The following is a 124,074-nucleotide window of genomic DNA, read 5'->3' on the forward strand; positions in this document are numbered from 1 at the left end:
CTTAAGATACTATCTTGAGGCCACGAGATATCTTGAGGCCACGAGATAGTTATAATAAATTTTTTTGACAAAGTGGGACTAGGGGGGCTCCGTAGCAATTAACTTTTAGCATATATTTACATTTAAAATCTACAGTCTCTCTCTTCAAGGAAAACGGACCAAAATAGTTGGTCAATTTTTGTCCAGTCAAATCTTTTTCTATAATAAGAATGTCTCTGCCCCTGCAAACAACTAGAAAGTATCAAATTGCTGTGATGTAACTAAAAATGTAACTAAAATGTATCTGAAGTCCTGCCCATGAAATCTGTGCGAATAAGGTCATGCCGATATATCATAATTCATTTTCTGCTTTAAACTGCTTCAGGTTCTCATTTTAATGTTTTTATTTATTTATGAGTTCATTCATTTGCCTGCAGTCCAGTTAATGAAGAAACAAGTAGTCTAAACAAGTGTAAACTCATGCTGTTCATTTCGGTCAGAGCTGCTTATATGAGATAAAATACTAGATTAAAGTGAACCACAAAAGAGAGAATTAAACTGAGAATGCATTGGTCCTGTCCTACATTTGGTGCAGTTTCAATAGCAATCTAATTATGAAATTATTTTGATCTGATAGCAGATCACTAGTCTAAATTGTTATGTAGACACATGCATTTCATGCTTTGAAATGATATGTATTGTGAAAAGCGTTATACAAATAAATGTGAATTGAATTGAACTGAATTAAATATCCTCATTTTGAAGTGCCACTTCGCTCAACTGCAGTACAGACATGTGTAATTCTTCCCATGATGTCAGTTTAAACAACTTCCGATTATTAATTTGTACAGAGTGCAACAGAAGTATTTTTCCCAAAGGTATTTTAAATATTTGTTAGAGTTATTAGCAATTAAACAAACCAGCTACAAGATGAATCACAATACAACAAACCTTGATTTGAAGCAAAAACGTATTTAAAAATTAGACAAAAAGACAAAGGAAGACTGTGTATTTAACGTCTTTAAATATGTATATATATATATACACAGTATATAAAACTATAACATAATATAATAAATATAATATAATTATGATTCCTGTCTCTTGTGCCCCTGTCTTGTGTTTAATTGACTCTTAGTTTGGTTCCTATTGTTGACTTCCTGTGGGTCACCCCCTTAGGATGCGAGTGAAGGATATGCCTGTGTATCCTTGCTCATGACTTCAAGACGGATGAGTTTGATCAGTTTTCGGGTCAAGGGCTAGAGGACAAAGGAGCAAGAAAACGAGGAACCATCAATTTGAATATTGAGAAGCATCTACTGTGTTTATCTTGTTTTCTTTCTCCTTGTTTGTTTCTATAGGCCTAGTTAACCTCGTTTGTTACCATTGTAACTAATCACTCACACCTGTTCCTTGTTCCTGCCCTTGTTCTCTTGTGTATTCCCCAGTGTTTCTTCTGTTTTTGTCCTCTCTGGATGTTTCATGTGCTATGTTTTGTTTTAGGGTTTACACGACATGCTTAAAACGGAGAGGTGTTTCCTTTAAGTTTTCCGCATACAGACGACACCATTGACAAAACGATCCCCATTCACACGGATCCACAAAAATGACTGAAAACGCTGTATTCTGCTGCCTGCCAGGCCATTAGATGACGATGAAACACTATAGATTGAACACGTAATATTATACAGGCTCATGGTTTCTCTTACCATTGCTATGCTGATGACACCCAGTTCTACCTCTCATTTCAACTAGATGATCCCACAGTAGCTGCACGTATCTCAAGCTGTCTGGCGGACATCTCGGCATGGATGAAAGAACATCACCTGCAGCTCAACCTGGCAAAGCAGACAGAGCTTCTCGTCCTCCCTCCCTCTACAGCACGACTTCACTATCCAGCTAGATTCATCCTCAATCACCCCATCAAGGTCAGTCAGAAATCTTGGAGTAGTATTTGATGACCAGCTGTCCTTCACAGACCACATTACAAAGACAGCTCGATCATGCAGGTTTGCACTGCACAACATCAGGAAGATCAGGCCTTTCCTAACTGAGCATGCAACTCAACTTCTCGTCCAGGCCCTGGTTATTTCTAGGCTTGATTACTGCAATGCTCTTCTGGCTGGACTTCCATCATGTGCAATTAAACCTCTACAAATTATCCAGAATGCTGCAGCTCGTCTTGCCTTCAATGAGCCCAAAAGGGCCCACGTCACTCCTCTGTTCATCTCTCTGCACTGGCTACCACTCGCTGCTCGCATCAAGTTCAAGGCATTGACGCTTGCTTACAGATCGACCACAGGCTCAGCTCCCTCCTACTTTCACTCGCTCCTACGAGTCTACATCCCTACCAGAAGCCTACAATCGGTCAATGAGCGATGACTCGTGGTACCATCACAGAGAGCCACAAAATCACTCTCCAGAACATTCTCATTCACGGTTCCATGCTGGTGGAATGATCTCCCCATCCCCGTCCGGAATGCAGAATCCCTGACAACATTCAAAACACAACTGAAAACTCATCTCTTCCGTGAGCAGTTAACATAAAAAAAAAAAAAAAAAAACTTTCCTTTTCCTTTAAATCCTCCCTTGTCTGGCTTATGCTACTCTGAGCAACCTGAACTTTATTTTGAGCACTTCTTGCATTGTTTTTGCCTCTTCACGATGACTCGCTTGGTTTAGTCCTCAGTTGTAAGTCGCTTTGGATAAAAGCATCTGCTAAATGACTAAATGTAAATGTGAACACGTAATACGCATGTGCATGACGTCATCGTTTTCACAGATTCGCGTTTTTATTGTTTACACGGAGACCGTTTGCATTTTCAGGCCCCCAAAATGCCATTGTCATGTAAATAAACGGCCAAACGCATAAGAAGTTTGTAAACAGCCCCTTAGTTTCTGTTTTCTCCTTTGTCTGGAATATTTTCTGGATTTATTTATTTATTTCTCTGCCTGGATTTACTTTTGTGGTTTTGTTTAAATAAATGTTATACTGCATTTGGATCCAATGCTCCTTTACTAAAATGGCCACGTTAAAAGTATACAGTATATGCAAATACTGTATATAAGTAGTTTGAGAACGTAGGGAAATTATTTACGTTTAAATAATGCTGGCTGGTGGCTTCAACAAAAGCATATACTATTGCTTAATGTAGGTCTGTCTTTAAGGTTTATGTTACCATTTCAAATCAGTTTCCCTATGAAGAAAATGAATGGAATTTTTACTTCCATAATCAAACTGTTGCACTCTAGCAACATGCATTAGCTGCTTGTAAATAGGGCAAAATTTTGAAACCTAAGTTTAGAAAGGCAGTCAGGGCTGGCACCATGCATGCAAGCTACAGCAACAATAACAAGGTGAGACAGGGGTTAATTTCCCAAGTGAGTCTCTCTTCCTCTCTCTAAAACACACACACACGCACGCACGGAGCGAGAGGCAGGGGGAGGATGATCTGCTCAAATAAATGTTGTCAGGTGTGTTTTGTGATTTAACTCAAATTCTGGGTGTTTATCCGCACTAATGAACAACTCTGAGTCCGCGCAGGAGAGCTAATTGTGTGTGTGTGTGTGTGTGTGTGTGTTAATGTGTGTGTAGGGGGAACATGGGTTAATTTAGTGGAAGAACATTGGAGACTCTGTAACTCTGACATTTATGGGCAATTAAGGGTGGAGGAAGGAGGACAAAAACATGGAGTAGGGAAAAGAGAGGAGAAAGTAAGGTGTGTGTTGGGGTTTGTGCAATTTCATGACATGCTGGTATCCAAAGTATAGGCACCCATTGGCAAAACTGTTATGTGCAATACCTTGAAACCATTGATGCACTCATTTCATCATGGCCAACAGTATGTGGTCACCCCTTCTAATTACTACGTTTGCTTATTCCAGAGAGGACAAATCTTAATGCTATTGCATACAATGACATTCTAAGGAATTATGTGTTTTCAACCTTGTGGCACTGGTTTGGGAACCCATTGGACACCTTTGTGATGAATTGGAAGAGTTACTTAAAATGTTGTTGTTTTTCAGGTAGCTAGCATAAACATATCAACAAATAATTAATTTCAACTCACTTGGTCATCAAGATTCTCTTCAAGGTTCGTGTTTATCAGGCGAGTTTTTGTCGTGTGTTCCACACATCGGCTCCAGAGGTGGCTCCGAGCTCAGAATTTGGCCCGAACACTGAGTACTCCCCCATCACTGTTTGGGATAAGAAATAGTTAAGAGCTCCTTTTGTGCTACTTAGGTTGATTATCTGAACGTGCTCCTGCCGAAATTTGTTATTAAAACATCATAAATTGATCAGCATGATTGATATTCAAAAATGGTATGCAAGCACGCTTTGTTTATAATCTGTAGCCTATATCTGCAGTCCTAGTTTCGGTTTTCATATTTGAATGATGAATATAGAATTTTGATAACTGCTGATATTGTAACAATCACCAGTGAGAGTACCCGGGATTACCATCAGAGGGCACTCCAACCCGGACTATTACCACACCTTCACAGACTCCATTCCCCATAATCCTTTGCCTGGACTTATCAGCCATGATTACATACAGCTGTTAATCATTATCCTCATTAGCTCTGCCTATAAAAGCCTGGTTCACCCTGTCACTCACTGCAAAGTAGAGTATGTTGTAGCGCTGCATTTCTCGGGTTCCATATATTTAGGTTTTTGGACTCTCTGCCTGCCTTTGGATTACCCGTTTGCCTTGTTCCCAGCCTTTTGTGTTTGTTTGTTTGGACTGCCTACCTGTGTTTTGACCTGTTGCCTGTACATTGGACTACGTGTCTGGATTGTCCCATAATTATGTAGTCCTTTTGATGTGTTCAAGTCATAGACTGTAAAAAAAAATGGACAAAGCGTCTGTGACGTCACCCATAGACTTTCTGAAGAACGGTTTTGAGGCCGTTTATGGGGGGTATGGGCGGCGCCCATAGGTTCAAGTGCAGCTTTTTGGCCCAGATGCAGCCGACGCAAGGTGACAAAGTCTGTTTTTGTTGCTGCTAGATCTTCGATGTCAGCTTGGTGTGTCATGGTTTATGCTAATGCTCTTTTTAGCACCCATTGTGGAAATGCTGAGAATGCAACATATACTTGTAGAGCTAGTGTAACTAGAAAAGATAACATTTACATACTTCCGTATGGCTGCATCCAAAATTACATACTCTCTGAGTAGGCACACACAAAAAAAGTAATTACTTTGCAACCATTAAAAAGTATGTTCTATATAGTATAAATGTGTGTAGTATGAATACTCTGGACGTACAACATTTGTCATTATGTCATTGCTATATGACCTGCCAGCATTAGTTTCATCGCTTCACTGCCATTCACAAATCCTCTCCCGGCCTGGATAGTAAAGTGTCCATTGGATGCGCCCTTCAGAATCTCGCCTGAAGTAGAAGGTCATCCGGGTACATTTGCCTACTGTTTTATAAATACACATACTACTCTTCTCACGTGCATAGTAGTCTAGGGCCTGAAACATACTCAATGCATGCAGCTCAATGCATTTTGGACTAAGACTGAAAAATGTGAATGAATGACAGCATACGTCGTAAACCATGAAAACCAGACGAAACCCTGGCAAAAACGGTAACCCAATCTAAACTCACACACGCATTGAGTCATCGTGCCTGATGCCCAAGCATTACACAATCCAGCACGGATGACAGTCATGCTCGTTTCCATCGGCAACAGCTGCTTGGAGGCGATGATGTCGTGCCACACAATACGGCATGTGAGCGCTGACAAAGGCGGCACTGTGTTGGCGCAATGCCGTCACGGCCCGCTTCCTAGTTCGGCTGCCATCAACATTTGCTTTTTTTGTTGTTATTGTTGCTGCGGTTGTTTAGAGGCCTGTTTTGGAGACTGGGGAGAACACAAGGGTCTTAACCCCCTGGTCTCACAAATAGCCACAAAAGAAGGGTGCATTCAGCAGCCGCAAACACACAACAATGCACCACACGAGGGGGGGAAGTAGGTCATGGGAAGAAGCCCTGGATCTGGACGGAGATGCATTGTGGGTAGACGAGGTCATTTAGTGCACGTGATTTGTGAAGGTAATGGAACATCATATATATTTGAGGCTTAGTGGATGGTGAGGAAGTATTCCCAAGATGTTCACCTTGACGACCTCTCAAATCCAGTGGGCAGTGTTCGCCCTCGCTCTTCCCCACTTGAGATTTGGTTGTATTCTCATTAGTGGGCATTTTAAGTGTCTTTGTTAATTGCGTCCTGGTTCTCTCCACACCTGGCTCCACCTATCCTTCTCGTCCAAGCTCATGTAGTCTTTTCTTCAGCTACCTTAATTCCCACCAACCTAAGATTTTATCTTCTTTTATAAACTCTTGGTATGTCTTGTCCTTTCTAAAGGTACATCTTTGACTTCGTTGTCTTGGCTGCACCCTTTCTCTGGTTAATTGCACTCATAAGGAATTTCTCCCTGTCACAACTGGAGAACAGACCGTACACAGACAGCATGCAGTCTGCTACCATCAGCCCCTGGAGGCTCTCAAGACGGCCAGGCTGTCCCGAAGGCCACATTAACAAACACAAGTGCACACGTAGATACGAAAGCATTTTTTTTTTTTACCTCATTTAACCCTACTTTCTATATATATCTTTACTTTCTAAGTTATATTCGTATAGCACGCATAATCGCCTTAATTTCTCTCTTGCTCACTCTCTCTCTCTATGTGTGTGTACAGATGTACACGTACACAAGACGGAGCCACCAGGGGCCAATGAAAAACTGTGCATTGATATTGTAGCTAACAGGCAGTTTTGGGAATTGCTGGTCCCAGGATTAGAGGGTGGGGGAGGTAAGATAGTGTAACGAAGCCTGACTGGGAATTCTCATAATATGTGGCATTGGGACGTGGGGACCAATGTGTTGTAACCTGACTGAGAAAACACACTTCATTATGTGTCTATGTGCTAAGAGAAGAGGTTATTAATGTTGTAGATAACAACAGGGCTCCTAACCTAGTGTGTCAGCAGCAATAGGAGACAAATGCCATGATAATGGTGGCAGAAACTGTAGAAAAAGAAAATATATGTTTCTACTTGCATAAAGCCAAGGTATGATGCAAATCTGGAGTTTTTAGCTAATTAACCAACACTATAATTACTTATCATGCTCTAGCTTAGGGCTTTTGACAATCAACTTTAATGTATAAATGAATACATAAACAACAATTACTTATCACGGTACACACCATTCCTTATCACGGTAGGTTTCTTCGTTTTATTTAAATACATATTAGGATATTTCTTTAAATTGGGGAACTTTTATGTCCCAGGTGTTGATTTTTTTTATTTAAAAAAAATATTACAACATATTTAAAAAATGTGTTATTTGAAGATCAAATTTGAAATGTCTTTTTATTTCTTTATTTTTTCAAATTCCTTTTACATAGATTCTATAGTTTTTATTTTGTCACAGATTCAGATGTTCAACTAAGGGAAACCAGCTTAAAAATATGTAAACTGTTATAACCTAATCAAAGAGTAAAATAAACAAACCATTTCAACATTTCTTGTGTAAAAGTAATTCACCATTTTTTTCTACAATAATTTAATTGTCCCAGTGTCTTTTCATCCACACAGACATTTTTGCTCCTAATATTTGTTTCTAATATAGAAAAATAAAACTTGTGAGCAGACTTTTTAAGCTTAAGCTGTATATATATATATATATATATATTTATTTTTGAAAAATTAAAATATGAAATAAAATATAAAAGGGCATTTTTCAAAAATGTAATTTAAAAAAAAAAATCGAACATTCAAATATGTTTGCATTTTGTTTTCAAATAATACATCATTTGAGATGAGGTGTTATGGGACTTTTCAGTACTTTGTAATTAAAAATGAGGCTTTCTTTAAGATTAAAAAACTAAATCTTAAACCAGCCTAAGATGTGTACTTTAAGATGGTCTCAAGGGCAAAGCTGAACTTGCTGGTCTCCCAGTCTGACCAACTTAGAACCAGCTTAGGCTATAGTTTAAGTTGCTTTTTTTATTTTATTTATTTTTTATTTATGAACTTTAGTAATGGCATTGGCTACTGCACTCGGCCCTGTGTGGTTAAATGACGCCAGAGCGGTGCTGATATAATGTGTGAATGCCATGTGCTTTCATACTGAAAAAAGCATTTTTTCTGAACCTAATGGGTAGTTTGGCTCATTTGGCACAGGATGGTAGAGTCAGTGTGCTGCTGAAACGCATATGTTACAGCTGAGGGTGACTTGGTGTGTGTACGTATCAGGGAATGTGGTGATCTCAATAAGATATGTGTGTATGTGCGTGTTGTGTATCAGGGCATGTGGTTTCCTCAGTAAGGGGTCTTGCGAGTCCTTCAGTCAGACAGCTGGAGGGCCAATCTGTCCTCTCGCCTGCCCAGCGATGGCAGGGCAGATAAGCGGCCACTACGGACCCGACCGTTACCCCTCTGCCCCAACACGCACACACACACCCACACTGGGAGCCCAGGAGCAGCCCGCAGCCGGGGGCTGACAGCTCAACACAGCCGGCTCAGCATGGGGTCTGCTAGGGGAGGGGAGGAGAGACCTGAGGGAGGGGCCGGAGGTCTGGAGGTGGCCGTTATTGCAGCCAAAGCCAGGCTCACTGCCAACATGGACAGAGAGAGAAAGCTAGAAAGAGCGACAGAGGAAGTGCGAAACAGAAAACACAGTGTCTAGATATACCAGCTAAGTGTTAAAAAGCACTAGTGCATCTGTAACTTTGCTGTTGCATCCCTCCTCTCCTTTTTTTGGACAAGAAAATGAATAAGAATGTGAAAATGAGTGTTGGTGAAAGAAATAAAAGTTCACACAACATTCAGCACTAGCCTGGATAGATCCTACATATCTCCTGCCATCACAAACTGAGCTATAGTTCAGGTCTACAGAGGTGTGGAGTGTGACTGGTTGTGTTCTTCCCCCAAAAAACATTTACAGGACAGCAGCAAGTTTTCATCTTACATGCTAAAAGTGTAAAAAACTAACCAGGCCTTTAGGGGAAAATGTCATTGAATGTGATAAAAATGCCCCGTAAATTTAAAATGAGATGGCGAAATATCCACCTTTTTTTTAGGTTATCAAACATAAGATTAAGACTATTCTATTATAGAAATATTTAGTTATATCTGTAATTACTGTCTTGTTTAATGTGGAACTGATTTAAAGGGTTTTAAAAAAAAAGATATATATTTAGCTCTGAAAACATTGAACATGAATAAAACACTCCCAACAACTTACATCAAAATTTACTGATGCAGTCATGCAGATAAAAATAAGATGGCATTCTATTTGATTTTATAGTCAAAATTGTTCTGACTAAGAATTTATTGCAGGTTATAATAATTGATATACTTAAATAACCTGTAATAATTTATTACAGGTTTTATATATATATTTTTAAAAAATTCTCACACACACACACACACACACACACACACACACAGCTATATTATTTCTAGCTATAAATCAAGTAAAATAAAATACTATTCCATCTTTATGGGTATACTGTATAAAATGAAAGCTTTTTCTGGAAATTATAATTATTATAATTTCAATATGAGGACACGTATTTAAGGTTATACCCATGGAGCAGCTAATTGGCTTGACGTCTTTACCCACAGTCCTTTGCTCCACAGGCTGGATATACAGCCCCACTCACCTTAAAACTCTAACTGTGTCCTTGTCACACCCTTACTTAACCAGACAAATCTTTCATGGTTGCTCACATGTATGTGAATGTGTTTGTGTGCGTGTCTATGCACATCCATACTGTCTTTCAACTTATGATCTTGTCTGATTTGTCCTGAAAGGTGACTGACATACATTGGTGTGATGCCAAAGGTTTGTGCGTATTGTGTGAATACATCACATCTCTTGGAGGGCATGAACATGACTTCAGAAAGAAGCTGGCACCATCTGTCTGTGGGACCCATGATGTTATGGCATGGTGGCAGGACGTCCCGAAACGCCATCCACATACACACACAAACAGGGTTAAATGGGCAATACACAGATGTCTGTCAGACTTTGGGTTTCTTAATTGGATAACCTCTAACATTACAAAAACATTGAACATGATGCTGAGATGAGATGAAAAAGTCATGAATGAGACTTTAGTCAATGTCCATTAATGAACATTATTTATATTAAAGGAAAAGAAAGTAGGCTACCATGCCACTGCCAACTGATCATAGAGACACTGGGACTAGCTGTCACATGTGGAAGTTATCACAAAGACAATATCTGTAAGGGTTTAATCAAGTCCAATTTGTTTCTGGCAGTGGTTTTTATGTTAATTTAAAACATAGGTCTTAAATATGTTGTCACATGTGTAAAATTAGTTATATATAGTATATAAAAATAAAATGACAAATAAAATGTAAATGTGTTATTTAAAATATTTATTTTTTTGGTGAAACAATGACGTGGCAACTAGCTTCAGTCTGAAGTGTAGCCTAAATGACCGTATTAATAAAAAGTCTATACCATATCAACTATGGTAAATGTTTAAAAACTACGGTAGTACAATGTTGTTTAAAATAATTTTTTGAATAACATTAAAAATCGGTAGGCTGCATTTGGGACCCCGTGTGTGAAAAGCATCGTGAAAAGTATTAAAATCTTTAGCAATGTCGACATCTTTAGGATAATGTGAGCAAATGTAATAAATTCCGAGTTTTGGGCGCCATCTGTCGGATAGTACCAGTAGCGTCTCGGTATCGATCGATGTTTCTGTGTTTGATACATTTGTCTGACACTGTTTTGTTTATCTGCGATGGCGGCAGATGGGCTAGTATGTTTTCTATGTTTTCATAGTATGGTTTCTATGGTTTGTGCAGTCACTGATAATTTATAAATGGAAAAAAAGAAATTCAATATCAATTTGGACGATTCGGCGTTCACAAAGGAAAGAAGTCCGGTGAGTTTTGTTTCCTATGATTGAGTTGGTATGGTGTGTTGTAGTATCAGAGGTCTTTGTAACTGTGAGTATGGAGGTTCAAACCTCACCAAAGTTCCATACATGAACTATCACCACTGATATTAAGCCAGGGCACTTAACCTGTAGTGCATGTACTGTAAGTCACTAAACAAGCACGATCTAACGTTACAAACTTGATGAGATACTTTCACACTCTCTCTGCAAGTTTGCCCATAACAAGGTGTTGATGACTCAAATCATTATGCATTGCATCATGTTGCCCACTGCAACAGTCTAACGATCAGTAAGTGCAACACTGAAGACAGAACTTAAAATAAATCACAACAAGCTGGATTCATACATGTGATCCATATGACAGTTTGACACTCCATATGTCCATATGACACTCAAAATGACAGTTTTATCATAATGTACTTACCCCCATGTTTATCCTTTTCAAACCCATATGACATTTTTCCTCAGTGGATCATAAACGTTGGAAGATCCTCGCATTACGGAGGCCCTAAGAGACCATGCATTATTTTTTAAAAACGCCCCTCGTTATTTTGACTTAATTTTCCTACTAGAATTTTTAGGTTTTTTCCCCTTCACAAATTATATCTCTTATTTTATATCAAGCATGTTCTTGACTGACACTGTTGTCTCCTTAGGAAACAAGTAGGCAACATTAACTTGTGAAAATTATTATTATTATTTTTTTGTGATTGAAATGGGTCATCTTAATTTTTCAAATATGTATAAAAAATTATTTTTCACAGTAATAGTTTTATTTCAATCTTTGTTTGGATCATCATAGTTCAACATGTTCTGCAGATCATCATAGTTCTACATTTCTTCAACATTTTTAAAAAATACTTTTAAAATGAATGTTTTATAATGAATTTTCATAATCTCACTAGAACAGTCTGTGACAAGATTAAGAAAATCTATAAATAAAAGGCATTTGAAAAGTAGCAGCGAACATTTATTTTCAAATTATTTTTATGTGTAGATTTTTATTGTTTTAGCCTTGCCCAAGACCTTGTTTTTTAAGGACAATTTTAAGAGATGATGAAAAAAAATGATCTTCTGCAGAAGAATATATGGCACCTTTAAGATTACATTAAATTATTCAGATGGTAGTGTCTCTGAAATGATGCAAGTATCCTGGTTCCTTTTATTCTCACAGGTAGCATCGTTGTTTAAGGCCAAAGATGGTCAAGTAGAGGCCTCAACTGTTCCAGCTCCTGGCCAACCACTGTCCTATGCAGAGTTTGTTGTTCAGAGCAAAAACAGGGGGCTTCAGGGAGCAGCTCATGGATCAGAGAAACAAATATCTGCTGCCCAATGTAGGAACGATGCTGCAGGACAAAGCAGTGTAAACACAGGTGGAAGCGGCTCAGTTAGTACGTCATTCACAGACTCAGGAAAACCCAAGACTGAACAGCAGGGACCAGCAGAGGTACCAACAGAAGATCAGACAAAAGAGGAAGGTCAGAGTTTGGAGAGTCGTATCATTCCTCCTCATCTCTTAGGATCTGGGAACAGTATTATTGTCAGTCCTCGACAGGTCTGTATAACGTATGTTCATTATCTATCATTTTCCTATCTTTAAAAGGTACGCTCAGTATTTTTCGCCCTAATTTTTAAATTGTTTCCCTTTATTCTTACATATAAAGAATTGTATAGTACTATTGAGAAATACTCTTGTGTGAAGTAGCCATGTCGATAGGTGTCAGTATTAGTCCAAGACCATTTGGAAGAAGAAAAGCCATCGAAACATACCGTTCAAAAGTTTGGGGTCGGTAAGATTTTTTTATGTTTTTGAAAAAATATCTCTTATGCTCATCGAAGCTATATGTATTTAATCAAACCTACAGTAAAAATATTAATATTGTGAAATACACAAAAATATTAGGCAGCACAGCTGTTTTTTTAACATTGATAATAATAAGAAATGTTCTTGAGCAGCAAATCAGCATATTAGAATGATTTCTGAAGGATCATGTGACACTGGAGTAATGATGCTTAAAATTCAGCTTTGCCATCAACGGAATAAATTACATTTTAAAATAGAAAAGTTTTATTTTAAATTGTAATAATATTTCACAATATTACTGTTTTACTGTTGTTGGTTTTTTTTTTATCAAATAAATGCAGCCTTGGTGAGACTTCAATCAAAAACATAAAAAATCTTACTGACTTTTAAACGGCAGTGTAAATCAAAACTTACTGAATGCAACTTTTACTTGATTTTTAATATAACAAATATTTAAATATAACAATTAAATATAGAACTTGATTAAGATATGTTTTTAATCTGTATACAGAGAGGCAACCCCATCCTAAAGTTTGTGAGAAATGTTCCTTGGGAGTTTGGAGAAGTGGTGCCAGACTATGTTTTAGGACGGACAACGTGTGCTCTTTTTCTCAGGTTGGTTTGTGGGTATATGTATAGTACCCACAGTAAGATTATTTCTAATATTACAGTTGCCAATGTTTCTTCTTCAAAATAGGAATCTAAATGTACACATTGAAAAGCTAGAAGCTTCAGCAGGACACCGATGGAGATAAATATGGAAGCAGTGCTGTCACTGTTTTCATTGTACACACTTGAGCCCAATTGCACACGTCTTGCTGGATTTTAATGCACTCAATCATGGAGGAAAGAAAGTAATTATATTAGTTTGATCTCAAAACCTGCACCAGATTTGCATATTTTTGATTTTGTTTTTGGGGTCTAACATTCTGTGTTCAGGTGTTAATGTTGTTGTTGTTGTTTTTTTACATATTTTAAGTTGTTGCAGCACCTCTCTTCCCAATCTGTCAGTAACACTGTTTAGTTCCTGTCTCTATGAAGCCCCTCTTTCCAAAAAAGCACAATGGGCTCTGATTGGTCAGCTGGACTTGTGTTTTGTGATTGTCAACCGTTTCAAGTGTGTTTCGGTTATTATTTAATTAAATGTATTACAATTATTTAAATGAGGAATATAGTGAATAGTGAGGAATATATATATACTCAAGACTACAATGGAAGCGTTTCAGGGGGTTCAGAAACAGTGCTTACTGATATAGAGAATAACTCCTTTTTGAGTGGACTTTGTGCTTTGTAACTTTGCAGACCTTAATATTACAGACTAAAGAAAGTTGAAAATGTAAAAAAAGTATAATAGGTCCTCTTTAAGTTTATGAAAATGCCACTTTCATAAATGTTGCCAGCTCTGCTCTATCCTTTATTTGCTTAGTTTAACGTTTGTCGAAGACAAAGTTCTACTTCAATGTGTGTTTTTTTCTGTGTGTGTGAGATGTGTGGCTTTTGTTATCAAACCAATTACTGAACGTCTGTGCAGATCTTTTCGTGCCAAGAAATCTTAAATAATATTTCATAATACCTAATTTATAATGGCAAATCAAGTGTTAAATTATAGAAACATGGTTTCCAGCAAGTGTATGTGCACTTTAAACTCATCTTGTAAGTGTTATGTGAAAATGGAATCCTCTCACTTAGTCAGGTGTGAAACCACATCATCCTCCTCCTCTCTTTGCAAAGAAAATTAGTGAGAATTCAAGCAAGTAAACATGTTGTGGCCGACTGTAATGATTGGTGTGACAATACATTTTAGACAATGTAGAATCAGCTGTGAAATGTTAATTAACAAATGCATTTTGTAATTGGATTTTTAATTTGATGTACCTGTACATGGCAAGATTATGCTTTTTGTGTTTAATATATGAATCATTGCAGAAGTTTTCAGTCCCTGGCTTAACCAGTGGTTTCATTTGACTGAATTACAAATGCCAAATTGAAATGAACTTTTTTTTAATAGTGTTTATATTAACCAAACATATAAGTACTATATGGGATGTTTTAGTTTCTCTTTCTCTCTCTCTCTCTCTCTCTCTCTCTCTCATGACCACAGTGTGCGTTACCATAATCTGAACCCAAACTACATCCATGAGCGTCTGAAACAGCTGGGACAGAGTTTCACCCTCAGAGTGTTGCTCGTCCAGGTCGATGTGGTGAGTCTGTCTGTTTCACTCACACTCGCATTTCTTTGTCCTTTCTCATTTGTGTTATTTAAATCTCTTTCTGAATTAAATGCTAAATAAATCGATGGCCGGTAATAAATATCTTCTAAGTGCCTGTTTTTGAAGTTTTAAGTAGCTTTAATTCAGTTAGAGACTGCTGATGTTCATGTCCCATTTCTGTGTTCCTCATTTATCAGAAAGACCCTCATCATGCTCTGAAAGAGCTTGCTCGAATATGCATCATGGCTGACTGTACCCTCATTTTGGCCTGGAGGTAAGGGCATAGTTCTAAATCATCAAGCTGGAGGGGAATTTCCTTTGTGGCTTGTGTAAATATAAGCTATAAGTTTTTAGTGCTTTAATTTAGTTCCTTTAACTAAACATACCTGTTTGTATGTGTAAGTCCTGAAGAAGCAGGTCGGTACCTTGAGACATTTAAATCCTACGAGAAGAAACCTGCAGATCTTCTGAAAGAACAAGTGGAGAAAAATTACCTGTCCCAGGTTAGAGCCCAAAAATCTATTTATAGATCTGAAATTATTATGTATGGTTTTATTTAATCATCACTGATGGCATCATTTCTATAAAGGCACTTTCTTTTTATTTGACAGGTTACAGATTGTTTAACCACCGTAAAGTCTGTCAATAAGACAGATGCCATGACTCTGCTGTCTACTTTTTCTGTAAGGAATACTTTTCCTTTAGATGTTGCACATCTTATTATTACTTACACTACCATTCAAAAGATTATTTTTCTGAAAGAAATTATTAGTTTTATTCAGCAAGGATGCATAAAATTGATTTCAAATAAATACTATTAAGAATTATTAAATACAAATATGAAGCAGCACAACTATTTTTAGCATTGATAATAATAAGAAATGTTTCTTGAGCAGCAAATCAGCATATTAGAATGATTACTGAAGGATCATGTGAGTGACACTAAAGAGATTTCTTTCAAGAACATTACAAAACCTTACAGACCTCTTTTGGATGGTAGTGTACATAAAAACCTTTGCCTATTTTAAATGAGTGATCTTGAAATACTTTTATGTTCTTATATTGATGGTATTTTACCTCTTCAGTCTTTGGAGGGCATCATTAAGGCTTCTAAGGAGGAACTAGTTTTGTGCCCAGGACTCGGTCCACAGAAGGTGTGTAGAGACACTTTGATATCATATTTTGAACTGTTGGCTCAATACGCAACGTTGCATCGTACTTTGATGCAAACAATTTTTTTCAAAAATAAGTGCATTTGACTCTTTTAACCAATCCAAGGGTATGTCTCTTAATCACTTTTCCTAATTGTGGTTCATTTAGGCAAGAAGGCTTTATGACGTACTGCACCAACCCTTCGTAAAGACCAAGAAGAAGGAAAGCGGATAAATCAGAGCTGTAATTTACTAAATCACTGTCTTAGAGTCTTTGGTCTATGATGATATGTGGCCTTCAAGTGGGGCATAAACAGCCTCTTAAATTTTTATCATTGGTGTTTATGAAAAGTTCAATAAATATCAATAATATTTAGGAGTAATTGTGTATTATGTTGATATTTTAGAGTGGGAGGTGAGGTTCCATTATAACCCCATGATTCGTATTGCAACTGGAACAAAACCTGTAAAAACCTGTCATATAAGAAAAAAATGGATGGAAACTTGTGGTCACACTCAAATAAGAATAGAAATAGGAATTAGACTATATGGGCAAACTGACTCAGAGTATGAATGTGTTTGTGGCGGTTTGTGGGACAAAAGTTGATGGCCATCACATATGCCACAGAAAAAAGGCATCATACCAGCCTTTCCTGTCAAATCACAACTAAGCTAGTGGGAGGTTTTATACTACACAGTGATGAATAGGAATCTTCTTAAAGCTCTTTTGCATTAATTTAATGTGAACGTTATATTTTTTCGCATTATACTTAAAGGGATAGTCCACCCAAAAATGAAAATTCTGTCATCATTTACTCACCCTCATGCTGTTCCAAACCTGTCTTCTGTGGAACATGAAAGAACATACTTTGAAAACAACAACAACAGTGTTTTTGTCCATATAATGGAAGTCAATGTTAACCAAAACTGCTTGGTTACCAACATTCTTCAAAATATCTTCTTTTGTGTTCTACAGAAGAAAGTAAAGTAATACAGGTTAGGAACAACATGAGGGTGAATAAATGATGACAGAACCTTCATTTTTCAGTGAACTGCCCCTTTAAGTGTGGTTCACGGTACTTCTTTACCTGAGAACTCACTGTGTTATTAATATATGTGTGTCAGAACTTTCCCCTACCCCTTTCCGTTGTATACTTTCATATGCAACAGAGAATACTGTATAGGTCAGACAGTATAAAGGCAACACTGAGGGTCAAATGCCATTCATGTTCCATTCCTGTCTGTATCAGCACATTTATACATCATGCTGCTCAGTGTCTGTCTCCTGCTTTCTGTCTTCTCTCTGTCCGGTAAGACATGGGTGGGAATATTTTAATGAGATCCTATTTGTTTTTTAGACTCATGTACATATCCACATTTTTGTACCAATGGCTTTCAAACTGTTTAAATCATTGTGATATATTAGGAGAAATATATCAATAATAATAAGCTCATAACCATTTTACTTCTGTAATTTGTCATATTTTCAAGTTATACTGTACTGTGATTAAATTAGAGGCCGACTGGTGTATAGCAATCAAAGTGGAACATAATGAAAAGGTCTTTGTAATTTTGAACGTGTATGCTCCATACGAATGCAGCCAAAATGAAGATGAATATGCTTGCTTTTATAAGTGCTTTTATAAATGAAAATGTATGTACTAGTATATTTATATTGGGGGATTTGAATGCTGACATATCTGATAATAATTCTTTGTTTGGCCAGCAGCTAATCAGGTTTTGCCTGGATAGCAAGTTGTTTTTTTCCAGCCAAACATTATTGCCAGCAGAAAGCTTTACATATATAAGCGAGGCATGGAATACAACTTCCTGGCTGGATCACTGTATATGTACAGCAGATGCACATGCTTCCCTAGATAAACTTGAAATATTATATAACTTAGCTACAACTGACCACATACCAATTGCAATTATGCTAAATGTTGAAAGTTTAACTGAGCTGACTAAATGTGAACATTCTGAACGAAAAGGTAAATTAGACTGGGCAAGACTCACAGCAAATGATCTTTTGAGATATAAATTATTAACAGAGAAGAGGTTGAGCAATATAGAAGTGCCAAATGAGACTGTTGTGTGTGATAATGCTGGATGTAAGAATCCTAAGCACAAGTACAATCTATGTAAGATGTATGATGAAATAGTGGGTTGCTTAGATCAGCCTTTCTCAAAGTGGGTGCCGCGGCACACTGGGGTGCCCCCTGACTTTGTCAGGGGTGCCGCCAAAAAATTATGTAGGCTAAAAAATATATATATTTGAATTTACATAAATACATTCTTCTTCTTTTTAAACATATGAACGTATTAATAAAATTGTAAATTCATTTTAGATAAATATATATATATATATAAAATTAACCATAAAAATCCGTCTCACAAGACCGAAGCAAGACACACACACAACTTGACGCAACCCATAGCAACGCGTTATAGCAACAACACCTCAGACTGACAGAAACGTAAAAAATAAACGTGAATTTAGGCCACTTTAGTTTTGTACACATTGTCATGTTAATTATAAGCAAATAAATTTTTTTTACCACAGTATTATCATTGATAGGCTTAGGCTATATGTTTGAGCCCTTACGGTTGTATGGCATTTGTGTCTCTGATTAATTATTTTGTGAATTACTTTGCAAAAGGGCTGTCACTTTACGTTCGAAAATCGATTGCACAATCGATCGGACCAACCAACACAAGTATCGAAACCGAAAATAGGGAATCGATTTTAACGGCCTTCTCTCGGAGCGCGTCCAGCTCGTCACGACACGCGCGTCACACAGCAACTGCAGGCTCTGACACACACACATACAAACTATACTATACTTCTGCATAATGTGTCTCTTTTTACAACAAAAATGTGAATTCTGCCGGTATTCAGACAGTCCCATGCATACAGATACAGATCCGGCCTACAATCGCCTACGTAGGCGAAATTTGTTTGACATTTCTAATTGTAAACACAGCCATGTTGAAGCCTGCAGTAATGCTTTTCATTGATGTTATGGCAGTCCACTCTCCTTATTGTTTTTCGAGAATCTTGCACTCCTGTTTGTCATTGCGCACGAAACTTCATGCCAATAAATCATCAGAAATATTGCTGACTTGTGCGCGTCTCAAGCGCACTCTTTACGCTCGTGCTAATGCCTGTTAGTTGTCCGTGGGTTTGCCTATATTTGGCGCTGAAAATGGAAACGTCTTTAGACATGGAAAATCGATTTTACAATCGATTCAATGAACATTTATGTCTCAAAAATCGATCAGGATTTTTTCACAAAAGTGATAGCCCTGTAAAGTTGTTATTATTATTGTTATTGTTATTTACAGTTCATATTATGCTCTGTTCATTACTGTTCTGTCTAAATAAACAGGACATTTGCATTTACATTTAGGTTATGCAGTGTTTTTAATTTATATTTTACACTGGGGTGCCTTGAGATTTTATGCACTTTTGAAAGGTGCCCCGACTGAAAAAAGTTTGAGAAAGGCTGGCTTAGATGATGCCAGTAGACCTTTTTGTCCAAAAAGGGTTAAAAAATATAATTATAAGGCCGGATGGAATGATTATGTCTCTGAACTGCATTTGCAGGCCAGAGTTGCATTCAAACACTGGGTCTTAACAGGTAAAGTTAGGTATGGCCCAGAATTTGAGGATAAGAAATTGGCAAATGCTAAATTTAAATACGCTCTGCGATATATAAAAAGGAACGAGCTGTCCATGAGAGCAAACTCAATGGCCAAGAACCTACAGCAAAATAATTGTTTATGAATTTTGGAAAGAAGTTAAGGCTATACAGGAAAATACCTATGCCGAATAGCATGGATGGGGCTGAGGATATTGTCAACTTGTGGAGAAAATATTATGAAGGTCTTTTTAATTGTGTTGAGAGGAAGGAATTTAAAGTTGGTCATGTACCAAATGATCTAGGTATGATTATTACACCTGATGAAGTTAAGTACGCAATCGAGAAACTGGCCGATAATAAAGCTGGTGGCCCAGACCGAATAACAGCTGAACATTTGAAACACGCTAGCTCTAGGATCTCAGTATTACTTGCTTTGTGTTTTACAGGCTTTTTATTTCATGCAGTGGAGTGTTACCGGATTCCATGATAACAGTCTTACTAGTGCCTGTTATTAAATATAAAACGGGTAAAATAACTGGGACAGAAAACTATAGGCCAGTTGCTTTGGCAAGTGTAGCCTACTCTCTAAAATATTTGAACAAATCCTCATGGATAGGATTAAAGAATATTTAACAACTACGGATAATCAATTCGGCTTTAAAAGTAAGCATGGCACTGATCTATGCATATATTCGTTAAAAGAAGTAGCTAGTAAGTTCAATGCTCATAATTCCACAGTTTTTATAGATGCTTCGAAGGCGTTTGATCGAGTTAATCATACTAAGGTATTTACAAAATTGCAAGAAAGAGGGGTCTCCCCTTATATGATAAGAATTTTACATTTTTGGTACATACATCAAACTCTAAAAGTGCAATGGGGTGATAATATATCGGAGCCGTTTTATACGACGAATGGGGTTCGGCAGGGGGGGTTATTGTCACCCCTTCTTTTTAATTTATATGTGGATGGTCTTTCGGTGGAATTAAATTAGTGTAAAAGACTGGATGCCTGATAGGGGATAGTATCATTAATCATTTGATGTATGCTGACGATGTTGTTATTATGTCTCCGTACAGTGCAGGCTTACAACAGTTGCTTCGAATCTGTTCAAGCTATGGTATGAAGCATGACATAAAATTCAATATTAAAAAGAGTGTTATCATGATTGTTAAAGCAAAAGAAGACCATAAACTAAATGTTCCCTCTTTTTATTTAGATGACCAAGTTTTAAATGTAGTAAATAAAGTAAAATACCTAGGTCACATCAATAAAAATGATTTAAATGATGATGATGACGTGCAGCGCCAGTGCTGTAAACTGTATGGGCAGGCTAATATGCTTGCTCGTAAATTTTGTATGTGTACAGATGAGGTTAAAATAACTCTATTTAGGGCATACTGTACTTCTTTATATACAGCCCACCTTTGGTGTAAATACTCTAGCAAAGATGAGAAAGCTTCAGGTGGCATTCAATGATGCACTTAGAATTTTGCTTAAGCACCCAAGGTGGGCAAGTGCAAGCCAAATGTTTGTGGTTAATAATGTGCCTACGTTGAATGCTGTTTTAAGAAAATGTATGTATAATTTTATATGTAGATTGAGTGTTTCAAAAAATAGTATTATTAGGGTCTTAAATGACATTGCATTGAGTGATACAAGGTATTTTTCTTGTTTTTGGAAGCATTGGAAAGAAAGCTTGTATGTCTTTTAAATTGTGTTTGGTGTTTTGTTGTTTATATATGTTGTATGTTTATATGGACCCATGGGTCTGAAATAAAGAAATAAAGACATGTAAGTTTTAACTCTATAGCTCCAATGAGATCCTCTTGTCTCATTATCACAGGAGGGTTAGAGAGTGGTATCGTTGGAGGCAGAGAGGTTAAACCTCATTCCAGACCATACATGGCATCTCTCCAGTATAAAAGACACCATAAGTGTGGAGGGATGCTGATTAAGGATGATTATGTGCTGACATCAGCCCACTGTTTTAAGTAAGTATCCATATATCCATATCCCTAATAAACTGGGTAATATGTAGTATTCAAAAACAGTTGATTATTAAACTGATTTAAAAAAGTTAGGTAGTTTAGCTTTTAATTTGTTTGTATCGATGTACTGACATGATGCTTTAAAATAACCTTAACATTAAACATTTTCACAGTAAGACCTCCAACTTAGAAGTTGTTCTGGGAGCTCACAATATCAGCCAGAATGAGGAGAGCCAGCAGATAATCCAAGTAGAGAAGTACATCCCACATCGCAATTATACAAACAATGACTTCACCTATGATATTATGTTACTAAAGGTATTCATGGTGCTCAGATTGTGCTTTTGAGTGAATTTTTGTATTCTGGTATTCACTGATTGATATGTTACAGTTGAAGACCAAAGCTGTGCGGAATGAGTTTGTGGATGTTATCGATCTACCTAAGAACAATGAAAATGTTCCTGCCCGTGTGGAATGCTCCATTGCTGGCTGGGGTATGAAAAAACCCAGAGGAGAAGCATCAAGGGTTCTGCGGGAAGTCAGCCTCAAATTGCAGTTCAGCTTTGAATGTAAAAATAAGTGGCATGACCATTTCAACTCTGAGAAAATGATCTGCAGTGTCTCAGATGGGAAAAGGGCTTTCTGTCAGGTACTGAAACGTCACTAGATGATTAACAAAGAATTCACATAGTGGCAGAATACATTTAAGTCTTTCATCTGTTTCATTCTAGGGTGATTCTGGCAGTCCACTTTTTTGTAACTCTAAACTTCAAGGAATGGCTGCATACACATATCCTGATAACTGTACATCCAAGAAGTATCCGGAGGTCTACATGAAAATATCTGCCTTCCTTCCGTGGATTAGGAAGAACATTAAGTGAATGTAATAGCATCTAATTTTTGGCAGTGAGGATCTGGGTCCACTAAGATCCTCTATGATATACAGTAGCTTGCATACTGTATGAATAAAGTTAAAATAATCGTATCAAGCAAATCCTAAACCAGAAATAAAATCAGCTGTCGAACTTTGGTCGACAGGAAGCCACAGAACATTGTTCATTGTTGATGTGAAAAGATATACATTGCTATACTATACATTTATTGATTGGTCCTTCTAGGGTCATAGTGCTAGAGCCTATCCCATTTTTTTTATTATTCTATTATAAAGAGGTTTCTTTTTGACCTCTTTTGTTTGTTTGTTTGTTTGTTTGTTTTTCAGCCAGTAACTTTGATGTCACACATTGATGTTTTATGCTTGCCACAACCAATGTCCAGTCATTGACTGTGAATAAAAATACTATGTACACAGTCAGTCAGTGTGGGATCACTATATGACACCGACACTATAATAAACCAACAAATAATTTGAACAAACATGAGATTTGGAATTAAGGTACTTTTTATTGTATTTCATTTCTAATAACAGTACACTTAAGTGAGTAGAGTATTTTATTACTCTGTAACTCAAATTTGGTAATGATTCCTGAGTAATGGCTGCTTGCTATTTTGTACACACATTTTGTGGTTTGAGGTAAGAGGGGGAGGAGATACAACTAGTGAGGGTAGTGAGTGGGTCTGAGTATATGATAGCATATGCACACTAATGCTTTACCACAGGCTGATGCAGTTGCACCATGGTTCTTTACGCTTTTCTTCTTCTCCTTGGTATCTCTTTGGCTGGTAAGATATTATTCATTCCTTTCTTCCTGAATTCACATTGTGCATCCTTTTACAAGAGCATAACATCTGAAAACTCAAATATTTTGAAAAATATAAATAAAATAAAATACTTAGAATGCAAATTATAAAAAGTATGTACATTCAATACCTCCCTAAATAGTCTGGTAATGGTATGTTACTTCTGTTTATATCACAGGTGGGATGGAGAGTGGTATTATTGGTGGAAAAGTTTCTAAACCTCATTCCAGACCATACATGGCATCTATTCAGGTTGAAAATAAACATCACACATGTGGAGGGATGCTGATCAGAGAGGATTATGTACTGACAGCGGCCCACTGTTTGAAGTATGTGCTAGGATGCGTGTGAAGGATTATTTATGATGCTTTTCAAAAAGTTATAGCCTCAAGACTTTTAGTTTATCTATCTGTAATTTTGTGTTTTAGTTATCTAAATGCTTCAAGGTATACACTGTTTTTACATTTTTCCCGCAGTCGCAGTGCCTTCTCTGGTCGGGGCAACTTTGAGGTTGTTCTGGGAGCTCACAACATCCATCAGGATGAGAAAAGCCAGCAGAGAATCAAAGTGTTAAAATACATCCAACATCCTAAGTTTCAATCTGATAATACTGAGAAGGACTACAGCTATGATATCATGTTACTAAAGGTATTTTCACCTTTGTGACTCTATATTATGCGCTTTGCTTGCTCTCTTTAACATATGTTCTGTTATTTGTAGCTGAAGAACAAAGCCAAGGTGAATAAATTTGTGAAAGTTATGCCTCTTCCTAAGAAAAATGGAAAAACACCAGCTAATGTTAAATGCTCCATTGCTGGTTGGGGGTTAACAACCCCAAAAGGAGTAGAGGGATCAAATGTGATGCGGGAAGTCACTCTTATACTGCAGGAGAACTCAAAATGTAAAGAAAGCTGGCAGCACTACTTCAACTCTGAGAGAATGATCTGTAGTGTTTCAGATGGGAAACATGCTTTTTGTCAGGTATTATATTATTTTATTATGTTTTATATAATATAATATTATATTATATTATTAATGTTTTTCATCTTCTTCTTCTTCTTCACTAGGGTGATTCAGGAAGTCCTCTTATCTGCAATACCAAACCACAAGCAATTGCTTCATATACCTATAATGGTAGCTGCGTAAACAAAACATATCCTCAAGTTTATGTAAAAATCTCCCACTTCCTCCCTTGGATTAAAAAGAAGATTGGTTAAAAACTTAGTCTGAATATCTCGGTCTGCTAATTACCTGTTTCTGCTGCAACTGTAAAAACCCCATATGTTTAGCCAGTTTGAGATTATTAATAAGGTGATAACACTTGATTTCTGATGTGAAGTATTTATTCATTGACCATAAAACCCCTTAAAATAAAATGCAATATTCATTAAGTCATCCGTTTAGATCACCAGATGTAGGAGATGACAAGGATAAGCTTATTTTAGTGGGTTGAACAGAACAAACATTCATTCATAATAATAGTTAGTTATAATTTAAATATATTGTTATCTATAAAGACAGTCAGTTTAACAATGAAAAGTAGCCTGATTGCAGTATTGTGTACTTCACTCTTTTACAGCTTTTGCTTAAAGTGCTTTTAAATGGGCAGACCAGAATAAAATACATTGCTTTCACTTAATAAAAAAAATATTAAAAAAATGATGTTACTTACTTGCCTTTTAATTTATTTAAATCTTGTCTCGGTTATTTGTGCCCTGCTGTTCTAACTGTGACTCTTTGTCTACTGGTTGTGCCAGCAGCACTTAAAACTGCTGTCACGTATTAAAAAAGCAAAACAGTGATTTAAACAATTTTTGCAACTTTTGTCCAATTTCACATCTTCCGTTTATGTCTAAAATTTTAGAGGATGTTGTTACGTCTCAATTGCACAATCATTTAATGGTTAATAATTTGTTCGAGCCCCTTCAATCTGGGTTTAGGAAAATGCGAAACAGCCTTGGTTAAAGTCGTCAATGACTTATTATTAGCTTCTGATTCTGGCTGATTCTGTCGATTCTCATTAGATCTTAGCTCAGCTATCGACACCGCTGAACATATGCTTTTACTTAACCGATTGGAAACTGTCTTTGATGTATCTGAGACTGACTTAGAATGGTTTAGGTCATTTTTTTAGGGATCACAATTAATTTGGGTGGTTTTAGATCTGAGGTGGGTCCTGTTTGTACTGGTGTCCCACAGGGCTCAGTTCTTGGTCCTTTGCTCTTTAACATTTATATCTACCCTCTTGGTCAGCTATTAAGATCGGTTGACCTCAGCTATCATTTTTATGCTGATGACATACAGCATTCCAAGTCTGGTCAATTTGTGGATGTTTCTCATCTTTCCAACTTTTTCTCTGAGATGAAGTTGTGGGTGTCTAACAATTTTCTGTATCTATAGCTCTAAAACTGAAGTCATGCTCCTCGGCTCTCCCCATCAACTGTGCAATACTGTTTCTATAGATTTGTTAGTTGATGGTGTTGTTGATCTTGGAGTCATCTTTGATGCTACCCTGTAATTTGTGCCTTTTGTACAGAATATGGTTAAGACCTCCTTTTTTCATCTTAGAAACATTGCATGTATTTGGCCTATGTTGTCCTTTTCTGTTGCTGAAAGATTGATTAATTCTTTAATTGGAGTATCCAAATCTTCTCTTAACAGATTAAAATGTCTGCAAAACTCAGCAGCTAGAATTTTAACTGGGGCCAGGGTTGGTGACCATTATAGCTCTTATTTTGGAGACGTTACATTGGCTTCCTGTCAGGTATCGTGCAGATTTTGAAATCTTAATGCTAACATACAGTATGAGGCTTTGCATGATTTAGCTCTGCAGTATCTGGTCGATCTTTTAACTCCTTACACGCCAACTTGCAATCTGCAATCTTCTCAGTGTGGTCTCTTAGCTGTTCCCAAAACACGCCTTCGTTCCAAGGTTGACATGGCCTTCTCAGCATATGCTCCAAAACTGTGGAATTCTCTCCCAGCTGACATCAGGGAAGCAAAATCATTACATATTTTTAAAACTGGTCTTAAAACAAATTATTTTAGAATTGGTCTTACTTGATTTGTTTTTCTAATGTGTTGTTTTTGGTTATCTGCCTTTTATTATATTTACCATGTAATGTTCTTTTATTGTTGTGTTTGACTTTTTGTAAAGCTTTCATATAAAGTGCCTTGAGAAAGTAACTTTTAAAGGCGCTATATTATTATTTAATTTATAATTACTTTAACTGTTAGGGGTTTTGTGTGGGCGAGTGTGTGATTGTTTCATACTTTTTAAATTAGTCTGATGCTAAAACCAGTTGTTGCTCTTGTGATTGCATACCTCTTTGCTCTGAGTAGCGTGAAAAGTCCCCCTATGAAGCCCCTTTGAAGTGTGTGGTGAGGTTAGGAGGTGTGTTTGAGCCAGACTATTCTAGTTAGGTGTCAATATGTCTACTACCGTCTCTAAGGAAATGTATTTTTTACATGTTCTTATTTGAAAGTGTATCCTGTCACTCACAACCAACTACTCTTAAGTACTTTAGATAAAGCTGATTCAACTAGTTTTAACATTGGTATTTTAAAAACAGGCTCAAATCCTACTTGGGCAATGAACGGGGCTCTAACATCTATTTCTTTTTATTTCAGATGAATATCCGAGATGATGCAAGTTTATACTGTAGGTTATCATATGAAGTAAAATGTGATTCATGCTTTCTTATCTGATAGTTGACTGAATTACAAAGCATTTTGAGGTTGGTAATAACATGAAACAAAATATTTCTACATTTGTTAATAAAAAAATCTGACTATAAATGTTTAAGATTTAAGAAAATTACATGAACTACATTATTGTCTGTTCAAACAGGGATGGAAAATTGCCAGCTAATGTGAATATGTTGCTGAGGTACTAAGCTAACCAGGATAAAGTGCATCAAGTGTGCTGCAGGAAGTCACTCTCAAACTGCTGTTCACTTCAGAATATAGAATCATGTGGCATCCATACTTGAGTTCAGAATATAGAATCATGTGGCATCCATACTTGAGTTCAGAATATAGAATCATGTGGCATTGATACTTGAGTTCAGAATAGGATTTGCAGTGTTGCTATATATAATATATACATAATAGGGTGCTACTGATAGGGGGGTAACAGTTAAAGACCCAGAACCAGAAATGATTAATTAAGACAAAAGTCAGAATTATAATAAATCAAAGAAAAGTTTTACTGAAGACAGTTTGCAGTTTCATCAGCTGAAGTCAGCTTCAAGACAGTGGAGTTCGTAGGCTGCCCCACTTACAGTTACAAAGATCACAGCAGTTATACCCTTCACCAAGGTCTAAGCTATACGTCCTTACTTCAAGTTGTAGTTTCTGATTGGCTAAGAAATAGATAAACATTGTAATTTTCCACACATATACAGATAGACTGAAGCATATCTCCATCGATTATGCAGCTGACACTCGGACCCTGAAGTTAGGCACGTCGTGACCTTCCTGGTCGCAGATTTGGGTTGCTGGGCGCCAACGTGTCCAGAACAACAACTCAGTCAATCTCCAATAATGCCGCTTGTTCCTTAACCTGTAACCAATAAGACTAACACACAGCTTTTCTCAAAACATCAAGATAATGCGTTCTTTCTCTCAAGGAGAGCTACACTTTAGTCTGACTGGAAAGTAAGGCTTTAACTGAGAAAGGTTCCCTTAAACTATAGACTTCAATGACACCTGTGACTTATAGTCGTCAGAGTACCCTAGAAAAATAGAGGAATTTATTGACACATGTTGAAGACCTTTCTTAACAAAACAAAACATCTTTCCATATTTAATTTTTGGAAGTCGGGCTAAATGAGCAAGCACTGTTATTGCATTCACACATCAAATACAGACATTAGAGAATACATGAAAAGAACATTTCAGTTATCACACTGGTATCTTCTATAACAAAGTGAAATATCACAAGGCTAGAGAAGTCATTCAACTCATGTGATATTTAGAAGGAAAAATATTGATTAATACCTTGATTATAATCACTCATTACATATACATTGAAGCAGCAGTTTATTCCAAAATCCACACACTTCACTATATACTGTACTATATAGTCTATAAAGAAGTGGAAAAGAGGAGAGAAACAGAGTTTATTCAAATGCATCTTTATTTAATGTTGTCTCAAGTAAAGGGTTATGTACATGCACAGTATTAACAGCTTGCTAATATAGCAAAGGCTTATTATTTTTAAATTACAAAGATCAACAATAAAAACTGTAAATCTATGATTACTTTTTTCCCTTTCAGATGATCCTAAAGACTAAGTAGAAATGGTTCATTAAATAAAAAAAAAACCCTCTGCCATCTCACCTTAGATGATACTACAGGTCCTTCTAAAAAAATTAGCATATTGGGATAAAGTTCATTATTTTCCATAATGTAATGATAAACATTAAACTTTCATATATTTTAGATTCATTGCACACCAACTGAAATATTTCAGGTCTTTTATTGTTTTAATACTGATGATTTTGGCATACAGCTCATGAAAACCCAAAATTCCTGTCTCAAAAAATTTGCATATTTCATCCGACCAATAAAAGAAGTGTTTTTAATACAAAAAAAAGTCAACCTTCAAATAATTATGTTCAGTTATGCACTCAATAGTCAATACTTGGTCGGGAATCCTTTTGCAGAAATGACTGCTTCAATGCGGCGTGGCATGGAGGCAATCAGCCTGTGGCACTGCTGAGGTGTTATGGAGGCCCAGGATGCTTTGATAGCGGCCTTAAGCTCATCCAGAGTGTTGGGTCTTGCGTCTCTCAACTTTCTCTTCACAATATCCCACAGATTCTCTATGGGGTTCAGGTCAGGAGAGTTGGCAGGCCAATTGAGCACAGTAATACCATGGTCAGTAAACCATTTACCAGTGGTTTTGGCACTGTGAGCAGGTGCCAGGTCGTGCTGAAAAATGAAATCTTCATCTCCATAAAGCTTTTCAGCAGATGGAAGCATGAAGTGCTCCAAAATCTCCTGATAGCTAGCTGCATTGACCCTGCCCTTGATAAAACACAGTGCACCAACACCAGCAGCTGACATGGCACCCCAGACCATCACTGACTGTGGTTACTTGACACTGGACTTCAGGCATTTTGGCATTTCCTTCTCCCCAGTCTTCCTCCAGACTCTGGCACCTTGATTTCCGAATGACATGCAAAACTGAGCAACAGTCTAGTGCTGCTTCTCTGTAGCCCAGGTCAGGCGCTTCTGCCGCTGTTTCTGGTTCAAAAGTGGCTTGACCTGGGGAATGCGGCACCTGTAGCCCATTTGCTGCACACGCATGTGCACGGTGGCTCTGGATGTTTCTACTCCAGACTCAGTCCACTGCTTCCGCAGGTCCCCCAAGGTCTGGAATCGGTCCTTCTCCACAATCTTCCTCAGGGTCCGGTCACCTCTTCTCGTTGTGCAGCGTTTTTTTGCCACACTTTTTCCTTCCCACAGACTTCCCACCGAGGTGCCTTGATACAGCACTCTGGGAACAGCCTATTTGTTCAGAAATTTCTTTCTGTCTTACCCTCTTGCTTGAGGGTGTCAATGATGGCCTTCTGGACAGCAGTCAGGTCGGCAGTCTTACCCATGATTGCGGTTTTGAGTAATGAAACAGGCTGGGAGTTTTTAAAAGCCTCAGGAATCTTTTGCAGGTGTTTAGAGTTAATTAGTTGATTCAGATGATTAGGTTAATAGCTCGTTTAGAGACCCTTTTCATGATATGCTAATTTTTTGAGACAGGAATTTGGGGTTTTCATGAGCAGTATGCCAAAATCATCAGTATTAAAACAATAAAAGACCTGAAATATTTCAGTTGGTGTGCAATGAATCTAAAATATATGAAAGTTTAATTTTTATCATTACATTATGGAAAATAATGAACTTTATCACAATATGCTAATTTTTGGAGAAGGACCTGTATAAACATAGATTACCTTTTACCAAAGAAAACAAGGGTCCATGTCACCTCATTAGTACAAACAGTAAACATGAGAAGGGGAAAAAATGGGATATTTCCAATTTAGGATTATCGTGTTGAGAAAGACATATCAGTCCTCCTATCCTCAAATGGATTTAAAATTGCTATTGAACATAAAATATGGAAATACAGACAATCTCTGAATATGAGATACAGGTGATCATCAATCCACATAAATATTTCTGTCATGGTAAACTGGATGTTAATGTTATTTTTTGTATTTTTATTTTTGCAAAAAAAAAAACATTCCCTCAAACTAATTGGTCTTGCAGAAGAACATGATGGCGGAAGAATATTCATATGCTTATTCAGATTACAAACTGGACTAAACCCACCAATCTAAAGTATATGTGTACACTCAATCACTGTGCAGACTCTTGAAATTAAAGCGCCTCCTGTCTGTGAAACTCTGCATCTTAGGAGAAAAAAATAAGAAAACAATAGGTTGCCAATTAACAAAATAATTAATCTACAATCAAATTAATTATAAATGTATTACATCTGCAATTTGATTAATAATCTTATAAGTAATTCTCTAAAACTACTGCAAAACAACATTATTTCAAATATGCTCATTTGTGGCTACACAAACTGAGTCACATGTAAACAAAGAAAAGCACACACTCACCTGGCTAGGGTCTCTTGTGAAGTATCTCTTCTCTATTACCTAAGAGAGACACAAGAAGTGTTTACTCACAATGTATATGCTATTGTACATGCTAATACACTGCCATCAGACATGTACTCACAAAATGACAGAGAATCATTAGGGTCAGAAAGGAAATACAGACTTTAGTTTAATTAAAGTCACTACCTTGTCAAAAAAACGGCTCAATTTAACAGCATTTGATGATCCGGCCGCAAGATACCGTGGATTTGTACAATCCTGAGAAGAAAAGCAGGAAAAAGCTCAGAATGCATAATGGACATATTTTGTTTTTTTTGTGGCTAAATATTATATAAGTTTAGGTAAAAACATTATAACAGCACTAAAAGGCACACACAAGGTTAATCTCTTCCGCATTAAAGTCTTCAGACAGAAAGGCAGTGCGGGTCAGGACATCGTTCCTCTTGTTTTCCGGGATCTGATCAAATTTGGTGCCAATTAGCAGGAGAGGAACTGAGTTCTCTGCAAACTGTTCTCTATCATAATCTCTGCAAGTGCAAAACATCCAGAATTAACTTATTTCAGCATATCTAGGCAATTATAGACATAATCAAATATTCGCTCACTGTATTCTGATTTATTTACCGTAAAATATAAGCATTGTATTTCAGCTGAAGAAATGCTTGATGCAATCATTCTAACAGAATCAGAAGTTAACCTTGACTCACCCATTTGATACAATGATGCCAGTTGGAGAGGAGTCTTTGCTCAGCGCCTCCAGTGACCAGCGGTACAGATTCTGGGAGGATTTCTTGTTGGTCAGATCATGAACTAAAATAATACCTGCAGAAAAAAGACAAACATAGTGATTTAGCATTAAAGACGTGTCATTGCATTTTTTTTCTTTTTGTGCACATGAACATACAACTTTAAATTGTTGTGCCTCATACCATTTACAGAATTGTAAAACACAGCTCTAGAGCTTTTAACACTGCTGGCACTGCCAACAGATCCTCCAACGTCCCAGAGTTCAGTGTAGTACGTCTTCTCGTCTGGAGTGCCTTCTCTGTAGTCATGTACCTGTGCAAAAAATCAAGACAGATTTTGCTATGATAATGACACAGTTAATTAATAATGGTACTTAATAATTACTGATAATTTTCACTGTACCCTGACGTCCACTGAGCAGCCTACAGTCCATGAAGGATTCCCCAAAACTTGATTCTGGCAAAGTAAATGTACAAGAGAGGACTTCCCTACTCCTGTCAACAGACAAAAGAAATAACACTGATCAGAGGACACATATCGAGGCTCACAAAGTATTTATGTACAACATCTAAGTGGATAAAGTTCCTCGTGATAGATATTCTCTAATAAAAGTAAATATAATACTAGTATTGCAGAAATCCAAGCTAATGTGGCAGGCTAATACCTCCAGCTTGAGTCGAATATTATACAACACGCTTACATTTTAAATTTACATTCACATTATAGGTTAGAGAAATGAAGGTCGATAGATTATTTAGTTAATATTTATTACCAGAATCTCCCAAGACCAACACTTTCACCCTATCCAAAGATGCCATTTCTTTCCGGAACTACACTGTGTAACCTCTCTGTACGTCTATGAAAACAAAATAAAAGTTGCGTGCAGAACGAAATAGTGATAATAAAATAAAATATAAGTATTTGAGTGAAGTATAAATTCAAATAAATAAAGTTCCATCTTATATTTAGTAGTAGCTCTTGTGTGATATTCTGTCGAATTTATAATATAATATAATACAATATAAACAATATACAATACAATGCAATATAATATAATATAATGTAATATAATATTACTGTTTACTGTTCTACATAACATAACATAATATAATATAATACAATATAATATAATATAACATAACATAACATAACATAACATAACATAACGACGTTTTCTTGACTCAGTGAGACTTTTTTCGATAGAACTTTTATAAAACTTCCTTTTTAAAAAGAGGCGGGACTTGTGACAGAGCAGGAAGAGGCTTTTTGATAGACATCACAGAAAGCCGGTGTGTTTTATTGGAATTCTGAAAGAAACAACTACCCATGGCTGTTAGAGGAATGAAACTGTCGAGTGTGTGTTTTCTGCTTTTATATTTGATAGTGACAGTGCTGGCTGGGTAAGTGAATATCGTGTTATTTTCATTGTTGAGGTTCAGTGCATTATAAACTCACTACTCTGGCTGGTACACATGTTTCACTGTGATTGGTCTACGCCACTGTTCATGCATCAAGCTGGTGAATCTCGCCATAAACTACTTTATATAACCTCGTTATTTATTGTAATTGAATGCGTTTATTTAAAGCCTGGAGTGTTTTTTTTATTAAAATAGGACATTGTTTTATTTTTAGTTTTTAAATAACGTTACCTATCGATAATGGCTGTAACAAGGCTGCAGCTTGTCATCGACGATGCCACATGTTTATATACATTTTAGAAATATCTGAAGCTTTTATTGTGCCTTGTCTGATTTCCTCGTATCCATGTAGCTGTATCTGCTCATCAATAATTTGAATGTATGAACTGATGTATGATTAAAATGTTCTAAAATAATGTGTATTTTCAGGAGGGATTTCTACAAAATTTTGGGGGTTAGTAGATCAGCATCAATTAAAGATATTAAGAAAGCCTACAGAAAGCTGGCATTGCAGCTTCATCCAGACAGAAACCAAGATGACCCAAATGCCCAAGACAAATTTGCAGACCTTGGAGCTGCTTACGAGGTATGGCTGTTTATGTTAAGTAGTTTCACGTGGGGCTTTTTATTCGTTTTGACTACGCTTCATTTGTTGAACAAAGACAATTTTAACCCAATTTTACTTTTAAAATTGATGTGACTTAGTTTTCATGCAAATATTAGGCGTAACTATAATACAAATAATTGAACTGGCTATGCTTTGTGTCACTAAAGCATCGCTAGACATATTTATTATTTCTGAACAAAACGTCAGTATAATGCCAGTGAATATGATGACCAGCATGAGCGTTGTTGTTAGAAACGAACCGATGGAGCGATTTGATTGGTAGCAAGAAATGTGTGTCCGCCTCTGATTGGTTGAAACATCTGCTTATTGTCATTCATATGATTTGTGACGTAGACCGCTAGTGTAGCCTGTGCACATTGTAGGCTACAATATTACAAAGTTTAATTTTTACACTGTAAATTATTTATTGTTTAAAGGAAATTAATCATTGGTCGACTTCATTGTAACATAAACAATTTTGTAAAGGATTTTAAAAGTATACTTTTTCATATATAAATACATATTTTAAATATAACATGCAACAGTAATAATTAGACTTAAATAAATATATTTATATATTCAATTATGGATGGTTAAATTAAGGAGGAGTATATAATATGATTATGATTGTACATCTGAGGTGTTTTTTCAGCCGGATGATTAAAAGAAAGAAATTAGAAATTAAACCAGGGTTGCTTGCCTGGGCCAAAAACAATACAGAAAGCTACAAAAACACCCCAGCTATTTAAAATGTGGTGGCAAAAATTCCTGTTATTTATCTGCTATCTAACATTTTGTATATTTCATAATATCTAATCATGGCTTTATACACTAAAGTGTCATTGGTTCTTCAAAAAATAAAATAATCTCATAAAGGTAGAAGAACAACTTCAGGGGGCAAAGTTAATTTCTGACATTGGCTATAAGTGAGTTAATTAGTCTTTTTACCCTGGAAAAACATATTTTCTTATGGTACTTTTTTAAACGCAGGTGCTCTCAGATGAGGAGAAAAGGAAACAGTATGATGCATATGGAGAGGAGGGGTTAAAGGAAGGCCATCAAAGTTCACATGGTGATATATTCTCCAGGTAAACAATATTAAGATGGCACCCACCTAATTAACATTTTATTTAACAGTTAACTGCTGATATTTTTGTGAGTTTTTCCAATGAACATTGTATGATTTGTCAAATATGAGCTTGTATTATAGATTTTCAAAAGTCTGATGCATAGTTGTTTATCTAGTTTCAGAAGCATGTCTGTTTGAAACACAAATGTTGTCACTGTAACTGCACATTCAATCTAGACTATGTGACTGCACTGATATTCATGTTTTTTGTTGTTGTTATTTTTCAAGTTTCTTCGGCGACTTTGGGTTTATGTTCGGTGGAAATAGGCAGCCGGCCGGCCGGGATATTCCCAGGGGTAATGACATCGTACTGGACCTTGAAGTAACCCTAGAAGAGGTGTATTCAGGGAATTTTGTGGAGGCGAGTTTCTTTTTGTTCTTGATCCCTCTCCATTTCCTTCCTGATGTACTGTAGTATTCAGACCTTCTGTGTTCTTTTATAGGCTTTTGTTTGGCAGTGTACATGGTAATGTACAGTAATTTCCTGTCTTTCCTGTGTTTCCTCTTCTTCAACACGTAGGTGGTACGAAACAAACCTGTATCAAAAGAAGCGCCAGGCAAAAGAAAATGCAACTGCCGGCAGGAAATGAGAACCACACAGCTAGGACCAGGTCGCTTCCAGATGACACAGGAAGTAGTCTGTGATGAATGCCCCAACATCAAGTAAGTTTGCCTGATAATCACTCTCACTTTGACTCACCAAGACGGTTCATGATTTTCTATTAAACACTGTATCATTGTTTCCAGGCTTGTGAATGAGGAGCGAACACTAGAGGTGGAGATCGAGCAGGGTGTGAGAGATGAGATGGAATACCCTTTCATTGGGGAAGGTATAGGAAATAATTCTACAGATAACTCAGTGCAGTAACACTTCATTTTATGAATGAGCTCGATACTGCAACATATGATTTATCAAGTGTGTATCTGTTGTTTGACTGACCACAGGTGAACCTCACATTGATGGTGAGCCTGGAGATCTGCGTTTCCGCATCAAAGTTTTGAAGTAAGAGTAAAGTAATATTATATTATTGTGATAAGAACAACTAATTGAACTCTTAATGTATGTATACTTTCAATGAATGCACCTGTTTGAAAGAGTGAGACTTAAAACTGTGTTTCAGTTTATCAAATGTAAATTTGTTCTTGTCCAGGCATCCTCTGTTTGAGCGCAGAGGTGACGACCTTTACACAAACGTCACCATCTCTCTGGTAGAGGCTCTGGTCGGTTTTGAGATGGACATCACTCATTTAGATGGCCACAAGGCATGTTTAATTTCCCAGATTTTACTTTCAATAGATTTACTGTTTTTTTTTGTGAACTTGATTTATGGTTATGTTAGAATGCACAATTTTAAAATGTAAAATTTGGCATGTACATGATTTATTATATATATACACACATGTGTGTGTGTGTGTGTGTGTATATATATATATATATATATATATATATATATATATATAATTCAGTTTAAATTACTTTATCAAATTTAAAGTTTTTTCACGTCATGTACATGCATTCATGCACAGCAACTCATTCTGATGACATGCACCATTAAGGTGGATATCCAACATAAAACTAATATTCATAACTTAATAAATATTAGTTTGACAGGTACAGATTACTTAAAAATGATTGGTTGATAACACAAAATAATGTGCATCCCTAATATCCTCCTGTTGTCATGTGTCGTTGTATTTGCTGTATAAGATAAGGCTGTTCACAAACTCACAGAGACTTATCTTGTGGTCTTGTAGGTGCACATTGTGAGAGATAAAATCACTAAGCCAGGAGCGCGTATTTGGAAGAAGGGTGAGGGCCTACCAAATTTTGACAACAACAATATCCGTGGATCGCTCATAGTCACCTTTGATGTAGATTTCCCAAAGGAGCAGCTTGATGACCAACAGAAAGATGGTAAGAGAACATCTAGAGAATATTAAAATGGGATTTATTTAAAACTGTCCCTCTTCTGTGTGACTACTGTGGTGTTTCTGGATGTTTTTGTGCATTTGGGAGTTAATAAATTCAACAATTTTTTTTCCCTCAGGTATAAGACATCTTCTGAAACAGGCACCATCTCAAAAGATTTATAATGGACTGCAGGGATACTGACAAAAAAGCCAAGTAAATCAGGACTGATTGCCCTGTCCCTGTCTGCCCTTCACACACACACACACACACACACACATTTAATTGCACACTGAGGAACAAGTAATTGTTTTTTTTTATTTTTATTTTTTTTTCTGATTGTTCTCAGGAAGAGTTAATGTTTTTATTTGATTTTTTTTAATACAATTTTTTCTCCTTCATTTAAGTTTTTTAAAAAGCCTTGTTTTCTCATGGAAATATTTTTTTATTTGACTAAACATGCCCCCCCCCCACACCCCCCACGATTAGTTTAAATTTTAAAATTATTAGTTTTTCCCCTGTTTCATATTTGGAGTAAGTAGTACAAGACATGTCCCATCAGTTTAAGTGTTGGACACTAACTTTCTGCTTTGACCTGTCAACCACCATCCACTCATGGATCAGCATAATGTTTAGTGCCAGATGACCTGAGACCTACGACAAAAACAGGACTGAAACTTCAAACCAGAGGACAATTTAAACACCTGCCTCAGCACTGTATGTCTTCAAGACCTTTTTCTTCAGGTGTTTTAAAAAAGAAATGATTATATGAATGTAAGTTCATTGAACTTTCTCAACTTAGACTCTTCAGTCTTTGGTCTGCTTGTTTTAAAAACAGATTTATCACGGTTCTTGCAGTTGGTGTAGTTTTTGTTCATCAAGCTACAAATCCTATTTGTGTGTGTGTGTGTGTGTTGCTCCAGTTTTTGACTGCCTGGTTCAGATTTGCCATCTGGTGTCAGGTCTGTTTTCTCTGGGGCATTTACTTGGGTTTTGAAGTTCAAACAGAAGACCTCTTCAACTGTACAGTTCAGCTCTTTCCTGTGAATTTTTTATGTGACAGACTCACTTTCTTGTTTCTTTCACAACCCCTCCTGATGTTAAGCCCACTGGGTCTCTTTCTAGTTTGTCACTTTCCTTTGCAGTTTTGTGAACCGCACCAGACAAAACAGGACAACATCTTAGGATAACTTGTGCACAAGTCGGGGAAATATAATTTGTCATTTTCAGTTGAAAATTAAAAGTTTCTAATTATTGTTAAAAACAATTTAAGTTATTAAAAAAATTAATAACTTAATATGAAAACAGAGTATTTGTTTATTATGGAAGATTTTATTTTTATGGCTTCACATATCTACCTTGCTTAGCTGCATTTCCTTAAGATTAAGGGATTACAGTGGAAATGTACAGTATTTCATTGTCTGTTAGGCAGGCAGCAACTGATTTGACCAGTAGATGGCAGCAAATAATAGTCTCCAAGAATAGTCTTCTCTGAGTTCTTAGGATTGGTACTTTTATATAAACTATTTTACATATCAAGTTAAATATGCATTATTAAAGAAGGCTCTAGAAAAATAAGATAATTCTCTGAATTTTCTATTTGTATGTATGTGAGTAAAATGAACATTTTTGTTTTAATCTGTAAACTACTGACAAAATTTCCTCCCAATTTCAAATATGGTCATTTAGAGAATGACCATGTCATTTAAAAAAAAGACCATGTCATGGCCAGCCCAATCTCCTGACCAAAACCCCACTGAAAACCTCGTGTTTGTTAGTGATCAAGAGAAAGATGGAAGGTCACAAGCCACCAAACAAAAGCCGAAGCAATGTGAAGGTAAAGAGAAGCATGCCAAGATGCATGAAAACTGTGATTGGAAATCAGGGTTATTATTCCACCAAATATCGATTTCTGAACTCTTCCGAAGTTAGTGGCTATCGTGTTGTTTAAAGATGGATATAAGCGTGTTTTCTTTGCATCATTCGAGTTCTGAAAACATGGCATCTATTTGTTATTTTGACCAGTTGACATTTTCTTCAAATAAATGCTCTAGGCCTAAATGACAAGGTTTTTACTTAAAATTCGAAAGAAATGTTGTCAGTAGTTAAACAAAAAAAAAAAAATTTTTACTCAAACACGTATAAAAATTCACATTCAATATTTTATAATTATATATTTATATACCGGTTCCGAATTTTGGCATGGGCGATAAGCATCTTGACGGGGAAAAGGGGTTTAACAATTGGTTTAACGCTCATTTACACATCACGTCAATATCATGTCACCGTGTGGTTTATTCGACCTGTTTGTTCAGGATTCGGAGTGTGCGTCCTAAAAAAAAAAGAATGTACACACTCACTCGGGACAGGAGTAAGGAGGAGCAGGGGTTGGTTTACCTCGCCTCGATTCCAGCAAGAAAAGTTCTAAATCAACATAAAATGAAATGATGGGAAAAGACAAAAGGTATTGCCACCACGAGAAAACAAAGAGGGGAACGTGCAAAAAATAAAGGTATGAAGGCCTAGGCCTACAGCTATCACTCATGGCGTATGAGTAGCCTAATATTATGCATAATAAAATAGGCTAATATCACTTATGTTATGCTATGTTGCTTGCTATGCTATTACACATAGGGCAACAACATTCATTTTTCTGTCCAACTAGCTTATGTAACCAAAAACTGTGATTTTGTAACATAATGTTTTTTTGTGTGTTTTTTTTAACAAACGTAATATAACCCACTTTATAAATGTTTTTACTGTACAGTTGTGCAGTCTTGGGGAATTTATGGTATTTTTGATTTGCCTCAATTTGTAATCATTTTAAAATATACATTTATATAATATAGGAACAATTTTTGAAAAAGTGCCATGGTTAAGTGGAATATTGCTGCCACCTACTGCAAAACAAACACTTAAATATTAAATTACTGCCACTAGATGGAAGCAGAGGATTACTCAACTGCTTTTATACCATTCCCAAGTTTTTCATTTAAATTTGTTTAGACATTATAAAATCTTAATTGTAGCAACAATTTAGCATTTTTTACTATTTACTTCATGTACTGAAGTGTCATTTTCTTTGCAATTATGTCATCATTACAGTCAAACCTAAACATGGTGTTATGCATGTTACATGTGTGTGTCTGTTTTCATTAGTTCTCCATCGTGGATGTGTGAAGAAAATATTTAATATATATAAAATATATTATCATTTAATTCAATATCTAACCTTTTAATCTCCTAAAAAAGTAAAAATGCTAATGTTAAACCAAATCAAATGCAAGAAGGAAGGCAAACCTGCATTTGTTTCTCAGAATTCCTACATTTTTAGAGCAGTTATTAATGGCCACATTATAGGATGCATTAATTACAGCTCATTACAGATCAAAGGCCTTTGCTGTCTTTAATCATGCGATGGAATCCCACCCAGCTTTATAAGACCTACTGTGCTTGTGAATTTCTTGTGTGCACGTGACCTTTTGGAAGGAATAAGCTCCCTTACTGAACACTCCATATGGAGATTGATATGTGTGTGTGTGTGTGTGTGTGTGTGTGTGTGTGTGTGTGTGTGTGTGTGTGTGTGTGTGTGTGTGTGTGTGTGTGTGTGTGTGTGTGTGTGTGTGTGTGTGTGTGTGTGTGTGTGTGTGTGTGTGTTTATTAATCACTGTCATGTTTGCTGATAATACAGTGTGTGTGGTGTCATTCAGAGCTGAATGTGTCTGACATCGGGTTCACCCATTACCGTAGTGGTTATGACCTCTGACTGCGCTGCAGGTGGTTTTACTTACACTATGCTGGAGGCCACTGAGCTGAGTCAGGCCTGAGCCTCACTCTGCGTGTCCAGGGTGAGAGGACGGGTGGTCGCCTATCTTGGGGAGGTCGTCTCTCAGGGTGTGGCCTGGAACTATTAGAGGCATCTGTTTGTATGAATGTTTTACAGTGTGGTTTTACATGTTGTGAATTTCCCTCTGTGTATCTCTGAGCCTGTGTGAGAACAATGTACACATGTTTGTTAGATGTAGTGACAAGGACGAAGAGAATCCGTTTGAATGTAAAGGACAGTCAAACCAAATGTGTATATATGTGTGTTACGAGCGTTTGTAATTAAAGGGATGAAATAAGGCGTTTCCTTGAGGGTCTTGTTAGCAGGATAAAAAGTGTATGCGTGGAGTATATGGGGGGTCTTTCTCAAACATCTCCTTTGCATCTGCTCTGAAGAGTCATTCCCTCATCCCACAACTCCTAGCCACAGACTTCTCCATTTACCCTGCTATTTACCCTGCTTTGGGTTTCCTTCAAATCATACTCAACCAAGACTTATGCTCCTTTACCTCTGTTTCCCCTCCCAAATGGCCTCCAGAATAGATTTTTAACGCCCCTTTTGGTTGACGACTCTTGCTGGATGTACAGTGTGTATGTTTTGCACTCCCACAATGATATTAGTACTATAGGAGGGGCCGAGGGGGAGTTTCTGCTGGTGGTCCACCGCATAAGAGATTTTGAATTTGGGTTGGCATAGCAGTCACTAGAATATCGCTCAGACCTACTGAGTTCATAAGTGTCTTCACTTTCTTATCAATTAAATGTGGTATTATATCTTTATGCATAAGTGCAGCAATGTATTGTAATATAATCTTGTTCGTCCTCTTTATTGTGCCCTGTACCAAACAAATTATAGTTTACTTGGCAGTTCTATAAAAGATAAGTTCATCCAAAAAAAATACAATTCTGTCATAATTTACTTACGTTCATGTCTCTCCAAACATGTATAACTGGGCTACTTGCTTCCACACAAATCAAAAAAGTGAAATATTGGTTGCTCAATTAATGGGGCATTCAAGCTTTAAAAATAACACAAAAGCTGAAGCTCAATAAAAGTTTTTTTTTTTTTTTTTGAGGAACAGACTGAAATATTCAGCATACTGTGGCCTAAATGTCACAAATCTTGATATTTGTTTAAATCACCTCAGTGCGATTATAAGAGATGTAGCGATGTCTGGTTCTTGAATAAACAATTCTTTTGACTGAATTAATTATAGACGAATCAGACGGATCCGATTCACATTGATCCGTTCACAACCGTTAACAGCCCATTGGACGGAAAGCAAAGCAGTCTAATGAAATTGGAATAGGTATATTTTTGAAGTTATAAGTCTCAGTCCTCGTTCATTGTACTTGCATTACGGCGATCATCAGAGTCTAGAAATTCTCCTGTTGTGTTGCACACAGGTTTGGGGAGGCTTTTATAATTTACTAATGGTCGATTTTTTCATGATATGTTAAATCTATACTAATATTTTCACAATAGACACATAAGCACAATAGTTTTTTTTCTTCTTCCTTCTTTTTCAAAACAATCCTGTCAGGCTGTAGATTTTAATGGCACAATTGCAGAGGCTTCCTGGCAGTGCTGGGTCAAAGCCACCTAGCACTTCCACTTTGCCTCACTTTTGCAGTATGTTTTGTTAAGGATTTAATGGTTTTAATTGGTTCATTTTCTCTAATTTTGCTCATTTTGAGTCTGAACCAGGATCAGAATGTTTTTAGTTTAAATGGACTAACCTTTAATATGCAGTTTAGATGTCTTTACTAAATAAAAATAGGTTTTATTTAATCTACAATTTTAGTTGAATAAACCACATAACTTAGCAGGATAAATATAGGTTAATTGCTCATAATTATAATAATAATCAACTATATTATTATTATAATTAAAAAATGTTTTTGCAAGGGTTCAGCTATGAGAATAACAATCTGTGTCATGATTAATTGCATGTGGTTATCAGTGCTCCACCAACATATAGAAGGCACATAGATGAGAAAAACAGGGTTATCCAAAATAGCAGTACTTGATGGACAAATCCAGCTATTTTGTGGCTAGAAGCCTGAAGTGAACAAAAGGCAGCGCTTGTGTAGAATAATACATGTCAGTCGTCTTCAGCCCACTGGTGCTTTGAAGGCGGCTGTGGACGGCCAGCACCGTCCCACGGCGCAGAGAGCCTGTGTACGCTGTGCTACTATATAAAAGACTGTCGATTCAAAGGCAAAAAGCCTCAACTATTTAACAGCGAGTTGTGGGCTCTAATTATGGGAAACGCAGGCAGGAAAAAGTGGCTTGGGGTTTTTCAGTCCATCTGTTTGTGAGGACAAGATGCTGTTTTTTGAAATATTTTCAGGGCTAAACATAGATGACTGTCATTATGGACAGTCTAGAATGTCTCAAATATACTGCATCCCTATTTCACAGGCTAATGCGTCGCTGCGGGGGCTGAAACTGGACTTTCGGCATCCACATCCTCAGGAAGAGGTGGTAGAGTCATGTGAACCAGAGACACAAACAGCGCTCAGACCACCGGTCTTGATTAGAAGGGCTGCATTTGACTGCATTTGACACAAGGTTAAGTAGAGCATTTATTCCTTACAGGCACGTACGGGCTACTGTACAGAAATGTACAGGGTCACTCTTTACGTTCAACTGGAACTGAGAGAGGCACTCTGTCCCATTTTAGCCCCCTCAGCTTTTATCACCAGTGACATGGTTTTGAAGTAACATTGTACTTGAATATGGTAATCATTCAGTAGGCCTACCATAATATGTACAAAATGACCATTGGTAACACTATTTGATACCATCAGTGTACCCTGGTACACCACAGTATTTTTTTGTTATGTTGTTAGGTTGCCGTTGCCTGAGTTGTTAGTGGAATTACCTGCTATCTAATTTCAAAAACACCCACAAGTTCAGCAGGATTTTTAAAAATGAGACCAAATGTATGTATGTGAAAGTACAGCAAGTGTGCATTAGAGATGTTTGAGGACTGGAACGCTGAAAGCAGTCTTTGTGTGGGTGTGGAGCCCATCCTATACCCTCCCCGCAGCGGCGGTGCCCGGGCCCTGTGGTGGCGGATCACAGTTAATAACTGTGCGGTCTGCTGTCAAGAGCACTTAGCCTGATGCTGGGCAGGCAGGACCTATGAACAGAGCTTCCTCTGGCCGATTGAGACAGAGAGTGTGTGCGTGCGCGCGCGTTTGTGTGTGTGTGTGTGTGTGTGTGTGTGTGTGTGTGTGTGTGTGTGTGTGAATGCGTGCCCATGTGCACCAGGATCATGACCTTAAACATGGGGAGAAAAAAAAACTTGCATGTGAAGGTGTTGAGATGGTTCCGCTTTATTTGACTCTTACAATATCTTTTTGAGATTAGGATGCTTTAATGGGCTTTTTTGTATGAGATTTACTAATTTGTATGCCACCATTTAGCATTTTCTGCAGCAGGCTACATTGCCAGGCAACACTATGAAACCAAGGTGTCTGGATCAATATTTGGCTCAGTGAATACACTGAATACATGATTTAAATCAATGCCCCACACTGTAAAAAAAGTTTGTAATTTTTATTGAAACCTATACTGTAAGTTACCTTACCTTATGCAGTGAAAAATTTTAAAAGGTTTAACACAGCATTGTACTATAATATACTATAAAATAAATGCGCTGAAAGTATGAATTACCAAATCATTTACATTTTAAATCGATGTAATACAAGAAAACAAGAAAAATTTGAAAAATGTACTTTTACTGTACATTTTTGTGGGGGAAAAAATAAGAAAAAAATAAGTAAAAAGAAGCCCTGCAAGATGCCTTACATATAATCTAATTTAAAATAATTGTGTTTCTTATATTGTGTTATCGGTTATGTACATTAGGGTTTTTCATGTTACATTTTATGTTATTTATGTTTAAATTATTTAGTGTAGGTAAGTTAAGTTTATTAAAAAAATACATAAGATCTTGACCAAAAATTGATGCAGCTCTTGATGGAAATAAATGTTGTGATATTTATTATTGTATTGATATCTTGTATTGATAATGCAAAAGTCAAGCACTCTGGTAAGTCTATTTCAGCTAATCTCAAAGACTTTCAATGAATTTAAGGGCTGGACTCAGAGGTGCCCATTCATGTGTGAAAATGATTCTTCATGCTCTCTCCTAACCATTCTTTTATAATTTGAGCCTGATGAATCTTGACATTGTCATTCTGGTATATGGCCATGATGTGTCTTCCAACATGGTTGTTTAAGAAATGAAAAGCTACACACTCCATCAATTAGGGTTAGAAGAACTGTTGGCAAACATATAACATGCTAGAAACATAATAATCACAGCAATAATGATCCAGTCATAGACTCTTAAGCATTTGCCTATTTAAATCCAAACAGCGACTGATTTTTTGGCCGGGAAGTGTATATCTTTTTAAATTGTAAATTTCTGGCAATTAGCTGCCACTTTTTTTTAGCCATCCAATTAACCGGGTATTTTGTACAGAGCAGGTAGGCCTACAGTATATTTTTGTTCTAACTTTAATAATCAGAAAAAGCAGACTGCTGCAGAATATGCAAAATGCTTTTCTGTTGATTCTCTCTGCAGTGTGAATTGATACTTTGGCCGACATTTACAATGACCTCCCGATGAGGACAACCTGAGTCGAATGGCTTTTATTTTGTAGTCAAACAAAGCAAGCTATACACTGTCTGTTTGGGATTCAAAGTCCAGCTCATCCTCAAGCGTGTAGATTAGATAAAGTCGCATGCAGACAGGGAAACCCGGCCTTCAGCTGTTTGCTTGGTCCCATTCCTAATACCATCTGATCCTGGTACAGATAACAAGGTGACTGCTTTTGTATTGAAAGAGCTGGACATTACCTGTACAATTGCTGAGGTTTGGTAAGCACATTGTCAGACACAACAATAACACAGTAGTACAGTATATTGCTTTTTGACAACAGAATTTTAAATATAGATTACTTGTAAATCACCAGAGTGAAAATGCTGTTTTAATGTGTGACTGCGCATGTGTTTAGAGCTCTCCAAATAGCTATTTGGACTGGAATTTCATGGGTCGAAGAAAAGTGTTGTATTTTTGTTTCATCGATCATAGCTCATTGATCCCTTCCACACCTTTCCGCAGCCCCTTTTCCCAGATCGTGGCATTGGTTACTGCTGCACAGGCTGTCAGTCAGCGTGCTCCAGGGCTCCTGTATCAGACTCCCTTGGGTGGAGGCTGGAAAAAGTTCCCTGCAGTCAGATCAACAAATTAGATCCCAATCAGTTCGAAAACTCCAAACGCTGCTTCTAGCCAGACCCCCAAGCCTGCAAACACAAGCCACCTTGCAGCTCTGATTCCACCTAGAGCTGCACAAAGCAGAGACAGCTTTGGCCTTGTCCCTGACTAGACCCCTGAGCTCACCACCATTCCCTTCTCCTCTCCCCACACAGTCTTCCTGAGAGAAACCAGGTGCTACAGAGGCTGAAATAGTGTTGGCTGTTGTTCTCCTCTCACCCCTGGAACTGGTACGCCATTTCCCACTACTTGGATCATTTGCACTATCACCTTTCCACTTGCTTTTTCAATTTCTTGCTTTCCAGTTCAAGTCACATCAGAGACGTCAAAATTGCACCGTGCAAATTATAATGTGGAAAATGTCCAGCTCGGTTTATCGAATAGGCACATTTTTTTACGACAACTCCCGGTTATGGGGACATGATGTTTTTTTCTGTTGTGGAGCCAGTTTAAAAATGTTTTGCAACTACAAATCATATGCAAAGTTAATACATTTTATATTTGTCCAAACTAGCTCTGGATTGTTTTCTGCTAACTTTGGGTTACCCCCAATAATTGAACATTTAAATGCAAACTTCATTCAGAACATAATGACTCTACTACAACTGCATCTTTGTCACTTGAGTTGTTGTGTAAGTTATTTATGAACTGTATGTGGCCACGTTGATTGTAACTAACAAACACTGTCACCATTAATCATTCTGACAGGTTTCACAGGCACATGCTGAACAATAAATACAGTTGCAGTTAATTACAAATTTGGCAGTTAGTCGAACCAAAAATTTGCGTAACCACTAACCAGATTTTTCAAACTATATGCCATATTGTTAATTGATAATGTTTCAGTTAGAAAGGACAAATAGATCACCAGATGTGTGAGTTATCAAATGAAGAAGGAGAATTGTCAGATATGCTTAGCGAAAAGCATTAAGCGTAGCGTAAGTTCTGGCAGGTCTGACTCTCAGCTGATACACGTCTACCTATAGGAATACGACGCCTATCACTGTATACATATATAAGCTCCTTCAGTATTATCAGCAGCTATCACGTTTCTCAGGAGATAATCACCCTCCTCCATCCCCAGCTCCTCCTCTCGTCCAGTCAGTATGGCATTCTGATTCCCCTCGAATTATGTTGTACTTTAAAATCTTGAATTAATGATATCTGCAATACATTCATGTTGGTTCTGTTCTGTTTACCCTAAGGGGGGTTATTGCTGCTCTCCCTGCTCTTATCCATGCTAGGCTGCATGGATGCGCAGGGAGTTCTTGCCCAGAACAGAACCATACCGCCAATCCAAACTGTATGCAATTGCCAATCGTATTTGACGATAGTGGCCCTGACAGAATTATAGTTGCATGACACAGGCCAAAAACTGGAGTCAGGTTCATGCTCATTACTATTCCTAATTGCCACTCCAAGAGTATATTTGTCATTTGCTGGAATACATCAAAGTTGTTGACACATCCAACGCTTAATTCTGCATGTCTTGCACAAGAAACCTTTTCACTTTCTTTTTACAATGTCTTATGTTACAGAGTGTACAATCTAAGCTATTATTCAGTGCCATCACTCATTTAGTTCATTTTATTAGATATATCATGCTGAACCGAAATCAAGCTTTTTGCATAACCATTAATGTACTTGCTGCTGGACCCCACCCTTCATCTGAGAGTCTTTATCCTCTAAATAGCTTGAAGGCTATTAAGTTAATTAATGGCACATGGAGAATGAGGATCACCCAGAATCTCAGTCTCATGCAGTTTTCATCCCATTGTCTTATTTCTTTGCTATTCCTGCTTTCCTCAGTTGTTTAGTGTCAGACCAGGCCAGTGCCCCAAATACCTCTGTTCCCAAACCAGGCAGATCCAATGGTCATGTATTACTCATTCAGAGATTCCATTCCTTTTAAATATGGCTCTGGCTCCTCCTTCCCTCTTCTTGCTGCTCAATCCTGCCAAAATCCTTTTCTCTAATGAACTGTTGGTATGCTGTCATTGTCCAAGAGCTGAGTGTTATACCTAAAAAAAGTTTTGGGAGTGAAAAGAACATGGGGACGAGCCAATAAATATAGCAAGAGGGCACTGCTGGGAAGGAAGGTTATCTGACGTGCTCCATGAGATGGAGCACCCGAGAAGAGGAAAGTGTCAAGAATGTGAAAGGCTAGGAAAAGGGGGTTCTAACATCGAGGGGAGGGCGCTAAACTGATCTGGTTTGCACTCTGATGAATATATCTGTATGTGATTATTTTGACAGCAGTTATAAACCCATAAGGTCTGGCCCCAGTTCCTGCTCTTGTTGATTTAAACCACTGAGCCCCATAAATAATGGCTGATTAAGTGGCTGCGCCAGCTCTCTTAGCCCAATTTACCGCTGCTTGGGTCTGAGGTCTATGGCCCTAAATGTGTTCTGCATTAGTATTACTGAAGAGGACTGAGAAAGCAAGGCGACTGGTCCCATGAGCCAGAGGAAGCCCTCAATAAAAGAGGGTTTAATAGATTTAAACATCTTTTGATACGCATTTGAACAGACTTAAACTGCCTGGATTCAAAGAAAATGTGGCAGAGATATTATGTTGTGAGCAGTCATAAATATGTCACTCTAAGTAAACACATTTATGGAAGTCTTTATAGATGCAAATGCATGTACATTCACTCTAACTGCTCTGTTTATGTTAGTCACTTTTTACACTGCATCAACAACTCAGATGCCATTAGTGACGTACAGTAGTAGCCATTGTTGTTGGAGGAAAATTTACGTCATAGTGAGTGATATATCAGTACAATATTGGACGATTTTTACATTTAGGTTACCTTTGCCGTCATATAGCGCTCACATAAATTTTAATCTTTAAAAACATTATGATTGTTATGGTTTTTCTTACTGCACAATATAGTGTGGTGATGCCTAAATACACTTCTAGAATTTAAGAGATGATTTTTAAAAGATTGATTTTAGGATAGTGATTTATTTTTAATTTATTTACAAAATAGTATAGAATTTAATGATGTACCATTTAATGGTTATCTGCCATAACATAATCGGACTGAATTTTATTATCATTGCATCCCTAATAGGTCATAGACTTTGTATATTTCTTCAAGTTAGTATCTGTTTGTTATTTTTAACCAATAAAAATCTAGGAGTTTGTAGTTTATTGGGTGCAAAAATATAATAATAATAAAGGAAAAGGAGCTCCTGACAACAAATCAAGTTTCTTTAAAGCAAGGCATAATAATTGTTGAAGTATTAAGAGTCATGAACTTAATCCATTCAATTTAAATTCATTTTTTATTCAACTCTAAATTCTAAGATTTACTCTAATGATTTTACAGCACAGAGTTTTGGTACTAGTTGGCCTCTGAAGTGTGAGAGCTCCCTCCAGCTGTCACTTATCCTGTTCAACAGTGCAACGATTTGGCAAGCGGTCTTTCTGACAAGGGAAGCAGGCGCAATGGTGGTAAGTGTGCTTTGAAATTTCATTTCCCCCTCTTTAGTGGGATAACATTTCACCACTTTAGATTAGCCACCCCAGGTCCCATCAACACATTTAAGAGGGCGACCTCCACCTTCCCCCTCCGCAGCGCACAGTGAGACGTCTGAGATGACGGCGCTGTGTTAACCTGGCCAAGGGCAGCATAGCAATAACAAACACAGGATCACAGAACCAGTGCGACCCCTGACCTCAGAGCCCTTGCCCAACACCACATAGATTATTATCAAACGGAACAACTTCAAAGACCCCCCCCCCCCCCCCCCCCCCCCAAAAAAAAAGAGATAGTCAAGTATTTTTATATATTGTTTAATTTTCATTTCAATAAGCCTATAAAAAGCAGTTTTGAATTGAATTTTTTTATGAAATATAATTTGCTAAAAAAAAATGTTGATTTGATGCAAATGCAACCATCCTTTTAACTTTTAAAATTAAATCACCGTTTGAGGACAAAAATTTGCACAAACATATTTGTTTCTTTAGGAACGCTAAACATTGACTAATACTAAATATCCATTTTGACTTTCAAAAATAATGCAAAAAGAAGGATACTAAATGTCTGTGAGGTTTGCAGCCAAATTCTGTAGCCGTTTTCTTCAAATCTGTGATACTTTGCATCAAAACATGTCTCTTGTGCATGCCACTGAGTCATAATTGTAAATGAACTGAAATGTAGACTACAAACATGTCACGGAGAAAGAGAAGGATCAAATTCTGTGGTACTGCTCTGAGCTGAGTCTGACAGGCTGCTCTAGTCCAGAGCTCTCAGACCTGATTGAGATTTTAATAAGTAAGAGTAATATGACCTGGCTCCAGTCCCCATTTCTCTCTCTCTCTCTCTCTCTCTTTGTATTTTCTCTGTCCTTTCACTCAGTGTTTTAGAGCATCAGAGACATAAATCTATTCCAGCTTTGGGAAACTTTACAGAGCCAAGGACGATTTAAAGCTGAGAAGGTGGATCAGTAATGTGTAATACTACTCACTGCTTTAACCCTCCCTTCTTTAACAAACTCATCAGCTCATGCGACGTTCCCATCCGACAGAAAATTCACCTCGTCTGAGTCTGAACGAGACTCCCTTTCGGGTTTACCCTTCATTTTATTGAAGTTCGCCAAGAACAAACCTATAGCCATCATCAGCTACCGAAAGCAAACGGTAAATCAGACAGTTTGACAGACGACAAGCCAATCACAGACATTAGCTGGCAATGACTCGGTTCTTCATTGGTGAGTGGCAGTAAATGATTCACGCTAAGTGTCATAGTTCCGCCCAGTCTTAAAACCAAACTTGTGCAGGCCGCTTGCTTTCATTGATTGACTAGACCGTTCTTCTGCCAAACTGCTGTCAGTGAAGACTGAGAGTCAGAAAAGCCAGATGGCCTGATGAAGAGTGCCCGGAGGAGTCATCCGCATCCGCGTTCTGGTGTAACAAGTGGTGAGTAAAATGTGTACGACCTTTTCATTCGATACCTATCTGTCCAAATGTTTGGCTGAAGATTAGGTGTAAAGCCCAAATTTACAAGTGGGTTTTACTGATTGCTGCAGCAATGTATTGTCAGGGCTGTGTTTGAGATGTGTGACTGTGTTTGTGGACCTCATTCTTAGGAATTTGTTTATTGTCCTGGTCACTAGCTCTAGCGGACTTTGGTCCCTATTAAGTTAGTGACGACAGAAATGGCATCAGCATCAGTAGCTGTAAACAACTCCCATCCGCCCTTTCCATCACCTGAGACAAACCTTTGATAAGAGCAGTTCTCCTTGAGTTTGGTGCATCATGTGTCTGTGTAAATGTTGGTTCTTTGTCTAGACATCTAGTCCTTGCCTGTTCTCGTGCTCCCTGTGGTTTCCTAGATGCAGAGAAAACCTCCACTTGTCTTAAGACTCTAAGATTGAATTGTTGGGGTTTAGAGAAATGCTGTCAGGGTGGGCCAGTGGATAGCTGAAACAAGATCCTTTCTAAGGCTTGAATTTGGTGGGATCAGTTTTAAACTGCTGAGTACAGTGATTTTTAAAGAAACAGGCATAGGAAGAGTTGCTGTTCAATAATAATATTTATTTATACATAGACACACAAATATATAAAAAACAAATATGCAATAGAAAATATTGTTGCATTGATTAAGTTTTTGCAACATACATTGAAATATAATTTTGTCAGTAAATTTGCACGTTCTAATGATCATACTTGGTTTCTTAGTAAAATAATAATTTAGTGAATTATCCGATTGAAATGTAAGTTTACCAAGTAAATTGCACATGTTTTTGACACTCATATAAGACATTAGTATTTCATTCAAAAGAAAGAAATATAGAGACTACTTTTTTAATATAAAAAAACTTTTATGATTTAAATACAAATACTCTAAAAAGCAACAATATTTAACCTACTTCATAAAGCATTTTTCCCCATTGTTGAAGATGGGTTGTTAGATCAGCAAAAGCACACCCACAGCCCTCGAATATAGCAGGTTTCCCTTGTCCAGTAATTTCTTACCTTCAGCACAGACTTGCAACAATTTCTTACCTTCAGCACAGACTTGCAACGTCCTTTGACGAGGTTCCTTATCAGCTGAACTTGAATAAATTCATTAGGAACAGCACTGCGCGAGTTATGCGGTGGGTCAAAAACTCATCTTGCCCAACAGACGTCCTGGTTTTCATGTCAAGTGGGCAGATCACATTCTTAAGGGCCCCTCCTCCGCTTTCAAACGCTGGATCAATTTCTTTTTACTTTGTTTATGTTATCATTTGTAAATCTTACCAGAGCTGGACCATGAGGCACAAAGGGGACTCATACACAGTCTAATGAAGTATTTACAGATCATTCCAACTGTCAAATACTTTTGCTCAATGACATAGTGCAGAGTGCTCACGGTTAACAACTCGCGTTTGCTATCCAAACCCCCGCATGAATGTCTCAGGTCAGGCGGGTTTCATTTCAGGTAAATAGGCTAATGCAAAGACCTGCAGAATCTATAGTTTTTAGATTTAGTGAAGGGTGTTTTACGGGGTCTCATGCGCACAGTGCGCATTTCTACTTCGATCCGTGCGAAAAGTTCTCGTAAATTAGTAAAACAAGCAGAACATATATTGTTTTTTATATATATATATTTTTGGAGAACCATGTGCCCATTGAGAAATGAATAGGCCTATCTTTTTCGGCACATGAATATCGATGGCAGTTATTTAGGTTAATTGTTATAGCTTTTTTTTTTATTATGGTTTTGTTTTTATGAACCTCTCCTGAAACTTTCTTTCTCCACTTTTAATAATAGGCTAATAATAATAATAATAATAAATTATTAGTAGTATTATGTTTTCTTAAAATCGTGTTGTGGAAGATTTAGACATGAAGGTCTTAAGTGGAATTTAAACTATTGGGAAAATGCAGGGGGAATCGTGACCTCTGAGTGGAAGCAATTAGTGTCCTGCCAATTAGAGTTTCGTTTACAAAACATGTGTTTAACATTTATTTTTGGTGTTGTTTTGTTTCTGCCTAATTAAAATTGGCTAATGTTACGTATATAGCCTATAATTGTAGCAATATTAATAATATAACACGAGACCATTCACAACCTTTATTTTCGTCCTAATGTAACGGAAGGAAAAAATAAAAAGGCATAGATACAGCAAAACGTATTTAATTTTCTAGTGACGACTTCCTTTGTATTTCATTGTTTTTATCTGCTGCGTAAAGGCACATAGCCTAATTGTCGATAACGTAAATCACACTTTTAAAATCATCTTAACTGTCGGACGTTTTACTTTAGAAGAACTAAAGTTTATCGATACAGGAGCTGCCAGGTCTAAAAGTGCTGAACTAATGCCGAACATGGACATTTCTGAAATTAAGACTATTAAATAGACTATTTTTTAATATAAAACAATTATGCGTTTAGCAAGAGAGTATCAGAAATGTTAGTGCTCAACTAGCTACATATTAATGAAAGGTCTTTAATGACACTGTACAACTTGTGACTGCCATTATGCAACATGCAATGAAACAAACTGATTTATAGCCTACCTTAATTCAGGCCTGTCACGTGGCATGCATAGACTGCAGAATATTATTGTAACATCGGAAATTATTCTCTTAGGCTAAATATGCATATTGGCTTTGCAATAATCAAAATAGCCTACATCAATTTAATGTTAAGTGATTTTGACTGTTTTACCTAAAGCAAAGACCATTTACGTCACAAATGGTCTGAGACACGTTCATTTACGTTATGCATAGCCTACTTGTATTATGTAGGCCTAGCTATTATTATTAATATTAAGGATTAAATGTGGAATAACAACGGATTGAATAGTCTCCTTTAATGTAGAATGTTTACTGTAAACATAGGCCTGATTTACAATTGATTTACATACAGTATTAATATTTATCAAAGGTAGCGACACGAATAGATTGAGCATAATGATTTACTAATTGTTTATATTGACTCGTAGCAGCAGGCTACTCGTTACGTTAGTATTGTCTTAAATGCTCTTGATAAAATTCGTTTACTAATCTAATTTCGGAAATTGTGTTTAGACATTCTGATTAAAAAAAAACTTGGGTTCTTTCTTCCATACGGTTTGATCATAGTCACCTTTGAAATTTGAAGTGATTCACTTGTGTTTCAATCTACACTAGGTTATCCGTTTGTGCATTTATTTAGTTACAGAATGAAAACAATATTAATGTATTCTTTGAATCGCCCACCACCTCCACTCCACCTCAGCCCTGTGTATAAGCCTAAAAGAATCACATACAATACAATTTAAAACTAATTTAATACAACTTCACTTACTTCTGGAATTCACAGTAATTGAAGGTGTAGTTTTGATTCTGGCCACTAGACGATGCTATTTCCACATACTAGACCAGTCAGCCTATCAGCAATGACCTGCAGGCACTATATCCCCTTTTCAGCACACGTTACTCACTCAAGACGACGAACATGTGTGATTCAATATTATGGTGTTACCTTTTGTCAGGTAAAGTTAGTGTAAATTCTTAGTTAGGCCTACCTTCAAATTTGTATACATGGTGATTTGCGAAACCGGCTCCACAGCTAGCTTACTTAAAAAGAAATAATTGGCCTAGCTATTTTCTTCCTTGAATTTAAATTAGGTTTTCGCTCTGCATAAACTAATCATAAACCTTTGCATAATTTAAACCCTTTTATGTGATAACTGTGCAACAAAGTAGTTATTTTATTAATTACATTTCTTTTGAAAATTTTGAAAATGTATTGTTCATTCTTTGATCAATACAATCATTTTTTAGACGTGCATAGACTATGATTTACTTTGAGACAGCAGCACCGCGCGTTCCAAACCTCCACGTAATTATTGTCATGTTTTACAGATTCATCGGGGAAATTACATCTTTTCTATTATTTACTTTCTCAACCTGAATTGTTTTCTGGTTTCGAAGTCTTGGGCATATATATTTAATTGTTTCACGGTTTGAACCTTTCTGCTTGAATGTAGTTTTGACTCCAAGTAGTCAGCTAATTTTAGATCCCCAGTTACCCAAGAAATGGAAAAGGGAGAGCTCATGAGGACCGTAAGATGCTCAAAAAAGGTTTACAAAACCAGAGCTCAATAATTTAAATGTGCTCGATACACCAAGCAATTGCGTGCAAGAAGTTCACATCAATTAGAGAAGCATTCTCTGCGACAAATATACCACATAATGTTCATTCGCATTTGGTTAAAGTTCCATTTTCTTCAATATGGGGGGCAGTGTCATAGCAATTTGTTACATTTTTTTGTGAAATCCATACAAAATAAAATTTATATTCATATTTACAGAACTTCATGAGCTTGTAAAATTACTCTGATATTTTAACCAAAAAGGTGTCCTTCTTATAATACAAGAAATCTTATAATACACAGAAAAGTTTATTACATGACAATCGTCCGTATAGTGACAGTTTTGCACAGTACGCGTACTTAATATCTGTCTGTCTATCTATCTATCTATCTATCTATCTATCTATCTATCTATCTATCTATCTATCTATCTATCTATCTATCTATCTATCTATTTCATTTATTCAGTTAATGCTAGTTTGTCATATTTAGCCTACTCATCTGTAAATCTGCTGTTGTGGCCCAGTTGATAAAATATTAATTTTCCACAAGGAAGTCGTATTTATGGAATGCAGTTCAAATACAGCATTCAAATACAGACAGAAACTATATTCATCGAGAGAGAAGAGAGAGAGAGAGAGAGCGCTCTGTGATTTCAAGTTATAATAGACGTTGATGGTTTTTTTTTTTTATTGAACATGCAATATGGAAAAATACAACGATCTAATAATTGTGGGTTAAAATACTAACCCAAATATTTAGATTATAATTGTGTAAATAATTTTAATTGGATCTTTGTTTGCTTCCATGAAAATTCTTAAAAATGTGCCGTTTTTCATACAAAGTGAACAAGACATATGCAATCACAGATATATAATAATAATAATAATAATAATAATAATAATAGGCTAATAATAACAGCCTAACAACAACAACAATAATAATAATTTATGTTTTACTGCGGTTTTCTTTTTTTTTTCTATGTAGCCTAATATAGACCTGTTATTTAACGAATTTTTTTTTACACTCTAAAAAAAATGTTTGGGTCGAATATGGACAAACCCAACGTTTGCGTTTAAAAAAAAATATTTACAACGGTTACCAACGGTTGGGTTTGTTCATATTTGACCCAACCATGGGTTGAAATAACAGCATTTTTTTAGAGTGTATTCTTAGCCATAATGTTATAGTGGAGTTGTGAGAGTGAAAGAGCATGATGAAACAAGCATAACTTTAGCTGATGGGAAACACATTCTTGTAGATGTTTTCATTTTGTAAGTGACCTTGCCACAATACATCAAAATGGGAACACGTGCACTCACCATTAGGGTACACAGGCTGCAGGCTATTTCCTATGTAAATTTACGGCAGGAACGTCAAGTTCACATAGGAACACAGTTGAGAAGTGACATCCAGCTAATATTTTTAAGTGTTTTCTGTGGCTTCATTCTGACCTGCAGGTAACAGAATCAAGTTGTGTATTAACAAGTTCATTATCGATAGTATTATTTAGTCCTTATTATCAACACAATTCCAGTTTGCAATTTATCTGTCACGCAACGCTGCATCACCATCATCGTCGTGATCATTATCTTATATTATTATAGTGACGAATGAGGTTGGAGAATCAGCCAGCGTTCGCTCACACACCCCAGAGTGTCTCAAAGCAACAGACCAGCCAACTGCACGCGCCATTGCTAATGAGTTCCCATTAAACCACTCTGGAAAAAGGTAAGATACTTTTGTACAAGCATATGAATGATACCTGTAAATCTGAATGTATGCATGCTTTTAAACCCTCACGTGATGCAGCTTATACAGTATAGCTATCTGAGATAAAGACAGCCAAACTGAGCCCATAGTTGTAGAAATGAACAAACTGTTGTAAATGATCTGTTTAGGAACTATATTGTCCCTTTTTTCGAGTACTAAGTTTTCAGGTTGAACTTTGACAGCTTGTATGGTGATACCCTTGAGCTACATCATGCTCCTTTTCCCCGTGTTCCTGCTCGTTCCTCTTGGACACTAGCGCTGCCAGAGCACATCATAAGCAGTCAAAATCTAGAAGATCTCCAGTCTGTATTTACAGCTTCTTGAGTTGGTGTCATTTGTGCTTTGATTTGTCATCTCTACCAACGCTATCTCACGAAATGACATTTTGTCACTTTCAATGTGATATGATAGGCAAAAAATCCACAATTTGAAGGTGATTCCGTTAAAACAACAACAACAACAACAACTCCGCTATAGCCTATAGACACGGAAACTGAATTAGCTGCATTTTAAGCAGTCGGTGTTCACGTGAGAGTGCCTCTCGAATCATTTCCAAACAAGATTTTTCCATTATCCGTTTTAATATTAAACCCATTAACCCACACAACCTTCCATGTATTTTTTCCCTAAGAATGCACGATACTTTCTTCTGTATGTCATTATCACTGTTTTACGTCTGTCGAGCAGATCAGTCATCGTTTCTGTATCATTTCAGTCAGTTTAACAACAAGTGAACTGACACGACAGCGATGCTTTCAGAACGCGTAAAATCAAATACAATGAAAAGGGATGCCGGGTGTAATTGATCTGAAACAAGTTCTCGACAGAAATAAATGACTTAATTAAAGCTTCTAAACGAACGTTAACACAGGCAGTATAAATAATTGTTCAAAACAGAAGTTCAACTATATATGTCGCTTTATTAATACCTTATACATGGAATGCATTAATTACTTAGCCTACCTTGTACAGCCCCGTCCCTCCTTCCCTCCCTCTCTCTCTCTCTCCCTCCCTCCCTCCCTGTCACACTTCCACGTTTGCTCTCCAATCCTCCTCCCACTCCCACTCCTCTCTCGGCTCTCCGTCAGTCCGCGTGCCGCTCAAGGGAGAGATTGAAAGTGACACACTCACATTGTTGCTCTTGAGATTTTTACGCCGTTGTAATAGGTAATGTCCGCATCGCACAAAGCAGATACTTGACGTCTGTTTTTGCTTTGTTTCTCTCTCTCTCTCTCTCTCTCTCTCTATGCATGCAGCAACGTAGCCGGACGTTTTCAGATTTTGATGCTCTCTTTGCGCCCGCTGCTGAGGTTTTCAGTTCTGCCACGGACACTCGTGACTCAAACTCGCGGTAAACAGTGAACAAGATTCCGCACTACAGGAGAGATTGTCGTCGGTCGCTTCTCGGAACTTCTCGGAATCTCTGTGCTGTGTTCAATCTCGTGCCCTGTCCTCTCTCTCTATCTCTATTTTCTCTCGCGCGCACTCTCTCTCTCTCTTCATGCTGTCTGTCTCCTGCTACCTGTACCCCTCAGCTCGGAGTCTCTCAGTTCCAGTGGCTCAGTCTCAGCGCACAGCGCACGGAGCCCAAGTGTCCAACACCGAACCCTGCCGTATTCAGCCCTCCGCGAGGCAGCGAGAAGCCCAGCCCTGGATTCAATACTTTTAATCAATGGACAGAGCCCTCTCAACGGCCAACCGAGGTACCGACACGCCATAAGCAGTAAGTGCAACAGAAAATAACTTTCGTCTTCTTTCATCCGATGCTTAGCGCATTCATGTAACTGCTACAGTAACAACGGGTGCATACCCTATTGCAACCAAGTAACATCTCAAATCTAACTATAACTATTCCAAATATAGACATAACATAAATATTGTGTTTGAATATGAAAGTGAATTCTTTGAGGCCTTTATAAAGAAAATAAATATAGGCCCAAATAGCAGTTTAGAAGGCCATGGATGTTTTACATATTCCTAATAACAGCCTACTTGTCATTAAGACACGTGCAACACCTTTGTAAAGTAATTTGCTGAAAGTTATAGAGCTTAGATGGTGATTGACGTTGAAAGAGTAAAATGCAGAATGCAATAGACGAGAGGGAGACTTTTGCCAATGAAACATTTACATTTTTTGATATGCACCAATTAAACAGCCTAATAATAATAATTTAAGATTTATTTCCTGTAGCCTAAATTTAATTTAAAAAAAAAGGTGATACACGAATTATGGCATCGTTCAGTTAAGTTTAAAACTCAATTAGTCAGGAATGTTTAGGACAAGAGGACTAAAGTCATGCACCCTGTGCACTGTCGTTTTCTTTAAAGAATATTATTTTCGGTTTAAGTTATTTAATAAAGCAGATTGTCGATATTCTCTAGTAAATTATTACGCTCTACGAGTGTATCTTTGATAACAGATTTTTAAGGCCTCGGAGTGGAGCTGGTTTTAAAAATAATTTTAAGCTTTTTTATTATTTAAACATTTCAAAGGGCTAGCGAAATAATGCATAATTATGAGACATAGCCTACTGAAAGATTTTTTAAGGGGAAATTCTGTTTTATTACAGCCCCAACATGATTATAGGCCTCAAGTTTAGCTTCACACGTGTTTGACTTTTTTCTCTGGTCTCATCGCCTCCGTGTGTGTGTGTGTGTGTGTGTGTGTGTGTGTGTGTGTGTGTGTGTGTGTGTGTGTGTGTGTGTGTGTGTGTGTGTGTGCGTAGCCTATTTGTTGATTGACATTTTCAGACCTATTTTATGTGATATCCTAATTTTCTAAGAGAAGGAATCTGAGACTTGATATCGAAAATGTCATGCTTCTTATATTATTTAGTAAAATTAATGAACAAGACCAAAACAAAATAAAAACAAAGCTATTAATTATGTTCAGTGTGTCAAGTTAATTTTATCCCTTAGCTTATGATTTGTTTAACTGCAAACTTTTTTATTTATTTAACAACATTAGCGTATTATTCTATTGCCATTTGTCCTATTAAGAAGGTGAGCAACTATGATAGCATATACATTAAAGGTAACGAGACATTTCGCTGATGGCAAGTTGAACCTTTTGTGTTTTAGGTAGCCTACCTCACGTTGTTAAACAACTGCTAAATGAGTTTTTATTTATTTTTATGAGGAGAAAGAGCCGTTGTTAGGAGAACCTGAAGCAATAGAGGGAGCATATTATAGAATGTTATTCAAAGTATTTCTAAGATAATAACACTTTTCTTTTTCGATAAATTTAAAATTGTTTTCAAACTGATTAAATTAAATTACATTTATTTGATTAAAATGTCCAGAACCAGTCTAGAAACTCTAGAAAAACGGCCATTTAGGAGTACAATTTAACATATAGCACAGAATAAATTAAGACAACCATACAATATATTTAGGCTATTTTATCACCTGATAGTTCCAAGATAGGCTATTTAAATAAGTCAGAACTAACTGTAATAATGCGACGAAATAAAGCAAATACCTGTCTACTCAATGTAGCTAAATTAGCCTATTTAGAACATCTCGAGTAAAAGATCTCGTCACCGTTTTTTTAGCACAATGTTTTTTTATCGATACAAGTCTTTAATGTAATTTAGATATTTTTTCCATACAGAGCTCGTGAAGTTTTCTTTGCTTGAAGAAAACAAAAAAAACATTTCAAAATTAAGGAATGAAATCTGTTGTCGAATACAATACACATACCACAGTTCACAGTTGTAGGCTATTAGACTCTCAACTATGAAGTATGGCTAAATCAAAAACAAAAACGCACATGCGGGAGTGCACATGATTTGTTATTATGTTACATTCGATATTTTTCCCCTGTCAGTTCAAACTCTGAGTTATGTATACATCACTTTAAAACTTTAGAGCAATGTATTTGAAGAGTCACTCACAAAATCATGCCTGTGCAAGAAGGAGGTATGGTTGCTATATAGCTGCCATCAGCGTTAGAGATCTTTCTGTTTCTTTTTAAAGTTACATTGATGTATCCATTTTTCATTTGCACAAACTTGGCCCCCATAGCCAGCGGAGACGTTTTCTTAACCAAGACCAAAAGGCTGGGGAAAAAAAGTTAATTAGTCTCCGTAACAGAGAGGTCTATAGGTCTCAGTAATTTTGCAATAGATGGAAGCCGCTGAGGATCCTTTAATCTCGCGCTTTGGGGAGCCCATCAGAATGGATCAAATCCAACATTTAGTCACGGCATGTTTTCTCCAGCTCTACGACTTCAGGGGAAGTTTAGCGCCATAACCTTTTTAGCTTGTACTTACGATACCTGTTAATTCTTTTGTTTAAAACATAAGGCATCTGCCGCTGCTGGATCATGTGTATGAAAGGAGAAGTGCCTCGCAATGTCATAATAATAAAAGAGTTTAAAAATGGCACGCAGCGACCTACTGCGTATTTACAATATAGCATTGCCTTATTGCTTTTACGAAAGGTTACTTCATACTAGTATTTCATGCATTTTCAATAAAGCATTATCTAATAATTATGTAATATGCAAATTCATAAAACTATATTATTCCGCTACAAGATCTAGTCCCTGACAGGTTAAACTGGCCTATTGGTGCTGCTCAGTGAAATACAGATGTGCGTTAGAAAGGTTAACAGGTGTTTTGTCATATCTGTTTTTATATTGTGTATTATAGAAGGATTGTAACACTGGCATACCAGCACGCAGGACCAGAACTATTACTATTAATTTTCCGCCAATAGATAGCTCGGCAAGGCCTAACTGCCATTTGTATTCATTCGCCTCTCCGCAACCACATGGCACGTTGGCGACAATCGAATTTGGTCATTTTATTGTTTTTAACTTTATTAATATTTAAAATAAATAAATAAAATATTGTTTTTCTAAATTAGGCAACATTTTTCTCAGAGTAGATTTATTTTTGAAAGACCATTTTTGAATGGCCTATCTAAAACAATAGCCTAGCTATTATTTCGATCGTTGTTGCCCAAGGAATACAGTTTACGCAGTTCATTTCACACTATATGTGGGTAAGTTGTCACAATTGAAACTGCTATTAAGCACCCTATTATCAGAATTATAAATATGCTACTTTTTTTCGAAAGAAATTAAACAGTAAAACAATAATACAAACACAGAACAATTATTGAAACAGCAAAAGTGTCAAATGTACATTACAAAAAAAAGATTGTTTTGGCCAGCAAATATTACTCATAAAGGACTTTTTTCTTTCATTTTTTTAAATGCGGCAACTTGAAATTTATTATAAATAGCCTTGTAAAATTTTAAAAATTTAAATCTGTCTTCGTAATGTTGACTCTTACCTGAATATAGTAGGCCTAATGGCATGATTGTGTTTATTAAAAACTTTGAAAGGACAGAATTCAAAAAAAAAAAAAAATCCAATTTAGGAGGGTTTTGAAGTAGTTGTTTTGAAACCTTGCAAAACCACTTATAGAGAAATAACAAATATTTTAAGTGGAGTTTTGACTCAAAACCTTCTAAAAATAATCCTTGTAACAACTTACTGTGTAACAACTATAGCCCCTAATATATATATATATGTTTATATATTATCAAACCATTTAACACTACACACCTAAACCTAGACCGCAGTCACCAACTCAATATGTGTGTGTTCATGTGTGTTTTATAGCCCTGCTCATGGTAGTCTACCATGTGCGATTTTTGTGAGTCAATGTGTGGTCCCTGGAAGTGTCAGAGCAGTGAGCCTGCTCTGTGGTTTGTGTGTGTTGAGTGTTTGTGTACACTTGTGTTTGTCTGCTTTTTGTGCGAGTCAGAGCAAGAGATTTAGGGAGAACATAATAAACTGCTGCTTACTCTTTATATTTTACTGTATAAGATGTTTATTAGCGAACTAAACATGCTCTCCGGAAGGTCTGTTGCGCCCTCTCATTGTATCTAAATCGACATATTTTCTGCACATTTCCAGTTTATTTGCACACTCATCTACATTATGGCAGTTGTATATGTTTCTTTACTCTCACACTAATCAATTCATTATTATCTTATTAACACTTATTCCCTTCTATCTAACATGACATGGTCTTATTGCTGAATAAAATATTGTGTGTGTGTGTGTGTGTGTGTATGTCTGTGTGTGTATATCCAAGGAAGTGCCAGTATCAAGCTTGTCTTGTATGTTTCCAGTGTAATCATCTGTCTTGGTTACAGTTTGATCTGCCATCAAATTCATGGGTGATAAGCTGCTATCTATCCATTCTTCCCTTCCCAACGCACACACCTGTGAGACACCGAGGGGCCTTCAATACGAATCCCTCAACCATCTTCACCTGCTTTATCTGTACCCTGACTGAGCCGATGCTTTAATAACCCTGCAATAAATGAGTATCACAGCCCTATTCCCTGGTCAATAAGGTTAACGCCTTAGCATGTCGTCAACACAGAGATACCACGATACCACCATGTTCTGTAACAACACACAGCTTTATCTCATTACTCATTTGCATGCGTGTTTCTATTAGTTGTTATTAACTGCTGTCGGGTAAAGGGCTTTTATTATTTTGAGTTGGAAAACAGCAAGAAATTGGACACTCTTGTCAAACAACCTTTTCCATACCTAATTTGTGAAACTGCTTTTTTGTCATCTTGGTAGGCAACATTTCTCTCTCTCTCTCTCTCTCTCTCTCTCTCTCTTTTCCCAAACATCTGCCTTTTTTCTCAGGATTTCTCTATATCACTCTTTCCCTTCTGTGTATACTGACTGACAGTGTGAGCATAGTCAGATCAGTAGTGTGTCGTTTACTGCCCTCAGTTTCCTGCGTGTGGTACAACTGGCAGAGGCCACTCTTATTGCCAAAGAAAAAAGTGCAATGTGTAAGGCAGAGGAAGGTTAGCGAGGGAAAGAGCAGAAAATGTATATATCGCATGCTTAAGAGAGAGTCTCTGCAGTGTGGTCGTCGTAGTTTGGAAATTTGAGTCTCATGGGATCGGAGTTCTGTTCCACTCCCTTGTCTGGCTTCTCTCATCTACCCCTAAACATAACAGTCATTAGTTATGTTTGTAATGTGTGGCTACAAGCATTACAAATAAAAATGGAACCGTGTATCTGGTTGTGAAAATCTATTGGTACAACATTGAAATGTAAGGTGCTGTTGTGTTGCATGTTGTGTGTCATTTGTCAGGAGGGCTGGTTAGTATGTATGCTTTTTATTAGCACACAAAAACTGCAAATTTGTAATAGCTGTACTATTAAATACTATAACTTCTGTATTTGACAGGCTTCTTGCTATTAATCACCTTACTGTAAGCAATTTCTTAATGTTGAATCAAGATCTTGCTTTCATTTTTTTTATCTTCATAATTTTTGTTGAATATTCCTGATACCTTGTACTGATTTATTACTCTTTTTAACTGATGTCAACCAATCGGAAGGACAGCACTTAAGACCAATCACACTTTTATGATGATTGTAAACTAAAGGAATAGCTCACCTAAAATGTAAAAAGTCATCATTTACTTACTTTGATGTTATTCCAGACCTATATGACTTTCTTTTGTGGAACAGAAAAAATATATTTTGGGGAGGGGGGAATTCTAAATATTTTCAATATCAGCATTTTATTTTGGGTGAACTATCACTTTAAGAACTTAAGAACATAATTTCTCTGAATACGAAACTTACATTTAATTTATTAACAGCTCTCCAGTGTATGTTTTCTAATAGTTCATTTTAATTTAGACACGAACAACTAATTGATCTCTAATCTGTTGATGAAATAGAGGAATACACTGAATGCTGATAAAGCATTGATGAAGGCATTTGACCATTAGTTCGGCAAAATCTGAATGAGATCTTTTAGTGCTGAATTATAGGGCTTTTACCATCTTAATCGCACAATTTATTTCACCTTGCGTTTGAGTTAATGAATTCCAAAACTTTTTTTGCAAAAGTATCCAAAATAGTGTATTATAACTAGTGTGCCTCTTCAGTAAGCTTGTATTGATCTGTCACAGCCGGTGTGTATTGACCAGAAGAGACTTTTACAGCACCATCTTTGCACAGCCATTGTCATCTCCGTACGTGATCGACGGCAGACACACTAGAGCTGGTTTTATCTACCCATCAAATATTTGGTGCTGGGGTGGAGGAGGATCAGAGAGATAGCGCGAGAGAGAGAGTGTGTGTGTGATTGGCATAGAGATGGGAGAAGAGATTCAGACAACCTCTTGATTGGGATCGGAAGACTCATTAAAATCAGACAGGTTTGAACCTGTGAAGCCCAGTGAAGGAAGGAACAAAGACAGCCCATCAGTGCCAGATGAACTAAGACCGATAAAAGACTTTGAGGGTTGATAATACAGAGCAGCTTGTAGGCAAACAGATGAAAAGCTCTCAGTCACTTAAGGCAGTGAACAGATCAAGCACAATGGACATTGTGTCCGTTTGCGGTTTCATTCTTTAGATTTCTCGCTTGGTTCTGTGCAAGTTTCTGAAACATCTAGAGACACTTTGTGAAGAGATTTTATTTTACCCCTGGGACTGCAAGTCTAATGGGCAAGCCCACAGACGAGCTGTTAATTAAAAGCAGATCTGTTCGCCTCAGAGTTGAAGTGGATCACAGTGATCTTACACAGCAGCGCATTGTATCTGTTATACTTTAGGACCTTATCCTCTATTGTTAGTGAGGTGCAGCTCAGTTCAAACCTTGTGCCATTTTAAAAAACTTTGACATGATGAGTACAACAGAAATGAGAGGTAATGGCTGCATGTGCACTGGGGGAATGTCAGTTTTAATTGAAAAGCTGTGTTTAATGGATGCTATTAATTTTGTATATGCAAGTGTTTCCACAAGCGTCCATTGTTGTAGAGTATTGTTCACACTTGAGCTTTATTAAACTGTCTCAAAGGCTCTGTAAATCTCTTTGTTGTGTGCGCGTGTAAGTGTGAAAGTACAGTGTGGACCATCAGTTCTTCTTCCCTCAGCAGCACACTAACACATTTCTTTCCATTCAAATGCTTTTAAAGTGTTTTTCCTCCCACCCGCTTATTAAACTCTAAAGAATTCAGACACTTGATTTCTGGACCCGAGTTAAGGTTTTAATCACGCAGAGGCTAATGTTTTTAATTTATTATTCATTTTGAAAATTTAGCTCCAGCTTGTAATTCTCATTGGACTTTTTTATGTTCCATAATGATGTTTTTCTCGTCAAGTCCAGAGAAGAGCTGTTTTCTGCATAACCACTGTGAGGAGAATAGCAGAGAAGGTGGACTATCTATCTATCTATCTATCTATCTATCTATCTATCTATCTATCTATCTATCTATCTATCTATCTATCTATCTATCTATCTATCTATCTATCTATCTATCTATCTATCTATCTATCTATCTATCTATCTATCTATCGTCCCTCTGTATAAGTGATATGCAAATGAAAGCGCTCAAGTGGAGAGTACTGTATGTTTCTAATCTTTAACTTTTGGCATGGACTCAATACAGCCTGGCACTGACTCTGATGGACATTACCAATATTAAAGCTTTGGCTGTAAAACAAAGACCTCTGGAAATTGTCCCCACGGAAATCCCTAGCTCAGACAAATGTGGACAGACATCCACGTGCATTCAAAAATACTACGTTTGCACACACACATACAGATATCATTTGAACATCTTAAAGTAACTTAATAATTCATAAAAAGATTTTGAGCATCTTTGCTTTCATATAGTATATTTGCCTAAAGGTCTGACGTTTTGGCTCCACATATAAATACACATACTCATCAGTTTACATTCCCATAGACGCTGAAGCAGAACTAGACACTGGGCCTCAGCTTCTCTGTTTGCTGATAGTCTTGATAAGATGCCAGCGTCCTCTTAAACTATTCCCTGTATTTTGGGACACTGAGTTGGATGTCCTTGTGTTGTTGTCTGTTAGCAGCAGCTGTTCAGTTTGTGTGTAAAGGTCAGCGATGTGTGAGGTTTCTTGTTAAAATGTTTTAAGGTAAAATGCTAATCGAATTTCAGTCATAATTTGTATGCAGTCCTTTAAGAATCAAATAAGATCTTTAAGAACTTTGATTCCTTTTAGGGTTGATTCCTCAATTAATCATTTATTGAATCAAAATGATGAATCATTATCATGTCATGGTGAGGACCAAAACATCTTTTTTGGGGGGAATCCTAATTTCTTACAGTACATTTTATATTTACGTTTTAGACAGGCTAGATTTGAGAGAATACACCCATTTATTTATTTTTCATATGTGATATTTTTTTTATTTTACCATGAATTGGAAATAAAATACAGAACATACTGTAATGTATTATTATGTCGTTATATTAAAAAAAAAATATCCGTCGCTTTGGTACATTTCTAGAATCATCCTTAGGATTTGCAAACCAGTTTAAGTGCATTTCTCAAAAAAATTCGTACAAACAGCACCACCCAATGGATTACCTGCAAAAGCCTGTGACTTGCTCAAAATCCTCAGTTAATCTCTCAAAAGTAAGTTGTTATGTCAATGAATAGATCAGTGCCATCGGAATAAGTCCATGTGTCATTGTTCACAAACAAGATAGTCAAAATGCTTAGTCGTGTTGTCAGTATAACAGTGTACTCTGTCAGTATTTTCGATGTAAACTATGTCTACACAAGACTGCACTTTATCTGTATGGCATATACATTTCAACAGCACAAATGTAAACATTACTCTATGTGGGATATTGATTGCAAGAGACTGGACAGTATTCAGTTACACTTTTAGTGTTGGTCTGTCAACAAATTACAGTGTCATGTCATTGCGATACAAAGGAAAAGAGGACTATATACACACATACACACACACACATACTGTATACGTACGTTTAATTTATGTTACATTATATAAGTATATTTACTGTATAATGTAAAATGCAAGTGGACTACTGTAATATACAATACCATTACAGTAAGTACACAGTATTACAGTATAGTTCACACTGTCTGATTACATTCCTGTTCTGTAACATTTGAATCATTGAGGACACGGTTGTTCTCCCAACATTCAGCTGTACCTTTCGACCCGCCTCAACCATTGTAAGGTCATGATTGAGAACTTGGTTCAAAATAATGGTGGTTATTTCATCAGAAACATGTCTACAATCTTGGCCTCTTCTACCTCTTCCACTGTTTTGCCTCCGTACCCTTCCACCACACATCCTCACTCCTCTTCTTCTTCCCGGCTGTTGACCCTGTTTGTTTCCTTGCTGTTCTTCCATTGTCAGATTTTGTAACACTTGTGTTGTGCTCTGTCTAAACATGTATATGCTTGCCAAATTAAGCTTCATGAGATGCACCTCTGAGCTACTTTAGAGAACTAGTTGATCATTGGTTGATCTAGCCCTTTACATTTCCCTTCATATGTCAATTCAAAATTCACCTCCGCAGTTCATTAAGTCAGGACACCTGATGTATAGAAAATGCTTGACAGTTTATGACAACTAGTCCCACCATTTTGCATTTAATGACTTATGCAAGGAACTAATGCCTAGATGTTTTGAGGATTAAGACTTCAACAGGGAACCAGTAATAATATATTTTGATCAACGTGACAAAATTAATTGATAATGTAGGAAACAGCAGACAATTGTTCTTTATCAATTACATGAATGTACCAAAGCATTTGCTATTTGTTCAAAATAATGATGTGCACAAGTGACTAGATGATGTGGAGGTTAAACATGTAGATTTGAGAATTTCAGTTGTTATCTGAGAAATGTACCAAAGCATTTTAAAGTCTGTATTGTAGAAAAACTGTATTATATCACCCATGCATTTACTCTTATGCTATTACCTACTCATTTTTGTTATTGGATATACAATTTATGATGTTCAGAAAAAAGCATATGCATTGATACTGTTTTCATTAGGTCTCTCACTCTTTCCCTCTCTGTCTCAGGTCCTTATCCTCTGGCTTGTATTCCCTCTGTAGTGTGGAGGGGGATGGAGCGTTGCGGAGGAGAGAGCCCTCGTCTGCGGGAGAGCCCCGAGCGACGTGGGAGCAGCAGTCCTGATATCGGTGGCCCCCCACCAAAGATGGGCCGTCTGGAACTCAATGGCAGTCCTACAGGTCACCGCAGTCGCCACAATGGGGCCTCACAGAGACCTCTCAGCGGTAAGACATTCACAACCTTTTCTATCCCTCCATTTCTATTATATCATATTACCTTTTTTTAGTCTTTCCTCTTTAAATAAAGTGGAGAACGAGAGAAAATAATGGTGAGAGAGATGGGAACAGGACATGTTGCAGGCCAAATTCAAACCAGCATCACGCACACTAGCACCATGGCACAATGTGCTGCCCTGGAGCACAGATTCTAACCAACCACTACACCACTGCTTCAACAAATATATATTTAGTGATTAGGGATATAGTTGTTATAGAATTTTATTTAAGTGAATAAACATCAAACAGAAAATCTAGCTACACATTAGCTAGACATATATTGGTATAGCTAGATACAGCATATCTAGCTATACCAATATATACTTGCATCATCAAGCTTGGTTTTCAATTTTATCGGACATTATTAAAATAGCCGCTCATAGTGCACGATGCAGATCAATTTAATCCCATACACCACTGTAGTTCAGCTCACAGGAGTGTTGTGGCCACTATAAGCTCAGTGAATTAAGTAGCACTATATAGTGCTGATTTATTCCCCATGGCCAGATATTGATTGCAACAGTAGCGTGTGTATCAGAAGGGGGGTCATATTGATTACAGCGATCCTAACGAATTGCCACATACAGCGGTATGGTCACAGCTGTGATTATTGAATGGCCTTCAATATGATTTTACACACGGGTAGTTGACACATAACATGGACATGAACTGTTTTAATTCAGGTTTTCATCTAGATTTTCTCCAAAAATAAATGACAAGTCAGATATCGCAATTTTTTTTTTCTAGATAGATTTATTTATTTGGACTTGCATCATCAAGCTTCATGATTCTCAGAGAAAAGGAGAAAATTATCTGGGCCAAATTATTAACAGTTATCTCATTTGTTTCTTTTTTTTTCTCTTAAAATGCTCAGAGAAACACCTGAAACAAATGTCAATTTAGTCCTTTGGTCTGACAAATTTATTTAAATATATATAAAAATATATATACACTACCAATATATATATATACTGTTGTGACTGCTTCATTATCATGTCCAGAAACCCGCATACAGTTACTCATGAAGGTAAAGTGGTTCTGACAAAAAAGCTGTTACATATTGTCCTCTAATGAAACATGCATTCCGTGTCCAACAACACACAGCCACAGCACAAGTGTCATATTCTATCATCACTCACACTTTGTAATCCCTGATGTTATGCATTGGGCCAAAATGTCATCAAGGTCAAGCTGTAATTCACATTGACAGCGAGCAATGTGTGCAGCCAATCATAAAGCCACATATCAGATATAGATTAGATATTTCTCAGGGGCCAAGCAACACATACTGTGTGTTTGTTCATGACTGTGTGAATGTGTGAGTATCATTTGCTGTACACCTCTGAAGCAGATTTGATTTGACAAAATATCTATGTCAACAGATTCTTTTCTTAAGAATTTTTTGGAATAGGTGGAGGAGGAAAGTAGTGGGGCTCTCTCTTCCTGTGCCCTGGCAGATGAGCCGAATGGTTAGTTATAATAAGAGGTTGTCTTGAAGCAGTCTTCTCCAAACCACAATGGAACAATAAAGAGTGGGCCACACGCAATTCAGACATGGATTCAAAATCACTCAGACACATGCCTGCATTGCTAAAAATCCTAAAAAAAATTTGTCTTGTTGTCCAGCTAAAGTATGTCAAACAAAGTTAATTTACTTGCAAATTTGCACAAGACATTAAGTCTGTTTTTCAGAGAAAATATAAATCTTATGTTTTACCTCTTCAGCAAATTATTTAAAAACAATTTGCCAATGGTATGAACTTAAAAATAAACTTAAAAAATAAGTTAATTCAATATACATTTTATGATTAGAATTATTATTATTGTCTAATGCAATTTTGCTTTTATCTGGCTGATAAAAATATACAAATTGTATAGGCTGTTTATCTATTCTTTCAGGGAACCCAACAAAAATGCTGATTTAAACATGTTCATTTGCAGAATGCTATATTTCAAAATATTTAATATTGTTACTTTAGTCAATGGCAGTGTCAAATTTTTTTATACAGTTTAAAGCAATTACGCAGTAATTATAGTAACAGTATAGTCCACAGATATGCTTACAAGTCTATAACTTGTGACGTACTTTAACATTCCTACAGAAGTCGAAAAAATATGTTCTGGCATTAAAGCGCATTAAAACAGACAATCAGAGACTTACTCAGAGTAAGTGTTGCAGCGCAATTAAACATATACCCACACACACACACACATAAAAATGAGTCAGACACGGGCTTCGCACACATGCTGTTATCTTATGATGAAACCGTACTCATACAGGGTATACAGGGATGAGCCCATGGGAGCTAGCAGAAAAAAGAGAGAGAGAGAGAGTGAGAGAGAGAGACTGCTGGGAGCTGCTGTGTGTTGACAGTTATATTTCCCTGTTGGGGGAAATTCACTTACTTGAATTGGCACCGGCCCCTGGTCTGTAATTCACTCCACAAGAGCATTCTAAACTGGAAGCCAGGGTGATTAATGGAAAGGAAATAGAAATATAGGAATTGACTGATTAAACCAAGGGGCTCTGGGAGCCATGCGTAAATGTATATGTATTTGAATGGAAGTATGTGTGTGTGTGTGTATAAATTAGGAGAGAGAGTTTAGTACTGCTCTGCTCTTATTAGTACAACTGGGATTTTGCCTAATGCTTTCAGCCTATATTTTCTGAGGGGTATTAATTAATAGTCTGAAGGCTATTGAGCACTTCAGGGAAATTGAACAAACCAACGGAGATTGGTTAGGCTTAGATTAACCAGGTAACTTGGATGGGATGTGTGTTTTTCAGGCATCATTAGGTACTGCGTACTATTTCTCAACAAGCCGTGAATGACTATGCATCCCGACATCCCATTAAAAGACGGGACTCTGTACCCACCAAATCACTTGCCAACATATTTTACAGGTTAATCATAAACGTTTTTTACTTAAATGTTAACAAAGTCAACACTTCTAAAATAATGTGTTAAGTTACAGCGCAATGAGCCGTAACCTCGAACAAGGCAGAAACGTTTGCATATCCGTTGGAGGCTCATGCAACTAATTTTATTAAGTGACCCTGCCGTTAGCACGCAGTCCGTTGACTTGAGGAGATATCAGCTCAGCTGCCCTGACAAAGTGGAGGGAGGCATCATAAAAAATGATAGCTTTAATGGAGTATAATGGAGCTGGTTTGATGGTTGGTTTGATACACAATCTGGACGGTTTGTCCATGTTGAGTATTTGCATGGGCCGGTGGACAACTGATTGACCCTGTCCAGCTTATTCAAATGCAATGATGAACCTATTAATCATTAATGATTTCAAATGAAAAGACTTTTCTCGTAAACAGCACTTGGCAACCATTCAAAATTATGCTATATACACTTGATCGAGAAATAGAGCAGTGGATGGAATTTATCCACTTTAATATTTAAATATTTAATATTTAAAAACTGTTTTGCAGGTCTGATGATTCCAGTCTTCTGCGTGGTGGAGCAGATGGATGGAGGGATGATATCAGATGGAGAGAGCCGGGAGGAACATGCCGAGTTTGTGCTGGTCAGGAAGGACATCCTTTTCACTCAGCTTGTTGAGACTGCACTTCTCGCCCTTGGCTACTCCCATAGTTCTGCAGCCCAGGCACACGGTGAGCTCAAAAGTGCCTTGACTCTGAGTGCATGTTCAACACAGTTGATCAATTTACATCTACAATTTCATTTTTTTTTTTTTTTTTAAAGAAGGAAAAAAATCTTACAAGAACTTCTACTTCCATTTCCAGTGTGACAAACCAGAAGCAATATCAGATATTTTAACATTTTATCTTGATTTACTACTTAATCGAGCTGCCAAAAGTTTTTATACAAAAGTCCCTTGTAGTTTACAATAATTTAATTTAATCTGTATATATATGTATATATATATAAAAAAAGTATTGCAGTTAATATAATATTAATTAAATAAAAGGCCATTTAAGTTTGTAACTTGGTTAAGTTTCTTAACAGACTTAAGTACACTTTTAAAACAGTACACTTTGTAATCATTTCAAATGTAAAGTACTAAATTATCATTTTAACTGTAACGTGTTATTTGAAAATGTATGTATTTTAAATGTACTAAATTTCATTCAATAGAAATGACATTAAGGTATACTTTAGTTTACTATAAATGCTTGTCAGTACATTCGACAATTGAATTTGAATTTAATTAATTTAAACTATAACACATTTTCATTTAATTGCAAATATCATGCAGTTACGTGTCCGAAAGGATTACATTCAGTTTGCACGTAATTAGATACATTTAAATTATATTATTTCAGTAATACGTGCACTTTTTAAAAGTATTCTAAAGTGTACATCTTTTTCATTCAGGAAGCACTTTACAATAAGATTCATTCATCATCACTAGATAATGTATGAGATATGCATAACAAAAATATATCTTAATTATATATTGTTTTACAATATTTATTAATCTAGTTTATTATGAATTCACAAATATACTGTTTGTTGTTAACTGGCATTCATTCATATAATACATTAGAGTAGATGTTCATTTATTCTAAACAAAATGATAATGTTATGTTTATTTAGAAATTGAAATGAACCTAGATTAGTAAATTCTGTAAAAAGTTTTGTTCAATTTTTTTATACCTAATGTGAATGAAAAGGAACTTACAGAAAAGTGATAATAATCATATTTATATTCTGATAACTAGATGCCTGAATTAAACATGCATTTTACCTGTGTAATCATTCCATAATACATACTCTTTCACATTCTATTTTAGGCAGTATGTTAGGCAGTATACAGTATGGAACAGTATGCACTGCACAGTATGCAGGGAGTAAAACACTAGTATGCCATTCCATTACAGTTCAGAGCTATTAGAGTGGCAAGTAGTGCTGGGAGGAGGTCTGGCTGTTGAGATGTTGACAGGAGAATATACAGTTTTGGGCTTATGTGTCTGAGAACACTGAGGAGGAAGGGCTTTTGCTCAACATAACTGAATCACAGACAGTCTGAAAATCTCATTAAACAAGAACAAAGGAAATGTCGAGGCAAAGAATGCGGTACTTTCACGTCACAAAAAGATGCGTGTGAACTGTATTTGTGTGTATGTGGTATTTGTGGGAATGCATGTTTGTGTCTGCTCAAGGTCTTTGTACTCGCATAGTATGTGTCCATTTTCTGTGTGTGTTTGTGTGTGTATATGGAGAATGTTTATGAGTATGTGGGCCAAAGAAGCAATATAATGCTTTACTTTATTGTTGTGCACATGATTGTCATCTCCCAGAAGATTGAGAGTTTACTTGTATTCTGTGAAGTATGAAGAAAATTTAAAACGGTCATTACTTCATGTTGATTCACGGTAACAAAAGACATCACTATTTACTTCATAGGTTGAGCATTTGGCATTTATGTGAACTTATTTTTTTGTAGTATTTGTAGTCACAGTTCACGTTCTGTACGTCTGACTAGAAAGAAGTTTGTTGTGTGATTTGATGGTGCTGCGTATTATTGAAAGGGTTTCTAAAAGTTTTGTCAGAAAAGAGAGAGCGAAAATTTAAGGCCACGTTTCAACCTTTAATTAAATGATCGTTCAAGTCAGGCTGATGAAATGTCTGCTACGTTTTTGTAGTGATTGTAGTTTTTAAAATTAAATGCTGCGTGGTTGTGTTTACAAGTGTGACTGCAGCTTGTTATTCAAAATAATGTTAAATAAGCATCCTTTCTCTTTTTGTGTCAACTAAATATAAACAGTAACGAAAACAGAAGAACAACATTAGTCACTCGCAGGTCAACAGCGTGTCTTTAAATTCACTCAAAGCACTCCCTTTAGAGATTCCTTTGAAGAGCCAAAAACAGGATCAATATGTTACCCACACAGCGACTCCTTAAGCCATTTGTGTAACCTCCAAAAATACCGTCATGTGCTATAAAATTAAACAAGTATGCAAATTGATAGAAGCGGCATTATGATTGGAAAGGCAGAATAGTCCTGTCTGGCCCACACAATGGCGCCACATCTGTGAGGAAGTCCCAGACGCTGCTCCTCTGAACGCAGAAACAGTATCAAAATGACACGGAGGAGGAGAGAACAGCAGTGGGAAACAAACCATTTAGACTCAATATAATCCACACACCCTCACAGTCATCAGTTCAGATGAGGCCAGATAAAAGAAAAGGTGAGGGATACGGCTAAAAGAACGCTCGCTCGCTCACGCACTAGCAAGATGCACTGACTTCAGTTTATTCCTAAAATGAGCAAAGAATGAGCGATAGAAGGAAAGAGGGAGAGCTCTCCTCTCAAATGAATACTTTTTGTTTTTAAAGCAAGCGTTTATGTTAAATGAATAATTTCTGGCTTAAATTATACATTTTTTCCTCTGCGGTTCACAACCAAAATTACACAGAGTCCCATCTATTTTCTCCCTGTTTGAATTGTGTCCTGCATAGCTCTCTCGTAGTGGTATATTTAAGCTCCTCTCCCAGCACCGCTGCCTTTCTTTAATTAGCCTGACCAGTAATTAACTGGGAGATATTGTTTATTTCAATTATAAGGGTCTGAGTACTTTTATAGAATTGTATGGACAGACCTGTACTTTAAGGCTTCAGACAATTAACAGTGGTGATGGATTACAGCACTAGCGCATTGTTGTGCTGCCACGTTTGACATCCAGCCACAACAGGTCGAACTGGGGCATTTTGATGAAAATACGCTCTGTTGCCTGATAGAGGCCGAACCGTCACTTCTTTAAGTAATGACAATTAACTTATTCCCACTTTTAATGTAGACATTTGCAGAAATGCTTTACTTATAGGGATAGGCCACCCAAAAAATTGCGTTGTTTTGTTCGAAACCTGTATGCTTTTTTACCATGGAAAATTACTGGGGAATTCTTGAAGAATATTTGGGTGATGATCTATCTCAATCTTCAACGAATCCTTTGATATACTTAGATTTATGACCAAAGTGAGTAAGCCTTCCATCTGCCATCTGACACACCTGGCCGCCAATCAGAAACAAGTCAGTTCTGTCATTGTTGTTGCCAGGGGTCTTCACCTCTCTATCTAATTTTTTACAGCCATTTCTTTCCCAGACAAACTTGCAAACCCTCATGTCCTTCCAAACCTGTATGTATTTTTCTTTCTTCTTCTCAAACAACATTGGACCTCATTGACTTTCATTGTATGTACAAAAAGCACCAAGACATTTTGTGCTTCACACAGGTTTGGAACATCATGTAGGTGAGCAAATGATGACCACATTTTCATTTTTGGTGAACTATCCCTTTAACTAGCCTTTTCCACAGGGTCCCCCAAAAGATCATTTATGGATCTACAGAATTTTCAACAAAATACTGATATCATAACAGATGTAAGATGCTTATATTATGATATTATAGTAAAACCAAAACCATAATACATTCTGAAAGTATTTCTTAGGCCTGCCGTTCCTGTTTTATCATTTCCTGTGTATATTACTAATGATTGATAATGACACTATAGAGATGGTTTTCACGAGTGGGGCGTCCCTTCAATGGAGCCAAATCATTCAGAGCGGCAAGCATTAGGAGTTCAGTGCATCTATCCAAACTAGCTCTGCCGAAAAGAGTATGTGTGCTAGGGAACATTTTCAGACTGTGTGTGAGGTAGCGTTTGTGTGTGTGAGTGTGTATGGATGGATACACATAAGCTTTAGCCAAGCCACCAGCCAACCACATGAAAGCCCAGCACTGGGAGGAGGAATTTTAATGTGGCAATGGGAACAATGGTTTGTACTGGGGGAGGAAAATGACAAGGAACAGAGTCTTTCCAAGTTAAAAATGATTCATTAATGACATTACCACAGTCTCTGTATGATGCTAGCTCATACTGTAAATAGGCATACATTTTACCGCTTTTTATTGGAACAGAGCTCATTGCTTTTTTCAGATTGGTTGCAGTGAGCTGTCTGTTCAACATTGAATGGGGTAAACTCGCTGACGTTCGGGGCTTTTGAAATGTTCGACAGCAATTGAAATGGATCACTTAAAGTACATTTAGAGCATAACTTAAAGGGATAGTTCACCCACATAGTTAGTTAATAAAAGCTTTCTGAAGCGAAGCGATGCGTTTGTGTAAGAAAAATATTCATGTGTAAAATTCTAGCTTCCAGACACACTGCCATACGCAGTCTACTTACGCCTAAAGAGCAACTTACGTAACTTGTGAAGTCATAAGTAGTGTGTGCGTCATGGCGTAGTGTAAATATCAGCAGTACGTCGCATTACTCGCATAAGTTGCGCTTGAGTCTAGTGAAATCTGTATGTTCGTTTGGCCGGAAGCTAGTTATTTTACTTTATAAAGTTTAAAATATGGATATTTTCCGTACACAAACGTATCGCTTCGCTTCAGAAGGCCTTTATTAACCCCCCGGAGCCATGTGGATCACTTTTATGCTGGATAGATGCACTTTTATGGACTTCTCAAAACAGAAACGGCCACATTATATAAAGCTTGGAAGAGCTAGGAGATTTTTTTATATAACTCAGATTGTATTCGTCTGAAATAAGAATGTCATATACACCTAGGATGGCTAATTTTCATTTTTGGGTGAACTATCCCTTTAAAGTACATTTAGAGCATCTCAGTTCAGTCTTATTTGAGGCTACTGCTCAAAGTTGGAATCATCTGTCTTATATGTCTTGAATACTCAAGACGTCTGCGGTGGGCATACATTCAGCATTGCACAATAAGACAAAACAGCAGCGTTCCTCAAAAATCAGTAATATAAACACAGACTTGAAGAAGGAGGACAGATCTAAAGGTGGGCGGGGCACAATCACACAAATTGTCTTCATCTGTCTGACTTGCCTCTCTTCTTTAATTCACTGTCTGGGGAATACATCTCCACAAATACCTTTAGAACAAAGACAAGAAGATTGTGTCTCAGAGGGTAGAAGTTCACTGTAGTTACAAGGGTCACCAGCAGGGACGGCCCGTCATGTTGTGGTTCTCTAGGGCCCAACATACCTGGAGATGAATACGGGATGAATGCATGAAATTATGGATTTAATTATAAATGAAATATTATGAAACAAATGCATAGAAAGTCTGCATAACAGCAATTAGAGTATGCTTACCGTTTAATGTTTAAAACACTTTCGGATGACTGAAACAACATCTGTTAAAGCATAAGGCTTGTCACACTTTCTCAAGAATAATATGGGGAAGGAATTCAAGCACTGCTGATGAGAAATACTGTATGAGAAGCTAGATAAATCTGGATAAATCTGTTTTATAATGTCGGTGAGTTATTATTGTAAGTCTGTAAGTAATTAAATTTATTAAATATGTATTCATATTTTTTATTAACTTTAATTTATGCATAATTACATTTTTTTTATTTTGTACCATATTGCTTGCTCAAATTTTTTACTGACTGCACACTTTTCTTTATTTGCAAAAAACTGGTCTTTTTATTTGTATGTACCCTAGTCAAAAATAAATATACTAAAATGTATTTGAAATACATTATGTTATGCTAAGTATGCTTCAAATACATTTACATATTTATGTACTTAATATAAATACCCTGGAATTGTACTTTTACTTTACTTAATGCACTTTAGTTATCCGGAAATAGTGCTGAAGTATATTTGATTGTGCTAAAGTGGAACTATTGCTTTAAATATTTTTAAATATTAAGTAATATCTTGCATTTAAAGACTGATATTATACAGAGATCAGATGTTTAGAAGCAATCAGCCAATAGGGGAAGAAAACGGTGGAATGGGTCACACAGAATGTCTTGTTATCTCTAGTCAAAAAACAAACACTGAACTAAGAGAAAAAATGGAGCCCTTGCTAATTTACAAAAACGGTTTCTGTCCAAAATGAACTCATTCAATCAGTATTTAGTGGCAGCACTGGCATGGTAATACAGTGTCTGGATGGAGGTAAGTGATCCATCGGCATGTCTGTGTGTGATTGAGCAGCTGGAGCTCTTCAGATGACACAAACAGCCTAAAGGCAAGCACACAAAAAAATTACAGAAGAGAGAGAAAGAGAGCGAGAGAGGGAAGCTGGGTAGCGTCTGGGTCTCATTTAGTGGATAGTAATGTGATTAGCATTGTTTAGTTTTCACAGCTTCAGTCAGTCCTTCTTAAGACCACGGGAAATACTTTTGTGCAAGTGTTTGTGGGTGTGGATGTGTTTTGTATATCTATTCATTGCACACCCTTGGTTTTTGGTCAGGTTCACGTCCTGTTGTCGGATGTGTTGAATATATACATTCGCACAAGGGATGTACATTGACCACACATGCACACGAGCAGTGCGTGTTGAAAAGTGTTTACGGACGTGTGCAGTGTTTGGAAAACAGTTAATAATGCAGTGAGCACAGGGTCCAGTTTACATGTACAGCGCATCTTGACAATGATTGCGACATCTGGAAATAAATAGAGCGGAGGGCATAATAGATTCAGCTAATTCATTTTTAATAGCACAGTGTGGTTCTTGGAAAAAAATTATGGCACCCTCAGTAGATGCCACTGCTGCTTAGGTTTTATCCTCACCCTGATCTTTTAACCTATTCAGCTTCAGTATCATTTAAATAATTTATGTCAATGAAGAAAATTTGAAAGTGAATGCACTGAAATTGCCCTAAAAGTACATTTGAAAAGTTAAAAAGTCTAAAAAGATGATCACTGCTTAACTTTTGGCAGTTTACTGTCATTTTTATTGTGTTTAATAATAGTTAAACACATCAAAACATTTCTCATTAACCATTAAAGGGATAGGTAACCCAAAAATGCTATCATCATCTACTCATTTACCCTCATGTTATTCCAAACCTGAATGGTTTTCTTTCCTAATTGGAACACAAAAGAAGATATTTTGAAAAATGTCTTGGTTTTTTTGTCCACACTATAACAGTCAGTGAGGTCCTAATGTTGTTTGGAACTACTCTTTCACTGCATGGGCTGTAGTTGAAACATACTTCGAAATATCTGATTTTGTGTTCTGCAGAAGAAAAAGAGTCATATAGGTTGCCAATGACACGAGGACAGAATTTTCATACTTGCACGAACTATCCCTTTAAAATGGGAAGCAATTGACGTCCCTTCACCCAGGTCATTGTGGGATGGCCTTAGTTACCTGGAGTATTTACAAAACAATCAGATGGCATCGTTCATAAATATGGCTTTGTCTCACAATGACACCCCGATTACAGATTACTCCTCAGCCATAAATGCTCGTCTCTTCCTTTGCACAACAAGAGGCATTTATAACAGTCAATTTGGGTTAATCATACAATCATTGACCTGTGTTTATGACGGCCCATTAATGGAGGGTGGGGGGGATTGGGGGTGGACGTAATTGTCAGAGGCTGCGATGCGCTAGACGAGCGCCTGCTTCCTATATATACTCCTCGGTTATAAAAGATCCGCAGGCGCCCCTTGTGCCCGTAGTTATTGGTGTGGCCCTCAGTATGCATGATAGATGCTTCTTCCTGACCTGATAAGTATTTAATAGATAAAGCCTTATCATTGGTGTTATTGTTCCTTGCTGTCTGCTTTTATAGCACAAGATCAAGCACCGCAGAAAACGAGAAGTAAGGAAACAAAGTCCTCCGAAATGTGTGTTTTCCAAAATGTTTGATGCAATAACCCACAGGTAGTCTAAATTATTTCGCAAATGATAAATAAGACTAATTTCCCACTATGCTTCCTTGTCACTTAAAGGTGCTCTAAGCGATGTCACACGTTTTTTAGGCCAACACATTTTTTGTCACATACACCAAACATCTCCTCACTAACCGCTGGCTGCCTGTCCCCTGAACACACTGTAAAGAAACACGATCTCTGTCGACAGCCCAGGCTCCACAAACAGCAACAAAAACAAACTGGGCTAACCCGCTCCACGAAACATGACAAACAGTTCCAGCCAATCACCAACAAGAAGGACTTGGGGGCGGGGTTTGGGGGGTTAGTGCGCGGATGAGGAGGAGGGAGGGTCTAGCTAGCCTCCGTTTTGTTTGACAATACTTTAAAAGTCAACAAGAAGTGACGTCACTCGACATCGCTTAGAGAACCTTTAAATATCTTATGTATAATCATATATTTCGCCATTTGCAGTAAATCGTGTTGGTTTCCCACCTACCTTAATCCCCTCTTTTCAATCACTCCTTGTTCCCTGTCTTTCAATCATCATGTTTTGTATGCCCTCTAATGTTGATTTTTGCTGTAAGTGGGTGCTGGTGTGATGATGTAATGTGCCAGCTTTGGTTCTGGTTTGGTGGAGCTGCCTACTCAGTGGAGTGGAGCCCCTCCTAACTTATTCTCTTATTGAGATTTCATTACAGCCATCATTGACATGAGGCCATCTCTGATGATGTCATGGAAATATGCTACACAAATTTGCGGCACAATGAGATCAAGTGGGGTTAATCGACTCCCGCTCTCTCTCTGCTTCCTTCTTACAGGCATCATTAAGGTGGGCCGCTGGAACCCCCTGCCCATCCATTACCTGACAGATGCTCCAGAGGCAACGGTTGCTGATATGTTGCTGGACGTTTACCACATGGTCACGCTACGCATCCAGCTACAGAGGTACGAGACCACAGAGCACTCTTAATCCTTTCCCCACCATTGACTGAAATTTCCGTCATTTGTAAGACAACACTTCCCAGCCATAGACGGAAATTACCGGCTTTCCGTGTTTTCACTGTTATAAGATAGGGGGTGCTATAAAGCATCTTCTGAAAGAGTACAGAATCTCCTGATCAAAACACAGGCAAAGAAGAAGCAGAAACAATATCATATGTAAAATAACGCGATCATCAACATACCATGCTTTGTGGGTGTTGATGGACTCGATCTACTCCATCTGTGTTTTGATCTTCATTCTGAATCCCATCCAGACGTTGTTTTTGACAAAAGCACGATTTTCTCAGCTTTTTGCTCAAAACGTTGCATTTTTGTGAAACTTACCCACATTCAAGTGTAGATAATAAAAAAAGGCATGAAGCCAGAAAAGCAACTTTTTTCAAAAACGCTGGCGGGGAAAGAGTTAAAAATAAAGGTAAGTCCCTTGGTTCAGCAGAGAACCCTCTGCATATCTATAACCTTAATGGTTGTATGTTTTTTTAAAATAAATAAATAATTTATTTTATTTATTTATTTAAAAAAATTTATATATATTTTTTAAAACATTTTTTTAAATTAATACTAAATGTATTATAAAATACATTATGTTTAATACAAATTATTATAATATTAATATGAATAATAATATAAAATAAATAATTACAGGTCCAAATTTAGGTTTAAATCGCCAGCACAAACAACTAAAAAAAGTTATTTGTGGAATTTAAACAGGATATCTTGTGGTATCAGGTTATAAGACCCCTCTAATTGAAACTCTTAATTGATTTTATTTTATAAGTGAAGTGTAAGCACTTTTTAATTTTTTGTAGTTTTCTCCTGATGGTCTTGTGATGACTGGAAAGTCTCACAGTGTTTGTGCTGTTAAGTGAAATCATAATTTTTATATAATGTAACTGATAAATATTGTATTCTCTGTATACAAACTATGGGAAAATAAAATATTGGTTTGTTATATATAATAATTTATTATATAATGAATTAATTACCAATAATTAAGAATTTATTAATATTAATTGGTGTTATACTATATATTGTATTATTACTAATTTTGTTATTTTATTCTGTGCATTGAGGAAACAGGTACAAAAGTTTCCCTTTTCAATATATATTATAACATTTCAAGTGTCCAGATAATTAGGGGATTATTTTTCTTTTGTCAATAATAAACAGTTGAGCAAGCATCTAAAGCTCTGTGCATTATACAGTATAAGAACAGGAGGTACTGTAGGCCAGGGTCAAATTTTATCTGCACTTTTTCAATGAGTGACATGCCTACTGATTGCAGTTTACTTCTGGATGCTGAGGAAATAAACATAGACTCCAAAAAAGAGGATTGTAGGCATTGTGTAGTTGTGTACTATCCAGGTTTGTTTCCCTGTATCTTCATGATTATTGTTGACCTGGCCTGCTGCATGGTTTATTGATTTGGAATTGAAGATGATTACTGTTATGGAGGGATGAGTAATAATGTTTTATGTATACAGCTTTGCAAAACTGGAGGACCTCCCATCAGAACAGTGGAACCACGCTACAGTACGCAACGCCCTCAAAGAACTGCTCAAAGAGATGAACCAGAGCACCCTGGCCAAAGAATGTCCACTCTCACAGGTACAGTTGCTACCCATTATATTTTTTTTTCAAATCCAACAGTCAAAGATTTGGCTTTAAGAGGATATGTAAAGCATGTCATTTAAGATGATATGTAAAACATATACTGCTGGTACAGTACATCTATGCCAAAACTACCAACTTTAGCAGTATAACATAAAAGGAAATGTTGGGCTCAATATTGCACTGTGATTGCAGTTGTTCCAATCTATAGCGTCAGTACACGCTTAATGTAGCCTAAATTGTCTTAGAGTGTTTCATTCATCAATTCAAAATTTACTCAAATTCCCCGCATTCATGGGCCATTTCTAAAACCCAGAAATGACTTCACCATGAGAGAGAGAGAGTATGCGTGTGTGTCTATGTGGGTGTGCATCCGAGATTCTTGCTGTGCTCATTTCCAAGTAAGCAAGCAATCTTTGAGATTTATGTGATATCTGTGCATGATGTGTTTAAGTGGAGCTCTGTGTGGGTGTTGATCCTCATATCAATTGTTTGCATATGTGTGTGGCTCTTCATCTCCACTTGTGTCGCTGCGGCTTGAAGCTTGTCGCGGCTTTCGCGATCAGCCTTGCCTGGGTGGCTTTCCGCAGTAATGTGTTTTATAGGCCATTTATCATTGCAATTTTAAGATCTTGACCATGTGTGTTTATTTCCGTTATCCTCTGTCGTTACTCCTATTTCTTCCTTTTTACTGACCTCTCTCATTTCTTGGACTTTTTCCAGAGTATGATCTCCTCGATAGTGAATAGTTCCTACTATGCTAACGTCTCAACTGCAAAATGCCAAGAGTTTGGTCGCTGGTACAAGAAGTACAAAAAAATTAAAGGTAAGGCTTTTGCTAATTACTTTTTTGGTTATATTTTTTGTTATATGGTGCCATCTTAAAACAAGTGGGGAAAAAAAAGGCTAACCTGACTTCAGCACAGTAGACTGGTCAGGAAAGCATAGCTGCGTCCGAAATCGCATAATGTCTGAGTAGGTATTACATTTGATGAAGAACTTACTTTGTAACCATTAAAAAACTATGTTCTATATAGTATGAATATGTATAATTTGAATGAAAGCCGGACGTACTATATCCGTCATGTTGTCACTGTCAATTGACTTACGGCATCAGTTGCGTTGCGTCATTTCACTGCAACTGCCGACTCCTCTCCTGTGACCTTATGGAGAAGTAAACTGGCCCTTAGATGTTCACTTCAGAATTTTGCCTATCATCTGGGTACTTTGTCAAGCAATAGGTCCCCCACGTACTTTTCGACTCTTGTTTTATGAATACTATGAATTCGGACATACTACTCTTTTTAACATATTGTTCTTCGCCTACTATATAGTCGGGAAGTAGGCATATTCAGACAGTGAATGCGTTTTTGTTTTTTAATGAGATGTCCCATTTCTAGCGTGGTAAGGTGTTCAGGGTCATGAGCAAGTCTTGAGCTTTGTGCTGCGTTTTATACATTATCTCTTAACCCTCTGGGCTTCTTCGTAAATGGGTTACACTTAGCTTCCTCCCGGTCAAAAACGGACGAAGCCTTAAAATGTAACTTTACTTTTTCCCAGGATAACCAATCAAATATTGTTTTGTTCTATAATATTTTCTGATTATTATTTAGAATTTTTTGAATTTTTTATGATACTTTGCATTAATTATATAAATTTTATGAGTTATTTTTTCCATTAGAATTAATATATATATTTTTATTTTATATATATATATTTTTTTAAATCAATAAATGCAACATTTCACATCAAAATAGAGTGCCAGCCTAAAAAAAAAAAATGTTCAAGTAGAAGAGCGCCATCTAGTGGCTTTAAAAAATAGTTAAATGTGTGCAATGTCCTGTACCAGCCTGTAGGCTGCCTATAGCTTCCTATATAAATACATAGAAAGGCTTTTTGATTCCTTTTGTTGTTTTAGACATGATTTCTCTATCTTATTCGTTTTTTTTTTTATTTAAATACATTTAGATATTCTAAAAGACTACTTTATTTTTTTAACAATTTTTTTTAGATAAGTATCAGGTTTTGCATTATGATTAAAATCAAACTATAGCATTTGGTTAGAAAGGGAACACAATGCAAACATTTTTGTTACTCAGTATTTGATCATTCAAATAATTAAACAAAATAAGGGATGGTTAGTGATAATTCAAAACACTTTATACAGACATTTAGCAATAAATTGGTATTTTTTATTTATTTATTTTTGCATATTCTCAAAATTTGCTGTTGCAGTCTTACCAGTTAATCTCTCTCTCTCTCTGTGTGTGTGTGTGTGTGTGTGTGTGGGCATTTGAGAGAGATTTTTTTTTTCATTTATTGATTTTATTTTGCATATTCTACAAATTTGCTGTTGCAGTCTTGCCAGTATATCTGTGTATGTGTGTGTGTGTGTTTGTGTGCGTGTGTGTGTGTGTGTGTGTGTGTGTGTGTGTGGGGGTCTTATTTGCACTCTTGATGTTTTAGAGTGTCACCCCTTCATTGCTGTACACTTTTTTTCTGCACAGTGGCTGATCTGTAGCTTGTACCACCAAAAGTTTCTCTGAGTTTTCCTATTTTTTCATATTTCCCATTCATTTCCAATGTCGCCCGTTTTTGACCGGGAGGAAGCTAAGTGTGACTATTTTTTTTACGACCCTTTAACATATCAGAATCATCTCCTTGATTTTTTTGTGTGTTCATATAGGTAATACAACAAAAGTCACCAAGTTTCACCCCCATCCGATGAAGCAAAAAAATTAAACAATTCAAAATGTAAACGTTTTCGGTCATTTTCGGACGAAGAAGCCCAGAGGGTTAATGACTCCTTACACAGGATGGGGTAACCTAAGCCTCCTCACTTCCTAATAGAAACCACTGTTTCTTCCCCCAAAATGCTGCAGGGGGTCTCCAGCGGCAAGTCCTACTGGGAGTCGCCCCACAGCTCCGCTGTTTAAGCCTCTTAGCATCCAAATGCCTGTGACAATTTTCCTCCTCTCGTTGCCTCTTCAAAAAGTGAAATAATTACACAGCAGGACAGATCAAAGTGGGGGCTAAACCCCAAGTGCAGTGAGAGAGCGAGCGCCAACAAAGAATAAAGCGATTCTCGGCACGCTGACAGAGTAAGTGGTGTTGAGTTACACCGAGCCCCCTCCATTAGTTCTGCTCTTTGCCTCCCAGAGCTAAACACTCAGTCCGCATTGCCAGATGTGTGTGCCAGTGCGGCGAGACCCCATTGGATGACTCACGTGTCAGTCATACGATTGTAAGCCGAAGTTGTAAAACTTTCTACTCATGAAAGAATGTTGTTGTTTCATTGTAAGCGTGATTGAGTAAGTAAGTGAAAGCTTTTGTCATTTACCATGCGTTCCTTGTGTCTGTTTTAGGGGATTATTTGTGGCAAGGGCGGGAGAGCTCGGAAATCAAGGGTAAGCATCTACGTTTTGATGTTTGTTTGGGAAAAGACCTGTATTTGATTTGTCAACCAAAACACTACAGAGTTTGTTCTTGTGTCTGATACGCATATCCATTCCTCTACAGTTGAAAGGGACAGTCTTGCTGACTTCTGTGTATTAGCCCAGCGTCCGCCCCCTCACCTGGCTGGTCTAGCACAGCTCGGTCCGTTGAACAGCACCAGCTCTCTTGTGAAAGGTGGCTCTGGAGAACCTCAGAATTCAGCCCAGTCTCAGCCTCCATCCCAAGGCCAGCCGCAAGTTTCATCATCTCATGGGCAGCTCCACCACAGTCCTCCACTACGGGCACAGGTGCCTCCTCCACCTCCGCCTGCCACCTTGCAACCTCTTTTGGCACCCGGAGGACTTCTCTCACCCCAGCTCAGTCCACAGCTGGTGAGACAGCAGTTAGCCATGGCCCATCTTATCAACCAGCAGCTGGCCGTCAGCCGCCTCCTGCATCAGCACCCGCAGGCTCTTAACCAGCAGTTTCTCAATCACCCACCCATCCCGCGGCCTAGCAAGTCTGGTGGCCCTGGAGAACCCGGGTCCAACCCCTCGGCTGCAGAAGTCTCATCTGATATCTACCAACTGGTGCGAGATGAGCTAAAAAGGGCCAGTGTCTCGCAGGCAGTGTTCGCTCGAGTTGCCTTCAACCGTACACAGGTACAGTACAGACAGCATGGTGCTGAAATAGTACACATATTGTTCGCAGGATGGAGACAGTTCAAAGAAGGTTCACCAAGTATAATAGCAAAGAACTTCTTCAGAACATACCAATCACTTAGGTGGGGCAATGTATTGAATATTCATGATGTTTTCGTAATGATTTGGCTTGTGTAACATGAATATTACAATGATTTTAATGCACTTTTTAATTGTAATGGTCTTTTTGTAAAGACTAATGCAAAATACATAAATATTGAGAAATATATTGAATGTCAGCAAACATCTATCACAAAAAAAGAATATCACAACATAATATCTATAAGGTTTATTGCTAGCCCTGGTCACTATCCCATACACAGACTAAATTATGTACAAATCTGGACTAATCAAGTCTAATTTGGCACTGAACTAAATACAAGAGGATCATCAAGGTGTCAAAGTTGTTCTGTTGGAGGTTTCAGATCTATGAGTCGCTTTGAGCATGTCAGCGTGATTGCTTTGGTATCCAGAGGTTGGATCCTCTCATACACCCTCTCAGCGGAAAACACACCTGGTGAATTCACAGAGTCACTGCAGGTCTAAATTATGTTCAATTACATCCAACATCGTGCACAGTCAGTCAAAGTGTGGGTAGAGAGTCCTACATGGTGCAGGTGAAGTAACTGCATAAATGTGTTGCGGAAAAAAAGAGCTTCCTCTGTGCTTACGTATGTGTTTATGTGTGTACACCAGGGCCTGTTGTCAGAGATCTTGCGAAAAGAGGAAGACCCACGCTCAGCCTCTCAGTCCTTGCTGGTGAACCTCAAAGCGATGCAGAACTTCCTGAACTTACATGAGAGCGAGAGGGACCGCATTTACCAGGAAGAGCGAGAACGCAGCATGAACCCCCCTGTGAGTCTGCCCCCAAGCACAAACCCCAGCCCTGGGGGCGTCCGCATCTCTCAGGTACCCACGTTCTCACACTTTACTAGGTTCAGCCCCCTACAAATCCCTCTTCCCCTGTTGCATTTGTGTGTGTATTATTGACTGGGTGTAAAAATACCTGAAAGCTTTTGTTGTGTCTGATTCTGAATTGTTTATCTGTAGGCCTATGAGATTGCTTTTGTTTCTTGTCTGAATTCATGTGATCTATTTACTTGTTTTGTTTGGCTTACACTTTGTTGTTTTCTTTGTATTCCGTATCAGGTTGTAATACAGCTACGTTTTTTTTTTTTTAAATGCAAGAACTGTGTTTATTAAAGGCTGGAATATACTACACGACTTTTAAAATCTGAAGAGATTTTAAAATAGTAGGCATCACACAAGTGCCGACTTCGTAAATAGTTATTAAAAAAAACTGGGCTTCATATAATAAACATTCACGGACTACCAGACTTTCAAGTCGTTCAGAACACAACAAACTCAAAAATTAGCTCAAAATATCAAACATGTTTTATATCCTCCGACTGGATGGAATCATAGTCTGGAGCTAAAAAATTTTAGTCTGTGCTTATCATATGTGATACCACAAAATCAGTCATAAGTCGCAAGGGTATATTTGTGGCAATAGCCAACAATACATATGGGTCAAAATTATCGATTTTTCTTTTTTTGCCAAAAATCTTTAGGATATTAAGTAAAGATCATGTTCCATGAAGATATTTTGTAAATTTCCTACTGTATATATCTAAAAATATATTTTTTTGTGAGTGGATGCAGCAAAATTGAGGACTTTATGGGCAACTTTAATGGCAATTTTCTCAATATTTAAAATTGTTTGCACCCTCAGATTCCAGATTTTCAAATAGTTGTATCTCGGTCAAATATTGTCCTATCCTAACAAACCATACATCAATGGAAAGCTTATTTATTCAATCTCATCTTCAATTTCAAAATGGACTCTTATGGCTGGTTTTGTGGTACAGGTTCACATATGCTATTATATCATTTATGCAAAATTCTGTGAAAAATGTTAATTCCAACTGCCCAAAATCTGCTGAGTGGCTCTGATTTTTGGCAACTAGCATCGACTAGTCTGGCAAAAATCTGGGCAAAAGTCTTGTAGTGTATTCCAGCTTTAAGTCAGTGTTATTAACGCAGCTATTATTCTAGTATGATGTAAATTATATTTTGTCTTTGAATATTAATACATATTGACATACTGAGAATAACAATTTGGATAATTCACTAAAACAACCACTATGACTTTCAAGAAAGTGCCGTCTGAGGGTCAAACTAGCTAATATCTGATTGCTACCTTCTTATTGCTAATGTCACACCATACCTCCCAATGCAGAAAGTGTGGGAGCGCAGCATCGATGAACAGTTAACTCCTGACGCGTGGGCATCTATTTGGAAGAATAAGACCAAAATCACAAACTCGGTGAGGATTACATCATCACTCACTTCATTTCCTCATAGAGTGTACCTCATCCGAGACCTCCATGATCTATATGAGTAGTGATCAGTTGTAGGCATTACACTTTTCTCATTTTGAAAATAAATGCTCAATAAGTCAAGCTACTACAGACGGTCAAATTTATACTGTTTATATGGAATACTGTTTATACTAATGTTTGTTAGAGATTACAGGGTTCACACACACCCATTAAAACTTCAGGTTCACAAGCTCTCGTCCTTGATTCTCTAAAATTACAAATTCTTGAAAGCATGGCTTTGCTCCTGTCATGGCATGTTTATATTAAATGACCTGGAACCTGGTGCGTGGACTTTCTAGAATGCTTGTATGAGGCATATGAATGCGTCTGCTTTCAACCTCAGGACCATTGGTGAATGAACCCATGCAGATAATAAAAATCCTTCTGATACGAGAACAAAGTTCTCATTCTTTGGTCTTAGGGAATGTGGTTGTGTATTATCATTACTATTATGTCTGTATGTGTTTATCTTGCAATCGTTTTTACTGGGGAATGTGAGATTACTTGCCTGTGCCTGCAGAGCAACTTCAAACATTGAATGAGAAAACACACCACTCTAAAATCAATACACCATACTTCAAACATGTACAACAAAGAGTTTACTTATGGATGCTTTAATGATTTATCTGCTAAAATCTCAGTACATTGTAGGTATAAACAAGGGTCTGAAATATCATCCATGAATGTTCTCATATTGTACTGTCTGTAGCAATTACAGTATGAATGTATAGCTAACCAATCTGTCTTCTTTGTTACTTTTAACTTTGACCGCTGGACCCTCACAGTCCAAGACTTGTGGTCCTAACCCTGACCTTCCCCTGAAACTGGAGCCGCTGGTTAACATCACCTCAGCCGTCTACGATGAAATCCAGCAAGAGATGAAACGGGCAAAAGTGTCTCAGGCACTTTTTGCCAAGGTGGCAGCCAATAAGAGCCAAGTAAGAACTGATTCAGTAATTATTTACACGTTCTCTCGTAATTGTTCATAATCCTGACGTGTTTCCATTCTTTCATTTTTTTAAATAACTAGTTCTAATTTCGGTTAACTATTTTCAAATAACAAATACACAGAGAAAACATAATACTTTTGTCTTCTACTTTTCAAGGACATCTTATACATAAGTTTCCATTGTATTTTATTGTACTGGAGAATTGAATCAACTTGGTATCTTCATATGATAATTGTTAATAATACATTTAATTCATCGAAGTGTACACTGTAAAAGTGAGGTTGGTTACTTGAGGTGCTTTCAGGTGCTTCTGCTTAAATGGATTTATGAACTTATAGCTTCTCGAGGGACCCTTTTATTATGGAAATAATAATTAAATAATTATTAAATATATATAATTTTAAAAAATCTATTTTTATGTGCTTGAAATATTGATGGATAGGATATTTGAGACAGTGATTGTTTTATTTTGAAAAGACCAAGCTTACACTTAGCTTACATGTTCTTTTCTCAGTCAGTGTAGGGGAAGTAACGGTGTCCGTCTCCGTCTGTGCAGTAATTTATATCTGATTCTGGCGCGTCTCTGTAGTTGATAAACAAAAACATCAACATCAACAGATAGTCTGATAAATGCCTTCCATTTATTCATCTCTGGCTCACCATTCCAGATCCTGCCAAAGGATCTCATTCTTTCTTTCAGTGCTTTTCTCTTCTGTCCAATGAGTCATCGTGAATTATGTTGTAATACAGACGTGCATGCAGTGTTCCATAGAGTGATCTGATTACTGTTCTCATACCTTTTACATTGACACTTGTTCCCACATAGCTATATAAAGAATGCAGAATATTGTGACTATATGTATGTGTATATGTGTATGTGTTGCAATGTATAAGTGCAATAGTCAGTGCTTTTGAGGCCTTTAAAATCTCAAATATTTTCTAGCTGTAAACTGTCATTGTAGCAGTTATAAAAAGCACATCATGGGAATCTACTTTTGCTTTTTTTTGTTGCTTTTTTAATGTTTTATAAGCTTTAAGCTTATTCATAAAGTTGTCCAGAGTCCAAAATTAACACCTGGCAAAACACACTTCTTATTTGCTTTGGTGAGCAAATAAAAAGAGCAATTTAAATTTCTATTTTCCTCTGTCATACATAAAAATAAATTTACAGTTTCTGCAAAAAATATTAAGCAGTGCACCTGTTTTCAACATTGCTAATAATAAGAAATGTTTCTTGAGCAGTAAATCAGCATATTAAGGCCTGTACACACCGGGACGAATATCGGCTCGCGTTATTCGTCAGCGTTTTTCAACGCGTTTTTTGTGTTCACACCCAAGCGATTTTCGCTGACGATGAGCCGAGTGAACACGCAAATTCATTCCCTGACATTAGATGGCGCTTAATGTAAAACAGAAATACCCCGGTCCACAAAGTGGCGCTGCGCAACTACGCTTCTGACACTCGCTTGTCACTCAGAAGAAGAGAGCAAGTTTGTCGCGTTTGTCATATAGTTCTTTATTGTCGTTGGTGTCTCTTTATAAAGACACCAACAAGACCAGCAGCTCTACATTCATCTAGCCTTGCATCTTCCTCGTCTTATTTCTTCCCGGCAGAGTATAGACGCTGTATATCTTCTTCGCCATTACGTATGTGTGCTCAGCAAGACCGTTTTGTGTTTGAGCGCCCCCAAGTTGTGTTTTACTGTAACTTCAGAAGCTCCAGACACGTGAGCAAAAGCGCCAATCTCATTGGTCGGATAGTTTTTGACGTGGCGCGTCAAACCAAAAAAACGAACCCGAGGCGTTTTTTAAAAAATGACGCTTTTACGCGTGGCGTTTTTACGCGTCGGTGTGCACACTCGCATAGGCGCCCTTTGTTTAGTCACGAGGCGTTAAACGTCGGCGAATAACGCGCGCGAAATTCGTCCCGGTGTGAACAGGCCTTAAGAATGATTGTTGATCAAATAAATGCAGCCTTGGGGACATTTCTTTTGAACAGTAGTGGATATCTATGTATCTGTCTATCCATCCATATATCCAATTGTTTTAAATTCACTTTTAGAAAATGTTAGTGGCCACATTGTCTGAGTGCAAAGGACAACAATGATAATTTTCTCTAATTTTCTTTCAGCTAATTCTTTAGCTGGAAAAGGCATTCATTTCAGAGTGTTGATAAAGATTTTTTTTCAAAAGCTATTGGACCATTTGTTTGTCTCTGTCTCATTTAGATCAAAGAGAGATAATTGATTTAGTCAAATATGATCCCACTCCCAGCTGCGCCTAATTCTTTCCATGTAATAGCCTGAGAGAGCTTTGGTCTCTGCTGCTCACTTTACTGAGGAACTCTGTGTCATTGCGGCATGGCTTTGCAGGTGTGACCACCTCATCTAAAGGCATGTTTCAGGGGCATCTTTGCATGTTTGCGTGTATGAGATGTGTCAGCAAAGTGCTGCTCTGGTGGTGTGTATATATACCAATGTGTGCGACAGATGTGGTTAGGTCTCACAGGTCTGGGGTCGGGTGGGGGGTCACGGTTGAACGCGTCCATCTGCTGCAGCTGGCCAGGAGGAGCTGAGGGAGAAGGAGAGAGAGAGAGAGATGCTCAGGTCATTAACAATGTGTGCTGGAAGAGGTTGGCTGCACACAACAGCTGGTGTCAAAGACTGGACCAGTCTAGCAGAGATAATTAAATCTTCCTAATCTCTCACCATTTCACTCTCTCTTTCACACACTCTCAGCTCTCTCAGTGCACTTGTGATGCTTTGTGGTGGTACTTGTTTACTGTAAAGTGAACTTTACAGTCATAAAAAAAAACATGAATGAGGGGTGAGTTGTTTCACGTCACATTCTGCCCATCATTCCTATATATTCAAGTGACATAAATGCCCAAAAAGAGAAGAAAGTCCCTATAGCAGAGCTTTAGTGGGTAGCCTATCCAACTAAGTAGACAAGGCATATATTGATACTATTTAGTGATATTGTTGGAAAAAATACCTTCAGCTAAACAAGACATGCAATGAACCCTTTTTCTTTCTTTAGGGATGGCTATGCGAGCTGCTTCGCTGGAAAGAGAGTCCCAGCCCAGAGAACAGGACTCTCTGGGAGAACCTGTGTACCATCAGGAGGTTTCTGAGCCTTCCGCAGACAGACAGGGATCTAGTGTACGAAGAAGAGTCCCGCCATCACCACAGCGAACGGCTGCACACTGTACTACACTTGCCCACTGACCCTCAGGTGAGTTTTTTGAAACATCGAATTGCATACTTCAAATACGTATGGCAAAAGAAAGCAGTTGAATGTGGCGTTTGCACTGCAGAAATGAAATGTTCCTTTATTCCTCTCAGTACAGATAGACCATTTATTAAATGTTCATTTTGATCTTCTATAACTTTCTGATGACAGGCAGATGAAATTAACAAAACCGCCTGCATTTATGTCAAAAGCAGATATTCAGTCTATTATTCAAAAAAAATATTTTTAACAATCTGACCCTAACTTTTCAGCATTTTATTTTATTTATTTTATTTTACTTTAAAGTTCTCTCTATTGCCTGTTGTTTTTTGCCCCCAAAAAAGCCTGTTTAATTCTAAGAGAGAAGGTGTTTTTTTCCTGCGAGAAACCTTGATTAATATTAAAAGTAAAAAAATTATAATTTGACCCCTAAGTGTATAAGACTTTAGTGTTAAAAGTGGAGGGAAAGCGAATTTCACATAAATATTTTAAGCATAATTATCTTAAGATAATATGAATGTGTGTTCATTGTGTGAATGCACACTTCTTTGAGACTTCATTTTTAATATCAGCATCATTCATACAGCATTCCTGCCAACAGCTAATAACCCAGCACACCCCAACCTCTTTAATCACACACACACACACACACACATACACAGAAATCCAAATAACGCGCTACTGATTAAATGGACTTTCCCCTATGCCAGCCAGGGTCATTATAATATAGACTGTGGACACACACTTTTCCAGTATTAACATAGACACGTATTCATTCACAGTATGCACACACACATCTACACACTAATACTTGTATGTAAATACATGCACACACAAACTGCATACACATAAATCTACAAACACTTGGATCAATGCTTTCCACCTTCTTTTAACCTACTCTTCTTTCTCACCCTGCCAGTAAAGCATTGTGGTTTAATTCACTCACAATGATTGCTGTTTATTAACATTTATTAACTTAAGTTAAGCAGCCGTATTAAGATTAAGTACTAACAAATGGAGACAGAGTGACTCTCAGTTACTGTGTTGTTAGCCCATTGCGCCTCTTTCTCTCTCGCATGCTTTCTCTTTTATGTTAGTGGAATAAACAGTCTGCTGGCAGCATGTGTATGTGTGTAAATATACTCATTTATGTGTTTTGGGCGCAGAAGGAAATGCCCCATTAGGACACACCCTGACAGACAGTGCCACCACAGCCCTGATATTAATAATTACGGGAAGAGAAGGAACACTCGCAAATCTCATACACACACGCGCGTGTAATGACTCAAGTTTCTTTAGAAACTCCACAATGACTTTGGCCATGAACTCTTGCACAACTTTTATCATAAAAACACATAAGGAAAGTCAGCATTTACTAAAGCATTGTTGTATTCATAATCACTTTTTAAAGTATTTTTTAATGTGATGTAATATTAATGTATTGATCATTTAAATAAATTCATAAATTACACTTCACTGAGCCATTGTTGACACTTTTGTGTACAGACTATTTTATTTCTAAAGGAAATTAAAAATGAGACAGGTTTGACAATATTGTTTTGTGTCAACACGTAAATGCCATACATGAGCATGTTGCTGTTGTTGGTGGGGTTTTTTGTTTTTTTTGTTGATGTAGTTATGAGGGACCCTCTTTAGATCCCCAGCAGCCCCCTCGGCTCCAGCCTGCCTGCCACCACAGTCAGCACATGTGTCCCAGCTGCTTATGTATGAGCATGTTAATGAATGAATACACATGCAACACATACATGTATACAGTTTATTTAGCAGATACCACCTCAGTGTGACCAACAGACTACACTGATGTATTTATTTTAACCTATAAGATAATCAAACATAACTCAAAGATCCAGCACAAGTCCTCCTCTGGTTTGAACCATGAAATCCTGTTACATTCACATGTCAGACCAAATAAAGCATGTCATTTGTGTTGTCTCATAAGACAATGCTTGGTGTGTACATGGATATCCTTGAAAAGAACAGCATTGCAGAATTTTTTATTGTCGTTAACCAAAAGCTAATTATTACAATATTATCTTTAAAAAAAAACATTGCTTTGTATAAAATGAACAGTGTATCTTTTCTCTACCCTTTTAGGATACATTTAGACCTTTTATAGAGCATAAATAATAAACATAAATAGTGTTCCAAAGCAGTTTTATAAAGAATGTTGTCATTCTCTTTTATTTTTTGTCTTTGACTTTTATCAAATCCCAAAAAAAATTGTGACCTTTTTTGCAGACTCCCTAGCACCCATTGTGCCCCCCCCCCCCCCCCCCATTGTGCCCCCCCCCCCCCCCCCCCCCCCCCCCCCGCCGCCAAGGGAACCCACGTCCCATTTTTTAAAAATGAATCATGGCGATTTTTTTTTAAAGGTTTCAACCATTCAAGGATGGGTCCGTGTGAGCCCCTGGGTGCAGCTTATCTCACCTTAGGGACAAACTCAGTCACACTAACACAATCTAGGTGGCTGACCTGGTCCCACATCGTCCTCACGCTGTTTCCGCAGTGTGTGTGCGTGGTCTTAAGTGCCTCTCTTTGCTCATTTGGCAGGACATTTCTTATGAATAATTTCTCCTTTGTTTTTGCTAAATTGGATGCTGCGATGTGCACTGGAGTGCCCCCTAGACCCTGCCATGTGGTTTGGGACCCCAATTGAGTGCTGGGGTTGGAGAAGAGCGAGCAATGCACATACTTGCTTGCTTACACACACACTTAGCATGGCAAACATTTTCACGGACAATACTGACCCTTTAATAAAGATATTAAGGCCTTATTCAGAGCTCAGTGAACAAGTCCTGCAGCTTTTGTTTAATCAAGTATTTTATTTAATATAATATAGTATTGATTTAATTTAATAGGGTATGGAAGCCTGTTTCTTCCTCAGTGTGAAAAAGTAAAAAAAGGTAATAGCAAGATTTGAAAGTTTGAAATAAGTACTAGTCACAATTACGCGATATAAAGTCACTGTGTCAGATGTTGCATTTACAAAGAAAATAATATACATTTTGAGATAAAATGTAAGTTTTTTTGTACTCTGAGGCAGTAACATGCTTTCATACTAGGATGAGTGATTAATGTGTGCTGTGTTGATAAATAAGGTTTAATCATCGTGTTGTACTTAGTTACTTGTTGCCTGTTTCTTTTATTTTTGTGGATTGCCTAAACTCTACTTATTCTTAAAATATATCAAGACACACACACAGACACACACATACATGACTCGCCCATTCCTGAGGTATTGCAATGTAGCAAAGAAAAATTATGATGCACATGATAATTGGAGAAGGTGAAGTCATGCAAAAGCAAACCAACAGGAAAGTGTCTTTCTCATCATTACATATTTATCTGCCTGTTAATGGCATCTCCAGTGGCAACACAGCCCCACTTAATCCTGCCTCCGCCCCCACGAGGGCCAGTCCTCATTAAGAATCAACTGAATTTTTTATGTTCTATAATTCTTTCATACTTCACCATAATTTGCCTTGATTTGTGTTTAAAGAAAAAATTATACTTTTTCTTAATGCAATGAATTCAGAGACCCGTCCTTGGAATTAGAAAAGTAGGAAGCGATGGAGATGAACACTGAAAAAAAGAGTTCAGGGGAAAAATGGAACATTGAAAGAAAAAAGAGTTCAGGGGAAAAAATGGCCTTGTGTCCAAATGTGACTCCTGTGGTTGAGAAGACTTTGTTTAAGAACTGAGTAGGTGAATGAATTGGACGGTGGAGGTAATCGGAGGTTGGCTTTATAGCTAAAGCAAGATTTTAAAAATGGAATTACTCCTCTGGCCTGGCAGAAAAACTCTTCATTAGCGTCCACTATTAAAGCACAGGAACAGGCCTCTTATGATTTACTATGAATTTGATTTTAGAGGACTCACACTCCATCTCTGAATTTGAAAATATCCCTTAGGATGCCAAAACAATGCTATAAGTTGCTATTAAATGTGTGTGTTGTGCATTTTGGATTGTACTGTACATGTGTCTTTGAAACTTAACTAACTTGTTCCCAGATTTTCATAAAATAATATACACAACAAGAAAACATATACACGATGAATGGGTTTGTCAATGTGCGCGTGTGTGTGTGTGGTCTCTTTAGCTAAGCTAACGGGTATTTTGTGCTGTTATGCCTTGTGGTCAATCTAATTATTCACCATCTTTAAACTTCTTCAAATTTCTTTTTCCTCATCCTTTCTTGTGGCCTCTGTTTGTTTCTCTGAGACATGGAAAGTAATACATTATGGAGAAATAGAGAAGAAAAAAGAACAAACCTACACACTTCCTGTAAAGCGCCAGCCCAAAACAGCCCCCACAAGTGAAATCGGAGCAATTTCATGGTCTGGCCTGCCCTCAATATTATTTAAAAAATACCCTGTTATTATTTAGGGAATAGAGAGAGAGACAGAGAGAGAGGCGCATGACTATTATCTTTATGTAGGTCCTTTAATTTTAATGCACCGCAGATTTATAGCTTAGCATTCCAGTGTGGAGGCACTGGGCACCCCACCCTGGTCATAAACTCAGCAGGACAGCGCCACAGTATTTGATAGCTCAGCTGTGACACACTGCACCTTCCCTTGTATCAGAGCTCACAGATAGCCTACCTCTTTCTTTCCTGTACTAAATATATACTATTTACTCCTAATCCTATTTTACCACTGTTTTGCACTCTATTCCCCCAATCCCCCTTCCGTGCCTCTCCCTATACCTACGTACTTTGCCACCCACACAAGAAGAAAATGGCAGATTCATTGACATATGAAACATATGGAGGGCCTCAGAATCTCTGTAAAAACAATAGTGTAGCTCTGTTAGCCTACTAACTTGTTGGAAAATGCTAATAGTTACACTGTGTTTGTACAAGACAATATCATATTGCATATGGTAACAATTTTACATCTCACGTCAAAGTCAAAAGTGTCATTTCTGGCTGTCTTTGTTTTGGTGTTTGCATTACTTTTTCTGTTAAATTTAGCAGTCACTTGTCTATGCTAACAGGGATAGGATGTATCCCTGTCAAAATTACATGAAAACCAACTTATCACTACATCAAATGTAATGTTGTTTTAAAACACATTTCTTCATAACAGATTTTTTTGATGTAATTTATTTTGGTTTTGGTGAGTATTTGTTTAGCTTCTTCCTCTGTTGAATTAAATGTGGTTGATGTGTCAGCTCAGATGCTGTTAGTTGCCTTGATGCCCTCAAAACACGATGCAATGACAAAATATTCAATCTTGTGGAATTATGTGTACAATATACAAAGTTAAACAATCATAGCCTGGGGCAGTCTGGTTGGATTTTTACCAGAGTTGATCACATACTTAAGTGCAGAGAGGACATTAACTCCAAGAGACATTCATTGAAAGGACACTTTGAACTGTTAAGCAGTTTTCAATTATTCCATACTGCTGACTCTTGTTTATAAGTTTACTAATACAACTTCTCATCTTTCTCACTAGGCACTTCACAGACAGCCCATGCAGCCGCTAAAGGACCACTCTCCAATCCGAGAGGACCCTGTTCCCAGTTCTGGAGCCGAAGAGAACCCTCAGGCTAATGCAGGTTCAGGCAACAGTGGAGGGGTTAGCAACATTACCAAGAAACCTCGCTCCCGCACCAAGATCTCTCTAGAGGCTCTAGGCATTTTACAGAGCTTTATCCAAGATGTGGGCCTCTACCCTGACCAAGAAGCGATTCACACCCTTTCAGCCCAATTGGATCTGCCCAAACACACTATCGTTAAGTTTTTCCAGAATCAGCGCTATCATGTGAAGCATCATGGCCGACTGAAGGAGCTTGGATCTGAGGGTGGCGGTGTAGACGTGTCCGAATACCGCGATGAGGAGCTGCTCTCCAGTTCAGAGGATGCAGAGTCCAGTGAAGATGGGCACGAGGAGATCTACGGTGGGCATGAGAGTGTGCCGGCCGGAGGGGCCAACTCTGTCTCAACTCCAGCTGTTTCTTCTGGCCAAGATGAGAATAAAGACAAAGGCCTGCCTCTGGGGTCAGCCAGACCCAGCTCCCTGCCCCCATGTGGTTCATCCTCAAGTCCCCGAGATCAGGCAGAATATCAGAGATAAAACAGCCTCCACAAAGACTATACTGTAGGTGGGTAGAGGCGAGGAGTGAGCACTTACAACTATTCTGTAGGAGAGGAGAGTGCTGCGGATAGATTAGAAATTTACTGACAAAGACAGCGTGTCCTCTGAGGACCAAATCAAACAAGATCTGCATTTTGATTAAGGAGGTATGTAAAGTGTTGATGTAGAAAAATTAGTTGTGAGCTACTCCTGGCCTCATACCTCACTAGTTACTTACAGGGATGTGATGGTACAGAAGCTACAGTATCCCTACAGTGTGCTACAAGGAAAGTATTTGGCGTGCTGGAAAGCTTTCATTTCCTAGATGTAAATCGTCAAATTACGGCAGGTTTCAAGATGGCTGCCTTAACCCCATGTTGTCACAAGCATTCAAACTTGCATGCTAAGAATGTCAAGAAGGCCAGTCTTTCACCAAGTATTTCATTTCTAATCAGAAAGCAGAGGAGCTATTATAAGATACCACTATCCATGACCCCTCTTCACCTCTACAGGGTTAAAATGGCAGGGACAGAGCTTTAGATGAGCCATGGATCTCCTATAGGACACCAACAACTTTACTCCTTCCCGATCAGGGAGTCTAGTGGGCGGCTGTGGCTGTCCTCTTCTTCCCCTCCATGATGGGGCATTCTGTCGGTCGCCAACGGAGGGCCGTGCTTGACTGCTAAAGCAGTCAGTTGGGTTGGAGGTACAGATGAGCTCTTGGGTGTACACATCAGCCCAGCCCAGGATCCCTACTATAAACATGTGGTGTGCTGAAAGGTCTACAGTTAGCGCAATGGTGCTTTTGAAGACCGCGCCATCCCTCCCACAACCAGCCACAACGATCATTCCAAGCAGTCCCACACAGTTCAAGAAATCCCTCCTTTACCCCCACCACCTATGCACACCCAACACAGACTGCGCACAACATCACTAATCCGTAAGATTTATACAGATCTGTTTAAACTGTTGGTTTCATTACAGTTTTGCTCTCTCAGAGACAGAGAGAATAAAACGTAATAGGCAGATGGACTGACTGCTATTGACAGAAGGACAATGTTGAGGGTGTAGTCTAACTGCATCTGCTTCTGACCTAGTGGAGAAAAATGAACCATTTCAAGCAAATGCGCTTGTGAGAAAGTGCGGTAGTCCTTCTCTCTTCAGTCACCTCCCACGGCTCTCTCTTTTACTGACTATTGCCCACAGTGTCCTGATTTGACCACACTTAGCCACACCCATCTCCACAGCACTATTTATTGCTATTTTCACCCTCAATTATTATTGTTGTTATTGTTATTATTGTTATTATGGTTGTTCTATTTTCATGGTCTAATATCAGCTCTTGGCTTGCAGCAGATGTTTTGGTGATGATAGACATTGTGAAAGAAAGAAACACTGCCAAAACACAGAGGAAAGAATTAGAAGCAGTTACTGAGTGAATCATGTGATATATACTGTCAATTCTATCAGCATTATGTACTTTTCCAAAGAGAACAGCACTTGGCAGATGAGGCGTTAAATATTAAAACAATAGAATTAAGAGGAATCGTTGGAATTTCTATGATCTTTTTGTGCATAAGATGACAATCCTTCTTTTGAGCCAATCAGAACTCAGCAAGCATGAACTCTGCATTCTGATTGAAAGTTTGATCAGTGTAACTTGAGGCAACATGGCCACCTGTTGCAAATTGTCCATGACACCATGGCAAAACACTTGGATCCAGGGTTCTGATTTGTTTTTAAAAAATCAGCTGCTACTTGCTCTTTCACAGATAATAGACAAAATATTGTTGTTAACCATATGCTAACCCTTAAACTGTTTTTGTTTTAAACAAGTGATAATTGTGGTCTATGTCCATGTTTTGTCTATTTCAAATGGAAATGTTTTATTTAGAATCTTTATTGTGCAAAATGCTGATGTAGTTCTTGCAATTACTTTGAGCATCCTGACTCTTTAGGGGCTTTCACACCGGAGGAACATTTTCATAGTTGCTAAAACTAATGGCGGAAGTTCCCGCTTTTTGCCGTTTTCACACCGTAGGAACTGGGAATGATGATAGCTCTAGGAACGCCTTTTGGGGGGGAACTAAATTAGCTCCTACTTCAGAGAAGGGTCTAACCCAGCACAATAGGAACTACCAGTGACGTAACTGTATGTTGATTGGCCGAGCGCATGCAAAACACTAGCACCTGCCATTTTAAAAATCCATGTACACACACAGATTATAGGCTATATATTTACTCCACAAACTAACTCTAAATCTACCTTTACACTGAGAAAATCCAACATGACTTTGAGGGGACCTGTATTTCTGCTCAGCTAGCGACATTGGACATCAACTACATGGCAAACACTAATACTTTTTTATACACTGTTTACTTTCTTTGTATAACAGTTATATCTAATAACGTATTAAACTAATGAAGATGGAGATTGAGAGTGTTGTGTGCTCAGGCTCTGGCGTTCTCAGCGCCTACAAAATGAATGTCCTTCACGCCGTCAAAATAAAAGTCACAACAACAAGTGCGTTATACGTCACTTCAGAGTTCCTACTGGCAGTGCGAATGCAACGACCCTAGGGGAATATTTAGTTCTCGGGGAACCACCCTGGTTGCTAGTTCCTTGAACTACCCGGTGCGGAAGCCCCTTTTCACATAGGCACAGTGTCCACACCTGCACATACCTATGAGTAATGCATTCCAGCAGAACATTAGTTAAAAATGGGTATAAACATATTTTTATCAGAAATTATAGAAGATGGCATCCCGATCACAAGGATAAACATCACACTGTTATGTCTGTTGGGTTGTATTGTAAGTATATAACCTTGAGAAGTTGTTATCCAGTGCGTTGATCATTTGTACCTTGTTATGATTTCACATGCTATATTTTTCACTTATATTCAAGTGAAGAACAGAGTAAGGCCTTAAAGACTTGAGCTAGCTGATAAGATCAGGGAGTGACAATAATTCACATGAAAGTGTTAGAGGCACAAGAGCCTGGTGTGCTTACCTGGCAACTATTGACAGCCCAAGAGTGTGTTGTGGTTCTCTGCTGCTCACTTCTCTAGAGAGATTGAATTCTTCTAGTCATTTTCTAACCAATTTACCCATCTGCATTGTCTCCTTGTTTCGATTGCACTCTTGCTGTTTGCCTGAGTTTTCCCAGGTCTGCATTTGCCCAAATCGGATCTTTATGGTCAATCATAAGTGGTTATAAACCTTACAGTACGTACCTCCCTGTCTGTCATCGTAATCCCCCTAAAAATCTTAAATCAGCAACTTCTTCTTCTTGTTCACTGACAGCAGTCTACAGTCTCTTAGGTTATTTCACCCTATAACTTTAAAACTTTTTAAAGTTTGTTACATTTAAGTATTATCTTCCCCTCTAAGTGGTCGAAATGCTTTGTCTTCTTCGGAACCTTAAATGGAACGAATGCTGGATATTGCATTCAATTCAAGATACACAATATTCACTGGGAGATCTTGGATACCTGCAGGTTCTGCAAAAGGTCTTTAATAACACGGTAGTGATTGCCTGCTTGATCTACACCTTACTTAAGCCCGTCAATCATCAGTCACTTTTGGAGGCCTGTACCGCCTCTTTCGTTACACTGCGTGCATCTTCTCCAAATCCCGCCACCCTGCTGAGCCAAGATCAGCTGGAGACAAGCACTTCTGATGAGTCCGTCCATATACACCTCCCAAATTACCCTCATAAATGATGAGAGCGTGTGCACGCGTATGTGTCTGTGTGTCCTAGACTGGTGTTTAACCTACTATGGGGGTGGCTTACCACTCAGCGGGAGCGAACAACCACGCACTTCTTCTACTCCATCACCTCCTCCTCTTCATCTTTGTCAGAGTTAGTGGTGAGAGTGACGCCAAAGAGAAAACAAAGAAGATTCCAAGAGTCCCTGATGAGTACTAGGTCAAGGTCACTGCCCAATTATCCACGTCTTTCATTTTCATTCTGTCTTTTCAGTTCTCTGTACCATCTCTCGGTTCCCTCATTTTCTCGTTCACCAGGCGGGAAAGTAATCGTTGTCTCTCATGCTGTGGTGTCGAGGTTAAGTGGAGGTGATCATGTCTTGTGGAGAGGGTAGTTTCTTGAGAGGCAGCAGACTCCTGGAGTGGCATGTCTGAGAAGTGTTGCAGTTAAGACAAAGGCTTTAGTCATTTGTTTGGTATCTGTTCATCTACAGTACAAAGCCACTATAACATTAGGTTGACTTTCAAAGTTTTGGGTGGAAAAGCTGAAGGTCTCCATTGCCACTTTCTAATATTTACACACATTATTTAGACAATTAGATTTGGACAATGTTCCTAACTTTGATGTTCCTTGTGTTTATAATGTGTGACTTAGATATTAAATGTACAGGTACATAAGAATATCACAAACAAAAGAGGAAGAAAATGCATCATAATAATTTTCAATACCCCATGGATTTCTGAGGAAGGATGCTCTTGCTCGTCTTGCTAATGCTTTCGTTTATCTTACAGTGCCTCTGAACTAAGCACAACGCTCCAGTTCTTTGCTTCGGAGATGACAAAATTAGACGATCTCATAATTTTCATCATTGTTTTCATCGTTTTTGTACTCATAAACGCCTACAATGTGAATCAGGATTGCCACTCCTGAATTGGTACTTTCCATGTCAATCGAATGCATTGTCATTATCACTAAGTGATAATTAACTTATGTGCATCAATTGGCTTCTTTGTTTGTATGACAATGTTTTGTTCTTTGATTTTGTTTTTCAAATGCTGTTGTTTAAATAAAGTGCATTCAAAGAATTATAGAACTATTGCGTGTGGGTTTGTTCTACCTGCAAACTCTTGACTGAACTGGGTGGTCTACAAGTCTATGGCTCAAATTGCTTTATCCTTAGTCCACATTACAGTCACAGAAGTTAGAAGAAAGTAGTGACTAATGCACAGTGCTATGTTGTATTTAGTAGAGGGATTAGAAGTGGAGACAAACGAGTGGAAAGAAACAAAATACAGTTTCGCTTGTACATTAAAGCAATCAAACAAACCATAATAGGAAAAATGTTACTGGAAATGACAATGTAGTGTTTCGTGCTTATCCATTTAGGAGAATTTGAATAAATAAACCACTTGATACTGCAATCTAGTGAGTAATGAAAAATATTCTAGCATATTGCTTCGATGTCTATCTGAAGTGTCTCTATAAATCACACTTGCATAAGTAAATTCCTTAGAATCAGACATTATTCAAAATATCCATTTTGTCCCAACTGAAAACAAACCTGACTTTCATTTCAACACAATAAACAAGAACTACACTGAGGAAAAGTTTCCTGCATCAATAATTCCACGCCTTATTGCATTTTACAACGTGATTGCTGGAGGCTTCTTTGCATTCATTCCATTGTGTGCTCTCTTGGGCTTATTGTGGGTTATGAAATGCACATTTACATACAAGTGATAAACTTCCACTGGCGTTAACCCCACTGAATTGCCTCAGCATATATGACAATTTTTGTTATTTATTATTTTGTGCAATAGTAAGAATTGGTTTAATTACGTGAAGCCCCATCCGTTCCTTGACCTCATGCAGCCCCGCAGAACTAAAGCCACCCCCAAACTCAGTGTCCTGTCTCTGGCCACCTGCCAGGCTTCCCTCCGTCCCATGGTTCCCTTCTCTCCAGAACAGCTTGCAGTGGTGTCCTCTGGTTTTCATTCCACACCAGCCCTCCTCCAATCTCCTAAATTGAACTTATTATTCGCTCAATTGGCTTGCTTTAACCCTTTCTCCCCCTCCAGGTTCAGGCCTGTATGTCATTAGCCAGAGGATTTTTCGGTCGCAGCGAGAGCGTCAGGAGCTGGAGGGGTGTAGCTATAAACCCGTGGTCCCTGGCAGGATTTGCAGTTGCATCCGCTGGAAGAGAGTCAGCGCTCATTCTATGAGTGCAGTGGAGCCAGACCACCCAGAGAGGGATGTGTGGCCCAGTTTGTTTTCTGGCTGATGAGTTTTAGTCTCAGCTGATAGCTTTTGAGACCTGGATCTCTCTCTCTGCTCCTTCATTCTCTGTTTCTTTCTCTCTGATGTAAACATTTTAACGGCCATCTGTGTGATGCTCTTTATCGTATATCAATAGGACAGAGTTATTCCATAACTGTATGGATATTATCATGTGGCAAGTGAATATAAGGGCAGCCTTGTAATTGGCATTTAAGTGTTGGCATTTAGGTCCCACTTTATATTAAGTGTCTTCTTTAACTACTATGTACTAACATTTGATACAATGCACTTATTTTGTTGGTTTTGTATTGTATTTAATTTTTTCAAAAATACCTGCATGTAATTACACCTGAAATTAAGAAATTAATTTCCTTACCCCTTAACCCACTCTTAAACCTACCCACACCGAACCTTACCCGTATCCCACCTCAGTAGCAGCAAAAGTATGAACACAATAAGTACATTGTACTTATTTTTTGATGTAAGTATGAAGTAGTTAAGGACACCTAATATAAATAATGTGACCCAAAAAAACAAATACCATCACCTGGTCTTTGAGATCATTCATAAAATTCCACAAATACTACATCACCCAGTGGAAAGAATGCTGCCCATCTTAAAATCTAGGAAAAAGGTAGACAAGTATGAAAATCAAGCCCTGGAAAAAAAAGCCCTCAAACCACTAAAACAGTATAGCATATATGTGCATGCTCACGCCATCAGGGGGGTTAATATTAATAATAATAATCAAATTAATAATAATTTTGAAAAAATGAATTAAATTATGGGCAATTATGGGCACTGTCTCGAGTAGGTACTTATTTTGAATAATTACTTGCTTCACGACAGCTAAAAAAAGTATGTTCTATATAGTATGAGTGTATAGTGTGAATGTAATCTGGACATACTCCATTCGCCATGCTGTCATTATCATGTGACCTACCAGGGATCAGTTGCATCGCTTCACAGCCATTCATAAATCCTCTCCTGTGGCCTCATGGGATAGTAAAGAGTCCATCATATATGCACACTTCTCGTTGGAAGAAGTAGGTCATCCGGGTACATTTTGCCTACTCTTTTATGAGTCACATACTGTTTTTCGCCTACTTTATATTATTATCGAATGCAGCCATATTATTGAAGTATAATCTAAAAGCATGTAACTGTGGTTGGTCGCTTTACATGTCATTCTGACCTGTCTTCCTAAGTAGGTGGTTCTTGGAAAGAATAAGCTCCAAGACTAGTGATGACGTTTAATTCCAGAGGGTCTGCGACATCTGACACTTTGATGAGCAATTAAATGGCTTTAACAAATGAAAAACACTTCAATAAATTTCTACAAAACCTCCAGTAGGCTCAATCGGACACTGTTTGGAGGGTTCATAGCAACTTCTTCAGTTTGTCATGTGGATATGATAATCAGGTCAGGCCCTCTGGGTAACTGGGCATCACTTGGGCATGAGCGAAGCACGCACCCCTGAATAAATATTGGCCCACCAAAGCACCATCCGAACTTGCTAAAACTGTGCTGTCTGTTTGTAATTATCAAACCACAGAAAAGTGCGTGTGAGGAAACTCAAGGGGCCCATGTGGCCAAGGGATTTAAGCGGACACAATAAAATGCATCATTGTTTCTGTGGGAAAGGTTTAGATGTCGCACTCCATGTGACGGAGAGCTGTGAGGTCGTGGCTGTATGCGGTTTCACTGTGTTGCTTTATGTTTACATCAATGTGTCTGTGAGCAGGTCTGTGTGTGGCCTTTTTGACAAATACTTTGATTCTGTTTGTTGTATGAGCCCTCGTTAACCTCTTAACCGTCTCCAGAGCGTCGGCGCACTGAAGCGTTTTTTTTTTTATTTAGTTCAAATATACTATCAGATTTAATGTTATACCTTGACAAACTATACATCATTAAAAAGATATAAGCCTCAAGATTCAGTATTTGACCACTATTGTATTCTGAGAAACTTATAGTGACAGTTATGTCTTAATTTGTGTCAGGAGTTATGAAATGAAAACAATGAGTCGATACCTTTAATATGAATTATGAGCGTCAGCTGGTCCATTCATAAAAAACACTCCGTGCTGTCGTCATGACAGCGATTCACAAAACAACGTCCCTGAGGGCTTTTAGCTCAACAATGTGCAGATGTGGAGAAATATTGATATATTCTCATAGATTCACATCATATTTCTATAGACAGGAATAATATTTATTGAATTTATACCCAAATGCGTCGATGTAAGTTATGATCGCTTCTTACTGAGATGTGCTGTGTTTTCCATTCATACCAATGGCATGGGGGCGCTATTATGTCCAATAAAAGTCCATATATGGATCATGAAGAAGACCCATAGTCATGTGACATTCCAGGACGTCACTGAGTGATACAGAAAGTAGCTGACAGAGATCGCTGTAACATGCAGATAAAGATGTTTTGAAAACAATAAACATGATTGCAATGATATTTGAGTTACCTGTGTTCTTCAAGCCATGCCAGGTATTTCATAATAATAGATTATATTTATAATGTAATGCTAATCGATATAGATTTCATCATCGTTCAGAACACTAAATAATACATTTTCTGTCGGATTTTTTTTTAATATGAAGCCAAGTTAGATCACAGAAGATTATTTAAAACACTAGACTTGCGTTATATAGTAAGTTTGGAGCACAAACATAATTTTAATCTCATAAATGGTCGTGTATTGATGGTGTGCTAAGCTAACATGCTAGCGAGCCCAGGCGCACCTGCCACGAGCAGTTATTGTTTTATGATTTTTTTCTAAATAGGAATGCTTACTGAAATGTTTCAGTGCATTTGATACCAGTTTCAAATATTTAGTGAGAATTTTGATAAAAGAAATTAGGGTTTGAAACCCTATGAATAGCCTGTGAATAGCCAGTCGTTAGTAGCTATAATGCAGACAAAAGAAATGCATATTTAGATCCATAATAACCAGTCTGGAGAGGTGTGAATGTGTACAGGGGAGACTGACACTGAATGGGGCACCACAAAACAATAGAGACAATAGACTGAATAGATGACTCAGAGGATGACTAAACATCAGTTTGCTAATAGAGTCTAATCAAAATAAAGTAATTTGACATGATCTTGAAAAACATTTAACTAAATACAGAGTTTTATACTTATCATTTTCAGATTTTAAATATAAAATGGTCAGACATGTGGCTTTAGCTGCAGTGCATTTCTAGATTGCTCCAGGGCCAACTTCCATTTTATTTTCATAAAGATGTTTCATAAAAATAAATTTCTAATAACTTTACAAAACTTTGAAGCTATTTAAAATTGTTTTTTTCATTATGACAATAATTCATTCTACATTTACAATAAACAACCAGGTGTCAGCTTTCAAATGAGATCATACTTGTGCTTTTAGTGCAAAGGGTTCATGAACTGTATCTGTTTCAGTTTGGGTATGTGATTTCTGGGGATTTTTCAAAAGTGGGCTTGAAGCTTAACAGGTTAATGCTTTTTAAATTGTACCAGGGACTCGTATTTCCTGATTAAGTGACAAAAACATCCTGGAAAACAATGGTTTGCAACACTACGGGATTGCATGACATCAAATAGGCTACACATCTAGTCTAGGAGATTTATGGAGTTTTGATGTTGTGTGTCTTTTAGATGTGAACTGAGCGGTTAGACACAGAATGGAGGGTGATGGACAGAAAACAGATGAACTGAGATTGACAGGTCTCTGCCAGGGGAGAGGGGGCAGCTGCCAGGGCACTGCTGCTGGGGTATTAGGGCCTGATGGCAGCGTGATTAGGGGCCATTAGAGGTGAGAGAGAGGGGGCGGCACAGGACGCAGGTGCACCAATGCCTGTTATTACCCAGAATTCAGCGGGGTGAAGTGCAAACACACACCTGTGGTCTCCCGTTGGCACGCTCGCTACCCACCCCCCTAATCTCACTCCCGCACATTAATACACACACTGATAAACACGCTAATACCCAGAGTGTGCTTCCTCTCAAACTGTTTGGCTTTTCTCTGCTCCATGTATGTCTCTAAAACTGATTTTTTTGGTCACATTTAAAATTTACACAACATAATTCTGCATTGTTTTTTCAAATATAAGCTATATTGATAACCCATTTGTTCAATTCCATGTTTACATAGATGGTTCACCCAAAAATTTTAATTCTGCCCAGTCTTATTTTTGTTCGCTAAAACAACAAATACTAAATACTGAAATAATGCTGAAATAAAATAAAATATACACTCACCGCCCACTTTATTAGGTACACCTGTCCAACTGCTCGTTAACACTTAATTTCTAAGCAGCCAATCACATGGCGGCAACTCAGTGCATTTAGGCATGTAGACATGGTCAAGACAATCTCCTGCAGTTCAAACCGAGCATCAGTATGGGGAAGAAAGTTGATTTGAGTGACTTTGAACGTGGCATGATTGTTGGTGCCAGAAGGGCTGGTCTGAGTATTTCAGAAACTGCTAATCTACTGGGATTTTCACGCACAACCATCTCTAGGGTTTACAGAGAATGGTCCGAAAAAGAAAAAACATCCAGTGAGCGGCAGTTCTGTGGGCGGAAATGCCTTGTTGATGCCAGAGGTCAGAGGAGAATGGCCAGACTGGTTCGAGCTGATAGAAGGGCAACAGTGACTGAAATAACCACTCGTTACAACCGAGGTATGCAGCAAAGCATTTGTGAAGCCACAACACGCACAACCTTGAGGCGGATGGGCTACAACAGCAGAAGACTCCACCGGGTACCACTCATCTCCACTACAAATAGGAAAAAGAGGCTACAATTTGCAAGAGCTCACCAAAATTGAACAGTTGAAGACTGGAAAAATGTTGCCTGGTCTGATGAGTCTCGATTTCTGTTGAGACATTCAGATGGTAGAGTCAGAATTTGGCGTAAACAGAATGAGAACATGGAACCATCATGCCTTGTTACCACTGTGCAGGCTGTTGGTGGTGGTGTAATGGTGTGGGGGATGTTTTCCTGGCACACTTTAGGCCCCTTAGTGCCAATTGGGCATCGTTTAAATGCCACGGCCTACCTGAGCATTGTTTCTGACCATGTCCATCCCTTTATGGCCACCATGTACCCATCCTCTGATGGCTACTTCCACCATGTCACAAAGCTCTAATCATTTCAAATTGGTTTCTTGAACATGACAATGAGTTCACTGTACTAAAATGGCCTCCACAGTCACCAGATCTCAACCCAATAGAGCATCTTTGGGATGTGGTGGAACGGGAGATTCGCATCATGGATGTGCAGCCGACAAATCTGCGGCAACTGTGTGATGCCATCATGTCAATATGGACCAAACTCCCTGAGGAATGCTTCCAGCACCTTGTTGAATCTATGCCACGAAGAATTGAGGCAGTTCTGAAGGCAAAAGGGGGTCCAACCCGTTACTAGCATGGGGTACCTAATAAAGTGGGCGGTGAGTGTATATATATTAAAATGAAAAACGTACACTTAGTGTCTTGCAGCTAACTGAACATTTTCAGTTAAAGTATTAAAATCATAATTATTGTTTAAAACTTACTAAAACTTATACTACAATTAAAATAAAAACTGAAAATATAAAAATTTAAGCTAATTTAAAATAGTAAATACTATATAAATTTATTAAATAAATAAAATAACACTGATTTACTCACTCCCATGTTGTTCCAAACCAAAATAGCTTTCTTTGTTCTGTGGAACCCAAAAGAAGATATTTTTTAATGTTTTTGCCCCTTGGGGGTCAAATGAATTTTTCTTTGGTGTTCCACAGATGTTTTTTTATTTCAAAAAAAATGTCATACAGGTTTGGAAAAGATTTATGACAGAATTTTCATTTTTGGATGAACTACCGGTATCCCTTTAAGCACGAATATCAAGATTGACGAAAAGATCTCTGACACTAGAATAAGTGCCAGAGAAGCTCAGTGGAGTTCCTGCTCATCATTTGAGTGAGAGATTGAGGATGGGAGGAAATGTGAGCTGTCATGATGATGTCCCAAGGGAGATCGGGCTAAAGCAGGGCATCTGTCACTGGCCCGTATCAGAGTGTCATACGACGACACTAATGCACCAAACAACAACATTCACATGAGCACAACCCAATCAGCTCTCATGAACAAACATTCAATTACCTCAACCGAGCATGAAAATCAAAACTGTCTCCGTTTGATTGGTGCCCCTAATTAGCTTGACAGCAAAAATAGAAATGGCTTCTGACAAACACAGGAATACTTTTATTCCGCGTTTCGCAAAGTTATATCTGGCCTCAAAAGCAAGGACCTAGTGGGATACCTTGTTTACTAAGTGGGATATTTAGATTCGGTTGGTTTATGGAGTCCGCACAGGAGATGCATTGGGAGGGGTCAGATACGTTTGGCAAAAAAAAGAAAAAAAGAAACTATTTTTGGTCAAAAATTAACAAGGGTTGCAGTGGCTTTGATTTGTCTGATTTAATCAGTATCCCCGTCAAGCACAATATTCAATATAAGAGGCCTAACAGCTGCTGCAATTAAAAATGTATAATGCGCCACATTTCTCTAAATCCCAGAATAACTAATCTCCTCTGTAACATGAAAAAAACATGAGAGGAAATGTAATGATTTCATCCATCAAAAACCTGAACAAACACAGTTAACCAGCGCTGCCCACTCCTCGTCTACACCATTACAGATGATGGAATTTTTCAACTTTTCAGAATCTGCAGTTTTCCTGTAATTCAGAAAGAATGTATTGGTAAAAAAAAAACATTGTAAAACATATTTCAAATAGATTAGTTTACAGTCCGGAAATTACAGACAGAAAATGGGGATGAGCTATATGTGTAAAATGTTTAGTTAAATTGACCTTACGTCTGGAGTTTTATAATTTTTTTTTTTTTTACTTTTCTAACAATAACCTCTATATCGTAGCTACTGCAAGTAAACTATATCTGAGTATAGGGGGGAAAAGAAGAGACTATGCCTGGCTCTTTAACTTTGTAATTACCTTTTTAGAAATTAGCTAAATTCTATATAGTCTCGACTGCAGACGGTATGAATGTTTGGGAAAACTGTTGGGAAACACTACTTATTTTTCCAATTCTGTTTTGTGCCACAAGTGGCACACATTCTTCACAGACACAAGGCCTACATTCTTCAGCTCCCATGACCCACAGAAAACATAGTTAAACATCTTTTTATGTAAGCACATCTCCTGTATTAGCTTATATGAGCCTGAACCAGGCTAAGATCGATAAGAGTGCTGAGTATGTGAATGGCTCTGATAAAGGAATGCATTTCACAGATTTCCTCTAAGATGCCATCACAGCCTCCGCTCTCATGCCCAAAGGCGGCCAGGGCATGATGACAGGTGTGCGGAGCAGGCCTGCCCGAGGGGGTCCCGGGGTGAATCACCTCCACTTCTCTATAGCTGATGCTTTCTGACAGTTGGGCACTCTTATGAGGACAGAGCTGCAAAATGTAACACAGTTCAAAACATAGTACTTTGTAGTCATTTCTTGAGACATCTGTGTTAATGACAAATAAATAAATATTGAAATAAAGACGCACAACAAAATTACTAAAACTTGAACTAAAATGAAAATGTAAATAGATAAAAAAAGATAAAAACAAGTTTTAAATATTAATAGAAATTATAACCTGAAAACATGAAAGATCAAAATACTAGTACTCCTAGCATGGCTTAGTTCCTTTCAACACACCCGCAAACGAGCAAAGCTATGGACATAGTATCAAAACAATGGGCTGTCCATTAACATGTAATTCTCTCATTTCCATACGCTCCCTCTAATATCCTCCTTATGCAGTGACACATCATCCATGAATGATTGACCCATTCAGACGTGACATTGGCAAGTGCTGAACTCGCTTCAGACATTAACCACAGTACCAGACGTGACTGAGCAGCCCATCTCCCCGTCACTGATTGTCCCTTTATTGTTTACCTTATTAAAGCCAGACTGATGGCTGTCATGCTTTTATCTATCAGAGTGTGTCGTTCACAGCCTGATATTAAACTTAATATGTTCCTTTAGCCAAGTAAGCATATACTTGTAAAGATTTACTATGCAAAAATAACTTTATACCAAGAACTAAAGTTTGACACCCTGTGCGAACACGCAAAATAAGGGCATGCAGCATTTTGGGTTGCTTGAAATCTGTTAATGGTTACTATTAACACCTTATTGGGAATACATTTGTGGTACATTAGAGGAAAATGATCAGGGACAAAATAGAACTCACCAAGCACCAAATACGAGTAAAAGATAATAAGCGTTGGTAAAATAAATCTTAGCGTTATTCCCGCTCATTTGCAGGGTCCGCTTCACTCACACATGATTTGGCACAGGTTTTACGTCGGATGCCCTTCCTGTCACCACACTGAGAGTGCTGGCACACATTCACAATCACACTCACACTACGACAATTTGGCATATCCAATCAACCTTACCTGCATGTCTTTAGACTGTGGGAGAAACCGGAGCACCCAGAGGAAACCCACGCTGACACGGGGAGAACATGCAAACCCCACACAGAAAGGCCTCCTGGCTCAGCTGGGGTTTGAACCGGGGACCTTCTTGCTGTGAGGCGACAGTGTTACCCACTGAGCCACCCAGGTAAAATAAATCTTCACTCATATAGTCACAGGCTCCGTCTGGAATCGCATACTTTCTTAAGTAGGTACTTATTTTTAATAAGTACTTACTTTGCGACTGCTAAAAAAGTACGTTCAATAGTATGAACGAGTGTTGTATAATCCGGACGTACTACATTTACCAGCGTTACGTCGATTCACTGCCATTCACAAATCCTCTCCCGTGACCTCATGGGATAGTAAAGTGTCCATTGAATTCATTGTACTCTTTAATGAGTACTGTGAATTCAGACATACTACTCTTGTCACATACTGTTTTTCACCTATTATATAGTAGGGAAGTATGCGATTTCGGATGCAGCCCCTTGTTTCAATCCTGAATGAATCAGGGTTGATCGGTTGAATAAATGATTTAAATGATTCACTCATAAAGCGAGTCACTTGTTTAGTTTATGAATGAATTAGTGTTTTTTGATGAATCAGTTGAGTGAATGATTCAAATATTCACTCATAACTACAGCCACTTGTTTCGTTCCTGAATGCATCAGTGTTTTGAACAAATCGGTTAAGTGAATGATTCACTGACTCACTCATAAAGTGAGTCACTTGTTGCTACCTATTGGTCTGACGATGTAACCTGCAGAAAGATTTGGTGAAAAATCCCCACTACTAATGCATATTGCATAATATTGAATAGTCTGAGATTGGCGTCAAGCACCAGGCCATGTGGTCAACTTGCACATCCACACACCCAAACAAAATATTTGAACCCTCTTTTGTATATGTGTGCTGCACACATGTACACTTGTCACATTACCACACAATCCCACGCTAATGTAGCAACACACATTATTCAATATTCATCAGCAAGCTGTCACATAATACACTTCTTCCGCCAACTCAATCACCCTACGCTGGTTAACATCTGACAGAGCAGACCAACCCCAAGAGCCAGCCATGTCTCTAATCTCCCCCTCCAGCTAACCCAGCCACTGTGGAATGGAGGTTTTTTTAGAGGGGCTCTATGTATAGCCGTCTTAAACATCGCCCGTGAGGCCACATTCTGTGGACACTTGTGGCGGATGGTGCCGTTTACAATCTGTGGGCTTCAGTGATTGTTGGTCAGGAAAGTCTGTGTAAAAAATAGGAAATAATGATGGGCTTGGTGCTCATTGTGCCTCTTCATGGTATTAAAGGTCAGCATTGAATGCCGAGCAAAAGACACAGAGCTCGTAAACAGGGCTCAGAATAGCCCGAGTCCAGTAAGCTGAGAGAACAGCGGCCCTCCCTGATACAAAGTACTCAAATGGTGTTCATAGAAAAATGCATGGATTTTACTGAGTTGAATTCATTTACTTAATTAGTTTAAGGGATTGTCTTCAAATCGCAAGTTCCCATGCCATATAATCTGCCATCATTATAACAATAACCAACTGAAACATTAAGTTGTATCAGCTTACAAGAGATGTACGCAAACTCCAGCCTTTATGTATATAATTTTCAAGTAATCATTATGAACTTTATCTCATGTTTTCTAAGAGTGTTGTGTAACGAAGAACAATGTGCCTGCCTGTTTTATTAAAATGCTGACAATATCCCATTAACACACAAAAAAGCCACACACAGACATCAACTTGTGGTATGTGAAACACAACAGTGGTAAGTAAACTCAGTTCCTAAATAACTTTGTAAATAAAACTGGCAAATAGTCGAACAATGCAACCACATAAATGACCCATGTCCCACTGCATGCTGGGAAGAGGGCTTAAAATATTCAGCTCCTATTTGAGGAAAGTAAAGATTTGCATGATTTTTTTTTACCTTCCTACCATTTGTTTGAATTAAGTAAATATACAAAAGAGTATTTTTGCACATCTAAAAATGTTCTCAATGACTGTCAAAACTTGTGAAAGATAAGCATTATTTTCAGTTTAAAGCTGAGTAATTCTATTAATAATAATGATAAAGCTTTGGTGTTGATAAAGGGGTATGTGAGGCTTATTGATTGGGCACCGGGGGTACCCAAGACAACAACAACAAAAGTTGAGAAACATATGTGAATCAATATGTAACATTTTCTCACACTACTCTCTGCCCTCATCTCTTTCTCTTCCCTTTAGTGGTGATCAATGAGTTCCCAGGGCAATATGTACGAGAAACACTGCTGATTTCTGACCCCACAGTAGTGAAGGGCTATAGGTCAGTCATTAAGACAGTCTGAGCAGTTGGTATTAACTTTCCACTTTCATATAAATACGGCCAGAGGAATCATGGAGATCATCCAGGGGGAAAAAATAAATAAGATAACTAGAAAAGAGGGCTACAAGATACAGACCTTACTCACAGTCCATTCATTTATTTATATTCATGCTAAGATTTAATGTGAGATATTTTAAACTGTACGCTACTTTGAGTCTTGCTTACATGCCGTGTGAATGTGTGTGCGATACGCTATTTTGAGTCTTGCGTACATGCCGTATGAGTGTGTGCGATCGTGCGTGTGGGCATTGTCTTTGCATTACCCTGTGTGGGCGGCTGTATTAGCTCACCTGTGCGGCACAATGCCTCGTGTCCCCGCGGTCACACTCAATTAGCCGCCACTGAGCGCGTGCAGGGCTGCCTCTCTTGTTTGCTGCCATTGGCTGATGGCCCTGGTGATAGCATTGAGCTGCTGTCTCCTCTCCAGCATGCAGCATTCTGTCTGCAGATGGCTGGTATGATAGCATTCACAGCTGCACCGGGACACTTTCATCTGCTGCACATCTCCTGGCCCGATACCAAGCACAAGCAAGTAAGGGCATAAACTGTTTCCGGCCACCCACTGCCTTACTATGGCCTGTCCAAAACAGAGGTCATACAGGTTAGGGTTGCATTAAATAATCACAATAGAGGGAAGAGAGGGAAGACAAATACTGGTCACAATGAAAACAGTGCTAGCTGGAGCTAACAGGGAAGTGTCCTCTTCTAATCCACTGTAAATCCTGTAAATCACAGGATCATGATTTACTTCTAGTACTTATGGTTTGTGCCTTGTTCAAGTTTTTAAGGGTATCATTTATCCACTTAAATGAACTTAAATTGTTTTGTATGTTGCTTTTTGGTTCTTTGGAATTTTTTAAGATTGCAATACGAGTTATTGTGGTAAACAAGGCGGGGCGGAGAGCCATGGGAATGGAGCGAGTCCGGTGGCATGAGTGCTAATGGGTGTCACCTGAGAGCCACACTGGTCTCGAGCCCCACGGAGGAACTCCGGAAGCATAAAAGGAGACAGCATCAGAGACATTGATCAATGGTGCTCATGTGGGTGACACTGGTTTAAATACAAAGTTCTGTCATGAAGCTCTAGATGGCGCAGGCTAATAGGTCCTTAACTCTACCTGCTTGCAATCACATATAAACAATAGGGCACTACTATTGTTTGCTGCTGTTTCAGTAGCTAATGAGCTTGAGTGCTCAACCTTCAAATACTTGGTTAGCATTTGCCTTAGCAGTGCAGCACGCTTTCCAAAACCCTCCACCTTCCCCAGCTCCACCTGTATAGATCTGAAACGGGAAATTCCTACATTATGTTGTACAGCAGATTTCTTACTTACTCATCGCAACGTGTTGTGTGTGTATTGGCAATAGCAAGTCCCGTACTTACTCTGCAGCAGCTGTAGCATTAAAGGCAGCAGCAGCGTAGCAGATCTATTACGCCAAGACCAAACATATCATCATTATCATACCCATTACCATGCCAAATACTGAGAGAGTCGTCATGACAGAAATCCATTTCCTGCTCTATCTGTTCCATTGATAGTAAAAAGGCGAAACGAATTTGAATTATCAACAGTTCACAAGGGTAATGATTCTTCTCACTTACAGCTCAAGTGTGTTTGTTAATAATGAATCGGTCTCCACACTTGAGTGGCACTGTATGGGTTTTAAGGGCAGCGACCTTCTCCCTAATAGATGACCACTCAAACAGTCATCACTCACCCAACACACATCATTATCTGTGAATGAATCATTGGTTTATTCATTAAGGACACTTTCACCAGGGAAAGAGGTGACAAATTCAGCCAAAGGTCACCACTGTCTCTCACAATTGACTTCTGGTTTTGCAACATCTGGTCAAGTTGACGTCTTATACCTGGCATCTTTAATTATTAGGTGGTGTGATGTAGTGGACAAAACTCAAGGCTGGTAACTGGAAGGTTGTTAGTTTGAGCAGTGAGCACTGCAAAAAGAAAGCTATGAGCCATAACCATCATGCACTTGAGGAAGACACTTAACCCCTGGTAACTCAAGGGAAATTGTAGGAATGCCTACAATGAAATTTTTTTTTTATCAATAACACTCATTAAGGAACTGAATGAAACTTACAGTACACACATTCAAGAACAGTTTGTCGCCTATTTGTCGTATCTTTACACAGTGTTTTTCCTTACATTTGTTCACTAGTTGAATGGCACAGTTTTCTCTAAACCTGCTTTGGAATGACATTTATTGTGAAAAGTTCAAATAAACTGGATTGAAAAATGTTTCTCTTGTATTGTAGAAAAAAGATACAGTGTTGACGCAAAGTAAATATTTTCCACATAATATTTCAATCATTTATTTTGGATTTAGTACAATGACAAATACAAGTTAATCATTTAATTTAGGAAACATGCAACTATGAACATGAAACTGTCTTTCACAAAGGGATCATCGTGTTTAGAGGTTCTTTGGGTTCAAACGTTTAAAAACCTCTATCCTAGGTTACTTACTCGCTTACTAGAAAGGCTTTTTATAGGTTATTATATACTGTAGGTACAATCTTTGTCCCTCTCTCTCATATATATATATATACACTACCGTTCAAAAGTTTGGGGTCGGTACGATTTTAAATACTTTTAAAAGAATTCTCTTCTGCTAACCATGGCTGCGCTTATTTGATTAAAAATACAACAAAAATCAGTTATAGTATTAAATATTATTCCAGTGTAAATCAGCTGTTTTCTGTGTGAATATATAGTAAAGTGTAATTTATTCCTGTGATCAAAGCTGAATTTTCAGCATCACCAGTGTCAGTGTCTTCAGTGTCAAATGATCCTTCACAAATCAGTATAATATGAGGATTTGATGCTCAAGAAACATTTATTATTATTATCAATGTTGAAAGAGTTGTTGGTCTGTCAGTTGTACAGTTTTTCTCTTTTTTTTTTAGGATTCTTTGATGAATAGGAAGTTCAAAAGACTTTTGTAACATTATAAATGTCTTTACTGTCACTTTCGATCAAATTAATTATTCCTTGATAAATAAAAGTATTGATTTCTTTCCTTCAAAAAATAAAAATAAAATTCTCACTGACCCCAAACTTTTGAACGGTAGTGTATATACAGTATATATACTGTATACACACACAAACATATCTACAGTATAATACATAAATACATTTCAACTAAACTTGAAACATCATCTTTGACTGCTTTGTTAATACTTTTTTACCAATCAACTTAACTATACAACTTGTAAAAATGCAAATACTTTTAATCGAAATGTTTTTTAATTGTTTTCAAAATCCACTTGACTCAAAAATCTGAGCACACTTATGGTCTCATAGCCAGTCCCCTCTGTCTCCTTCAAAAAGGTCATGTTTCAGTTCTGTCATTCGACTCTTTCGCCTGTCCAAGCAGCTGATAAATTCTTATCACCACTTTACTGGAGGTGCTTATCTGGATGGCTCTTTTAGTCCCTAGGGTCTGGGATGCCCACCCTCCAGGGCCACATCCTCACTCCACTGCCTCCCCAGAGCCTCTCTTGCCTTGTCCAAATCTGTAATTGTGGTCTAATGGCCGTGTTTGAAGCTGATCTAGCACATAAACAGGCGAAGGAAGTCTTTAGAGCCTTAATCACTCAGTCCCTCCCTCCCTCTCTCTCTCTCTCTCTCTCTCTCTCTCTCTCTCTCTTACGTCCTCCCTCCCTCCCCTCTCTCTCCTTCTCTCCTTCTCTCCTCCTCTCCTTCCTCGTCTCCCCTTCTCTGGTTCAGCCGATCAGGCCCCTGCTTCCCAGACAACTGCAAACAATTAGGCAAATTAGTGGCTCCGCCATCACCATCAAGAGGCCTGCTTGTTTATATCTTAATTGAAGCGAATGTCAAAACAGTCAAGGTTTGAAAGAAACAAGATGCGTCCATGAGATGAAATTCAAACTGCCAGCCAGCCCAAATATTAAGAGTGTTTGTTTAATAGCGTGCGACCAACTGGGAAAAAGAAGGATATAAGAGAAAAAAGAGAGGCAATGAGAGAGAGAGGGAGAAAGGAGATATAAAGAATACATATGGGGGAAATTCATGCAGACATTTTCCACATCTGTATATAAGATTTCTTTTATCTATTTAGCCCCTCTGTCCTCTCTTTTCGGCGTGTGTGCATGTACTTACTCTCTCTGAGGGAATGGGAAATTTCAGATGTTGAATCCGTATGGATGCCCGCAGTCATTGTGAAAGCTTTTTACTAAATAGAGAGAAAAAAATATGCACTATTCATTGGGCTTGTCCCCTCCCCCTCCTCCCGTACAATACATAAATAAACAGGAATGACCTGATTGAGATGTAAAAGGCAGGGACTCAGCTCTGGGAGCCATTCGTCAGAATGATGCATTAACCATAGTGTTTTCAGCAGGGCCTATGGCACTATGCACGCTAAACAGGGACCGCTTAAACTAATAGGCCTTTCTCATTACTACATATTCATTCAAGAGGCACGACAGAGTCTATTCATGAGGACTGGCTGTTTCGTGTTTACTTGTGACTTGTTGTGCAAGTACTGATAAGTGACTTCACCACCTACTAGTGATGTGCCATACACTGTAAAAAACCTCCCTGTTAAATTACAGTAAATAACAGGCAGCTAGATTTACCTGTGCAATGCTGTAATTTTACAGTGTTACAATTGTACTAACACTGTACACAGTGTACATCTGCAACAACAGTTTATTACTGTAAAAAATATGACAGTACTGTGCTGTAGAAAATATAAGCTGTACAGTATAATACTGTTAGGTGGTTGCCATTTTACTTTTATTTTAATGTTCCTACTCTAATCTCCATAAAACTATTTATTACTATAAAATGTATTAAACTACTGCAATCACTGCCATTCTAAAATGAAAACATCTAAAAATGTCTTGCAAACAAATGACTCCAACGTAAGATGGCCTTAAAACAATATGCTTTTATTAAAGCTAATATTGTATCAAATACATTAATTAAATGACGCTATTTCCACTTCACCAGTGAGAATGGGCTGAACAGTACACCATGCTGTGACTTAACATAAGCATCTGGTTGTAGAACAATACTGTGACTTCAGATGACTAAATAAAGCTCCATTCAAAGTCCATAGGGTTTTTTACATGGGGATTCACAGTTGCTGCCTTTTCTGCACAAGCACAAACACACATTCACATGGCTAGCCTTTCTCCCCCATCTCAAGAGTTAGAGTTTACACAGATGAGCTTAAAAGGCAATAATAGAGAAATATAAGATATTAGTTGAGGTAAGATTAATTGCACTTAAGACAGAAAAAAACCCCATTAAATTCACCATATACCGGTAAGTTGTTGCATTATGAAATTATCTGAGTCATCTTTAACTTTAACTTCAACTTTGATTTGAGGCATTATGAGACGTTAGTATCTTTGACTAATGTAGACGGCAACATATTTCTTTGTCAGTAGTGTTAAGAAGACTTTAAGATAAAAATGTCTGTTACAATGCTATCCTTAAATAAATTCAGAACAGTATGTTGAATGTGAAATAAAATTCTCTGTCTTTACCTCCCTCCCTCACCTCTCTCTCTTTGTTTCTCTTTAAGTGCCTTAAAGCAATTAACTATGTTAGTTGATTGGATTGTTCAGAATGGTCATGCTGTAGCATAGAGCTCTACACATGGCTGGTGCAATGATAGTTTAATTTGATCTGCCAGTGACAGAACCATGCAGACTGTATTTTCTACCAAACCCGTAAGACTTTTGTTCATCTTCAGAACAAAAATGAAGATCTTTTCGGTGAAATCTGAGAGATTTCTAACCCTCCATTGACAGGTGACAGCTACACTTTGGCGCTTCAAAACGTTTATAGGAGATGGTATAAACCACTCATATGAATTGAGTGGTTTAGTCCAAATTTTCTAAAGAGACTTGATATGTATGATGAACATTGAATTCAGGCTTTTATTCATATGGATTAGTTTTATGATCACTTTTGGAAGTCAAATTGGAAGTTTCATAGCTGTCAATGGAGAGTACAGAAAGCTCTCAGATTTCATCAAAAATATCTTCATTTATGTTCCGAAGACGAACGAAAGTCTGACGGGTTTTGAACGACATGAGGGTGAGTAATTAATGACAGAATTTACATTTTTGGGTGAACTAACCCTTAAATGAAATGGCACAGCTTATAGTAAAATGACCATTCTAAATTCCTGAACAGAGCTGGGAAGAGAGGCAAAATATCCAAGTAATGATATTTACCTTCAATTAGGATAGGATTTACTTTTAACCAAAATTCAGATTTACCTTTGAACAAAATTCAATGTCCTTGAAGCTTCCTCTTGTATTGTAAGTTGAACACATAGTATAGGTGGCAAGATGGCAAACCCTGTGATGAAGCTTCGCTGGATGCCTTCACAGATAATGTGGCTTTCAATACTGATGAAGACAACAAATACAGTCAATGAAAAAGAAAGATCTCTAAAGAAATATATGAATTACGGTTTGTTCAATACTGTTTTATATGTTCTATACTCCATGCCTTGCTTATCTGACACTTACCCAGAAGTATCAGTTGTGGACTGCAGGCTGGGCTCAATCTGATCTGCTGCAGTGGCAGACATCTGTAGAACATGGACAATGGTATACCGTTTAAGAATGAAATTGTGCATACAGTCATAAAAATAACACTAAACAAAACTGAGTTTGCATGAAACTATGAGTTTGCATGTGCCTGACATATGCAAAGTGTGTTGTTACAGGTCTTAGCGCATATGTTACAAGTTATCATTTTTATACTGCAGCCTACAGACCTTAACAGCAAAATAATCTTACTAGTCCAACTCAATACTGAAGGTACTCTCTCACAGAATAATAAATTACTTGAAAACAGAGACAGCCAGTTGAGTAACTGTGAGCTACATAGTGCACATTTCTATAAATCATACAACAAATGGTAAAATAAGGCCCAGTCTCTCACGTAGATTTGACAACAAATCGAGATTATCAAATATACCTCAGACATTTGATTAGATTGCAAATAAATGCTAACAAACAAGCTTAACATAGTTTGCCGATTTGTTTAAGACCCATGGATATAAAATATAAAAAATCTTCTCCTTTAATTATGCTTTGTATTCTTTCTTCTCTCTTTAATAAAATAGATCTGCAAT

The 124,074-nt window shown here is 37.7% G+C and overlaps 6 protein-coding genes and 1 long non-coding RNA gene across 13 annotated transcripts; 6 read left to right on the top strand and 1 right to left on the bottom strand.

The window, feature by feature from the left end:
- Positions 1-10,770: 10,770 nt before the first annotated feature.
- On the top strand, positions 10,771-16,482 carry ercc1 (excision repair cross-complementation group 1). Its single transcript, XM_056232984.1, has 9 exons — positions 10,771-10,926; positions 12,116-12,496; positions 13,257-13,360; positions 14,847-14,946; positions 15,153-15,229; positions 15,359-15,458; positions 15,567-15,638; positions 16,041-16,109; positions 16,276-16,482. The coding sequence occupies exons 1-9, from the start codon at positions 10,864-10,866 to the stop codon at positions 16,339-16,341; spliced, it is 1,032 nt and encodes a 343-aa protein (XP_056088959.1). The 5' UTR covers positions 10,771-10,863; the 3' UTR covers positions 16,342-16,482.
- A 749-nt stretch (positions 16,483-17,231) lies between these two features.
- On the top strand, positions 17,232-22,638 carry LOC130069230 (granzyme B(G,H)-like). 2 transcript variants are annotated; one of them, XM_056232985.1, is made up of 5 exons: positions 17,232-17,416; positions 21,595-21,742; positions 21,913-22,057; positions 22,131-22,388; positions 22,471-22,638. In XM_056232985.1, the coding sequence occupies exons 1-5, from the start codon at positions 17,371-17,373 to the stop codon at positions 22,618-22,620; spliced, it is 747 nt and encodes a 248-aa protein (XP_056088960.1). In that variant the 5' UTR covers positions 17,232-17,370; the 3' UTR covers positions 22,621-22,638. The 2 variants fall into 2 exon arrangements, with proteins under 2 accessions (XP_056088960.1, XP_056088961.1); XM_056232986.1 differs by lacking the exon at positions 17,232-17,416 and adding an exon at positions 17,457-17,609 and having other exon boundaries at positions 21,539-21,742.
- A 542-nt stretch (positions 22,639-23,180) lies between these two features.
- LOC130069231 (granzyme B-like) lies at positions 23,181-24,659 on the top strand. Its single transcript, XM_056232987.1, has 5 exons — positions 23,181-23,419; positions 23,616-23,766; positions 23,914-24,085; positions 24,158-24,418; positions 24,505-24,659. Exons 1-5 carry the CDS (start codon positions 23,374-23,376, stop codon positions 24,652-24,654), a joined length of 780 nt encoding a protein of 259 aa, XP_056088962.1. The 5' UTR covers positions 23,181-23,373; the 3' UTR covers positions 24,655-24,659.
- A 6,015-nt stretch (positions 24,660-30,674) lies between these two features.
- On the bottom strand, positions 30,675-32,686 carry rabl3 (RAB, member of RAS oncogene family-like 3). Its single transcript, XM_056233015.1, has 8 exons — positions 32,585-32,686; positions 32,215-32,306; positions 31,995-32,124; positions 31,773-31,887; positions 31,442-31,592; positions 31,252-31,323; positions 31,066-31,104; positions 30,675-30,852 (listed from the first exon to the last, which is right to left on the bottom strand). Exons 1-8 carry the CDS (start codon positions 32,628-32,630, stop codon positions 30,796-30,798), a joined length of 702 nt encoding a protein of 233 aa, XP_056088990.1. The 5' UTR covers positions 32,631-32,686; the 3' UTR covers positions 30,675-30,795.
- Positions 32,687-33,035: 349 nt separating this feature from the next.
- dnajb11 (DnaJ heat shock protein family (Hsp40) member B11) lies at positions 33,036-37,205 on the top strand. The gene is made up of 10 exons (XM_056232890.1): positions 33,036-33,212; positions 33,660-33,816; positions 34,828-34,925; positions 35,195-35,327; positions 35,487-35,629; positions 35,714-35,796; positions 35,912-35,969; positions 36,118-36,229; positions 36,722-36,881; positions 37,015-37,205. Exons 1-10 carry the CDS (start codon positions 33,139-33,141, stop codon positions 37,077-37,079), a joined length of 1,083 nt encoding a protein of 360 aa, XP_056088865.1. The 5' UTR covers positions 33,036-33,138; the 3' UTR covers positions 37,080-37,205.
- A 13,612-nt stretch (positions 37,206-50,817) lies between these two features.
- satb2 (SATB homeobox 2) lies at positions 50,818-101,922 on the top strand. 6 transcript variants are annotated; one of them, XM_056232867.1, is made up of 15 exons: positions 50,819-50,921; positions 56,680-56,803; positions 58,381-58,568; positions 68,748-68,963; positions 72,460-72,642; positions 81,469-81,595; positions 83,137-83,260; positions 83,987-84,089; positions 86,629-86,670; positions 86,783-87,360; positions 88,096-88,308; positions 89,639-89,725; positions 90,566-90,718; positions 93,770-93,964; positions 99,446-101,922. In XM_056232867.1, the coding sequence occupies exons 1-15, from the start codon at positions 50,870-50,872 to the stop codon at positions 100,064-100,066; spliced, it is 3,006 nt and encodes a 1,001-aa protein (XP_056088842.1). In that variant the 5' UTR covers positions 50,819-50,869; the 3' UTR covers positions 100,067-101,922. The 6 variants fall into 6 exon arrangements, with proteins under 6 accessions (XP_056088844.1, XP_056088842.1, XP_056088843.1 ...); XM_056232868.1 differs by having other exon boundaries at positions 68,781-68,963; XM_056232869.1 differs by lacking the exon at positions 89,639-89,725 and having other exon boundaries at positions 50,818-50,921.
- A 564-nt stretch (positions 101,923-102,486) lies between these two features.
- Positions 102,487-104,863, top strand: LOC130069178 (uncharacterized). Its single transcript, XR_008803740.1, has 2 exons — positions 102,487-104,412; positions 104,527-104,863. It is a non-coding gene; the product is annotated as an uncharacterized LOC130069178 (long non-coding RNA).
- Positions 104,864-124,074: the final 19,211 nt, after the last annotated feature.

Source organism: Rhinichthys klamathensis, unplaced genomic scaffold (assembly GCF_029890125.1).
Source record: "Rhinichthys klamathensis goyatoka isolate OS25496 unplaced genomic scaffold, OSU_Roscu_1.1 h1tg000358l_1, whole genome shotgun sequence".
Lineage (NCBI taxonomy): Eukaryota > Metazoa > Chordata > Actinopteri > Cypriniformes > Leuciscidae > Rhinichthys > Rhinichthys klamathensis.

Bases quoted from the DNA above. Each gene is read 5' to 3' on its own strand.
- satb2 (XM_056232867.1), top strand. From the start codon at position 50,870: ATGAAGAGTGCCCGGAGGAGTCATCCGCATCCGCGTTCTGGTGTAACA. The intron at 84,090-86,628 runs GTAAGGCTTTTG...TGTCTGTTTTAG, and splicing joins GAAGTACAAAAAAATTAAAG to GGGATTATTTGTGGCAAGGG. The intron at 89,726-90,565 runs GTGAGGATTACA...GGACCCTCACAG, and splicing joins AGACCAAAATCACAAACTCG to TCCAAGACTTGTGGTCCTAA.
- rabl3 (XM_056233015.1), bottom strand. From the start codon at position 32,630: ATGGCATCTTTGGATAGGGTGAAAGTGTTGGTCTTGGGAGATTCTG. The intron at 32,125-32,214 runs GTACAGTGAAAA...TTTTTTGCACAG, and splicing joins GCTGCTCAGTGGACGTCAGG to GTACATGACTACAGAGAAGG. The intron at 31,324-31,441 runs GTGTGTGCCTTT...TTTTCTTCTCAG, and splicing joins ATGCGGAAGAGATTAACCTT to GATTGTACAAATCCACGGTA.
- ercc1 (XM_056232984.1), top strand. From the start codon at position 10,864: ATGGAAAAAAAGAAATTCAATATCAATTTGGACGATTCGGCGTTCACA. The intron at 13,361-14,846 runs GTTGGTTTGTGG...TCATGACCACAG, and splicing joins ACGTGTGCTCTTTTTCTCAG to TGTGCGTTACCATAATCTGA. The intron at 16,110-16,275 runs GTGTGTAGAGAC...TGGTTCATTTAG, and splicing joins CAGGACTCGGTCCACAGAAG to GCAAGAAGGCTTTATGACGT.
- LOC130069230 (XM_056232985.1), top strand. From the start codon at position 17,371: ATGCTGCTCAGTGTCTGTCTCCTGCTTTCTGTCTTCTCTCTGTCCG. The intron at 22,058-22,130 runs GTATTCATGGTG...GATATGTTACAG, and splicing joins ATGATATTATGTTACTAAAG to TTGAAGACCAAAGCTGTGCG. The intron at 22,389-22,470 runs GTACTGAAACGT...GTTTCATTCTAG, and splicing joins GGAAAAGGGCTTTCTGTCAG to GGTGATTCTGGCAGTCCACT.
- dnajb11 (XM_056232890.1), top strand. From the start codon at position 33,139: ATGGCTGTTAGAGGAATGAAACTGTCGAGTGTGTGTTTTCTGCTTTTA. The intron at 34,926-35,194 runs GTAAACAATATT...TTATTTTTCAAG, and splicing joins CATGGTGATATATTCTCCAG to TTTCTTCGGCGACTTTGGGT. The intron at 35,970-36,117 runs GTAAGAGTAAAG...GTTCTTGTCCAG, and splicing joins TTCCGCATCAAAGTTTTGAA to GCATCCTCTGTTTGAGCGCA.
- LOC130069231 (XM_056232987.1), top strand. From the start codon at position 23,374: ATGGTTCTTTACGCTTTTCTTCTTCTCCTTGGTATCTCTTTGGCTG. The intron at 23,767-23,913 runs GTATGTGCTAGG...TTTTTCCCGCAG, and splicing joins ACAGCGGCCCACTGTTTGAA to TCGCAGTGCCTTCTCTGGTC. The intron at 24,086-24,157 runs GTATTTTCACCT...TGTTATTTGTAG, and splicing joins ATGATATCATGTTACTAAAG to CTGAAGAACAAAGCCAAGGT.